This window comes from Girardinichthys multiradiatus, chromosome 14 (assembly GCF_021462225.1).
Source record: "Girardinichthys multiradiatus isolate DD_20200921_A chromosome 14, DD_fGirMul_XY1, whole genome shotgun sequence".
Classification (NCBI taxonomy): Eukaryota; Metazoa; Chordata; class Actinopteri; order Cyprinodontiformes; family Goodeidae; genus Girardinichthys; species Girardinichthys multiradiatus.
The window spans coordinates 34,408,889-34,553,067 of NC_061807.1; the positions used below are offsets into that span (position 1 = coordinate 34,408,889).

The 144,179-nt window shown below is 38.7% G+C and overlaps 3 protein-coding genes, 1 long non-coding RNA gene and 2 pseudogenes across 5 annotated transcripts; 1 reads left to right on the forward strand and 5 right to left on the reverse strand.

Annotated features, from left to right (window-relative positions):
- Positions 1-28,875: 28,875 nt before the first annotated feature.
- Positions 28,876-33,688, reverse strand: LOC124880332 (annotated as a pseudogene).
- Positions 33,689-57,869: 24,181 nt separating this feature from the next.
- LOC124880724 (serine protease 27-like) lies at positions 57,870-69,858 on the reverse strand. The gene is made up of 6 exons (XM_047386040.1): positions 69,792-69,858; positions 64,754-64,771; positions 59,831-59,993; positions 59,242-59,501; positions 58,983-59,149; positions 57,870-58,723 (listed from the first exon to the last, which is right to left on the reverse strand). Exons 1-6 carry the CDS (start codon positions 69,847-69,849, stop codon positions 58,286-58,288), a joined length of 1,104 nt encoding a protein of 367 aa, XP_047241996.1. The 5' UTR covers positions 69,850-69,858; the 3' UTR covers positions 57,870-58,285.
- A 7,977-nt stretch (positions 69,859-77,835) lies between these two features.
- Positions 77,836-85,916, reverse strand: LOC124880333 (annotated as a pseudogene).
- A 20,045-nt stretch (positions 85,917-105,961) lies between these two features.
- On the reverse strand, positions 105,962-111,170 carry LOC124880334 (serine protease 27-like). Its single transcript, XM_047385377.1, has 5 exons — positions 111,116-111,170; positions 108,906-109,068; positions 106,813-107,072; positions 106,592-106,737; positions 105,962-106,312 (listed from the first exon to the last, which is right to left on the reverse strand). The coding sequence occupies exons 1-5, from the start codon at positions 111,168-111,170 to the stop codon at positions 105,962-105,964; spliced, it is 975 nt and encodes a 324-aa protein (XP_047241333.1).
- A 5,510-nt stretch (positions 111,171-116,680) lies between these two features.
- LOC124880910 (serine protease 27-like) lies at positions 116,681-125,125 on the reverse strand. Its single transcript, XM_047386325.1, has 6 exons — positions 125,019-125,125; positions 123,341-123,382; positions 121,456-121,618; positions 120,472-120,728; positions 120,240-120,388; positions 116,681-117,371 (listed from the first exon to the last, which is right to left on the reverse strand). The coding sequence occupies exons 1-6, from the start codon at positions 125,071-125,073 to the stop codon at positions 117,018-117,020; spliced, it is 1,020 nt and encodes a 339-aa protein (XP_047242281.1). The 5' UTR covers positions 125,074-125,125; the 3' UTR covers positions 116,681-117,017.
- An 11,691-nt stretch (positions 125,126-136,816) lies between these two features.
- LOC124881395 lies at positions 136,817-139,417 on the forward strand. Of its 2 annotated transcripts, XR_007041649.1 has the most exons (4): positions 136,817-136,940; positions 137,998-138,261; positions 139,185-139,214; positions 139,399-139,417. It is a non-coding gene; the product is annotated as an uncharacterized LOC124881395 (long non-coding RNA). The 2 variants fall into 2 exon arrangements; XR_007041648.1 differs by lacking the exon at positions 136,817-136,940 and having other exon boundaries at positions 137,733-138,261.
- Positions 139,418-144,179: the final 4,762 nt, after the last annotated feature.

Sequence of the window (144,179 nt, forward strand, 5' to 3'; positions counted from 1 at the left end):
AACAAAGCTATTTCTTAGGTTTTGGGAGCCACGGTAAAAGCCAATAGATCTCACTGGCATAAAAAACTGGCATAAAACCAACACAGCATTTTAGAAAAAAAAAACAACTTCACACCTACAGTCAAACATATAGCTGGTAGTGTAATAATCTGTTGCAGCTTTGCTGCTGCAGGACCTTGAAGTTCCACACACCTGATGGAATCATGAAATCTACAATATACCAGAAGATCCTTAAGAAGAAGCATACCAGCTAGTTCACAATGAATGGCTTTAACGTAATAGAAAGTTTTTGAGTGGCCCAGTCAAAGTCTGGACTTAAATTCCATTGAGATGGAGTGATTTATGCTTTAAAAACCCTCCAGTTTCGCTGAATTAAAACAATTGTACAAAGAAGAGCAGGCCAAAATTCACTGACTCATTGCCAGTAATCACAAATGCTTAATGGCAGGTGTTGCATCCAAGGGTGGCACAACCAGTTCTTTGGCAATTACTTTTGCACTTTGGACCAGGCTGATTTGGATAGTGGTTTATAATCAAAATTATCACTTGAAAACTGCTTTTTGTATTTCCTGAGGAAATGATCTCTCTCTGATATTAAAGTTAGTTTGATGATCTGAAACACTTGCGTGTCACGAGAAAACAAAAACTGAATAAGTCTGTCAGCAAAGTGAAAATGTCGTGTATTAGTCTTACAGAAGCTAAATCAGTATGATTAAATTCAGAAAACTGAGTACCTGGTGAGATTTAGAAACTTTAATATCTAGTTAAAGTTTAGAGATACAATACCTGGTTAGAGTTAGGAAAGACAACGTGATTGGGTTTAATTGCATAACATAAATACCCATCACCATAAATTCACACCATTTTGCATTATGCATCTGATAAATACTGAATAAATGTACATGAGCAACATTGGTGTAATCCATGCAGGCAGCATTTCCTCCAGTGATCCTGGGCCTTTGCTTTCACAGGGAAGACTTAGTTTACACTTTGTGATGCTCTTTAGGGAAACACACCTAACCTTTAAGGTCAAAAAAGCTCGTCTGGGGAGTGCATGATTGGTTTTGTGTGTTCATAAATTGCCTTTCTGAGAAAGCAGAGGTCATTTAGTAAAACCTGTTTCATTTTCTGAGTTGTCCAATGTGCAGAATACATTTGACTTTCTTAAAGAGAAAGCTAAGCCACAGAGGAAATCTCTCAGTTTACCAGTCAGTCTTCAAGTAAATTCTTGCTGATGGTCAGCGACAGACAGAATGGGTTTGCAGATGCAAGAAAGTGCCAAACTGAGGTTTTTCTCTGGTGAACTTTCTCTGTGTGCCGGGTCATGGAGCTCATTGATTTAGGAGGACCTCTAACTCCTTCTTCATACTAAGAAGGGATGCTAAAGATGGTTCAGGCTTTCAGGAGTTTGTGGCTAGATTTAAACATAAACATTAAAGCACAGATCTGAAAGAACGGATTTAAGAGACTCCATTCTCAGCTGTAATTGAGGCCTAGATAACTTTCATTTCAGTGGAAAATAAAAGAGGAAAAGATGTCTGACTCTCACCAAGGAAGTCCAGGATTGAATTCTTTTTCTATCTTTATCTCTTTTACCTATCTAACAACCTATTGAAAAATGTTTCTCTCTTGATGCTGGTGTTGATATAGTGTAGAAAATAAAAAAATGAAGTGAAAATGGAATTTAAAGAAGAACAAACACTGGGGACCTGATCCACTCTGTTTCACTATGCATGAATTAATCTCTGTTTTTTGCACATCTTTTGTGCTATCTGTGCCATCTCAGTGTCTCATCCATCAAGCAAATATTACTAGTTAATTGCTAGAGCAAACATACCAATCAAGATCAAAGGGTGTCTATAATGTTTTGTGGCAGATTGACGTTCTCACCTTCAAATCCATTTACTTTTTTTTCACAAAGACAGCGATCACAAGAGTTACAAAGAGAAGGAGATGCTACCCTAACTACGTATCACAAAAGGTGCTAATTTTTGAGAAGCGGATGGTTTTTGTCCTAATTTACATAAACATAGCAGATCATCTAAATGAATGCACAATGCCTTGGTTAAATGAGAAAACTTGATCAGTTTAGAGATGTTTGCTTACGTTGCTCCCAATTTTGAAGGTCCAACCATCTTTGTAAAAAGGACAGATGCTAAATTATTGGTTTGCAACTGTTTTACAGGCTTAAAAGCCACAGAGATCTTTTACTGGATCAATTTCAGTGCAACAAAGTCATCAATCCACATGAATCAAAAGGCATGTTGTAAGCTTTTAAAGCCTTCTGGGAACCAAACCTTTTATCTTGAGTTGGTTAGATTATTTTATGTTAAATGATATAGTTCCATCTTCACACTGGCACTATGCACAACATTAGACAAAGATTTAAGTTTGTTCTGGAAGAACTTGACTGACTGTAGAGCCTCCTGAAAGTACTGAACTTGATCAATAACATCAGATTATAATGGTTAGTTTATGAATTACACTTACATACTTAAAAATGCAAAGGACAACTTCCCTATACTGCAGCCTCCAATACTTCACTTTAAAAAATTGCCTTTCTCCTGTTATGTCTGTTCAAAACATCTTTCATTGTAGCTCTTGACCCCTTGATGAATTAATCTAACTGTGTATATAAAGGCCAAAAACATTAAAGAGTCTGATATCCTGAATGATAAGGCTGGATGTTTTTCAGACCTTTACAGGTCAATCCTGGAAGAAACCCTGTTAGTGGCTGTCAAGTGTCAAGACTGGGAGCTACATTGGAATGGGTTAGCCCAATGCAATGTACTCAAATTCCAGACCGAAACCCAGTTAAGAATCTCAGGTAAATTTTACATACAAAATAAATACCTCATAATAAACAGGTGACACAAACGTTTGTACTTAAAACATTTTCTTCTGCTGTTTGTGTCATGAAAATCTGTCTCCAACCTGATGCAGTTGCTTCTAAATGTGTTTGTACTCTTTCCAGTGACAGAGAGGGTGACAGCCTACCATACAAATGATGCAAGAAAACTTGGTTTTCTTATGACTATTATTATATTCGTTGTATTTTAGTTCCCTTGTCTTTCTTGTAGTTTCTAGTTTAGTTTCCCTTTTAGTATATCTGTGTTTATGTTTAAATAGTTGTTCACCTGCGCTCTTTGTTTACTAGTTTATTTTCTCTGTTCCTCCTCGTCCTGGTTCCTTTTCTGTGGTTTAGGTTTTATTTACAGTCAGGGTTTCTTTTTGGGTTCTTTGTTAATTATGAGGTTTTGGTGTTTTTTCTATTCTCTCTAGTTTCTCGGTTTACTTTAGTCAACGATTTTAGGTTCTTATGTCTCTTTTGGTTTATTATCTTCGCCCATAGTTTTGCTTAGTTCTGTTTCCTTGAGCTATGTAATTTATAGTTTTGTTTTTGTAGTCAGGTTCTTTTGGTTATGTTCTTATCTAGCTTCCCTCGTTTTTCGTTTTGTTTCTAGCCATGTCACCTTAGCAACTATTCACATTCCCTCAGTTCTCTACTACCTGGTCCACACCTGAATTCCATCTCATCTGATTACCTGCCTCAGATTCTCATTGGTCCATACTCCACTTCCCTCTGTTCATAAGCTCTCTGTTTTTGTTTGTTTTTTGCTGGATCCTTCCGTTCTCCACCCATGTCTATGTGCTTTTTGTACCGTGTTCCTGCTAAGCTAATTTTGTAAGTTGTGGACTTTTCGTCTTTGTTAAATACCTGCAATGTTTTGCTACGTTTTGGAAGAACCTTGGAAATAAAGCTGAAGACTCCTTTAAACATGCTGCTGCCTAGCTCTTGTCTGCATGTTGGTCACTCTAAACCACAGAACGCGACAGAAGCAGTGTGTATTCATTATCAAAAACTCACCCACGCTCAAAACGGTCAAGAAATGACCAACCAAGGATCCCTGTCTGTGTTTAACGAGCCCAAAAGCACTAAAATTCAGTTTTCAAATACAGACGAAGACACCTGTGTTCTGCTAACTTGAAACAGTGTGAGACTGTTATTGCATACCTTACTGCTGAGAAAGACACACATTTTATCAAAAAGTAACCTTCATGAAATGGACAGTTAAACCCAGGTCACCACACTTCATATAACCTTAGAGTGGAAAACAGAGATTCAGCACTCTTTTGAGCTCTTAGGCCTTAATGAGCTTGTTAGGGAGTTGGTCTGCTCACAGTTATCATAACGGACAAGCTGAGTGCTCATTTTAAGGCTTTCTAAACTCTTTCACTCCTTAAAGTCTAATAAGCAGAAACAGACTTCTCTAAACTCCTGCCTTAAGCCCAGATAAAAAAATACAATAAATGATACCCACAAAGCACTAGAGAGCAATAAGGAGATAGAAGCTGTTTCTTTGGTTGTTAGCGTAATTAAGAAATGGTAGATAACAAAAAGACTGGAGGTCAATCTCAGGTTTAAAAGACCAAGAGAACCTTATGGGAGAACTGCTTTTAGAATTGTTAGAGGCAAATAATAACCTCATTTGGCTCCAGAAAGATTTTGTGTGCTCTGGGAAATATTAAAGTGGTTCTGGTACCGGTTCAAAGTCTGTGCAACAATAAGAATACTTTAACAATGGGATCAGTGAAAGTACTGACACCAGGGTTAAAAATGCATCAAATGAATAAACAAAATTATTTTGACGTTGTTGTTTAATAAAAAAATTGTTTATTGATATTGTGCTTATTCACAAAAAATAACAACCAGATTCCGTTTATATACAGAAATATATAGTCAGTTCAATCCAGTCACACAGATTCAATGTCAGTTACATGTATTGTGAGTCAAACACTGCATAAAACACTGCAGTCACATTCTACTTATTATGCCAATTGGTAAAAGGTTTTCTCTCTAAGGAAACCCAGCTGATTGCATCAAGTAAAGCACTTTGCAGCAATCCCTCCCCTTGAGCAAGTATGTAGCAACAGCGGACAACTAATGTCATCATGTTGGTAACTTTGCAACATTCGCTAATACTCAGCATACACGTGGTGAGAGTGGAAAGGAAAAATCCCTTGTTCTAGATCTAACCTAATATCAGGTTTTGATATTGAGACCAATTGTACCAACTAAAATATTGTGAGCTCTGTGTTTAAGGATTCAATTATTAAAACCTTAAATTTACTGTTGTGGAGATAGAGGTGTGAGCACATGATTTTGTTGTTCCTCATTTTATCTGTACATTACATAACATCTTACTGTTTAATACTATTTATTAAACTGAATTTTATATGGTGAAAGGTATTATTTTGTGACCAAAAAAATATGTACAAAAAAGGTTAAGTTTAGGTTTAATAATAATAATGTTAGTCTACAAAAAGATTATGTTCTTTGGAGCCAGACCAGGATGTGATCTGAGGAAAAGAAGACTGATAGTTACTGGTGCAAAAGTAGGACTCTGGATCCCAGGCCCACTGACAAAGGCAGTGTACATGTAGGTTGTAATGAGTTTTTGCTCCAGGTTTGCTGATCTCTGGTGGTTGTTTGCTGAAAAGGGTGGGCAGGCAGGTAAATTATCTTAAGTTGAATAAAGGAGTTGGACTGGCAGCTTTTGTGGATTCTGATTCACAGGTTTGCAGTCATGGTCTGAACTAGAAAGTGACTTGGGGATCTGATGGAGGCTCCAGTGGTGTTTTGTGGTAAATTCCAGGTCAGCAATTATAGGTCAAAAAGAGACAGGTGAACCTAAAAAAATGACCAATGACTGCATATATTTGTTCCTCAGCGGGTACTAAACAAGCCTTTCATGATTTCCAGTTTCTGTTATTCTGCTACGTGTTCAACACAGCCACATCCCATTAAAACCCTTGATCCTCTAATTGCCTCACATTTGTCTTCGTATGTATTCACACATGAATTTATTTCAAATGATCTTGTGGAATTTCTTGTGAAATCAATATTTAACAACTCAATATTCAATTAAATTCAGTTTTATTTATATAGCACACAACACGTCGTCTCAAGGCACTTTACAAAGTCAATTCAATTGAATCATCAAAATTTCAAGTCAGGTACATACATTCCAATTGATCCTAACTATCAAACAGTGCAGTCAGAGTCAGTTTATTATTCAAATTGGTTAAAAGGTTTTCTATCTAAGGAAACCCAGCAGATTGCATCGAGTCAGTGACATACAGAATTCGCACCTTCTGGATGAGCATGTAGCAACAGTGGCTTCATCTAGGAGAGAAACACAGCTAAGCAGATGAACTCTGACCCAATTTTGAAGTTTAGACTATGAGAGAGAGTACATACAGTTAGTCACGGTAAAAGCTCAGTCAGTAGCTTTGTCTAGGAGAAAAATAGGGTTAAACACTGAAAGACAGGGCCAAGTGTATCATTGGTAGAAGGTGAGCATTAAGTTGTTGGTAGCAGCAGCTTGGCTGATGTCCCACTCCAGGAAGGTGCCACAGCTAAACGCAGAGCCAAGCCAGGTGTAGCTTCTAGAAAGAAAAAAAAAAAAAAAAACAGGGAGAGAACATAGAGGTAAAAGCTGAAATAACAGCAAATAACGCAAAATTGGAGGGTAGTATGGGAATGTAGCGAAGAGAGTGAAAGTGGTCATTATGTCATCCAGCAGCCTAAGCCTATAGCAGCATAACTACAGAGATAGCTTAAGATAACCTAAGCCACTCTAACTATAAGCTTTATCAAAAAGGAAAGTTTTAAGCCTAGCCTTAAAAGTAGACAGGGTGTCTGCCTCACGGACTAAAACTGGGAGCTGGTTCCACAGGAGAGGAGCCTGATAACTATAAGATCTGCCTCCCATTCTACTTCTAGAGACTCTAGGAACCAACATTAAACCTGCAGTCTGAGAACAAAGTGCTCTGTTAGGAACATATGGAACAATCAGATCTCTGATGTATGATGGAGCTAGATCATTAAGGGCTTTATATGTGAGGAGGAGAATTTTAAATTCTATTCTGGATTTAACAGGGAACCAATGAAGCCAAGAACCAAAACACAAAAACCTAACAGAGGCGGATCGTGACACCCAAGCACTGAACCCTGTGCTACTCCTCAATTAACCCTGGAGGTTAAAGATGATTTATCATTTACATGAACAAACTTGAATCTGTCAGACAAATGGGATTTAAACCAGCCTAGTGCTGTTCCTGCTGATCCCTACAGCATATTCCAACCTTTCTAAGAGGATATTGTGATCGACTGTATCAAATGCAGCACTGAGGTCTAATAGAACAAGTACAGATACAAGTCCATTATCTGAGGCCATAAAAACATCATTAGTGACTTTCACTAGTGCTGTTTCCATGCTCTAATGAGCCCTGAAACCTGACTGAAACTCTTCAAACAGATCATTACTGTCTAAATGCTCACACACTTGATTAGCAACTATTTCTCAAGAATTTTAGATAAAAATGGAAAATTGGATATAGGTCTGTAATTTAGCAAATTATCTTGATCAAGCGAAGGTTTCTTAAGTAAAGATTTAAAAAGCCTGTCATACATACCCGCATATTTTTTTTCCCAATTATATGTATATAACTTACATACATGTGTGACAAACCAAAAGGTCTCATCTCTGAATTAACTGCATTAAGTTAATGTATTTATGTTTTTCCTTTTTGCATCCAGGAATGACTGGTTAAGCTAAATGGAAACGTCAAGCTTTTCTCTTCCTCAAGACATCATTTGAGCACCAAAAGAGGGTAAAATGTACACCCCTTTGGTGAAACTTAAAATCCCTCATCAAGCTGTGTCTGATTGCTCAGTCCATTTTTTTTGCAGATGAATTGTCATGCTTTTGCCTTAAATGTGTCACTGACATTGGGAAAATATGCCTGTAGTTCTCTCTAGGCAGCTTATCGGACATTTCATCCATTGTTTTGAAATGACTTGAACAAGTGATTTATAGCAGAGTTTAAGTGCAGGTTATTACATTGAAGTGGATGTTTCAGGAGGCAACTGAAGTCTAGTACTGCCATTTGCAAGTCGGCTGTCACAACTAGAAAAGAAAATGATGAGCAGAGAACTCAAAGAAGGATAATCTTTGGCAGTTCAGATGAATGGCTTCATTTAGTCGGAAGTACAACCTTCCTGCTGGAAAGAGAATGTATTATTATAGTCGTCTGTTCTTTAAAAGCTGTAGCGGGAGATTAGAGAATGAAGGCGAGGGAAGAAATGAAGGACAAGACAGAACTACATCCTTAAACCAGAGTTTAGTGTCCAACTTAAACAGATTTATATTAGGGTTTGCTGTCAAACTAAACCTACTGTCCCACTGTTTCAATTATTCTGCTGTTATTTTGAAAAGCCTGTTATGCAAGTCTAAAAATGAAATAACTGAAGGAGATTTTGTCATCATCAAATCCTGTCAATTACTTGAAGTATGTGTTGATGTGCTCCCGTTCTGAGTAGTGCATGTGTACTGGGATCAGTCATGTGTTCATCAGAACCAGGTAAATTGTTTTTGCTGTAATTACTTTATCATTAGATTTTTTTCCCCACTTTTAAGGATCGACTGGTGAACTGGAAATAACATTTCAATGCTTTACATGAGCCTTCAACTGTTTAGATAGTGTTTATCTAAATTAATGAAAAAATAGGTCATGTCATCAGTTTCAGTTTGCAACTTGTGGTTAGGGAACCCTTACCATGGCAGACAGTGCCTGCAGAAATGTTTTCATTTGGTTCTTGTTACAAGATCTGAGTGGCAGTTATGTATGTAACAGTTATGCTGTGACAGTGGAGCCCATATATGATGTACATAATGTGTGACAGCTGTAATGTTCACATTGTAAAGTCTTTTCAGATGTCCAATTAATCTGTGGCAGACTGACTTAGTGGGTGATCAAATTATGTATGCTAATATATCAGATCCATAGGGAGGTGATTTCATTGCTTAATTTACCTGAGGCAGAGTATCATCAAGAAGCTACACAATACAGTGGCAGGGCTTTGAGCAAAACATTTAAGTGACATGACAGTCAACTTAAATAGTTCTGCAGGAACCAAAAAGTTGAGTAGCAAGATAGCGTAGGTGGTTTAAATGAAGGGTGTCCAGAGTGCTGCCCTGCGTGCGTTTGCGGCCCGATAAATAATTTTTGTGGCCCCTGAATGCAGTTCAAGAATGATTCAAATATGACCTTTTGTGAGGTAATGCACATACACACTTTTTGCGATTTTTCAATGAAGATTTGTGTCTTGTTAAATGGAAAATTTTAGGTGCAAAAGAAAGTATTTTAGTGTTTATAAGTTATATTTTATTGTTATATTCATTTTCATGTGATAGGCCCACAAACATCCAGCAACCTTGACTCAAAAACAGACTTGGGCACTGTTGGAGTTATTCCTAAACTCCTGCATGCTCATTTGTTTGGTAAAGCTAAGACCTCCTATACTGTTATTAATAAAAAACAAAGTAATAAAAGAAACACGGAGACTGCAGTCTTTAGATGCCTGTACAGGGAGAAGATCGTCCGAATCCTTCTGAAACTTCCGAAACTTCTGATTACTTCCCCAAGAACAGCAGTCTTTATTCAAAAGCCAGGCGTATACTTGTACATGAAAAAACATACATTTTAATCGACTGTCTGATTTCATATCTGGAGCTGTCTGACACCTATTCAGCTGACTTTTCGACACTTCCTGTTTTTCTACTTTTGACCTTTATTTACATATGTAGAAATATAAAAATATCTGTTGTCACTGGGCAAAAGTAAGTCTTACATACAGAAATATCTTGTTATCACTGGGCAGAAGTTATCTAAGTCAAACACACACAGGAGCCTGTTAGCAGACCTCCTCTAAATTACACAATACATTTTATTTCACACATTATTAAACATACTTAAGCATAGCCATACCAATCCTATAAGCATAGCATGAATATTTTCCAACAGCAACCATTCATTAAACTTGGCCAACTACAAGGCAAAGCAGGGCAAGGATTTTTGAAGAGAGCTCTCATTTTTGTTACTGGGAGTATTCTGTAAACACTTTGTAGAACAAAACAATTAGGAAACTATGTATCTTTCTTTTATTAAAGACAATGTCTGATGCCCTTTTTTACCTACAGGAATGTTAATAATGTTTTTTGTACATACAGGGGTTGGACAATGAAACTGAAACACCTGGTTTTAGACCACAATAATTTATTAGTATGTTGTAGGGCCTCCTTTTGCAGCCAATACAGCATCAATTCGTCTTGGGAATGACATATACAAGTCCTGCACAGTGGTCAGAGGGATTTTAAGCCATTCTTCTTGCAGGATAGTGGCCAGGTCACTACGTGATGCTGGTGGAGGAAAACGTTTCCTGACTCGCTCCTCCAAAACACCCCAATGTGGCTCAATGACATTTAGATCTGGTGACTGTGCAGGCCATGGGAGATGTTCAACTTCACTTTCATGTTCATCAAACCAATCTTTCACCAGTCTTGCTGTGTGTATTGGTGCATTGTCATCCTGATACACGGCACCGCCTTCAGGATACAATGTTTGAACCATTGGATACACATGGTCCTCAAGAATGGTTCGGTAGTCCTTGGCAGTGACACGCCCATCAAGCACAAGTATTGGGCCAAAGGAATGCCATGATATGGCAGCCCAAACCATCACTGATCCACCCCCATGCTTCACTCTGGGCATGCAACAGTCTGGGTGGTACGCTTCTTTGGGGCTTCTCCACACTGTAACTCTCCTGGATGTGGGGAAAACATTGAAGGTGGACTCATCAGAGAACAATACATGTTTCACATTGTCCACAACCCAAGATTTGCGCTCCTTGCACCATTGAAACCGACGTTTGGCATTGGCATGAGTGACCAAAGGTTTGGCTATAGCAGCTCGGCCGTGTATATTGACCCCGTGGAGCTCCCGACGGACAGTTCTGGTGAAAACAGAAGAGTTGAGGTGCACATTTAATTCTGCCGTGATTTGGGCTGCCGTGGTTTTATGTTTTTTGGATACAATCCGGGTTAGCAACCAAACATCCCTTTCAGACAGCTTCCTCTTGCGTCCACAGTTAATCCTGTTGGATGTGGTTCGTCCTTCTTGGTGGTATGCTGACATTACCCTGGATACTGTGGCTCTTGATACATCACAAAGACTTGCTGTCTTGGTCACAGATGCGCCAGCAAGACGTGCACCAACAATTTGTCCTCTTTTGAACTCTGGTATGTCACCCATAATGTTGTGTGCATTTTAATATTTTGAGCAAAACTGTGCTCTTACCCTGCTAACTGAACCTTCACACTCTGCTCTTACTGGTGCAATGTGCAATCAATGAAGACTGGCTACCAGGCTGGTCCAATTTAGCCACGAAACCTCCCACACTAAAATGACAGGTGTTTCAGTTTCATTGTCCAACCCCTGTAGTTTCACTAGATAATTAATATTAATCTTAGAATGGAATTGAAATATCCTTTATTGTCCCTCAGTGGGAAAATGTAGGTGTACCAGCAGCAAACTGACAGGCAAAACAGAATCATGTGGATTCATACAAAGGTTAAAACGTCAAAAAAAAAAAAAAAAAAACGAACAAGAGACTGTACAGTAAGGGCAAATTTACAACATGAGAAAAAAAATGCTGTACATTTATTAAAAATAGCATACTCAGCTGACAAAATGTAACTGAGTAGGATAATTAAACAAATGTACTAATTGTGCTTGTATAGATGTACATAAATTGAATAAACAAATAAACATATTGCATGCTATTTTATTGCTGAAAAGGTAAAAAAAAAAATTAATAACAATAACAATTATTTTGTATTTTAAGTTGAGAAAAAAAGGCCTCTGAGTACTTTCAGGTTGGTGTTTTTGGCAAAAGGTTTAGACAGCACTGGTTTAAAAAGTTTAAATATCTCTACTATCAACTTTCTGTTTTTTGTCCAAATCTTCATGGCTCACTTACTGGAATCTAAATCCTATCTCTACATAGAACGGTAATGTTGATCTTGGACTTCACTGTTTTCCTGTTTATATGGAAGGTTATCTTGAAGGTGCCCCAGTTTAAAGTGGCGGGCTTTTAATGGTGTATGTTTGGGTTTATTAAATTAGTTGGTTTCATGAACCTGGCTTTAAAAATAAGCCCAGCCAAATCACAAACTTTCAATAGGGGTGAGGTCAGACCAGAATGCCTTTCCAGAAGCTTAATGCCAGCCTGTTTATCTATTTAGAAACTGATGGAACACCCAAGTGTTAACTGTGTAACTGTTGATGTAAGGAAAAGAGACATTATTCAAAGGTAATCTCCCTTTTTTATTATTCCATCCACCTTGAACAATGCACCAGTACCACTAGCAGCGAAACAGCCCATAGCCTGATGCTACCAACTCCATATTTGGCAATTGGTGCAATACTTATATATTAAGGTTTTAACTTGTGTTCTCTAAACATACTACTTATCATTATATCCCAATAAGTCAATGTTAGTTTTGTTGGTCCATAACATTCTTCTTTAAGATAGATTTGGCTTGTTCAGCAGAGCTTGGAGGTAAAAGATAAAACAAGAATAAGAAGGAAAACAAAACGATTAACATTAATACAAGACAAATTAATACATGATTGAAAAATAACAGACAAGAAAAGAAGCTGAAACAGAGGAATAGTGAATGAATCATATGGATTAATGCTGAATTGATGCTGATATCTAAACCTAAAGTATTTCTAACTTGACCATAAGAGCAATAAGAAGATCATAAAGAGGATTCACTCTTGTATTATTTTCAATCTAACACTCCTCAAAACGTTCTTCAAGGATATCTCCCTCTTTTCCATGCTCACCCTTGTCATCTCCCCTATAACAAGAATGTTGTTGATATTCCTCCCCACTGAGGAGAAAGCCTTCAGTTATTGCCTTAGCCTAATACCACCCCCTGTGCTATAAATCAATTCAGTTTTTTTCTGGCTGCTTCTTTAGTTTAATTTAGATGTAAGTTTAATCTATATCAAAGGGATCTAAGGCAATAAAAAACATTTTCCTTTTATTCATTGTAGTCTAGAATTCAAACCTTAGGGCAAGTCATGTGCTTCTTAGTATGTGTACTTCCAGCGACTGGAATCCTCACCTTTTGAATTGCTAATTAGCAATAAATAATACATTCAATTCTGTGGGGAAATATCAATAGCTTGACAAAATAAAGACTTGAGACCAGGGCACACATTTAATTTGGAAAAAACAAAGCCTTTTCACAAATTAATAATTGTTGCCCTGCTCTCCTCCAATATTTGTCATGAACCTTGCAAGTCTAGGCAATGTCAGGAATGTGTTGATTATTGCTCTTGCTTGTTATTTTTCCAAGGTTGCTGGAGGCTGATGCGAGCAGGGTTTAAAAAGTGTATCTCCTTATTCAAAGCACAGAACCTTTTACCCTGGTGCATACCACCAATAGAGCGCAGAGGATGTACTGATTAGAGCACATAGTAGCGGGCAGATGCTGGTAGGTAAAGTGTACAAAGGATGGCATAACCAAGTTAATAGTGTAAAGTCTGTGCCAAGTTTGGGCTGAAGGTCTTACAGGAAAAGTGGCAGACATGGCCAATGTTTGTAGACAATAGTTGGGTTAAGATCTTGTGGGAGCTCTAGATCCAGGCTGCCAAACAGGTAAACTAATGGCTTACCAATTTGACACTGTGGTTGTGAATAGGTAGAAAAGAGGGCAGTAGTGATAAATATAGTGATTCCAAGCAGGAGCATGAAAAAGGAAGACAGAAATTTTGATGATTATTAAGGACTCAGGGAAGAAAGGTAGAAGCTGTTAAAAGATAAGGCCTCACCAGTGTCAGAGGTCACTGGAGCACTCATGGCTGTGACCTCCAGACAGTGTTGTCTACTCAACTGTAATGAAGGCTGTGGAAAAGACTAAAATGTCACATTTTCAACCATCCTTTATCTAGGCTTTGGACCATCAAAAGTGACTATTTTATTCATTTATTATTATTGTTTCGCTTGTTTTCTAGTTTAGCTTTATTAAGTTAGACTAGATTTTTAATCTTATCTGTTTTTTCTGCTCATTGAGAAGAGTAAGAATGATATATGGTTACACACCAGATTCCAAAAAAAAGTCTCCAAAAATGTTGCCCGATTTACAGTGAAAATCTTGCTAGGTTGGCAACACTGCCCTCAGACTGGGAGAGTGCCTCCAGCAGATACCTGGAACAACCCCTGAGAATTCCAGAAAGAGCCTGTCCCTGGCACAGCTGAGGTACTGCCTAGAACTGGAAAGGTCATACCTCCCTGTTTGTACTGTCATTTGCAGTGTTTGTATAGAAGGCAGTACAGTGATTGGAACGCAAAGAAAGCAACAGAGGAAAAGTGACAGTAGGTGGCTTCTAAAAATACAAATAAATGTTTTTGCTTCAGGTTTGGTTAGATTTCTTGCATTCCTGAAAACTTTAGTCCATTTTTCTGCTTTCATTGACAGTTTGCATCATGCAAGCCAACATTCATGCACCAAAGTGCAGACAAGAGCTTGGAAGCAGCATCTTAAATAAATCTTTACTTTATTTGAAGGATCAAAAACGTAACAAAAATCACTGCAGGTACAACATAGAACCGGAATCCAAAAATGTACGAAGCTGAACACTGCAGGAACATGGCATGAACGAGGGTAGGGAGTGTGAGCGAAGGAACCAGCAAAATACAATGACACAAAACCAACTAATATACTGAGGGATAACAAAAGCGCAGGTAATCAAAGAAACAGGGAACAGGTGTGACAAGGAGGCAGAGGGAGCAGGTGAACCTAATAAAACTAAAGCATGAGGAAAAGAACTAAATGACAAGACAGTGAGCAGACCTAAAAGAAACTATAAACCAAGATAAAATAAAACATAAAATCAAGAATAAACATGAACTAAAGGAAACTGAGAAACTGGAGGTAACACAACAACCTAAGATCTAAGGACTTAGCAAAAAGAAACCTTAAAGAAACCCTGACTACAAAAGTAAACAAACCTAAACCACCACTGATAGAACAAACTGAGAATGAAGCAAAGGAAATGACGACAAGAATAAAAGTAAACAATAACTAAAGCCAACCTATAAAGGAGGGACTGGACAATAAAGATAAACTAGAGAAAACAAAGCTAAGAGGGACAATGAATGTAAAGGGGACTAAAACTGAGTAATTAATAACTAAAAGAGGAAAACTAATGACGAGAGGAGTAACAGAAAAGCAACTAATAAATAGGAGAGTGCAAAGGAACCAGATGACTATAATAATAATGAAACCATTCTAAGTACATAAATAGGAAAGCAACACCAAGGGAACTAAGGGCGATAGGAGAACACACTGGGAGGCAAAAGGAAACCAGAACTGTCAGAAAACAGAAAGCAATAAACATGAATACAAAACCACAAACAAGAACATCCAGCAAAACTAAACACAAAACCACAAACAAAGTACAAAATGTCATATCCTGACAGTATGAAAACCAGGACCTAATTTGTCCACCAAGCCAAACAGTCAAATCTAGCTACAACTGCAAAGAGGAAGATTAATAAAAATCTTTGTTTGGTATCTCTAACACATACTCTTCGTGTGATGTATTATAAACTGTAGTGATTGTTTTTAATAGCTGTAAGAGCAGAAGCAAGCATGGCATAGAAAATGAAAGTAGGGGCATAACACGGGGAAAAAAAGCTTCAGGGGGAAGGAGAAGAAGACATCCAGCTACAGTTTCACACAAATGCATGTCCACATTTACATAGTCCAATGGTAAACATCTGCATAATGCTTGTCAGACATGATCCTAAAGATTTATTTTTACTTGGCCTGAATAAATGTTTAATTAGAGCTTCTTGGACATTTTTTCTGTATAAAAGGTACTGGATGTGAACCATTTATGCTGTACTTTTATGTTTGTTATTTACACTGAGCCAAACAGATTCATGTGTGTTTATGTGTGTGTGAGGCAGAGTCAGCTCAGTGCAGACACGGAAACATATTCTTTGCAACATTAAGGTGCATTAGCTGTGTTAAATGGGTGTAAAACTCCAGATCTTTTGTAGCTCCAGGGGAGAATTGCAATACATTTTTGAAAAGAACATTTTGATCAAGCATGTTGATTTGGTCTTATTATTATTGTTCTGGTTACCTGAATTGCTGCTACTCAGGTTTAGCTTTTTATTTATGTTGCCCTTTTGCACATGGAACTCTAAAAAGCTTCATGTATTCATATTTTCATTCACAAAAACAAACTGAAGTAGAAATGAGACAGAGACAGAAAGACAGAGATGTAAATTTAATAACTGATGTATTTTTCAAGAGAAATCCAAAATAAACAAAACTGTATTACAGTTTATTTTTAATAAAACACATCTCATGACATTGAACACAAAACACAAGCTGAATTATAATTATTCAAATGTAAAACAGGGACAGCAAATAAACCCTTTTTGTAATTACGCATATGCTAGTTATCATTGGTAATGTTTTGGTCTTGTATTTTAGGTTTATTTTATTTCTTTTTAGGTGTTTCTTACAGTACTATTTTCCGTTTTGTGTTCATTTTGGGATGTAGTTTTGTCCATTCTAATTCGGTATTTACAGCAGTTGAACCTGTAGAACAAAAGGTTTCTGAACTTTTTACTATTCATCGTTCTACTTTTGTGTGCATATCACAGATATTCAACCCTTTAGACAGAATTCCTTGCTTGTTAGGAATGTCATTTAGTAAAGTTTCAAATACCAACTTACCAACTGGATTTGACACAGTGCTTTTAAAGGTAGCAGCAGAGCAAATCTGACCATTCAATATTTAATTGCATGGTCTTTTTTTATGTTATCAACTTTGAAAACAACGTGACAAATATACAGTGTTTCACCTTTTAGCAGCTCCTTCTGGTTAGTTCAGGAGAACAATGTCTGTTACCTCTTGTCTGCACAGTGGTCACAAGAGTTTTTCTTGTCTTCTCTCCTTTTTCTTCATGTTTGACTTTTGTTTTTGGCTGAGATGCAACCAGAGCACTTTTTACAGGGGGCTGTTTTTTCTACAGACAGGGAAGAAATTCATTTTCAATTCAGTTCCAACATCTCTTCACATTCTCTATTAGCAATAGCTATGCGACATATCTCAAAGGGGACATATCATGCAGAATCCACTTTTAAATACATTTTGTTGTGTACTTTGAGTATGTAGGAGTGCAGCAAAGTTGAATGTAGTCTCTCCAGGTGCTGCGTATATATTTTTATATTCTGTTTGGGTCATTTTCAGTCAGTTCAGTTTTCTCTACTCTCTATTACGTTTTTTGAACTGTTACAGCACAGTATTTGCTGTGGAAATACTAAACAAGTCATGAAATTCCTGCCAACACTGCTTTTTGTAGTCCAAGCTCAAGTATGCTGAGGCTGCAAGTGAATAAGTGTAAATGTTCGGTTGTTGGGTGTATTAACCCACACAATTCATGACACTGTCCTCCAGCAACAGAACTGCTTCAAAGTGTCTAGTAAAATTTGATTTTTCATGGAAATGTACCCACTTGAGTGGAGAAATTCCTATTTCTCCCACTTCAAGGACCTCAGCCTTCAGTAGCCTCTACCAGTATCAAGAAGGATTTACTGAAAGACGCCATCTGATCAGTTCCTTCTGTCTATGGAAACGACGGTCACAGCAAGGTGGTAAGGTGCAAATAATGTTAAAATGACAAGAAACTTTATTTTAGACATGAATTTATTGTTTGTTGATATGACGCCCTGGCCATTGTTTTCATAGCATTGGTAGTTAGTGCTGTGTGCTGCTTTTAGCTCCTTGAGGACATAACCATACTGCGTGGTTTCAATAGTATTATTACATTAGTTATGCATTGTTTTTGTCATTTTTGCCTCGTTTCGTTTGCACTTGTTTCTCTGTTATCAAACTATAAAAATGGCCAACGAATTAAGGTGGAATGCTCTTTGACCTGGAGGGGGGTGGGGTGTGAAGTCCCTCAGTAGCATTTAAAGAGACCGCCCCAAAATGAGTTGCTCTCAGAGGCACCTCAGAACAGGGGTAAAGAGGAGCCTGTGGAGCTACAATAACAAAGAGTTCAGACCAAAGCATTTCAGTTCCACTTTATATTTGGGCTGAAACAATTAATCCGATTAATTGTGATTAATCCATTATTGAAATAACTGTCAACTAATTTAGTTTTCAAATCGAATCATTGACTGGAGTATAAGGACTCTGAAACATGCCTTTTGTTGAAAGAACAAACCACTAAGTGCAGTAATTAAACCAAAACTGTACACAAAAATATGTTTTGCATTTTAGATGAAGAACCTTCTTTGTCTATAAAAATGCTCTATCCAGAACTTTTCAAATGGCATAGTTTTAGCTTCACCTAGGCATTGTTCATGTTTTTACAAATGTTTTGTACAATTGAAACCTTTCAACATGCAACAAAATGCATCGTCGCTTTTTTCTCTTAAGACTTTACTATTAAAATGCCATGTTCTGAGCATTGAACTGAGTTTTTTTTTTTTTTTACATTTTTGCAATTTACATTGCATTTAAAGTGTGCAATAAGTGTTTGTTTTTTTAAGTTCAAAACACTTGTTTATTGAAGTATGATAACTGACTAAGACTATCTCTTGTTAAATGAATCGATTAATCGAAAAAATAATCGCAAGATTCATCAATTACCAAAATAATCAATAGCTGCAACTCTACTTTATATAGACCACAACTGAATGATTTAAGTGTGAACAGGAAGGATTTAAAAGCATGATATGTCCCCTTAAAAACTCTCCTCTAATCTTCTCTTAGCTGTGGAGAAATCATCTTCCTTCAGTTATCCCCTCTTTACCAGAAAATGCATTTGATTCAACAATGATCAATGTTTTCTATTTAAATACATCTGTAGCTTTCACCTTTATTTTGTCCTGTTGAATGAGCTTTGACCTGGTTCATAAAATGTCTTGAATTTGAATGAAATGGACCATCAATGATGGAAAAAAACAAGAGTGTCATGTACGATTAGTGTCTGTGAAGAGAAACACAACCTAATATGAAAAATGGACACAGAACCAACATTGTAACTCTATATTACTGTAAATGCTTTTTATACATGCATTAACTGGGCTGGATAACTTCAATGTCTGCATTGCACATTGTATGTGCCAAAGAATTATCTTATATATTTTGCGACAAATACAAATATCCCAAAAAATCCAAACCTATATTTAAAGACAGTTCTAATGGTAGCTGGGCGAAATAAACATGTCCATTTATCCTACCTTTGCCTGTTTCAATCTGTGCTCAGGCATGAAAAGTTGCTGCAAATCATAAACCAATCACAACCATTGTGGTGTGGGGCTAGATGTCTAACCCAACCCAATGTTCAGCCCCTCTCCATTGGGCAGTCAAAAGCCCTCTTGAAATGCTGAGCAACTCTGGTCTATCTTGTCCTGACATATCTTGAATATGTCCCCCCTTCCAGGCAAAAAATAAAAGACAAAAAAATATTGTTTAAAGCAATTTAAAACTAATGACCCTAACTGGCAAAATGTAATGGTAAAATTGCAATCAATCACCTGTCCATTAAACTGGGCATCGCGCATCCCTGGCTATGTTTTACCTGAAGTTGAAGTGTTTTATTCCAGAAAATACTTCAGCAGCAGCAAATTGTGAGGTTTCTGCAGTAGAATAAGTATTTTATTCTATTTCTTTTTACATTAAAGTGTAGGCCTAACTTGGAACCAAACCAGTGTTAGTGTCTTTTTCAATCTACAGCTGGAGTTAATATCTAAATGAGTATGATGCCACTGCTATAATTTTTCAGACATGGATCTCATCACCAAAGAAAAACAACCAAAAGTGGAAACATGCAAATAGATGGTCAGTAATTACAAGAAGGGTTGGTGATTTTGGAGCTGAGGATCCTAAAGTAATGTTTTCAGTATTCAAGTATTACATTTCTACAGATGTTTTTGCCATAAGTGGTGTCTTTTGTTTTAATTTTTTTCTAAGGGACTGAATCTCAGCTCCTATTTAGGTAAATATTGTTTTTTTAAGCCAGTTCTTAAAATACATAGGTAGATATTAACTAAGCAGTGATAAGGAACACAAACCCAGCCTTATTTAGAACATTTTTATGAAAGTTTGAAAGTGTAAAAAACGTAGGGATAGAAAAAAAAAAAAAAGAAAACGTGTCTACATCATGCAACAGTAATTTTCTATTGGGGTATTGTTTTTTATTTTTCTTCATCTGCTCTGTGTGAGACAGTGCAATAAGTCCTTTTATCCTAATTTTCCACCACTGAAAGAAAGAATCAAAGCTGTAGAATAACAATGAGGCTATTTCTATTGTTTTCTGAGCAGCCACCCAGACCATTTTAGAGAAGGGACTGGACAGAAATAATCTGCAGCTTGCCTGTAGGGGACAGCAGTTCCATTCATGTGAGAATCCTTCAAAATTAAAATTTAGAGAGTGGATGCAATTGAAGCATAAGGTGCGATTGGCCCATTTAGCATTCATTTTAGGGACAGTTTATGAACCTTGAAGGGCCTATTTTGGTACACAGTGTCTTGTGTTTATGAGCTACAAACATCCCTTCTTATGGGTGCTCACATATGCGTCTCTGTGATGCATAAAATATTTCACCTGATTAGTCGTGGAAGCTTTGTGGAGATAAATCACGCTTTCCTGGCAGGATAACAAGATTGTGTGTGAGACGATTTCCTTTCTGAGAAGCTTTATGTGAAATGACGGTAAGGAGATTGAACTTAATGTTGTTTTCCATACTTACACTATAAAGCCCCTGCAAAATGTATCCCAGACTGTTTTGTTGATGTATTGACTAAAAGTGGGAAGTTTGAATAGTTAATAGAAAAGTCTTTATTGGCATTAGAGCGGTCCAGCCCTCATTGTAAGTGTTGACAAAACCTTTGCATGTTTCTATTGTTATTTTTGATGATTCATCTTTTGCTGTGAGCTGCAAGACTTTGAGGTTGGCTTCATTGCCATCACCCTTATCTTCAGCTCTCCCCAACTTGATTTTCTGTCAAATATTCTTTAAATACAAAATATTGCAATAGAACAATGGAGCGCTTTGTGTTTTTGTAGACAGTCTGATTTATGACAGAGATAAAGAATGGAGTCTAAATGCAATAAAGTAATGAACACCATGATGCTTGGTGACACAGTTGCTAGCACAGTTGCCTTGCAGCAAGAAGGTCCCAAGTTCAAATGCTGTCCTGGGCTTTTTTTGCCCAGAAGTTTCCTGTTCTTCATGTGTCTACATGGGTTCTCTCCAGAGACTCTGGCTTCCTCTCACAAAAACATGAGAGTTACATAAATTGGTCAGCCTAAATTGCCTTAAGTAGGAGTGTGTGGTTGCATGGTTGTTTGTCTATTGAGTGTCTCTGTTTTTACACCGTGACTGCTGAAGACAGACACCATGGAAACCCTTAAGCAAAAAATGTTTTATGAATAAAAGTTGACAACCCACTCTTGGAGGTGCATTCTTTGCTGTTTTTCATTTATTAATAAGGATATCGGTAAAGATTGGTAAAAACCTTCAAAAATGTATGCTTTATTGAACATAAACACACATAGAACAAATTTGAAAAATCCAAGTTTTACTTTAAGTACATGTATTTATAGTGAGAAAAAAAAATCACACTTTAAAAAACTGTAACAAAATAGGAACAGTTTTACAGCGTCACAGATACTCAACCATACTTAAACATAGAGCTTAAACAGGATTAAACAGGATTATTTCCAGCGCTCAATATCATCCATTACCCAGCTTCTTCGGGAGTTTGTTTCCAACTGTGCCACGTCAGCACTTCCTCGTCTCCGCTCTGCCGACGCTCAACCCGCTTCTTGGTCCCTCCCACTGTCATTCACGATCGCAACGCTCATCCTGGCTCGTCTCTATGGGTAAGATGTATCATTTCATTCTGTTTTCTCAATTGTTTCCTCATTCATATGCCCTTCAAGCACGCTGTTTCCCACTCCTCTTTTACATTCAGGTAGATCATATACTCCCCACATTCTAACATCTCACTCAGGCTCTGCTCCAAAATCCTTCAGGGGCAGCTCATTAATCTGGTTTCTCTCATTGTTACTATCTCCTGAGGTTGACCACTGTGTCACCTTCCCTGATGGCTGTACTGCTATGTTTGAATCATCTCATCTCCGCCTTACTAACAATCTCCTTTTTGGCGAGCTTGTTTTTCGCCTTTAAGCATTTCAGAGACGTCTTCTGCTCTTAACCCCATAGAATAAGCTTGATCCCATCCGTCCCTCATCGTCAACCTACATTTCAAACATGGCTTCCCGATTTTTCTATCATATCACAAATCCTTCTATGCCAAGCTGCATCCACCCTCACTCAACCAGGAGTCTGCCTAGACTGGTTTATTCTCGCCACTGAAATTTTATCATGACGCAAGCCACCTCTGATTCCTGCGGCTCAGTTAGCCATCAGAACGCTCTTTGTTTTTCTCTTCCTTTCTTCCAGCACTCCTGCCCAGCAAACTCAAGCTGCTGGCATCCCGCTTCAGTCTCCTTACGAACTGGAACGGTATATCCTTCTTTTACCCAACGTCATTCTCTCAGCTGACTCGTTTCAGTTTTTACGGTCTCTAGTCCCGGTCCAAAAGTTGGCCTCTCGAATGGATGCTTCACAAACCTTTGTTGACAAAGCCTTGCATGTGAACACATCATTAGAACTAAGAATATACAGAGCGTAATACCTTAGTAACTCTAACAAAAAGAAAAAATATGCTGCATTTAACCTATTTGCCTTATCATTTACCATAAATGAATTATTTACCATAAATTATTACAACCCCCTTTTATTATTGACAATTTTTCCCTTGAATGCTTTTTACCACGTATATTTATTAAACTTGTAAATATCGCTTTCTTTATTTTCCCAGTACCACTAAACAAAATAATGCAACACTTAATATTTCAATGGTCTGTGACTTTACTTAGCTTATAATATTGAAACTAGTTAAAATATAACAGCAACCTGTTTGCTCCGTAGAATATCAAAATATTCATTTACGCATTTGAACATTTATACCGACCTTGTTCCCTTATCATCCAGGCGCTGAGGATCATTTACCGTTTCGATAGATCTTAACTATATCCTTTCCCGTTATAATTGTGGTGCACACTTTCTCTCGGCAGACCAGGTCGGCGCTGCTATGTTCAGCATGCGACAATCGATTTACAGCACCTTCCCGGACTAAGTGTTTTCACAATATAACCATTGACTGCAATACTGGCGTAGCAGAATAACAAACTCTTATGAAACAATTTATGAACAGACAATATTTCACGGACGTAGCTCTTACCTCCATCGAATCCTGGCAGGCCTGTCATGATCCAGGTTATTCTAATTCAGTCACTAATGCCCTGTCTCATTTTCAGGTATTCTGCCGTCTCTGTCCATCAGTGTACTTTCACCCTTCTCCGATTATTCCTCTCCCTCCTTCCTCCGTCGCAATCAATCTAACATTGCTGTATGTAAAGACACATATTTTATTGACTGGATTTTTATACAAACATGTTTGTTTTAGCAGGCTTAGTCATTGTTGTTTTAGTTTACATTTAATTGTTTGATTGCGTTGTTTTCTCTTGTATTTGTCCTTTCATTTGTCTTCTTTGAGCAGCAGGAAATAATAGAATGGAGTTGATGTGCTTCATAAAATAAACTTGACGTGACCCACAGCATGAGTCATTTACGTAATTAGACTGACCTGTGTCTTACCCAGTAATCGATTCATCCAGTGTTGGGGCTCCTTGTCAACCCATTCTTGGACATTTTGATCAGCCTAAAAAGGTAAAGAAAAATTTGAAAATGATTCAGTTTAATTTATTTGTCATAGGTTCACAAAAATCATTGCACCAGTGATGTAGTATGAAAGTTAGGAAATAAATGATTACATACTAAATATATTTTTTCTGTTTATCAAATAAAATATGTCCTCCTGTGTCTCACTCTTGTTGCCATTACTCTTAAGTTCAACATTCACCAACATATTATCTTGAACATTTTGATTTAATTCCATTTTAATTATCTTCTAATTCATTCCTTGACTAATTCAATGATTCTTTTTGCTTTTGCTATTTTCTTTTTCGCTTGTTGATAATGTTGTTAAGAGGCTCGTTCCTCCTGACAGGCATGGTGTAGCTGAGTCAGAAAGTTATTCCCCAGCTGCTCTGCCTTCCACTTATAAATAACACCACGTTCTCATGCCCCTAATCAGCCTTGATTTCTTGTCTTTGTAAGTCTTTTCTTTAAAAAATGAATCACCAAAATGAGTCTGCCTATATCCTGTCCCATCTTGGGTCCAGCTTCACCACCAATCATGCAAAGCTTGGCTGGATCCAGTTTGACTTTATCCAGTGTTGTGATAATTATTATGAATATATTATTCAAAATTTAATATTTATATTATATTAAATAATAATTCGGTCTGTTAAGTGTTGTCCGGTGAATACCAGCCCATTAAGACAGTGGTATTGGGACAATCGAGAAATGGGTCAATCAAGCTCTACCAAGGAAAATGAAAGAATAGGGAAGACCAACTACAGGTCCTTCTCAAAAAATTAGCATATTGTGATAAAGTTCATTATTTTCTATAATGTAATGATGAAAATGTAATATTCAAATATTTTAGATTCATTGCACACTAACTGAAATATTTCAGGTCTTTTATTGTCTTAATACGGATGATTTTGGCATACAGCTCATGAAAACCCAAAATTCCTATCTCACAAAATTAGCATATCATTAAAAGGGTCTCTAAACGAGCTATGAACCTAATCATCTGAATCAACGAGTTATCTCTAAACACCTGCAAAAGATTCCTGGGGCCTTTAAAACTCCCAGCCTGGTTCATCACTCAAAACCCCAATCATGGGTAAGACTGCCAACCTGACTGCTGTCCAGAAGGCCACTACTGACACCCTCAAGCAAGAGGGTAAGACACAGAAAGACATTTCTGAATGAATAGGCTGTTCCCAGAGTGCTGTATCAAGGCACCTCAGTGGGAAGTCTGTGGGAAGGAAAAAGTGTGTCAGAAAACGCTGCACAACGAGAAGAGGTGACCGGACCCTGAGGAAGATTGTGGAGAAGGGCCGATTCCAGACCTTGGGGGACCTGCGGAAGCAGTGGACTGAGTCTGGAGTAGAAACATCCAGAGCCACCGTGCACAGGCGTGTGCAGGAAATGGGCTACAGGTGCCGCATTCCCCAGACCTGGGCTACAGAGAAGCAGCACTGGACTGTTGCTCAGTGGTCCAAAGCTCTTTTTTCGGATGAAAGCAAATTCTGCATGTCATTCGGAAATCAAGGTGCCAGAGTCTGGAGGAAGACTGGGGAGAAGGAAATGCCAAAATGCCAGAAGTCCAGTGTCAAGTACCCACAGTCAGTGATGGTCTGGGGTGCCGTGTCAGCTGCTGGTGTTGGTCCACTGTGTTTTATCAAGGGCAGGGTCAATGCAGCTAGCTATCAGGAGATTTTGGAGCACTTCATGCTTCCATCTGCTGAAAAGCTTTATAGAGATGAAGATTTCATTTTTCAGCACGACCTGGCACCTGCTCACAGTGCCAAAACCACTGGTAAATGGTTTACTGACCATGGTATCACTGTGCTCAATTGGCCTGCCAACTCTCCTGACCTGAACCCCATAGAGAATCTGTGGGATATTGTGAAGAGAACGTTGAGAGATTCAAGACCCAACACTCTGGATGAGCTAAAGGCCGCTATCGAAGCATCCTGGGCCTCCATAAGACCTCAGCAGTGCCACAGGCTGATTACCTCCATGCCACGCCGCATTGAAGCAGTCATTTCTGCCAAAGGATTCCCGACCAAGTATTGAGTGCATAATTGTACATGATTATTTGAAGGTTGACGTTTTTTTTTATTAAAAACACTTTTCTTTTATTGGTTGGATGAAATATGCTAATTTTGTGAGATAGGAATTTTGGGTTTTCATGAGCTGTATGCCAAAATCATCCGTATTAAGACAATAAAAGACCTGAAATATTTCAGTTAGTGTGCAATGAATCTAAAATATATGAATATTAAATTTTCATCATTACATTATAGAAAATAATGAACTTTATCACAATATGCTAATTTTTTGAGAAGGACCTGTATATACAATATGAGTAAGTGAATCAACGACGGTTGAAAACCATGACCAATAAAGTGATGCAACATTACGTTTCAATGCTATTTATGTTTGAGAACCAAGGATTATCTCGAGGAATCTGAAAGGAGGTTAAATTAGTCTTGGAACTGACTTAGACAATAATTGGAATACCTTCAAGCAATCATTCACAATGCAAAATCAAATTAAACATGATTTAAATAAAATAACATTTCAAAGAATGATTTGGTGAATAAAACCAACCCTCTGGATGACTAATTCTCAATGGTGTTTCATTAACTGCCTTTATTTAGTAAAATAATATTTAAGGAAATATTAAGGAAATATTAGAATAATATTTAAGGATATATTAACTTGAATAAAACCAACAGCCTTCCCGGAGAAATGATTCTTAGCTGGTTTTGTAATTAGCTATCACATTTAATAAAATTATATTTAGGGAAATATTATTGTCCTAGATTGGAAACTAACAGCCTTTCTGGATAAATTATTCTTAATGGATACATAAGATGGTGGTCATAAGTCACGTCTTGGTTTTAGCCGATAATGGTTAAAGCTAAGAAAAGAAGCTTATAGCTTGTTACCACTCCCTTAAAATCAAACATGCACATTTAAAATACCATCAATAAAAGCATGACGCCGCTGGTGATGTTACGGCCGATCTGTGCTCAAAAACCACCCTACAAATAAAGTTTTTCTTTACTTTAAAAACAAAACACAGAACACATCATTAGCTGAGCAGCTAGTCTACTGGCACTTAGCTGAGTTTTCTCAACACACAAAAAACCCAAACGTCATTAAACAAACAATATTTGGATTATTTCGTTCTAAACTAATCTTCTCTGCCAAAACTTACACGAACTGTGCTGAGGTAAAGGTTTCTGGGTGTATGGACTGAACTATATAACAAAGGCACATTTTGGCCACTGACAGTGTAGCTCTCGTTACCTGGACATGCATGCATTTAATCGCATTGTTGACCTGCATATGACAAATAAACCATATCAAAGCCATATCAGTGCTGTTTGTTTTGTGAGCAGTTTGTCAAATGTGCTGCTGTTCCAAAATGCACAGCTTTCTCAAGGTGATTAACAACTTTTGCGATTGAACACAAAAGTATTGCGAGCGAACACAAAAGTATTGCGTGGGGACGCAAAAGGTAAAATATACCCCACGTCCCCTCGCGGGTCCGTAGGCCTGTAAGGCAAGTGAAAAAAAATATTTTTGAGAGGCTTATTTTTCTAAGCGTTTGACCTTGTAATACTTTGCTCTGCCATTAGAGGCACTGGAATAAAACCACCAACCATTTTTACTAACAGCTGTATTGTTCAAATGGATGGTTTTCAAGGATCAATGTCCCAGTTTGTAAATGAGATCGTTGTAAAGTAAAATAAAATACAGTAAAAGCACACAAATTGTGTATTTGTTGACCATGCTATGTTGTTATTATACCAAGCTTGTATATTCATGTAGAACTGTGGACTGTGAGATGTAGAAATGGAATGAATTGCAGTATTGTCCCATGCCCTGAAAGGTAAGTGAAAAAAAAATTCTGCAGTCTTATTTTTGTAGGGGTGTATTTTTGTAATAACTCTTCTGGCCAAAAAAAAGGGTTGCAACCAGCTAGGTGAAGGTGAGTGCAGAAAGCTATATTTTGTAAAAAAAATCTGTAAGTTCAGTTTTAAAATATGTTTTGGGATGTTTTTTATGTGAGAAACTTGACCTTACAACGCGATATATGGAACCAGTCCTTTAAAAATGGGCCTGCTTTTCGATTGACTATGGTGGTTTCGGAGACGCAAAAGCCCGCATCAGACGCAGGCTGCAGCGGGAGTTGAAGCTCACTCACCCCGCGGAGTACAGCCTGATCTCGGCAGGGCGCATTGTCATCTTATCGCTACCTATTTCATGTTTATAGTTGGTATATGTGAGATATAAGGCTTTACGATTGATAATTATGGTTAGCTGAATATAAAAACAACATTTTCAGAATATATTGTTATGGAAATAGTTAGCTATATTGTGTGATTATCCTGGATGCTGTTGTAAGGAATGATTATTGATTAATTAATATTTATAAAAAAATATAATTAAAAATCATAACTTTTACCTTATTTTCACAGATAAATCACTTTTGCTCAAAGTAAACACAAAGTCTTTCTCTTTATCTACGTGAACATTTATTAAATTAACAGCCCTGATACACTTTGCTATTCTGATTCAATAATCTTCACCTAATCAAGCATGCACAAGTCTACACAAAAAGATAAAACAACATTGGAGTTGGAGCTGAGTGAAACACAAAGGGTCATAACAGCAACCAGTGGAAAAACACTAAGAGTGAAGACAATGGAATAGTGAATGTTCCACCATGAAGTTCTAGCTGCAGCTTCGGGGCATCTGAGAACCTCTAACAGTCCAACTTTTAAGTTCACCTGAGTCTGTGCTCAGGTGTTCAAAACACAGTGAGACACACACAGCTTCAAAGCACGGCGGCTTTCAGAGTATAACTGCAGTCAAAGCTTTAATAAGACATTTTAATTCACATACCTGTTAGAACACATTGGACTACAATAAGTAGCAATTCTAAATCACCCTAAAATCCTACTCTATCCTGCCCATGCTATTTCTATCGTACTAACAGAAAGGAAACAAGAAAGAACAAGAACATAACTAAAGCAGATGTACAGTAATACGCAGTACACACAACCTGACATGTTAAATGTGACTAAAGCAAAGTTTCTAAGCCCAAGAACCCGAGTGCGGTATGAGTAAACATAGTAAGTTAGATTCCAGCACTGCCAACGAAGAGATGGAGAAACAGAGCAAGAACAGAGAGAGAGAGAAGTGCGTGATGGGAATCAGAGTTTCACCACTGCCAAATATGCTGTTGTCAGTAGTGTGAGGGACGGTGGTACGTGTAGGTTTGGTGGTATGGGTAGTTGTTGGAGAAGAGAAGGTGTAAGTGTAAGGGGTAGTAATTGTAGGTGGTTGTGGGCAGGTGCAGTTCAGGTCGCTGTCAATGCCCAGGGATGTGAAAGTAACAAAGCCTGGTTCCTTACCAGTGACTCTGTCGCTGATCCATTTCTGGTACTGGGACACATGAGTGTAGATAGTAGGTTGAGCCAGGTAATAACCAGTAATATAACTCACAATCCCACTCTGAACACAGATGGAGTCCTGTTTGGCCACTAGAGGAGCCCCCTGGTCTCCCTGTGAAATAATTTTAGGACGACATAGATGTTAACAGCGTTTTTCAAACTTGTCCACTTGTGGCCAAGCTTCTATAAAATGACCACTGTTATTATATTAAAGTCAGCAAAGTAAGGCAGAACACATATTTTAGTACACTGAGTTGGGAACTGTCAAAATAGAGTTATGTGCATTCCAGGAATTTCAATTAGGGGCGAAACATAAAAAATGTACAAAAGTAAAACAATAACAACAACAAAAATTAGGATACAAAATGGTAGTTACATAAGATGCAGTCTTTGATCTGTTTTCACTTCTAGCACACAGCATGTTATTTGTTATTGCACGGTTGTAGTAGGAGTAGTAGGAGCTGTTGTAGGAGCAGATGCATTTATTGGTGCCAATTACTGATATATCAACATCCTGGAGGTTGGAAGAATAGTAATAGTAGTCTAAAGAAAAAAGGTTTAAAAGATTAGATCATCTTGAAAAATCCAACAATGACATTGCAAAGAAAGCTGATACAAAGAAAAAAAAAACAATCGGACTTACAGTATGACTCGACACCAGTGACCCAGCTGGCAGTTCCCTCATGGAAAGTGCTGTTTTCTGAGGCCAAGCAGACTGGTCGGATGTAGTCTGTGAAGTCAACAGGAGCTGACAGCTTCAGAAGACAGATGTCATTCTCATTGTCATAATAGTTATTCTTGAAGTCTTGATGGCAGTGAATGGAGTCAATTCTCCGTGTCACATTACCAAATCCTGACTTGTCGTTAGCACCCAAGTGCACTACTGCGCCACTGAGGTAAGCTCTTAGAGAAGAGAGACAAATATTTCAGTTTAAATTTAAATGCAGCTGAGTATCACAATAGGTAGATCCTTCTTGTATGCCTTTAATAATAAATAAGTGCAGACCTAGCATCATTGATCCTGTTGCTGAACTGATATTGCTGCTGCTGTCACTGATCAGAATAAGAATCAGAATCAGCTTTATTGCCAAGTCCGTACATACAAACAAGAAATTTGACTCCGGTACACTTTGCTCTCTGGGTTTTTTTATTATTATTTTTTTTTTATGCGTTATAAGATATATTTATGCATATATCTTTATGTCCTTAAATATACATACATACAAATATACACATATACAAAGGTGCATTTGCAACTTCAGTATGCAGTTGTTTGGTACTCTATTGAATGTTCATCAGAGAAACAGCCTGGGGGAAGAAACTGTCTCTGTGGCGGCTGGTTTTAGTAAACAGTGCTCTGTTGCGATGGCCTGAAGGTAAAACTCTAAATAGTTTATGTGCAGGGTGTGTGGGGTCTGCAGAGATTTTAGCAGCTCTCTTCCTGACCCTATACCTGTATAAGTCCTGGATGGAGGGAAGGTCAGCTCTGATTATTCTCTCTGCATTCCTGATTATTCGTTGCAGTCTGGACCTGTAATGTTTTGTGGATGAGCCAAACCACACTGAGACGGATAAAGACAGAACAGACTGAATGATGGCAGTGTAGAAGATGACCAACAGCTCCTGTGGAAGGTTGAACTTCTTGAGTTGCCTCAGGAAGTACAGTCTCTGCTGGCCTTCTTCCGAACAGTGTCTATGTGTGAAGACCATCTCAGGTCCTCAGAGATGGTGGTTTCTAGGAACTTGAAGTGGTCCACGGACGATACAGTGTTGTTGAGGATGGTGAGGGGAGTGTATGGGGGTGGTGTTCTCCGAAAGTCCACTACCATTTCCACAGTCTTGAGTGGGTTGAGTTCAAGGTAGTTCTGACAACACCAGTGTACCAGCCGATCCACTAAGGAGCAGTTTTGACTAGATTAATTTTTCTTTTAAAGAAAAACTTCTAAAATTTCTTTAAGAAGCAAAAATGTTAAGTGCAGCTGATTAAGGTAAGTTAATGAAACACAATGCAATACAATACATTCATAAAACTGCACAGTATTTCGTTCATCATCACAAGCAAAAATAACAAACTATAGCTTCTTACTGTGTTGAGCATTGAGCACCAGTCAGCACCCACTCATCTGTGATCAGAGATCCATGACAAAATAGTCCACCATTAGAGAAAAAAGTGACATGCCAGGGCCAACTTCCTGGAGATACACCTTGCCCTCCTAAAATCCTGCTGTTGATTGGAGTTCTGACACAGGCTGACAACATTCACAAAATCAACAACAAAGGGTTATGCCAGTTTTCACGCCTGGGTCTGTCAGTTTGAAATGATTTAGATTTTACTCCACAGAACACCCAGGCAAATGTTTTTTTAAAGAAGGCCATTCTTGAAATATTAAATACAACAATGAAAAATGTAGACCAAATGTTTTTCTTATATAACAATGATTTTTAACAAAATAATGTGTAATGCCCCACACAGGCATATTTTGTCATTTTACAAGCAGCAGCTTCAGTGCATTTCGTTGAGATTTTATGTGGTAGACCAACACAAAGTATACCGTAATTGTGAAGGGGACAGATTATGATACACGTATGTATGTGACATTCTGAAGTAGTTGTTGTTCAATTATTAAATTTGGTCTAAAAATCAAGTTAAAATATTTATAGGTCACGATGTCATTAGCCATATAGTATATCGGTTATTTCATTGCCCACAATCTGTAACCTACCTTACATCTGCTTTATTTCTTCCTTTGGCTTTGTTACATAAACTGCATGTTATTATGGCTAAATTGCCAGAACATCTTCTCTGATCCCAGGGAGCAATAGACACAACCTTGTGTTGGTCTATCACATAAAATCCCAAGAATATACATTGACGTTTGAGGTTGTAACTTCACATTGAAATGGTCTGACTACTTTTGTATCGCATTCTATGTGATAGACAGACAATTTTACCACCCCAAAAAATACAAACTAAGAGTAGCATGATCATTTTAATCATTTCACAAGTAAAGAAACAAAAGTATAAAAGTACATGAGGGCAATTTTATAAAAGTCTTTTTTTTCTTTTGTTTTCCTGCTGTTAACAAAACTAGAAAAGAGGTGTTGGATACTTACCGGGTTGTGAGTAACATCCTGAAATTTACACACACATACAAATATGTCAGACAAACAGGTCAGTTATTTTACAGTATCGGACAGAGGCACGTCTATCAAAACTGACAAATGGGTCATCCGATCTTATTTTCCCCCTAAAGCTACAGTAGGAAAGAAATTCTTGCCATGTAATGTACGTCTCTGATACTAAAAGAGCCCAATTTGAAATAGTACAAGATGACTGTTCATATCACTTACATAAAACAAGCTAACTATCAAACAATATTTATAAAAGCAAAAATAAGCAATTATCACATAATATTAAACAAGGCAAAGGTCTGCACTTGATTAGCAGTTAGGACATTTTATCATAATTAGTTGCCAAATGGACTGTAGCTTGTTTTTGTTTGTTTTTTAAAAGGGCATTTTCTACTTTTATTCACAAGTTAGCCTGACAGCAAGTTTAGGTAGGGCCACATTTGACTTTACCTGTTACTGCTGCAGTTCATCTGTCTTTTTAGATCAGCTGTCTAGACACAGATCACACCCAAACAGGTTTGGCAGAAAATGGTTGCCCGAACAAAAAGTGCAGTATCTCAACAAATGGATCACACTAGGAGGAACAATCAACCAAGCTCAGGCTAGACACCAGAAAACTTAATGCTAAATGCCTCACTGGTGACGTTTTTTCAAACACAGTTTTCTTGTTTTGCATTTCAGCCGTCAGGAATTGTTTCTCCATTTTGTAAGACAGTTTTGTCACCAATCCCGCACTGAACATTTCCTCCTTCCTTCCTTTGTTAAACAATAATCCTATTTTGTATCCATATCATTCCATCTTTTTCTATTTCCATGTCGTACCTATAAACAAACCATGTCGTACCAATGTACTGTATCACTGCATATCAGTTTAGTTCACCTGGTAGGTAAGTGTTTTGATTTGTTGTGTAAATAAGGAATCATAAAACAGTTCAAGTCTCACATATAATTTAATTGTAAGTTTAGGATATTTCAAATTACACCCTTATTTAGCTGACTGAGGCTCTGATCCCTGTTAACTAAAAAAATATAACAGATTTGACCCCTGACTTAACTAAATTAACTCTGGGCAAACTCCTGCTGGAGTCACAAAACCACATTTCACAGCTGACTACGAGTCAATTAATCACTTTAAACCACTGGTTGTCAAAGAGGGTACAACATCTCCAAGGTTGTTTCAAATTAGTGCATGGACAGGGGCTGACTGATTCTTTGTGTACTTATAAAAGTGGATGACAAAAACCAAACCAAATGACTGGATTGGTGATTACAGGCAGTTTGCATAGGGTCTATATAACTGTATTTAAAGTAAAAGGGTAATCTAAATGAATATTTTTTCTCACCTTTGCAGACAAGAATGACCATCACAGCAATCCCACAGGAAGAGGCATTTTTAACAATACCTCTTTCCTCCTGTCTTCAGCATTAAATATCTGACTTCTTTTGTGTTCAGCTCCACCCAGAGTGACACGATGTCCAATAAACTGTCCCTGTCACTGTTAAAACTAATGAATTCAAACTTGTCTTCTGGATCAGTTAGTTAGCAATGTAGAGTCATACTGAAAAAAATAGAATATGTGTTCCAATGAGGATTGTTTGTCAGATTGAGGGTATTTTTTGAAAACAACAATGTTTAAGCAATTATAAAACATACCTTTCAAAAAGCCCACTTAAGATTCTGATCTTGAATGTCATATTTTCATTAGCTGTAAGCAGAAAATCCTCATCATTAACAGAAATAAAGGCTTGAAAACAGTTTGTGGAGTTAATCTAAATAGTGTTTCACTTAATGAGCTTAGTTAGTCAAAATGATGAACTTTTCAACAATATTCTAATTTATTGAATGGGTGTGTATTCACATAGCAAAGCTTTTTAAAGAAGTAAGGTTATGTTGTTAGGTAAGGTTAAAATAAAGCTGGCATCCTGTGAAAAGTTTCTGACTGGCTTAAAAAAAAAGCTGCTTTATTTCCAAACATATTTAAAACAAAAATAAACAAAAAACTAAGCGTTATTCCTGTTATATCTACTTAGTTAGACTAATCAAAGAAAATATCTACTTATTCTCTTTGATTAGTCTAACTACAATTTGATTGTGGCAGACTAATTCTCTTATATTTTCAACAACATTGCTTAATTTGCCAGCTGTTTGCCAGTGTTGGGACCACAGCCATGGGTACAAAATGAATGGGCAGTAAGAACCTTCTGGAACTTTCAAACTAAATTGCATTAACCTACTTCCAGCACAGACAGGACCAGGGAATAACGGCAGACTTCCCGTGATGTCACTGTCCGAACAAAAACCGCGCTTTTGGTCAGGTCCCCAGCGGAACTGGACGGAGGGACACAGCGCTCATGTCTCTTTGCTGGCAAACAGACATAACTCTTCAAACTGGATCCAAGAGTGTCATATGATCACGCGATCATATGCACTAATGAATTGCTGTTTGTGTGTAGGAACCGCACGGATTGCAGGTTTGAAACAGTCAGAAAGCCCGTTGCCTCATGTTCAGTAGTTTGAGTTAGCATTACTGCCAGGCACAAGTCATACAAAGATGGCACAGACCAAGAACACAGGTAAAAAAAAAATAAAAGAGTAAAACACATAATTGTTTTCTGTTGTAATATAATTTAGTATATGACATTTTCATAACTACATTAACAATGTAGTTTGAGTGACCACCTATGCTTCTTTTGATTGTGCTACAGAGCCATTTAGACTTCTATCCCACCTGTATATTTTTTGTGCCCTGTGAAATTAGTTGTAATCTCAGTATTGCTTGTGTCAAGTATACATTTTCTCTCCTGACTTGTTTAGACTAATTTGTTTTTTAAAGTAAAAAAAAGGCAGGCTCAACCTCTATCAATTAGCAGTATTAGCAACTTAAGTAAAAATCTTAACACTCACAAAAATTTCCCTGTGTGTTCTACGAAATTGCTCACCTGTCCCTTTATTCATTTTTTTTGTTTATTCGACATATTTTTCTGTTTATGTCTCGCGAGGGGATCCATTCTGAACCTGCCAGCAAGGTGTTGGTGCGAAAGCCCAAAACGGTGGGAAAAAGATGTCTGCAGTCCACACTCTACAGAGCTTACACAGGTATAACTTTTGGGTTGTTAATGTTTTTATGATTGTTATGTTTCCTTTGTCATAATTTATTGTGATTATGTTACATGTGTTTTTATAGGACCACTTCCTGATCCCAACATCATGGCATAGGAAGAAAAACTACGCCAGCTGGAGTCACAACTCCTCAAAGCTCTCGTTTTAGGCTGTCTCTCAACTTTGAAGTTGGTACCATCCAAATTTGGGCCTGTGCCACACGGCTCACCGATGTCATACCAGTGCCCAGTCCTGTGGTAGCATAATGCTGCACCCCATGGCTCCAGACTTCTCTGCTCTTTCTTTGATCCTGCACAGTCTTACCAACATGTGTTTTGTACGCACACTCAGTCAACTTATGCATTTTCAGTCTCTGCAAGTGTCGCTTCAAATGTCTTATGAAATAGAGGCTGGAACCAGGGAGCTGTCCTGCATGGGTACAGCTACGACAACCAAAGCATATAGCTAGCCGTTTCTGTGGTGCTTGCGTGAATCACTGTAAAGTCTGCTCACGTCTGTTTTATATTAAGAATATGTTTAAAAGAATTGTAAAAATTTTAATAACTAATTACGCTACAAAAATGTATAAACATGAATGATTTAGTCTTCAAAACAAAATGGGCCTTTATAATTTGCCAAAACACAACAGTTGTCCCACATCTGATTGACAGTTCCTATTAAAGTGAGTGGCACAGGAGAATCCCAGATGTGGTAGCACTTGACTCTGGCAATAATCCACAGCCGAGCAATGGCTTGGGTCTCCTCTGTCTGTATCTTGCTGAACTGGCCAGGATGCCTAAATGGTGGAATCGTGATTTTGGCTCCAACTTCATCAAGGAGGTCTTGAATGAGGAATCGTGGTCCGCAGTAGCAGTTTCCACCTGGCTAGCGTGCAGTGAGAGGACAAGCTTGCATTTCTGAACCCTCTCAAAGGCAGACACCCTCTTAGGTGGTGCAGTGAAATTATTCCAGGGGAAGAGAGATGGAACAGCTCCACATTTTAGGCAGCTGGTGGTGGATCCCCTAACAAAATCCTCCTGAGTGAAGTGCCGACTGCATACAATAGTGCTCCCTGGCTTTATGCAGAATTTCGGACCCTTATTCCTTCTAACCGCTTGGATCCACTGCCTCCTTTGGTCTGGGTCTGTTGAAAAGGCGTGGTAACAGAGGCATGGTTGTTTTCTTGCCCCACAAGAGCAACCAGGAACATAAACAACCACGCTACGACTGAGCCATTTTCAGTCACTGTCCAATGCTAAAGCTATCGCCACAGGAAGTTGTTGCGCAACACATCCTGCTTAATATACGGAAGAGTGAAAAGGGCTATTGTCTTGTGAATAACAACCAATTACAATAAAAAATTATACCCTAAACCAAATACTTTTTAACATATTCTTGATTTAACATAAACAAGTGTCAGAGTTAGACATAATGATAAACTCAGAGAAGGTATGCAATGAAGACACAAACGAGTCAAAGTTATCTTTGGCTGGCCAGGGAGAGACAGTTCATTCTCTCAGAGGAGCTGCCCTGTGTCACAGCCTTTTATTATTCCCACATGCAAACTAAACTAATAGCATGAAAGTACATGATTTTAATTCTCAACACCGCCTCCATGGCACTGACGAGTCTGCCGCTCGATTTTGCATGTCTCCACTAGGCAGTACTGTGAGCAAGCTTTCATATGACCGTCGGTAAAACATTTGGCCAAAATCTGACTGTCCCAACGGAAGCTGGGCTCATTTCCTGTTTGGTTGTGAAGAAATAATTAAGACTTTGAAAATGTTATCTAAAATTATTGTCTTATTAGACAACAATTTTAAATAACATTGAAACTTCTTCTGGAAACCGAAGAGGAAGGTCAAACAGCTAAGAAACATCTCGTTGTCAGTGGGCAATGCTAAATATATGTCATGAATTGAACAGGCCAATGTGTTCAGCATTCGTCTACGTTGATGCATGCAAAATTTGGTGTGGATCTGAGGATTTATGAGGGAGATAAAACATTTGAAATTTCCTAGGGGTTGCCATTGATCCAAATTCAAATTTAATCCATTAGACCTGTTTACGGGTTGACAAGTATTAACCACTGTCAGTTCAGAGCAAATCGAACCATGTGTGTACCATTTATAGGCAAACAAATGCAAATGGTGACATATAATATTTCGCCACGCTACCAGTCTAGCCAACAAATACTGTTCTCAGTAGGATTCAGCATCACCTTGTTTTGTGATGACACTCAGCTTGACACTTTAGAGAGTAAGAGTTGTAAGAGTGTAAAAGAAGGACATCCACCAGAGAAGTAGATGACTTCCTTATCTAAGTGGGAGGGCCTAACGTGATGTCATCAATTGACCGTACCAATGTATTGAACAGTCGCTTACGATGAAGCACACAAAATTTGGTGCTGATCCGATAATGTAGGGAGACATAGCTGTCTCAAATATTATAAGGGGAACAGTTGAGTCAAATCGGTTTAATCCAGTTAAAGTGTTTTTAAGGTGGTTTTAAAGATCATTCCTATCCGTTTGGAGCTAATCAACGTAGTTTTAACCCACAAACAGGAAAGCTTTTTAGAAAACACTTTTTCTTACCTTGTTTTAACAGTGTATATCTTTCTGATCTTTGTGTTGGGACCCCAGCCATTAGTTACAGCATTAAAGGCCAGCAGGAACTTTTCTGGAACTTTCAAAATAAATTGCATTAACCTACTTCCAGCACAGCCAGGAACAGGAACAAGAGGGGCAACACTGGACTTCCCGTGACATCACTGTTTGAATTAAAACCCCGCGTTCCAACAAACAGATCTCTTCCATAGAGGTCCCCAGCAGAATTGGAAGGAGAGACACAGCGCGCTAATGTCTCCTTGCTGGCAAACAGACTGTCAGGTTTAAACAACCTACAATATGTATAATAACACAAAAAGAAGAGAGAGACAAAGTATTAGTTATTTTACTCGCACGAGGAGAACGGTCAGAGATGTGTTCAGTTACAAGTCTCCCAACCGCTCTGAACCAATCCAACCGCAATCCTCTTTTATTGTCTTTGGGTCCCTAGTTACAATAACATTAATCTCTAAAGGATGGGAAACAACAGCTGCATCGTAAACAGGTCATAAACAGCTTTATCCTTTAACAACACATTTCCACAATCTCCTCCATCTTCTCAGGATCAGTTGTGCCTTTTGTTCAGTGCAATCAGCCTTCATCTTTATGACCTCCTCAACTGGACTGCTTCCTTTCTCTGCTAGTTCAGCTCCATTTATGATCTTTGCCTGCAGACAACTCATCACATTCTTTACTCACACAAACATCATGAATGATTATAAGATCAAATGGTTAAAATAAAGAATAGGAACAAAATAAGACAAATCTTTATTCAATTATTCCAACATTCCCCCCTGTTTGTCGTATTTGCTCATATTCTCATATCACTTAAACAGCCACTTCTCTCAAATTTTTAACTGTAAGATTATCTTCATGACTACAAAGACTATTATACTCAGAGGTACTTACTGACATTTAAATCACAGAATCATATAGAGATGGATCTGGATACAGGCCAGAAAATTGGTCAGTCACATCCTCATCTTCGTCATCCTGATGTTTAAATAACGGATAGAGTTGTGTAACTCTGTCTTCCATAGGAGAAATAGCTGTGGTGATAAGACGGTTAAACAGAGAAAAAAAGCAGGGAATTCAACAACATCCACACAATGTCAAAATTGCAGCAAACACTGCAAAGGAAATTATTACTGATGATACTAAAATTTTATACTTCCCAAACATATCCAGCCAGGAGTCCCACATCGAGGTGTCTACTCCAGAATGCTCTTTCATTTTGCCATTTAGAGATCTCAAACCCTCTATGGCTTTCGTTAGGCTGCCATCAGCCGCAGTGTTGTTAGGTATAAATGTGCAACATTTTTCTCCAAACATAGCACAAACTTCTCCTTTTTCAGCTAACAACATGTCCAAAGCAATTCTTTTCTGGAATGCCATCAGGGAAGTTGAAGCCAATTGGTCATGGACAGTTCAAACCCGCTTTTATGTCCAATTTCCTAGTTTTTTTTAACATTGTAATGGATATAATTGATCCTGTCTACATTTCTGTTCCTCATACACCACTTACAGATACTTGATTCAAATCTTGCAGCTACTTGATCAGTTAATTTATCTTCATCTACAGGTCCTTCTCAAAATATTAGCATATTGTGATAAAGTTCATTATTTTCCATAATGTCATGATGAAAATTTAACATTCATATATTTTAGATTCATTGCACACTAACTGAAATATTTCAGGACTTTATTGTCTTAATACGGATGATTGCGGCATACAGCTCATGAAAACCCAAAATTCCTATCTCACAAAATTAGCATATTTTATCCGACCAATAAAAGAAAAGTGTTTTTAATACAAAAAACATCAACCTTCAAATAATCATGTACAGTTATGCACTCAATACTTGGTCGGGAATCCTTTTGCAGAAATAACTGCTTCAATGCGGCATGGCATGGAGGCAATCAGCCTGTGGCACTGTTGAGGTCTTATGGAGGCCCAGGATGCTTGGATAGCGGCCTTTAGCTCATCCAGAGTGTTGGGTCTTGAGTCTCTCAACGTTCTCTTCACAATATCCCACAGATTCTCTATGGGGTTCAGGTCAGAAGAGTTGGCAGGCCAATTGAGCACAGTGATACCATGGTCAGTAAACCATTTACCAGTGGTTTTGGCACTGTGAGCAGGTGCCAGGTCGTGCTGAAAAATGAAATCTTCATCTCCATAAAGCTTTTCAGCAGATGGAAGCATGAAGTGCTCCAAAATCTCCTGATAGCTAGCTGCATTGACCCTGCCCTTGATAAAACACAGTGGACCAACACCAGCAGCTGACACGGCACCCCAGACCATCACTGACTGTGGGTACTTGACACTGGACTTCTGGCATTTTGGCATTTCCTTTTCCCCAGTCTTCCTCCAGACTCTGGCACCTTGATTTCCGAATGACATGCAGAATTCGCTTTCATCCGAAAAAAAGTACTTTGGACCACTGAGCAACAGTCCAGTGCTGCTTCTCTGTAGCCCAGGTCAGGCGCTTCTGCCGCTGTTTCTGGTTCAAAAGTGGCTTGACCTGGGGAATGCGGCACCTGTAGCCCATTTCCTGCACACGCCTGTGCACGGTGGCTCTGGATGTTTCTACTCCAGACTCAGTCCACTGCTTCCGCAGGTCCCCCAAGGTCTGGAATCGGCCCTTCTCCACAATCTTCCTCAGGGTCCGGTCACCTCTTCTCGTTGTGCAGCGTTTTCTGCCACACTTTTTCCTTCCCACAGACTTCCAACTGAGGTGCCTTGATACAGCACTCTGGGAACAGCCTATTCATTCAGAAATTTCTTTCTGTGTCTTTCTTTTGAGTGATGAACCAGGCTGGGAGTTTTAAAGGCCTCAGGAATCTTTTGCAGGTGTTTAGAGTTAACTCGTTGATTCAGATGATTAGGTTCATAGCTCGTTTAGAGACCCTTTTAATGATATGCTAATTTTGTGAGATAGGAATTTCGGGTTTTCATGAGCTGTATGCCAAAATCATCCGTATTAAGACAATAAAAGACCTGAAATATTTCAGTTAGTGTGCAATAAATCTAAAATATATGAATGTTAAATTTTCATCATGACATTATGGAAAATAATGAACTTTATCACAATATGCTAATATTTTGAGAAGGACCTGTATGTATGTAGTCTTCCTCAGTCTGCCAAGCTACTTCTCTGCACTTCCTATCACGCCAATCATGTGGATTTACACTAGATAGTCCATAAGTTACTTCATCTACTAACATAAAACTAGTAACCATAAAGTAATTAGAGCACAGAGTCCTGTTACATTTGAAGGTGATCAATCAAACAACCTGTCGTCACCACACCACCACCAAATGTCTCCTCTAGAGACTGGTTTAAAACACTTATTTACTTTTACAATTGTAGTACATCATACTGCAATGAAATTTCCTAATTTATTACCTCTCAGTCATATTTATACATGTGTAGTTTCCAGTGGTGGCTCGTTTATGGAATACCGGCTTATCCTTATCTGCTGTGGTTACAGGAAAAACAGAATCCTTGTGCTGACACATTTCATTAGGATTAGTTTGATTCATTGCTTCCATCACACAGAGTTGTGGTATCACAGCTGGAATTATTTGTAACAAAAACCTAGGACCCATACACACAACATAATCTCTTTTAGTCATGTTAGCCGCTTGCTCTACCATCAATAACCAGTTATTATTTGTTCCTGATACTCCTGTAATAACCTGGAACTTAATCATCTGTGGTTAAGTTTCCTGACATAATTTTTACTCTCTTCGCTGTAGTCTTAGGGGAGAGAGTTGTTTCAGTTTTTACTTCACAAACAAAAAGGTCAAAATTTGGGTCTGATCCTGAAACCCAGACCCACAGGAGAAATCCCCAACATTTTCCTCCTGATGTAACGTAGTCGGAAGGAAATAGAGAGTTATGCGTGAGGTTTATTGTTACCTGGATTGCATTATCAACTTTATGGAGCTTAAACAACTTCTTCTGATGCCTAGCATAAGCAGTGGTGCTCACTCTGGTGTCCAATTGTTTCCTTCATCAGCTACCATCATAGACCATGAGGTGTCTCTTCTGTCATTAGTTAAATACCATTTATAACTTCTATAATCCTGCCCTTTCCTTCCTCGTTTAGTCAAACTAACGAGTGGGATCAGCACCACAGCTGTGGTATTAGATTTCACGCACACTTGAATGCCATAAGTATAAGAAGTTTGTTTAGTACACATAGTTATGTTATCTTGTCTTCCTTGATTTAGCGCTACTTGTTTCATATAACTCATAGCAGATGTTGTTACATTCGGATTCATCTTGACTGGTTCCCAGAAATACCAGAAAAATAAAAATCAATATGAGAAAAAATATAAATACACAGCATCGGAAAGCATTGCTCATCCATCTAAAAATCATTTTGGCTGAAATTGTTACTCCTCTAAATGGTTCCAGTGTCTTAATTGTCTTCACTGACTTTCGGGTCTCTCCAGCCTCTAAATGTCTAGGTCCACCCTATTATCAGTCTATAAATCACTTCCCCTGACAGAACTTTCAACCGAAATGACCCTTTTAATATGTGTAAGGTGAATCCAGGTTGATCACTCAGTTATTTTACTTCCCTGGCAGTGGTTAGTAATACCTAATATGGATCCTCCCACTTAGGTGAAATACCAATACTTTTATACTCCTTATTAACACCCAGTCTCCTGGTTTCACTAGTTAGTTTTCCTGCTGGGAAATAAAACATTCCTCATTAGTTTAAATTTGTTTCTGTTGTTTTTCTAACATACTCCTCATATAATCAGCTAGGTTAGCTTCTTCATCTAACTCCCACTGATTTTTGAGCTGTGGTACTGTGTATGGTCTTCCAAATAACGTTTCATAGGGTGTTAGCCCTGAGGTGCTTGTAATGTTTATATATAGTTTTACTAGATCTAGACACTGTGTCCATGGTCTTCCTGTCTCTTCAATACTCTTTTTCAGGCGGTTCTTTATAGTCCCATTAATTCTGTCTACTAATCCAGCACTTTGCGGGTGGTAAGCGCAATGGTTTGTCAGATTTATGTGAAACATAATTCTTATTTTCTTTATTATTTGATTTACAAAATGAGCTCCATTATCACTATATATTTTCTCTGGAATCCCATATCTGGGAATGATATCTTTACACAGTGCTTTTGCTACAGTCAAGGCATCTGGATGTTTAGTTGGAAATAGTTCTATCCATTTAGAAAAGGCATCTATAACGACTAAACAGAACTTTTTCCCGTCACTGTGGTTTAACTCAATAAAATACATATGAATTGTTTGAAAAGGGTATCTTAGTTTTGAAAATTGGTCCCTTCGTGGTCTTAAATTCCCTTGTGGATAATGTTTTACACATGCTAACATGTTTTACAAAAAATGTTTTAATAAGAATTAAGAATTAAATCAATATGTTATATAATATTAATATATCTGTCCTACCATTCCCCCCTGTCGAGACATTGTGAAACACGATGGCTCAATATTGCGGCCCATTTATAGGTTCTTTGGTAGGACAAGTTTATTATCTGGTCATATATAGTTTTCATCTTTTAATTCAGCTCCATGTTTTTTCCACATTTCTATCTCCTGTAGTGAGCTTTGTTGTTGCATCTCTCCCAACACTATATCCATTGTCACCAATGCATATCCTGTTTGTATCTTCCCTCTCTCATCTTTTTAGAGAAATCATTCACATAAACTATTTCGTGATCCTACAAATCACTTCTAATTTTTTCTTTCTTCTTTTTTTTTTCTAATTCTGCAGTAATAATGCTGAAACTGCATGGGAAACTCTTAAGGTTAAAAGGTGAAACAACACTATTGTAGCACTGCAACTGTCATTTTAGGCTGCAATTACAGCTCTCACATAATATGGTTGCACACACGCAACACTATCTAGTTTTGAAAATAAATAGGCTATTTGTTTCATTTTATCTCCATGTTGTTCAACCAGAACTGAAGTCATAAAATGTCCCTTGAGCAATATGTATGGTCGACCTAGCTTAGTTTATGAGCTCTCTTATTATTCAACATTTAATTTAATTTCCTTCCGGTGAAATGCTACCAACCAAATTATCCAATTCCCTTACAGCGGAATTACCTAGTCGTTTCTGATTTCCTTGCGGCGAGATCCTACCTAAATTTATCGCTATTTCTTTGCGGCGAAATAAAACCTTCCCAATGCAGTGTCCTTAACCGGCGACACACTACCAAACGACTTTCAAGTACTTTTCTTCTTTTACTAAACTCACATCAGTAGGATCTTTTGACCATAACTTATCAGGGACTTCATTCAAAAACAGTTCCTCCTGTTCAGTAAGGAATAGTTCTCATTATTGCTTTGTATGTAAATGTATCCCTTCTTACACTATCACTATCCAAAATAATAATTTTCTAATTAATCCTGTGGATGCACTAGTTTCTGTATTCATTATTGTTGCAAACCAGTCTGTGGCCTCTTTTCCCCTCTGTACTATTCTTCTTCTTGCTAAAAAAATGGTGTTGCCTACTTTATTTATTTATTTATTTTATCCTTCATAACGTTTCTCTGCATGGAGGGCATGATTTACATAGTCTTCTAGATTTGCTGTGGGGAACCCTATAAAATGTCTCCTACCCAGGTATTAATTGCGTCCCTGGAACCAGCATGTAGTGCATTTTTTAACTGCTGTCGATAAGCTCCTTGCTCGTCTTCATCTTCTTGTAGACCACTATGTATTTTAAACACTTTTGTCAGTCTAATCCTATATTCTTCAAAAGGTTCTTCCCCTTTTTGTTTCACTCTGGCTATTTCTGCGTAGTCAGCCCTGCGTCTGTACATGACTGTAAGCCTATCAATTAATCCCCTCACTCTGTTTGTTCTGCTGTTAAAAAGAGTAAAATATTTTCTAAGGTTACTCAAAAACCATGTCATGCCATGAACTTCCGTGACACGCTGTATCAACAGCCTCCAGCGTCTCAAAACAATAATTAAAAAAAACAAACAAATAAAACATACATGAGGTACAGCCATGGTGGGGATGGATTTATTCACCAAAGGGACTCATTTTAGCCCATCTTATCCTGTCAAACCTCATCAGATCTTTGGTACAAAACAAAAACTTTCCACCTGCTCTTTTTACTCCCTTTCTTCTGTCCTGCTGTTCTACTTTGTAAATCCATCAAAAATTACTTCTTAGCCCTCTGACCTTTTCTGCTTTCCACAAAAACGTCCATTCTTATCTCCTGCATCACATCTCTCTCTTTTTAGTTACTTTTAAGCAATAATCTACATCATCATAACCTTCTTTTTCCATTTTTCTTAAATCACGTTTACTTTTAATGTACTTTTAATTATTGCATCCTGTAGATTAACAACTTTTTTAGAGTTTAAACAACCATCATAATTATATGTGGTTATCCATTTATCTAAATATTTTAATTTTAATATTTTTATTTGATCCTGTGCTTCCATAAATTTCCAATCTTTGCATTATTATTCATTTTAGTGTATTTTACTCACCCCTTTTCCCATTTGTTTTTATTTAAATTTGGTCCAGTATATAAATACCTAGGGTATTCTAAATGCTGGATTATTCTGCTCAGTAGGGTGACAGAAAAATCTCCGTTTGTGGTAATTCTCACTTCAACTCTTCCGAGTGGAGAATTCTTGCCTTTGCTTCCACAAACGTTAGTCACTTTCAATCCCACTGCTTTGGTATGAGGTAAAATCTAGTGGTTTAAATCCTCCATTCATTTCTCACATGCACACATTTAAACGCGGATTTTTCTTAGTATTTTCTGTTGTTGTTTAAAATACTTCTTAATACTCAAAGGACTCCGCCGTCCTGGATCACAGAATTTTCAATATTTTTACTAATACTTTAAGCAGGACTCCGGCGCACTGCTGTTACCTGTTAGTGCCTAGGATTCACAGGGCTTTTATTATTTCACGCAATGACCCCCAGTCATTCATCACACTTTTTTAAAATCCAGATTCACTCACCACTTTGTCCTCTCCTCTCTCTCAGAGTTCCGTCAGCCATCAGACTCCAGCGGGCGGGCCGAAATCCAGTCCCAGAAAGGGTCTGTGTGTCTTCCTGATGAAGACAGCCGTGCGCACGATCTTTTCCTGGAGTCTACCGACCCGCTGGAATCATCAGGCGTAGTTGGAATCCGGCTCTCGAAGGACCAAATTAATGTCAGGTTTAAACAACCTACAATATGTATAATAACACAAAAAGAAGAGAGAGACAAAGTATTAGTTATTTTACTCGCACGAGGAGAACGGTCAGAGATGTGTTCAGCTACAAGTCTCCCAACCGCTCTGAACACATCCAACCGCAATCCTCTTTTATTGTCTTTGGGGTCCCTAGTTACAATAACATTAATCTCTAAAGGATGGGAAAACAACAGCTGCATTGTAAACAGGTCATAAACAGCTTTATCCTTTAACAACACATTTCCACAATCTCCTCCATCTTCCCAGGATCAGTTGTGCCTTTTGTTCAGTGCAATCAGCCTTCATCTTTATGACCTCCTCAACTGGACTGCTTCCTTTCTCTGCAAGCTCAGCTCCATTTACAATCTTTGCCTGCAGACAACTCATCACATTCTTTACTCACACAAACATCATGAATGATTATAAGATCAAATGGTTAAAATAAAGAATAGGAACAAAATAAGACATATCTTTATTCAATTATTCCAACACAGACATAACTCTTCAACTTGGATCCAGAGTGACTATGTTCACATGGAACAAAGTTAAGTAATGATTTGCTGTTCGAGTATAAGGCATTCATTCATATAAAGGGTGTAATGAAACAAGCTTGGCTTGGCTTTTCTTCTGAGGCCTCCAGAAGAAGCCCAAATGAAAGTGGATTTCCCCCACGGCCCGGAAAAGAAGGCCGGGACTGGATCGCACGCCTTCTTGCGTGCATGTCCAGGTAGCGAGAGCTACCCCGGCGCATCGCGGCCACTCAAGGAGCTGAAAGTGCCTTTGTCGTACGGTTCGGCCGGGCCAGCTAAAGCCCTTTCCCACAGCTACGGAGGTTAGCGGCAAGTTAACCCTTTGTTCACCGTGGATGCTTTCCTCAGTTTCGTCGCCCCGGACAACGTCTCCTCAGCACGGTTCATGTAAGAGGTAGTGTTTGGGCAGAGAAGATTAGTTAAGAGTTAAATAATCAAATTAATGTTCGTTTAATGAGGTTTGTTTTTGTTTGTGTTGAGAAACTCAGCTACAGTAAGTGTTAGCAGACTAGCATGTGTTCTGTGTTGTGTTTTTAAGACAATTTTATTTAAAGGGTGGTTTTTACACACAGATCGGCCATAACGCGCCATCCATGCTTATGCATTTCTACCCTGTTATTAGTGGTATTTTAAAGGCATGTGTTTGATTCTGGTAACCAGCTATAAGCTTCCTTTGTGAGTCAGCTGAAGATCATTTACCCAGAAAGGATGGAAGTTTCCAATATAGGAAGTAATGTTTGCTTAAATATTATTTTTCTAAACGTGATAACTAATTAAACACCCTTAAGACCCATTTATCCAAAAGGTTTGGTTCTTATTTAAAATAATATTTCCTTAAATATTTTAAGAAATAAATGCAGCTAATTAAACACAGTTGAGAATTGATCATCCAGAAGGTTATTTTTATTTAGCAAATCATTCTTTAAAATTTTATTTTATTAAAATAATGTTTTATCTGATCTTGTATTGTGAATGGTTGTTTGAAGGTATACCAATTATTGCCTAAGTTGGTTCCAAGACTACTGTAACTTCATTTCCAGATTCTTCAAGATAATCCTTGGTTGTCACACATAAATATTGCGTGGTAATGTGGCATCACTCTTTTGGTCATGGTTTTCAACAATTTTTGATTCACTTGTTTATATTACACATAGCCCATTAGTCTTTCTTATTGTTTCATTTTGCTTGGTAGTTTAGTTTTAGCATAGTAAAGACTTTGTTGATTGAAATATGTTTGGTTTTGAGTTGACTTATTTTTGTTAATAAATTCTAGTATTTTAAGAAATCGTGTGAATTTATTCTGTGTGTACAAAGTTTTGTTGTTCAATAATGTCAGAGCTTGGCTCATCCCTTTCAATTTTGTCCTAATACCACTGCCTCATTGGGATGGTATTCACAGGACAACCCTTAACAGACAAAAATATTATTTAATAAAATATTAAAGTCAGTCAGTCAGTCATTTTCTACCGCTTATTCCATAGTGGGTCGCGGGGGAGCTGGTGCCTATCTCCAGCAGTCTATGGGCGAGAGGCGGGGTACTACTACTTTTTGGGAGATTTTGAGCTCTATAAAACGTTTTCCACATATGATTAATATTTCTCCATAAAGAATGATGACTTCAAAATCAATCTTTCCCAGACTGATAGGCAGCATCAATTGCTTCTCAAAGTCCATTACTGTTCTTTTCCTTTCATGCCATTGTGTTTATACACACATCTATAGACTCCAGGGCCCATATTTACAAAGAATCCTAAGGCTAAGAGTAGCTCCTAGCGAGGTCATTTTAAGAAAATTATTTTTCAGAGAATTCTGCCTTGGTAAGATAAAAGTTATACACAAAGCACCTTAGGCTTTAAGAGAGCTCCTATTTTGGCTTCATATTTGTAAAAGAAATGACAGTTTGGATTCTGTTGTGTTTTTGTATCCCAGAAATTATTTTCGAACCTGGTCCTAATATGTCTTCAAAATGCATGACCATGTGTAGCTTACTGATTTCATGCTTTATTTTTATTTGAAAGGATCATTAGACTGTTACATATGTTACAAATAGAAAAAGAAGAATAGTGGAAGTTAATGAATTTATGGTGACAGCAGACTCAAAAACCCTTGACTAGTAGGAATAAAGCAAAGTGTATTTCTTTAGTCCGGAGCTTTTACTGTTTTACTGAAACGCAGTGTTAGCTGTAATGACTTGAAATTCCTTCATCCTTTTCAACATAGCAGAGACAAAAGGAAAATGATAATTTCAGACCAGCATCTGATAGTTTAATCTCTGTCTTTGAGAGCTTGATTTAATAAAAGTGTTTTATGAACTTTATTCGCATATGTCCTGTAGTAACCTTTGATCTGGATGACAAAAGATGGATATGTTTCCCATGTTGAAAACTGTTGATTCACTCTGAGTATGGTTCGATCTTTCTGGTTACTGTCATTCAAATGCAACATATGTCCGCTCCAAGTTCCTTGGCCGGAGCAAGACGGACCGGAATGGAACAGAAAATTTAAGTTGTTCCGTAATTTGACGGAGAAAGACGAAGAGCGGCTCAGTCGACGTGACTCTATGAGTAGTCACGGAGAATGTGGAACCGTTCTCATTAATTAGCATAACAGCGGAGTTGCTCCATTGATGTATGTCTATATATATATATATATATATATATATATATTATATGCGGTGCGTCACAATCAATTATAAACCCTGCATCTCATTAAAAGGTAGTCTTAGTGTTCCCTGGAAGCATTTCAAAATATTTCTGCCAGTAATTTAATAGTTGTCAAGCAGATTTTCTTCTTACATTCTTGTAAAATTTGAGGACAACACATTAAATAGCTAGTTGGTTAGTAAGAAATGCTGACTTATTGATGTCTATTTTTTTAGTTAATGCTGGAAAAGAAGTTCAGTTAATTACAGGTAAACAGCACAAATTAACTTTGTTTCACTTATTTACACCTACTCTAGTAGAAGAAAACCCCATCTCCATATTGTTGGTCTTGCCCCATTTGGCTGAAAAAACTTCAATGGGTTGTTTAATATCGTGTAGCTATCCTCCCGTCTCCCCATATAAGTTTTCCCCACTCCACACTCTCAGCTGTGGGATGTTTTAGGGGTACAGTCTGTTTCAAGTCACCCCACAGCATCTCAATTAGATCATGATCTGAGCTTTGACTCAGCCCAGGACTTTCCCCATTTCATACTTCTGTCTGTTGGATTTACTGCTATATAATGGGTAGTTGTCAAGTTTTTGCTTTAGCTTTTTTACAGATAGTCCCAAATTTTCTAAAGGACTCTTTGATACACACCAGAATTCATAGTGAGCTAGTCTGGTCCTGCTGCTACAAAGAATCTTCAAACCATGTGTTAAAGAAACTTAGTGCCTTGCCTTGTTTTCTACTTGATACTCTGCAGTGTGAGATCTCTGCTGGCTGGTTCTGGCACTTCATTGTTCTCAGCTGCAACTCATCCAGCTAATGAGCTCATGGCTTTTTAAGACAGCTGCTGACACAGTCTGTTGCTGGCTGGAAAAATGTTTAACTGGATTAAAGATTTTTTATCAAATAGAACAATACAAGTAAGAATTGGTCAAGAATTGTCAGATAAATATATAATAGATAATGGTACTCCTCAAGGAAGTATTATAAGTCCGTTATTGTTTTCTATAATGATAAATGATGTATTTAAAAATATTGGTAAGGACGTCGGTTGCTCACTATTTGCAGATGATGGAGCTATATGGAAAAGGGGTCGTAATATCAAATTTATTGAAAAGAAAATACAGGATGAGATTATTAGAATAGAACAATGGGCAAATCAATGGGGATTTAAATTCTCAGTGGAAAAAACAAAACTAATGGTGTTCACACAGAAAAGGAAAAGAGAAAATATAAAACTAAAATTATACAATCAAGTTTTAGAACAAGTAAAAAATATAAAATTTTTAGGTATATGGTTTGATGAAAAAATTATATGGAAAGTACATATAGAAAAAATCATAGATAAATGCAAAAGAATATTAAACATTATGAGATGTATGGCTGGTATTGATTGGGGAGCAGATCGAACATCATTAAAAAGAATTTATACAGGATTAATTAGATCAAATATTGATTATGGAAGTATAATTTATGGATCAGCAGCAAACACTCATCTTATAAAATTAGACAATATACAACATCAAGCTTTAAGAATTTGTACAGGAGCAATCAGAACCAGTCCAATAGCAGCACTTCAGGTAGAGATGGGAGAGATGCCATTAGATCTATGAAGGAAACAGTTAGCAATAAATTACTGGATAAACTTACAAAGCAATAATCCGGATCATCCCACACGTGATATTTTAAAACCATGCTGGGAAAAAGAAAAAAAACAAGTTAAGAGTTTTGGTTGGATTATCAATAATATAGCAGAAAAATTTCAAATATATGAAAAAGAAATAAGTTTAATGTTGCCTTTGCCAGTAGTGCCACCGTGGCTGTTACCAGAAGCAGTGGTGGATATGGCATTGATGAAAAAGAAAAAGGATCCAAAATGTAGATTAGATTCAAGTATAATACAAGAATATGTAAACAATTACTATCATTATGTCCAGATTTACACAGATGCATCAAAAACAGATGAAAAAATAGGAGTAGCATTTGTAATACCAGAATTTAAAATAAAAGTAGGAAAAAGAATTACAGATGGATTATCAGTATATTCAGGAGAATTATTAGCCATATTGTTAGCAGTGCAGTGGGTGGAGGATATAAAACCATTAAAAACAATCATTTGTTCAGACTCAAGTTCAGCATTATTAAGTTTAAAACATAATCATTCAGAGGGTAGACCAGACATTTTGTTGGAAATAAAACTTACTTTATTTAGAATACAAAGAATGGGATTAATATTAGTGTTTTTATGGGTACCAGCACATGTAGGAGTTGGAGGGAATGAGAAGGCGGACAGGATGGCAAAGAAGGCAACACAAAACAACATTAGCTTTATAATAAATATTAGTAGGTCAGAGGCAAGAAATATAATTAAACAGAGAATCAGGAAAGAGTGGCAAAAAAGGTGGGATGAAGAAAAGAAAGGAAGATGGTTTTACAGAATCAACAAGATAGTAGGAGAAGTAAGAACAGGAAGAAGGAGTAGAAAAGAGGAAAGATTAATTACAAGATTAAGACTAGGACATACAGGACTTAATTCTACATTGTTCAAGATAAATAAACATAATACAGGAAAATGTGATTATTGTGGAGAGGAGGAAACAATAGAACATGTAATATTGAAGTGTCAGAAATATGAACAAGAAAGAACAATTTTAAGGAGAGAATTTGTAGGTATTAAAGAAAATTTTATATTGAGAGATACTTTGCAAAGAAGTTTAGGTAGCAAACATATTCAAATTATAATTAGATTTTTCAAAAGCACTAAATTAATAAATAGAATTTGATTGTTGTAATAGTAAATAAGATTTAAAACCATGAAGAACCACACTCCATACCAGTTGGTGGCGGTAATGCACATCTTCAAGTTATTTGCCAACTGCCAAAAAACAACACAGAAGAAGAAGAAGAAGTCTGTTGCTGGAACATAGTCTCTGTTATGTGGACTTCTGTCAGCCTGCCTGATCGCTTGTTGTCCTGCCTTCCTGTCGATCTGCCCATCTGTCTGCCTGCCTGTCGCCATATGGAACTCTTCTTCAGGAAATCTGCACTGTAAATATTTCCACCGCCAGAACACTCTCTCTCTGCTCGGATCCTTGGGGCTTCCTCATCCTCTGGCTTCTAACAACTCTAATCAAGGTCTACCTAAGTTGGAACAATAAAACCTCATTTCAATCTAATTCTGTGCATCGAATCTGTGTCATCTTCTGATTTGGTTATATTTCGACAACCTGAGTAAATTAATGATAGTATGTTCTCAGCCACCCACAACCCACTCATCCGGAATCTGAGAACCTGATTTCCGTCCGTCCCTAATAATTTTGGTGGGTTTTCTCTCCAATGTGAGTTGGCTTTTAGTCGTTCCCCCTCTCTGTTTCCGACTGCTGCTTCCAAGATCACTTTTATTGTTACCTCCCTAAAAGGATCTGCTTTACGCTGGGCGCACGCTTTTCTCACAACTAACCCTATTGAGTCTCTGAGTTATGCTGTTTTTTTCAGTCACTTCAAGGAAGTCTTTGATCAACCACTCCAACAGGAGACAGCTGCTAAGAAGTTACTTACCCTCAAACAGGGAAAGAGGGCATTGGCGGAGTTCGCCATCGACTTCCGGGTGGCAGCACAGGAGGTGGGTTGGGATGAAGCGGCACTCAAGGGTATTTTTGTGAATTCCCTTACAGATCAGATAAAGGACCAGTTGGTTTTAAGAGATCAACCTGTGAGACTGGATGATTTAATCAAACTGTCAATCCGTATTGACAACCGCCTAAGAGAGAGACAAGCAGAGAGGAATCATAAGTCAGAGTGGCAGCACTTTATGGCACCTCGGACCGCTTACCTTGATACACCCACTTCCTCTTCGGAGGGATCTGTGGAACCTGAGCCTATGCAGGTTGGTCACACTCGTCTCTCTCCTGAAGAGCGACAACGTCGTTTTGGGGCTGGTCTTTGTTTGTATTGTGGACAAGGTGGACATTATGTTGCAAGATGCCCTAAGAAGGGAAAAGAGGGGGCTCGTCAATAGGTCAGGGGACTTTGATGAGCATGTCCCATTTTTCCCCTATATCTCGTCTGTGTTTTCCAGTCACTATTATTATTGGCCAAGAAAAGTGTCCAGTGGATGCTTTTATTGATTCTGGTGCGGAACAGAATCTTATTTCCTTGGATCTAGTTGACAAACTTAAGATACCTTCTCAGTCTCTCAACCACCCCCTTTCTGTTTCGGGCATCACTGGTCAAACCATATCTCAGGTGAAGTTTAAAGTGCCCCACCTTCACATCATTACCTCAGGTAACCACCATGAATGGGGTGAGTTCTTTGTTGTCTCCTCTATCTCCCCACAATTGGTTCTAGGATTTCCGTGGTTGCAGAGACATAATCCCGCAATTAATTGGGTGGAGGGCAGAGTAGAGAAGTGGAGTGATTACTGTCTCCAGAATTGTCTAAAGACTGCTGTCTCTCACTCTAGCAAACAAATTGAACCACCTGAGCCTGTTGATCTGTCTAAGATTCCTCCTGAATACCACAATCTTGCATCTGTTTTTAGTAAACAGGGGGCTCTTTCTTTACCCATGCATCGCCCCTATGACTGTGCTATTGATCTCCTTCCAGGTGCTCCGTTACCATCCAGCAGACTATACAATCTCTCTGGACCGGAGAGAAGAGTCATGAAGGAGTACATTGAGGATTCCTTAGCATCCGGGATCATTCGGCCATCTACCTCCCCCGTTGGCGCCGGCTTCTTCTTTGTGGGGAAGAAAGATGGCACGTTAAGACCCTGCATTGATTATAGGGGGTTGAATCAAATCACAATCAAAAATAAGTACCCCTTACCACTCATTGATTCTATACATGACCAATTACACACTGCCAAGATTTTTACCAAGCTCGACCTGCGCAATGCGTATCATCTGGTTCGGATCCGAGAGGGTGACGAGTGGAAGACAGCTTTCAAGACTCCCCTGGGACATTTTGAATATTTGGTGATGCCTTTTGGATTGACTAACGCACCCGCTGTTTTTCAGGCTCTTATAAATGATGTTCTCCGTGATTTCCTCAACCTCTTTGTGTTTGTTTATCTGGATGATATTTTGATTTTCTCTCAGAACATTGATCAGCATCACCAGCATGTCAGGACCATACTCCAGAGGCTTTATGAAAACCAACTCTTTGTAAAAGCCGAAAAATGTGAATTCGGTGTTTCTTCTGTGACCTTCTTGGGTTTTATTTTTGAAGCAGGCAGGTACAGAACGGATCCTGAGAAGACCAAGGCAGTGGCAGAGTGGCCTACTCCAACGGATCGCAGGCAACTCCAAAGGTTCTTAGGTTTTGCAAATTTTTATAGAAGGTTCATAAAGAACTACAGTCAGGTCACTGTGCCTCTCACTCAACTTACCTCCTCTCTGAAGACATTCCATTGGTCACCTGAGGCAGAGAAAGCTTTTTGCAAATTGAAAACTTTATTTTCTTCTGCACCCATTCTGACTCATCCTGATCCTAGTGCGCAATTCGTTGTGGAGGTTGATGCTTCTGACATTGGAGTAGGGGCCATCTTGTCTCAACGTTCTCCTATAGACAACAAGGTGCATCCTTGTGCTTATTTTTCTCGTCGTTTGTCGTCAGCAGAACAGAATTACGATGTGGGAAATCGAGAGCTTCTGGCTATCAAGTTGGCGCTTGAGGAGTGGCGGCATTGGTTAGAGGGGGCGGAAGTCCCTTTTCTCATTTGGACTGACCATAAAAACCTCTCTTACATCCAAAATGCCAAGAGACTTAACTCCAGACAAGCCCGTTGGTCCCTGTTTTTTGCTCGTTTTAATTTTTCTATCTCTTACAGACCCGGCTCCAAGAACATCAAGCCCGACGCTCTCTCTCGCCAATTTTCTCATTCTGAGCAATCCAAGACTGAAGCTTCCATCTTACCGGAATCCTGCATTGTGGGCGCCCTCACCTGGGCCATTGAAAAGGACATCAGGGAGGCACAACAATCTGAACCAGACTCAGGTACTGGTCCTGTAGGCAAACTGTTCGTTCCGAACTCCGTCATCAATAAAGTTCTGGATTGGGTTCATAATAATAAACTTACCTGTCATCCGGGGATTAATCGTATGATCACTTTTACCAAGAGGTATTTCTGGTGGCCCACTATGAATCCCGACATTAGAGAGTTTGTCGCAGCTTGTTCCACATGTGCTACCGTAAGCCTTTCATCTGGTTACCACCCTCAGTCTAATGGGCAGACTGAGAGATGCAATCAGGAACTGGAAGTAGCATTGAGATGTGTGATTAATGACAACCCTTCTTCCTGGTGTAGACATCTCACTTGGATAGAATATGCCCATAATATTCATACTTCCTCTGCTACTGGTTTATCTCCCTTTGAGATTTCTCTGGGCTATCTACCTCCATTATTCCCCAGTATTGAATCTGACACTGTTGTCCCCTCTGTTCAGCATTATATCTCCAGGTGTCGTAAGATCTGGCGTCAGACCAGGAGGACACTTCTACGCACTTTGGAACAGAATAAAAGGTTTGCTGACCGTCACCGTTCCACTGCACCGGTCTACTGCATTGATCAGAAGGTCTGGCTCTCCACCAAGAATATTAAATTAAAGGATACTACTCGAAAGTTGGCCCCCCGTTTCATCGGTCCTTTTGTCATAGAAAGGATCATCAACCCTTCTGCGGTGAGACTCAAGTTGCCAGCTTCTATGCACATTCATCCTACCTTTCATGTTTCACAGATCAAGCCAGTCTCGGAAAGTCCCCTGAATCCACCCACCAAGCTCCCTCCCCCTGTTCGTCTCATTGATGACCATCCAGCTTACACAGTCAATCGTATCCTGGATGTTCGACGTAGGGGGCGTGGTTTTCAGTACCTTGTGGATTGGGCTGGATATGGACCTGAAGAAAGAACCTGGGTACCTCGTTCTCTTATCCTGGACCCTGCTCTCATTACATCTTTTTACAGACGTCATCCGGAGAAACGTTCGGGATTGCCTGGAGGCAATCGTTGAGGGGAGGGTACTGTGAGATCTCTGCTGGCTGGTTCTGGCACTTCATTGTTCTCAGCTGCAACTCATCCAGCTAATGAGCTCATGGCTTTTTAAGACAGCTGCTGACACAGTCTGTTGCTGGAACATAGTCTCTGTTATGTGGACTTCTGTCAGCCTGCCTGATCGCTTGTTGTCCTGCCTTCCTGTCGATCTGCCCATCTGTCTGCCTGCCTGTCGCCATATGGAACTCTTCTTCAGGAAATCTGCACTGTAAATATTTCCACCGCCAGAACACTCTCTCTCTGCTCGGATCCTTGGGGCTTCCTCATCCTCTGGCTTCTAACAACTCTAATCAAGGTCTACCTAAGTTGGAACAATAAAACCTCATTTCAATCTAATTCTGTGCATCGAATCTGTGTCATCTTCTGATTTGGTTATATTTCGACAACCTGAGTAAATTAATGATATGCAGCACCTGATAAAAGTATTCAAACCTCTTCTGTGTTGTTATGTTACATACTTGAGCTATAGGAAGGGTTAGGACAGATGGTTCTGTTAGAGAGATGGCTCCTCAGCCTCCTCCAGAGCACTTATAGGAGATAACATGTATGCCATACTGTGTAATGTTCAATTTCCGTTGTATACATGTCTAGGAGAGAATTACAACGGCCTTCAAGGCTGTTGAAGCTGTTATAAGGATAACTTTTGCTTTGTCTATGCACAATGATTTGGCAGGACTCATGAGCACATGTCCAATGCTGTAAAAAATTCTTCTCATTTGCAAGACATTAATAAAGATGAATCTGAGTGACAATCATCGGTCTCTGACTCGGTAAAAAATAATGTTTCTACAGCAAATTACATATCTACCTCCATTCTTCATGGTTGGCTTAAGGTTCTTTTACTAGAATGTTTTATGTTTTTGCCAAACATCCTCTGTTCTGGTTTCCAAATAATGGTTTAGACTCATCTGTCTAACAAATGTTTTTTGACAAATCCTGTTCGTTGTCAACATTTTCTCTGAGAACTTTAGTCTTGTCTTCTTGTTTTTCTTAGAGACCAAAGGTTTCCCCTGGTACACCTCACATCAATGTTAAACTTGTGCTGTATCTTCACATCAGCAGCACATCAGCAGCACAGAGATCCCATGGTAGGTCCTATAATGACATTTTAGAGTTTTTGGAGACTTGTTTTAGTATCCTGTAGTGTGCTTTCAGGGTGAGCTCACTTGGACAGTGAGACCTGGGCATATTGGCAGTTGTTTTGAATGTCCTCCATATATTGATTAAACAGGGGAATGGCTGACTTGAAATTCTCCAGTTCTCATAAACTGCTATGGTCTTCTTTCCTGTTGATGACTCTCGCCACAATCTAACCGCTGGACATAGGTTACCCACTCCCGACCCCCACCCTAATACCCTGAAGGATCAGGTTGGTATGAAAATGAAAAAATGGAAAACAGACTGATAAAATAGTTTTGAAAGATTTTAATTAAGCAAAGTTAAAATGTATTACTAGTCAGCATTTTTTGTTGGATATTTTAGAACCAAACCATATGATTTATTGGTAAAAATCACAACCCTATTATCTGTTAATTACTCAAGATTAAAGTTGCATTAGCCATATAGGTAAATATCCCAACCCATATATGAAATAAAAGAATACAAAGAAAAAAAAGGAAAACAACACATTACTTTTTCAATTTTGAGATCTTTTAATCTAGTTCCTAACTAAACTTATTTCATCCTTCATTTACTTTGTAGGGATTTTAATTTGTGAAACAAAACTAAAGCAGATGTACAGTGATGCGCAGTATAGACAGCCTGATATGTTGAGGCAAAGTTTCCAAGCCCAAGAACCCGAGTGCAGTACGAGTAAACATAGTAAGTTAGATTCCAGCACTGCCAACGAAGAGATGGAGAAACAGAGCAAGAACAGAGAGAGAGAAGTGCGTGATGGGAATCAGAGTTTCACCACTGCCAAATATGCTGTCGTCAGTAGTGTGAGGGACGGTGGTACGTGTAGGTTTTGGTCGTTTGGTGGTATAGGTAGTTGTTGGAGAAGAGAAGGTGTAAGTGTAAGGGGTGGTAGTTGTAGATGGTATTGGTGGGCAGGTGAAGTTCAGGTCGCTGTCAATGCCCGGGGATGTGAAGGTCACAAAGCCTGGTTCCATACCAGTGATTCTGTCGCTGATCCATTTCTGGTACTGGGACACACGAGTGTAGATAGTAGGTTGACCCAGGTAATAACCAGTAATATAACTCACAATCCCACTCTGAACCCAGATGGAGTCCTGTTTGGCCACTAGAGGAGCCCCCTGGTCTCCCTGTGAAAGAATTTTAGGACAATATAGATGTTAACAGCGTTTTTCAAATTGTTCCACTTGGGGCCAAATTTGTATGAAATAACCACTGTTATTATATTACAGTCAGGAAAGTAAGGCAGAACACATATTTTATTACACTGCTTCTGTTAGGAGCTGACAAATTAAAATTAAGTGCATTCCACGAATTTCAAGATGGGACAAAACATTTAAAATGCACAATAGTAAATAAAAAAAATAAAGATACAAAAATGGTAGTTACATAAGATGCAGTCTTTGATCCGTTTTCACTTCTAGCACACAGCATGTTATTTGTTATTGCACGGTTGTAGTAGGAGTAGTAGGAGCTGTTGTAGGAGCAGATGCATTTATTGGTGCCAATTACTGATATATCAACATCCTGGAGGTTGGAAGAATAGTAATAGTAGTCTAAAGAAAAAAGGTTTAAAAGATTAGATCGTCTTGAAAAACCCAACAATGAAATTGCAAAGAAAGCTGATACAAAAAAAAAAAAACCTTACTGTATGAGTCGACACCAGTGACCCAGCTGGCAGTTCCCTCATGGAAAGTGCTGTTTTCTGAGGCCAAGCAGACTGGTCGGATGTAGTCTGTGAAGTCGACAGGAGCTGACAGCTTCAGAAGACAGATGTCATTCTCATTGTCATAATAGTTATTCTTGAAGTCTTGATGGCAGTGAATGGAGTCAATTCTCCGTGTCACATTACCAAATCCTGACTTGTCGTTAGCACCCAAGTGCACTACTGCGCCACTGAGGTAAGCTCTTAGAGAAGAGAGACAAATATTTCAGTTTAAATTTAAATTTAAATGTGTATCACAATACATAGGTCCTTCTTGTCTGCCTTTCTTGCTTTCAAGTCAATAATAAACAGTTGACAGTGACAGTTTGCTGCAGGTGAAGAGCAGTTTTGATGAAATTAGGTTTATAAGTTCTTTTAAAGATAGCTTTTCTTTAAGAAATAAAAATGTGAAGTGCAGCTGATTAAGGTAAATTATTGAAACACAACACAATACATTTAGAATCATCCGGTGGATACTGCACAGTGTTTCGTTCATCATCACAAGCAAAAATAACAAACTATAGCTTCTTACTGTGTTGAGCATTGAGCACCAGTCAGCACCCACTCATCTGTGATCAGAGATCCATGACAAAATAGTCCACCATTAGAGAAAAAAGTGACATGCCAGGGCCAACTTCCTGGAGATACACCTTGCCCTCCTAAAATCCTGCTGTTGATTGGAGGTCTGGCACAGGCTGACAACATTCACAAAATCAAGAATAAAGGGTTATGACGCAGCCAGTTTTCAGGTCTTATTTAAACAGTGGGTCTGTCAGTTTAAAATGATTTAGTTTTTAATCCACAGAACACCCAGGCAAATGTTTTTTAAAGAATGTCATTCTCAAAATATTAAATAAAGCAATAATTATTTTAAAATTAGATTTAGGCCAGATGTTTTCGTCATTTTACAATGACTCAAACTAATGTATAATGCTCCACAAGGGCCTATTTATGTCATTTTACAAGCACCAGCTTCAATGCCTTTTATTGAGATTTTTTGTGATAGACCAACACAAAGTACACCATAATTGTGAAGGGGCAGAACTGTGATACACGTATGTATGTAACATTCTGAACTAGTTTAAGTTAAAAAATATTTATAGGTCACGATGTCATTCACCAAATAGATTAGTGGTTGTTTCACTGCCCACAATTCATAACCTCCCTTACAGCTTTTTTATTCTCTTCTTTTGGCCTTGCTTACATAAATAGCATTTCATTGTGGCTGAATTCCAAAAAAACCTTTTCAAATATAGCTCTATCCATAGCTGTGAAGTTTGACGTATTTAGTTCATCTAGGTTTAGACCAAACAGAATTACCTGGGCTAGAAGTGGTCTAAGCTTAGACTTAGGGTAAAAATTCAAAAGGTTTGTAAACAATGAAAAAATGATATATACATTTTTACACTGTACTGATGAATGAAAACAGGTATTTTAAGCAGAACTTTCAAACAGGAATATGGTCACAGAGCATGTAGCGCTGACAGAATGTTGCCAAAGCAGATGAACACAGTGTTTAATTTGGATTAACCTCTTAAGCCCAAAGGGGCTTTGAAGTTTGAGCTCAAAATAACATGCGCAAATCTAACTGAATTCTTTTCTGAGAATTGACATATTCTATCTAAACAATCACTATGTTTATAGTTTTGTTTTTCAAATGGGAGTGATAATTCTGGCCTTTCTTTGCTGCTGGTTAAGTAAAACCTGGGTGGATTGCGACAAAATGTTTTTTTTTTTATTCTGTGAGCTCTCTGCTGAGACAGCTGAGATTGAGTTTTGCAGTTACGTAATTTTGTGGAGTTTGTTTATTTTCTGATTAAACTGCCTTTGTTTTTAACTGTTTTTGGTGCTTGTAGAAATGGTTTGTATTAGCTTTTAGCCAAGATTCTACTATCTCTGTGTATACCACATATGTTTATGTTTAACTAATGGAACTTTCACAAAACAAAAATAGAAGAAAACAAGAGTTAAATTCTTCCCCCAGTACTGGGGGTTGGGCTTATTCAAGATGGAGTTTCATCTTCCAGTGGGAAATCAACTACAGTCAGAGCTACAATGGAATGGTTTAGATCAGAGGTCACAGATTGGCAGACCAGAGTACGGATCCGGACCCATGTGTCTCCAATCCGGACCCAATCTGATTTTAAACATTTATATATTATTGCATGTTGTCCAGCAGTGTCTATCTTCACCTGCACCGCTTCTCATGTTAATATGGTATAGCCCTGCGGAGCGTCTGGCCCCGGGCGGCACGTGATGCAAATCAGGCCATGAGCTGCTTCAGTCGTGGATGCTGCTGCTACCCTAACTGCAAAGCATTTTCTCATTTACAATGTAGATATAAACATTTTATTACTTCCGACTGCTGTGTCTGACTTTTGAACAGGCGCGATGGGCAGCTATGTAGGTCAGCAACATTTTGGTCAAGCCAGCTGGTGGCAGTGATGCACCACATCGTTGTTCACCAACCGCCAGAAAATGACAAGGAAGAAGCTATGCGGGTCTTTTAACGCGGGTTGCTAAGTTACTAGCTTGGGAGGGCACGCTTGCTAACAGTACAATGACTTGGTGGTGCACAGATGGGTGAGTAAAAGAAGATGGCCTCATCAAAAATACGTAAATTGGACTATGAAAATCACATATTTAAAGATGAATGGACAGAAGCATACGGTCTCTTACAGCACAACAGTGAGCATACGGGTGTTCACTGTGAGTACAGTGGATTTTAGGAAAACACAAAAAGCCTTTCACTGACTGGGAAATGATCAAAGAGTGCATGGAAGCTGTGGCAGAAACACTTTAAGATGGAAAAGAAGGACAACTTAAGGAAAAGGTTAAGCAAATTGCTCTGCCTGCCACAAGGTCAAGGAGAGTGGAATTATACCAAGTTGCACAGACCCAGCTCAACTGAGCCATTCAAAGTGTGTTCAATATTGGTCCTTAAATTGGATTGCTCTTTTCTGTTCAGCATATGATTTCGTGGGCATATGAATAATTGATCAGTATAAAACAACTCTAGTGTTGATTAAATGTTGAATAAAGCTGAAAGAAAATATATTTGTCTCTTGATTTAAAATGTTCCAACCCCAAAGTGCTATTTTAGTTGGAGACCACTGGTTTAGATCAAAGCATATTTGTGTCTTAGTATGGCTCAGTGAAAGCGCAGGCATGACTCTAGGGCCCTGATCTTCAAAGATCCCAAATAGGCGGCACCAAATTGCTTGTGCAAAAAAATAAATATATATATATATATACGTGCAATAAGTGGGTGAATTGCGTGCAATCTTCAAAGATTGGATGTGCAATGGATAACGGGTGCAAAAGAAGAGCAGACCTGCTTATTTAAATGAGGAAATTGCTACTGGCTGGCTTCTACTGCCCTTAGAGGAAAAGGGAACAGATTCTGTCTGCTGTGTTGCTTGAAACATGCAGGGGATGTTGTGCTGCATCATTATACATCATCAAGTTGCGGATTTTTTCCTTCTGTTCTGTTATGCTCCTGCTTTTCTGGACTGTTAACATTTGTTGTCGCCATTCACAGCAGCAGGTTTGTCATTGGAGCCTCTGCCCTGACAGGATTATGTCCCCTGATTTGCAGAGGGCGCCTCTGTGAGCATAATTCCACATGCAGAAGGCATGAATTGAATTGAAGATGTTCTGTGAGCAGATGCTTTTTGTTTGTGGTCCTGACAGATCCAGTGAGGTAAAGACTACATCTTGCTTCGCCTTTAATAAAAATATTGGATTACAGTCTATTGCGCAGGAGGACAGAGCTATGTTAACACAATGTTACTGTCTATAATGCAATTTGCTCTGTTTAGTGACTACGTTAAAGCATACACTTGTCTTTCTCACCACATGGAATAGACCGCCTTACCATGGTGATTTTTCACCTGCTAAAAAGTGGTTTTAGCATCTAGTTTGCAAAGGAAGGATTTAATCTGCCTTATAATGTCTTTATTTCTTTCCTATTAATTATATTATCAGCATCAAAGCACAGTGGGTCCTTTACATGATGTGCAATCACAATTACACAGACTGTGCGCACTTCTCTGGCAGATGATCAGGTTTGTGCTTCAGCAGCAGATGATCTCACTAGCAGTGATGGTGCACTGGAATGATCCAGATGCAAAACAAAAAGTGTTGCAAGGAGTTTTATCATATGAGATATGTCATGGCTTTTGTTTGTGATTGTCTCCAAATCAGACCTTATAATTTTACATAAAATCCTCTGTTCTCAACTATTTTTATTTTTGACAACCCAAATCTGTTGACACATGTACAGAAGAATCTCTGCGTTGTCTGTGATTCTATCTTTGCTTACTTCTGACCACAGTAACAGCAGAGATTTTTGCATCCCAGTTAGTACCTGCATTTCAAACATGCTAAATCTAGAAACAAAAAAAAGCTCCAGCAATCCATTTCAGGTATAATTAATTGCATTGCAGGTGGTAAGAGATTAAATATGCATAGCCCTCTTCCCTAAGTTTGCACGTTTGGGTCATTATAATATGTATTGCATATTCATAAAGCCAAACACGCTAAAAAGTTTGTATCTGCTTTTTCATTTTCAAAATGAAGCTGCATTTCTTGACTCATAAATAAAATAAAAAATAAATCATCCAAACTACATTTGTAGATTAATGAAAATGACAAATAAAATAACATTTAACATTTCATTATCAAATGATGTCTCAGAAAAAAGTGACCAAAATTAATTCTGAAATGTCAAATTTAAAAATTAAAATGTATCAACAGAAATGCTTTTTCATTTTGAAGTCATAGCTATCTTTTGACTAATTTTTGACTCATGAATAAAATGTGTAATAGATCGTCCAAACTACTTTTTCACTTTCTTCTTCAAGACTGCTTATTCTGTTACTTTATTAAAATGATAAATAAAGTAACATTTAACATTTCATTTAACAGTTCTGCTGACTTTAAACACGCAATTCGATTAGCACCTGGGTTCTAGATCAGCTTTGCAGATGCAAACAGGTTTGCATGTGGTTTTGTACATGGAAAGCTTTTGAAGATCAGGCCCTAGATGTTCAAAGCAGGAAAAAAAAAATGACTTGCAGCTGTAATTGGAGCAAAGATTGTTCTGCAAAGTATTGACTTAAGAGAGACAAAATAAAAATGCATGGCATCTTTTTCAGGATAAATACTTTAAAAAACATGTATAAATGTTCTTTCTCTTCACAAAAATGCATAATTTTGTGTTGGTCTATCATAGAAAACCCCAACAATATACACTGAAGTTAATACTTTTATAAGGCATTGTATGTGATAGACACAATTTTACAACTGAAAAAATCTAAAAGTAACATGATTATTTTCACCTTTTCACAGGTGAAGAAACAAAAGTATAAAAGTACATGAAGACAGTTTCATAAATTTTTGTTTTTGTTTTCCTGCTGTTAATAAAACTAGAAAATAAGTTTTGGATACTTACCGGGTTGAGGATTACTTCCTGAAATTTACATATGCACAAACACACGCACCCGCACACACACACACATACATATATCAGAAAAAAAGGTCAGTTTCAAATAGTACAAGATGACCATTCATGTCACTTTCATATAACATATGGAAGCAAATGTGTCCCAATATTCAAATTAAAATGGAATAACAGAAATGTTTTTTAATTTTTTTCAATGAAGCTGCATTTTTGACTCAAATAAAATCTTAAATAAATCATTCAAACTGCATTTTCACTTTCTTCTCTAAGACTGCTCAATTTGTAATTTGATTAAAATGATAAATAAAATAACATTAAACATTCCATTTTCAAAAGATGTTTCAGCAAAAAGTGAGCAAAATGTATTTTTAAATGTCAAATTTAAAACTTTAAATGTATTAACAGAAATGGTTTTTCATTTTGAAGTCATAGTTGCATTTTTTGACTCTTGAATAAAATGACTAATAGATAATCCAAACCGCTGTTTCATTTTCTTTTTCAAGACTGCTTATTCTGTTACTTTATTAAAATGATAAATAAGATGTCCCAGCAAAAAGTGACAAAAAATCCTTCTGAAATGTCAAATTTGAAAATTAAACTGTATTAACATTACTATGGAGTTAAATTGGGGCCATAAATATTGTTCAAAAGAAAAAAAATATGAACCTGAAAAATAAGTTTGTTCAAAAGAAAGAAATTTGAACCTGAAAAATTATTTTCAATCTCCCCCCAAAAAATGTGAAAACTGGAAAAAAGTTTTGCAACCGAAAAAAAAAAAGATGTGAAACTGGAAAAAAAAAAAGTTCAAAACTACTTTTCAGATTCAAGTTTTTTTCCGCACTTTTTCAAACATCTGGCCCTGTTTTGGTGTGGGAGCGGGGCCTCAGATCACGGGGGTGTGGAATCATGACTGACAGCTCAACACAGCGGCTGAAAAACATATTCCCAGCTGTTGCATTCAGGGACCGTGGGAACTGGAATTATCTGTAACACATCATCCATGTGCATGTGATTGGTTTTGAAAGATAACGTGCTTCACCGATAGAAGCAGCTTACCTGAATATACGACCTGAATCTCAGAGGAGAAAATATGATCTTGTCAGATTTGCACAGCATTTTAAGTCCGTGTTGGAAATTCCCCATGCTCTCAACTTTAAGCAGAAGAATCGTCAGACTAAGCGGCAGTAGTATTCAACCGAAGCTCTAGTCGCCATGGCCTCGTCTTCATCTGGGGCGCAGTGATTAGGTAATAATAAAAAGGCTGGTTGTCATTTTATTGCACAGGGAAACATATACACATATACATACAGTACCTTGCGAAAGTACTCGGCCCCCGAGTACTTTTGTGTGTATATACAGGGGTTGGACAATGAAACTGAAACACCTGGTTTTAGACCACAATAATTTATTAGTATGGTGTAGGGCCTCCTTTTGCAGACAATACAGCATCAATTCGTCTTGGGAATGACATATACAAGTCCTGCACAGTGGTCAGAGGGATTTTAAGCCATTCTTCTTGCAGGATAGTGGCCAGGTCACTACGTGATGCTGGTGGAGGAAAACGTTTCCTGACTCGCTCCTCCAAAATACCCCAATGTGGCTCAATAATATTTAGATCTGGTGACTGTGCAGGCCATGGGAGATGTTCAACTTCACTTTCATGTTCATCAAACCAATCTTTCACCAGTCTTGCTGTGTGTATTGGTGCATTGTCATCCTGATACACGGCACCGCCTTCAGGATACAATGTTTGAACCATTGGATGCACATGGTCCTCAAGAATGGTTCGGTAGTCCTTGGTAGTGATGCGCCCATCCAGCACAAGTATTGGACCAAGGGAATGCCATGATATGGCAGCCAAACCATCACTGATCCACCCCCATGCTTCACTCTGGGCATGCAACAGCCTGGGTGGTATGCTTCTTTGGGGCTTCTCCACACCGTAACTCTCCTGGATGTGGGGAAAACATTGAAGGTGGACTCATCAGAGAACAATACATGTTTCACATTGTCCACAGCCCAAGATTTGCGCTCCTTGCACCATTGAAACCGACGTTTGGCATTGGCATGAGTGACCAAATGTTTGGCTATAGCATCCCGGCCGTGTATATTGACCCTGTGGAGCTCCCGACGGGCAGTTCTGGTGGAAACAGGAGAGTTGAGGTGCACATTTAATTCTGCCGTGGTTTTATGTTTTTTGGATACAATCCGGGTTAGCACCCGAACATCCCTTTCAGACAGCTTCCTCTTGCGTCCACAGTTAATCCTGTTGGATGTGGTTTGTCCTTCTTGGTGGTATGCTGACATTACCCTGGATACCGTGGCTCTTGATACATCACAAAGACTTGCTGTCTTGGTCACAGATGCGCCAGCAAGACGTGCACCAACAATTTGTCCTCTGTTGAACTCTGGTATGTCACCCATAATGTTGTGTGCATTTCAATATTTTGAGCAAAACTGTGCTCTTACCCTGCTAATTGAACCTTCACACTCTGCTCTTACTGGTGCAATGTGCAATCAATGAAGACTGGCTACCAGGCTGGTCCAATTAAGCCATGAAACCTCCCACACTAAAATGACAGGTGTTTCAGTTTCATTGTCCAACCCCTGTATCGGTTTCCCTTTGCAATAAAATGTCACCCAGCCTTTTATTATTAAAGTTTGCTTAAAGTTGAGAGCATGGGAAATCTCCAACACGGACTTAAAATGCTGTGGAAATTTGTCAAGATCATATTTTCTTCTCTGAGATTCGCGTCGTGTATTTACGTAAGCTGCTTCTATCAGTGGAGCACGATATCTTTCAAAACCAATCACATGCACATCAATGATGTGTTACAGATAATTCCAGTTCCCACGGTCCCTGAATGCAACAGCTGGGAATATGTTGTTCAGCCGCTATGTTGAGCTGTTAGTCATGATTCCGCACCCCCGTGATCTGAGGCCCCGCCCCCACACCAAAACAGGGCCAGAAGTTTGAAGCCGAAAAAATAAAATCTGCAAGTGCGAAAAAAAAAACTTGAATCTGAAAATTAGCTTTTTTCAGTTGCAAAACTTTTTTTTTCCTCCCCAAATTGTTTTTGGGGAGGTTCAAAATAATCTTTCAGGTTCAAATTTTTTTCTTTTGAACAAACTATTATTTTTCAGGTTCAATGTTTTGTCTTTTGAAAAAGATTTATGGCCCCAATTTAGCTCCATAAAATGGTTTTTCATTTTAAAGTCATAGCTGGATCTTTTGACTCATAAATGAAATTGCTGATAGATCTTTCAAACTGCGTTTTCATTTTCTTCTTCAAGACTGCACATTATGTGACACAACTAAAGAGAAAACTATTGATACCCAAAGGGAAATTCTTTCTTTCTATTTGTGTGGAATAAAATGTAAAATTTTTATTTAGTCGCAAAAACAAGCGGTCTAGAACTGCGGTTCTGAACATGCAGGACTGAAACTGTTCTTAACACTCACTTTTTGCTGAGACATCTGTTGAAAATGAAATGTTAAATGTTATTTTACTCATCATTTTAATTAATTTACAAATTGGTCAGTCTTCGAGAAGAAAATGAAAATGCAGTTTGGATGATTCATTTTTAATTTTATTCATGAGTCAAAAAATGCAACTTCATTTTGAAAATGAAAAAAAAAATTCTTTTAATCCATTTTAATTTGATTATTGGCACATATTTGTTTCCATATTAACAGATTAACCATGTAACCATATTTAAAAGAAATCAGAAATTAGCAATTAACAAATAATATTAAACAAGGCAAATGTCTGCAATTGATTAGCAGTTCAGAATTTTTATCATAATTAGTTGCCAAATATACTGTAGCTTGTCAGGTCTGTTTTTTAAAAGGCAGTTTCTACTTTTATTCACAAGTTAGCCTGACAGCAAATTTAAGTAGGGCCACATTTTACTTCACCTGTTACTGCTACAGGGTATATCTGTCTTTTTAGATCAGATGCATAGACACAGATTAAACCCAAACAGGTTTGACAGACATTTAGTACCTTAATAGATGGATCACACAGGCTAGAGGCCAGAAAACTCAATGTTAAATGCCTCACTGGCGATGTTTTTTCAAACAACTTTCTTTTGTTTTGCATTAGAGCAGTCAGGAATTGTTTTTGTTGATCTTTGTAAGACACAGTTTTGTCACCAATCCTGCATTAAACATTCCCTCCATCCTTCCTTTGCTAAACCCTAATCCTATTTTGTATCCATATCATTCTATCTTTTTCTATTTCCATGTTGTACCTGTGAACAAACCATGTTGTACCAATGTAGTGAATCACTGCATATCAGTTTAGTTCTCCTGGCAGGTATTTGTAAATAAAGAATCATAAAACAATTTAAGTCTCATATATTGCAATTGTATGCTATTTATTATATTTTAAATTACACCCTTATTCAGCTGACTGGGGTTCTGATCCCTGTTAACTAAAAAAATATATAACAGATTTGACCCCTGACTAAATTAAATTAACTCTGAGCAAACTACCACTGGAGTCACCAAACCACATTTTACAGCTGGCTATGAGTAAGTTATTCAATGTAAACCACTAGTTGTCAAAGAGGGTACGACATTTCCAAGTTGTACTCATAAAAGTGGATGACAAAACAACAAAACAAAAGGTAAGATGAGAGTCTATCTTGGTTCAGATAAAGAAGAGGAGCTTAGAAAATTCTGTCCTGAGTTGGAAAATTACTTTCATGTTTAAATTCTAAATTTAAAACATTTTGAAAAGATCCTCAAAAATGTCAAGAAGCCATTTGATTTTAACTCCATAAATTATTTACCTAACCTTAAATTCTGCGAAAAACAATTAGATGTTTTTCTTGAATTTTGCTGTAGCTGACAGCATCGATTCCAATATGCTGGAACCTGGAAAATCAAAAAGCATGTGCACTTCCAATACAATTAATGAGCTACAAACCAAATGACTGGTTCAGTGGTTACTAGGCAGTGTGCATAGTGTCTACTTAACAGTATTTGAAGTAAAACAGTAAATGATCAAATATTTTTTCTCACCTTTGCAGACAAGAATGATCATCACACTGATCCCGCATACAAACTGTTGAAGAGCCATTTTTAGCAGTATCTCGTTCCTCTTCTCTTCAGCGTTAAATACTTAATTTTTTTGTGTTTAGCTCCGCCTACAGTAAACCCTGTGCCTGTCACCGATTCAACCGGCTTGGTTAAAATAGTAGCAATGAATCCAAACCTGTCTGTCCGGATCCATTAGCTTACAATGTCAAAGTATGTATACACATAGTATACCATTTTAAGGAGGTATGGTTATGTTATTAGGAAAGACAACTCAAACAAAATTAGAGGCTGCACCAGACCATTTTCTGTCTCAACAATAGCTCATGTAATTAGCCTTTTTATTTCAGCACCCAGCCCAGTATGCAATCCATATAACTAGAGACAGGTTTATTTTATAGTCCACATGTGTGAACCAAGAGGGTGAAAAAGGAAATGCTATTTTTCTGTTTATACTGGAGCAATTATGAATTGTAGCAGCTTCTAAATATAATACAGTGAAAACGAAGCACGGACACTTATGACTGTTAAACATTGCAAAGGACAAAAGCAAAATAAAACTTTAAATAAAAAAAAACTCAATTTAAAAGCAAATGTAAGAGTTTCCAAACATTTTGAAATTTCATGTTAAAGTAGTTCATTAAAATGTTTACAGTTATAAAACTGTTCACTGTTCAATATAACGTACATTTAATAGCAAAACAGATTGTCTTATTTAATGTAAAGGGTACTTATTATCATTTTACCAATGAACATCAATGCATAATAGAATTTCCACCGAAGACAAAGAGTAGTGATAAAAAAAGTACAAGTTTGTAGTTTGAATTTGAGTTAATAAGATGAAGATTTGCATGGTGATTTATCCAGTGAGGAGAACGAAGTTAGAAAAAAAATGTTGCCTGAGAGCAGTAGCTTGGAGACTAATGCTAGGTTCAAAATCTATGGATGCAAAACAATTTTTCCTCATGTATGTTTGCGGCAGTGTGCTTCCCTTAATTTTAGACAATAATAAAAGCTTGAAAATAATTTAGCATAAAATATAATGAAAGACATACAAATGAAAATAACTATTGTTAAGCTTTCATGACAAATATTTTATTATAATTACATATAATTATTATAATTGTGGGGCTGCACTGTGGTGCAGTTGGTAGCACTGTTGCCTTGCAGCAAGAAGGTCCTGGGTTCGATTCCTGGCCAGGGGTCTTTCTGCATGGAGTTTGCATGTTCTCCATGTGCATGCGTGGGTTCTCACCGGGTACTCCGGCTTCCTCCCACAGTCCAAAGACATGCCTGTTAGGTTAATTGGTCTCTTTAAATTGCCCTTAGGTGTATGAACGAGTGTGTGTGTGGTTGTTTGTGTGTTGCCCTGTGATGGACTGGCGACCTGTCTAGGGTGTACCCCGCCTCTCGCTCATAGACTGCTGGAGATAGGCACCAGCTTCCCTGCGACCCACTATGGAATAAGCGGTAGAAAATGACTGACTGACTGACTATTATAATTGTTATTATAATTATAATAAACTGATTATTTTGTAGTCGGTATGCTTGGTTTTTTTCTTTTACTGATACAAATGCATCTCAGGCCATTATCACAATGTACTGCGGCATTAAATATCATGTGGTAAATACTTTGATAATTTGATAATTTCGTGGTTCTAGGAAAAGGTTAAAATAGCAATTTATACATAGAGATGAGAATTTTTTTTTTTTTTTCTTCCTGAGCTAAAAAAAAATCCCCAGCTCTATCAGCAATAACTCTTGGTGGCCTTTGGACCCTGGAATGCAGATAGGTAGGCAGTGATGCGGTGAGTTAAAGGTTTTAATCAACTCTCACTACATGCAGGTGGCAATGGAGGCAGGCTTGGCATACCAACAGTTGAGGAAAGGAATAGCATTTTTCCGCAAGGAGTAAACAGAACAGCAGTGTATGTGAAAGGCAAAACACAGGTTAAAAAACAGATAAACTGATTAGCATGAAACAGGGGGATCAGATAAAGCTGATTGCTTTGGCAGAGGCAGAGAGTGAAAAACAAAATATGGGTGGAGCAAAACAGAAGTCCTAAAACACATTCTCACCAACGGAAAAAATCTTACAGGAGAAACTAAGATGAATCATAAACAGAATACAATAATTATTAAGGAACTAAACCTGAGGGAGGAACTAAAGCACAACCTGGAAAACAATCATGATCAGAGGAAAATAAACAAAAATAAAACAAACACCTTCAAATCATTACAGAGGTCTATTTAATTTATGGGTTTTCCATGATTTTGAGAGTAGGTCCAAGGGGAGATGCAAGGGGATGCAAGAGAGACAAGTGAAGAATCCATCCATCCGTTGTCTTTCACTTATCCGAGATCAGTTTCCAGGGGCAACATGTCCCGGAGGGAATCCCAGACAACCCACTCCCTAGCAACATCCTCTAGCTCATTCTGGCGGATCTCAAGGCGTTCTCAGGCCTGATGAGATATATATATATATATATAGTCCCTCCATCAGGTTCTGGGTTTTCACTGGGCTCACCTCCCTAGCTGACTCCTTACGATTCGGAGCAGCAGATGTACTTTGAAATCCCCTGAGATGACAGAGCTCCTCACCAGATCTCTGAGTCCATCCACCCTCTGGAGAAAGCTTATTTCAATCTAGTTCTTTCTGTCATGATCCATATCTCATGACCACAGCTAAAGGGTCGGAATGTAGATGGGCCGGTGAATCAAGAGCTGTGCTTTTTGACTCAGTTCTTTCTTCACTTGTTAACAAGACACCAAGATACTTAAGCTCATTTGTTTGAGGCAAAGGCTGACCACCTTTTTCAGGTCAAGAAACATGGCCTCTGACTTAGAGGAACTGACTCTCAACCCGGCCGCTCAGCAGCGAACCATTCCAGTGCAAGCTGGAGGTCATGACCTGTAGAAGATAACAGAACCACATCATCCGCAAAAAGCAAAGATGAGATTCTGCGGTTCCTGAACCAGACACCCATCTTTCCATGACTATGCTATGAGATCCTTTCCATGGATATCACATATGGGTCGGTAATAACTGGCATCCTTGGTGGTGTCCAAAAGCGCAGTTAACAGGCTTGACTTTGTGCAGAGAATGCAGACACAGGCCAGATCTCATCCACACCGAGTGTCCTGTAGCTGGGGAGCTTTTTAGATACTGTGGTTACCTCCTCCACATTGAATCGCATTCTCTCAAGTCTTCAGACTCTGCCTCTTCCATGGAGGACATTGTGACCAGATTGAGGAGATCCTCAAAGTGCCCCTTCCACCACCTGATGATGTCCTCAGTTCAGTTCTATAGTCCCAAACCACACACAGCTTGGGATGGTCCTTGTTTCCCTTTTCTGAGTTGCTGAAGGCTCCAGAACTTAATTAAAGCCATCAAGTCTATGTAGAGAGACTTTTGCTCTCTACTTAGCCTCTCAGAATTTTTCCCATGCCTAAATCTTTGCTTCTGCAAACACAGCAGTAGACCTTCTGGCCACTTGGTACCTGTCAGCTGGTTTAGGAGTCCCCAAGGGCAACCTAGCCCTAAAGGCATCCTTCTTCAGCCTGACAGCTTCCATCACCACTTGTGTTGTAAAGGGGGTCCTCTGGCTGCAACTGCAACAGGCACCAATAACCTTCAGGCCACAGCTTATGTACACCACATCCATAATGAAGGTCCTAAACGTGGTTCATTCCAATTTCACTTCCCAAACCTTCGTTGGGACATAAGAGAAAGTCTCCTGTAAGTGTGAAATGAAAATCACTCGGACAGGTTCCTTTGGCAGATGTTACAGCTCAGCCTTATCACCTTACCAGATCTGTCCAGCAGCCTCCCTTGCCACTGGATCCAACTTACTACCAGGTGGTGATCAGCTGAAAGCTCGGCCCCTCGCTTAACCTAGGTGTCCAATTCATATTGCTGCAGGTCTGATGAAACGGTTACATAATCGATAATAAATAAACCTTTGGCCCAAGGTAGCCTGGTACCAAGTAACCTTATGAATCACCTTGTGCTTGTACATTAATATTTGTTATGGACATTCAGTGCCTTGCACAGAAGTGCAACAACACAACACCACTTGGGTTTACATCAGAAAGGCCCTTCTTCCTAATCACACCCTCCAGGTAATGCCGTTGTTGCCCACTTTGCCAAGCCTCACTGAATCTTCAGATAGCCCCTCTTCCAGGACACCATCTAGTGTCTCCAAGAAAGCCAGGTAATCTGAACTGCTGTTTGGTGCATATGCACAGACAACATTTAGAACCTTCACTCTTGTAACCTGAGGTCACAAATAAGCGACACTTTCACTCACTGGAGAAAACTCCAAAATCAAGGTGTATTGGTGTAAGTAGTAGGGTAAGCACCATAAACAAAATAAACAATCCTCTCTGGACCCAGATGAATTTGCAAGTGGAGCCCTATCATTCCTTTTAGGATAAGAAGACATATTTTGCTTTACCCATAGTTGTTCACCAAAGGGCTATGATATTTGCTATTAATATTATTATTTTATTGATAGTTTCAAGGTTATGTGGACATGAAAATTAAAAAGTTCTGTGAGACGGACGTTAAATTGCGAGCCAGTTTTGGTAAATATTTTTTGTTTTTTTACTGAAAATAATTAAATCTTACCTTGTGAGACTGCAAAAACTTTAACAGGATTACACCAGCAAACTGTTTTTCATCACTGTTTAACATTAAATCAGACCACATTCTTCCTGTTTTAGGTCAGCTATGATCACCAAAATTAATTACATTTCCTAAATTCAGTTGAAAATAAAATACGTTTGGCCAAGTTACATTTGGATAAAAAACGTTTGAAACTTGCAAGCTTGAGAACACAGTCCCAGATATGAGGTATGGGTGTGTAAGCATATAGTTGTGGGGATGTGTTACTGCCGAAGGGACTGAGTGTATTTCATAGAATAAATGGCAACATGACAAAATACACATTTTGTGGAGTGTAGAGGGAATGGGCCAAAATTGCAGTAAACTCTTGTGAAAAGCCTGTGTAAATCATAGAATTTAAATGAAATTCTAAATCTGCCAAGGGTATCAATAATTTTGGACTTAACTATACATGAAGGGTGGGTGGGGCATTTTCACCAAACCATTGCAGTTTTTTATAAACATGAAATGTTATAACTGAGCCAACACATCTGAAGACAGACCCTTTTCTATGCCATTGCAACATCTCTTTTTGCAGTGAGATTTGGGCAGATATCGTATGTGAATGGTGACACCAAATCATGTACTTAAGCAGACATTAAAACAGTTGTATGTTGCTATGGAAGTAATGCCATCAACCAAACAGGAATGGTGCAGTGTTTCTGTCTACGCAAAAAAAGCTTTGGGGTTAAAGAGGGTTCAAATAACCATTGCTTTTATCAAATGAATAATACATTTATTTTACCTCAAAAACAGGTATGACATAGAATTTCACACCATTACTCGAAGAGAGGTTGCTTCTTATCAGGCTTCTGTGAAGGACAGCCTGAAATTAAAAGAAGTCACACACAAATAAACCAAGAAAACCAGATCATCCAGAGATCATCTGATGTTTTACTTTTGGAGAAAATCCTTTCCATGACTTATTGCAACACAAACCACCTGTTTGGCAACAAATCTACCAAAGACTGATGCTGCCATATAACCTTCAATATAAAATTATAAAAGCTCAGCTTTACTTTTGTTTAGATCTACCTTGTTTTCGTGTGTGAAAGATTCAACAAAGTCTCTTGAACATTATTTAGAGACTCTGGTTCATATTGACATAATAGCAGCAAAACGTTGCTGATGATCTGTTGAATACACATCTACGAAGAAAATCTTCTGTTTCACTATGTCCGTAAGATGCTCTGTTTATGATTAGATGGACAGTGTAGTCTTCTGAGCACAGCGAACATATTTGTTATGATCAAGGAATCAGCATAATATAATTTGAGCTTTATGACATGGTGTGTTATCCTGCTGGAAGTAGCCATCAGAGAATTAATACCCTGTGGTCATAAAGGGGTGGATGTGGTGAACATAAATACTCAGGTAGGCTGTGGTCTTAATGGTATTAAAGGCCCCAAAGGTGACTGTTGACTCGACCAAGAAACAATAAATATATGATGATGAGAATGAAGCCAATGACTGCACAATGGGGTCCCCCATGGTTTTCAGTATGTGTTTTGAATCTTGAGATGTACTCTCTCTACGACGCTGATGAGAGATATTCTCTCGGTTAGAGCCTGAGTTGTTCTTGAATATTTTAACCATTGCTAATGCAGACCATGAATAAATCGTAAATGTAAGATGGAAAAAGAAAAGGGGGAACTGATGATATTTGACTGCAGTTGAATGTTGTCAGGTTTCAGGCTGTAGTCTTGTTTTTGTTTTTTTTCCAACCAGGTTCAATTGGAGGGTGGACTGTGCAGCTTCTTTCTATCACACCCGTGAGTGATCAGGCTCATCAGAGAGCTTAAAAGGAGGAGGCTGCACATCAGTGGATGCCTGAGTGTCAACCTTAGTGTTTCCTGATTCTTGGAAACCGCTCTAACCTGAGTTCTGCTCCCCTTTAAGGTGCCTCTTGAAAACCTGACTGCTGTTCCCTCGGCTGTCTTCCTACATGACCAAGCTCAGGTTAACCTTCCTGGATTCCATGCCTCTGGATCTCAGTCACACTCCAAGCTTCCAAGCCCATGCCAAAACTCTGTCCGCCCTCCAACAAACCAAACCTCCGCCAACAAGCAAAACAAACTGCCTCCTGGACTTGACACCTTCCCGGACCAAAACTCTGCATTCAACCATAAGCCACCATTCACTTCATCAGTTCCTCTCTGTGCATCTGGCCAACTATCTCATCCTCTGCTTCTCTCCCCTGGAAGATGAGGCTGATTCCTGAATGTTCCTGCCATAACCTATTGTTTCTGCACAAATAAGATCGTTAAACTATCAACTGTCTTAAGTTCCTGCATGTGGGTCAAACAAGTCGCAAAAACTATGACAAATGTGGCCTTTTCCTAGTAAGTAGGACAAGACTGGACCCGTTCAGTATGGATGAAAAACACAGGGATATTTAGAGGTGAAATGTTAAAAGGACTACTTGAGAAGAAATAATTGAATTTACAAAACCTACTGTAAAGAACATAAAGAACAGAAAGATGTGTTGAACCAGTAATGCCAGTAAATTTCTGCTGACTTGACTTCCTCAGAATTTGTTAGGAATGTGTGACAGGGAAACTACAATAAAAGTTTCCACATGTACACTCCCAGAAAGAGCAGGGAAGAAAACAGCTGTCTGAAAAGTTTTTTTATATGTAAATACTATTTCTGAACTCATTTTAAAAAGCCTTATAACCATTATTAGCTTGATGTCTAGAAACACTTGCTTCTTCAAAGTCAGTGCTCATGTCTTTCTATTTTGGTATTGTTCTAAACTTTCAGTAGCCTTTGTCTCTTTCAGTAATACAATACAAAGATTAGGGGGATGGCAAGGAGGCCTTCCAACTGCAATGACTTGGTGCCCAGGACCAAAAATTAATCATTAAAAATACCAGGGAAACATGCAAAAAGCCAGTCAGCAATTCTAGAAAGGGGTTGAATGCTGTAATGCCATTTTTTTCACTACAGTGTGTAACACATTTTTGACATTCCCATTTTTAATAAAATCTAAACTAAAACATCATTTTAAAAAAAAATTATATGAAACATTTCTTATAAGAAATAAACGTCTATGTTAAATAAAAATAATTTGAAATCAACATCTAACAGGGGTTTGAATTATTTTGGCTGAACTGTACCTTAAATGATTTGTACCAGTTTTTATTTATTTATTTATTTTTATTTTTTAGCGTCATAATAGTCTTTCTAGTATATGGAAAACCATTTACAATAAATTCTAAATGCATAGCACCAAAATTATTTAAAGCTTGGAAAAAATATTATACAAACGTATTCATCCAAAACGAATATTCAAATGTTTGGTAGAACATTTCATGTTCATAAACACACATGTTTAAAACAAAATCCCATTTCAGTTGCAAATGATTGTTGTATAATAGCTTTAATGGACCTCAGCATCAAACCTGCAAAACTGAATATTCAACATTAAAAAAGTCTCAGTCCTTTCCTGCTGTGTTGATGTTTGGAGGGCAGAGCTGAAACAGGAAAATTAATTACGTTTTATGAATGACTGATAAGCATTCTGAATATGTTGGTAGAAACATTTTGCCATGGTACGTTTCACGGACATAATTTGATTTTCTTTCCACCAGAGGTCCTTCTACACATCATACCTGTTCTCTCTTTATGGTGTTCGCTGGGCGCATTTCTGTGTGTAACTTGAGGTTTAAGATTTTTGTCAGAATGTGTTGTACTTTACTGTAGGAGTAGTCACACAGGAAAATAAATGCAATAAAATTAGAGTTTGAATACAAATGTCTGAAAACCAAAAGTTTTCAGACATTGGTTACAGATAATTCAAACATATTAAAGTAGATCTGATTTGATAAATCTAGTCAATTCAGCAATATCACAGTGTTTTATCATTTGTATTACTTGATACATATAAACTCTCCGCTGTTAGTTCTCAAGATTATATTCCAGTTAACCCCCACAATACTTGGTTATTTCACTTCATATTCAAAATTACATTATTTAAAATAAGTTTAAAAGAAAAATGACAGATTAAAAGAAAAATTACACATTTTTATTTCAAAACTTAGAATGCTTGTTGTCCAACAAGATATTTTGTATCCAAAAATGTTTGTGACAAGTTTTCATCAATAAGGTAATAAGTTATGGTAGTCTGTATTTGGACTGCAGTGAAGGACCAGAAAAGCAAACCACCCTAGTCAAAGAATAGTATCGTTTTTCATATGTGTGCATTACATATGTCTCAGTGAAACATTTACATTCCACCACTGCCATCAATGGCATGAAGAAACAGAGAAAGGATGGAGAGCCATGAAGTGAGGGAACTGGCTCAGGGTTTCACCACTGCCAAAAATACTATTGTCAGTGGTCATACTGGTAGTAGTGGCAGGGGTAGTGGTAGCACAGGAGAAGTTTAAGTCGCTGTCGATACCAGGGGAGGTGAAGGTAACAAAGCCTGGTTGCATGCCAGTGACCATGTCGCTGATCCATTTCTGGTACTGGGACACTCGAATGTAGACTCCAGGTTTCATTGGGAGAGCACAGCCATCACCAAAATTGACAACTCCAGCTTGGACCTACATAGAAATTTTCATGTTTTGTACCACCAGTGTTCCCCCTGAATCTTCCTGTGGAAAAAAGGAGAATTTCTTTAAAAAGCTTGTTTAATTAATTTCAGTTTTACATAAATTTTGTCATTCTCACTTTTTTGGGCAGGAACTGTTAAGGTTTTCTAAAGTGAGTCAGCTTTCTTTTGTTCTGTTATTTTACAAATTGTGCAATGTTTCCTGTGTGTATATCCTCTACAGCCTAATCTACCATCAGGTCAAAGGGGGCACAGGCCCCCGGGCATTTTCTCAAAAAGTGCCCTTTGTGTTGGATAAAAGAAAATAAACTGAATGTAACCAATTGAAATGTAAAAAAAAATTAGCTTCAAACCTGGATTTATTAATGAATATGCCCTGACTTGGGATTTTTATAGGCTATTGAAGTGTTGACTAGTGATCAATCAAAATACTTTGTCTTGATTGGCCACTGTACAACAGGCATGGTCACAGTGGGCCAGCTACTTGCTCAAAGTCAGGATCAGTTTTTCTTTGAGCAAATTTACTGGGGAAATTACTGCAGCTGTCACAATCTACAGATGTTTGGGTTTTGGTTTGTGTTTGGATTATTTCCCTGTGGTTTACTGTGTCCTTTAGATCTTGTCCTAGTCAGTTGTTATTTTTGCCATTAAGGTGTTGCCATACTAGCTCATGTCTTTGTGTTTAGTTTCTTAGGTCATTCTTGATTTCTGTTCTTTGTAGATTTAAATTTTATTTCTCTATTATCACTGTTTTTTTTTTTCAAAACAGTAACAGTAAAGGAGTTTAAAAAGCAACAATCATCTGCTAAAAGCTGGTTACACAGAGAAAATCCAGTCCATGGGTTGTGAATGAGTCCCACAAAATAAAAGATAGCCTTGGCACCCATCCCCTCCTCCCTAATATATGAAACACCATCGGTAGGGTGTTAACGTGTGGGACAATAGATCTTGCAGGCATTAGGAGGGCAACATGCACTGCCCCTTTGGGCATGGGGGTGGCTGCTCCTGTGCTTCACAAATGACCTACCTCTATGCAGGCTGTTCTAGGGTGATCCCCTTGCTGCCTGGAGCAGCTGTGGCCTTCTAGAGCTGAGTCCACCTATCTCTTGGGTGCTGTGTGTTATACAGGTCCTTCTCAAAATATTAGCATATTGTGATAAAGTTCATTATTTTCCATAATGTAATGATAAAAATTTAACATTCATATATTTTAGATTCATTGCACACTAACTGAAATATTTCAGGTCTTTTATTGTCTTAATACGGATGATTTTGGCATACAGCTCATGAAAACCCAAAATTCCTATCTCACAAAATTAGCATATCATTAAAAGGGTCTCTAAACGAGCTATGAACCTAATCATCTGAATCAACGAGTTAACTCTAAACACCTGCAAAAGATTCCTGAGGCCTTTAAAACTCCCAGCCTGGTTCATCACTCAAAACCCCAATCATGGGTAAGACTGCCGACCTGACTGCTGTCCAGAAGGCCACTATTGACACCCTCAAGCAAGAGGGTAAGACACAGAAAGACATTTCTGAACGAATAGGCTGTTCCCAGAGTGCTGTATCAAGGCACCTCAGTGGGAAGTCTGTGGGAAGGAAAAAGTGTGGCAGAAAACGCTGCACAACAAGAAGAGGTGACCGGACCCTGAGGAAGATTGTGGAAAAGGGCCGATTCCAGACCTTGGGGGACCTGCGGAAGCAGTGGACTGAGTCTGGAGTAGAAACATCCAGAGCCACCGTGCACAGGTGTGTGCAGGAAATGGGCTACAGGTGCCGCATTCCCCAGGTCAAGCCACTTTTGAACCAGAAACAGCGGCAGAAGCGCCTGACCTGGGCTACAGAGAAGCAGCACTGGACTGTTGCTCAGTGGTCCAAAGTACTTTTTTCGGATGAAAGCAAATTCTGCATGTCATTCTGAAATCAAGGTGCCAGAGTCTGGAGGAAGACTGGGGAGAAGGAAATGCCAAAATGCCAGAAGTCCAGTGTCAAGTACCCACAGTCAGTGATGGTCTGGGGTGCCGTGTCAGCTGCTGGTGTTGGTCCACTGTGTTTTATCAAGGGCAGGGTCAATGCAGCTAGCTATCAGGAGATTTTGGAGCACTTCATGCTTCCATCTGCTGAAAAGCTTTATGGAGATGAAGATTTCATTTTTCAGCACGACCTGGCACCTGCTCACAGTGCCAAAACCACTGGTAAATGGTTTACTGACCATGGTATCACTGTGCTCAATTGGCCTGCCAACTCTCCTGACCTGAACCCCATAGAGAATCTGTGGGATATTGTGAAGAGAACGTTGAGAGACTCAAGACCCAACACTCTGGATGAGCTAAAGGCCGCTATCGAAGCATCCTGGGCCTCCATAAGACCTCAGCAGAGCCACAGGCTGATTGCCTCCATGCCACGCCGCATTGAAGCAGTCATTTCTGCAAAAGGATTCCCGACCAAGTATTGAGTGCATAACTGTACATGATTATTTGAAGGTTGACGTTTTTTGTATTAAAAAAAACACTTTTCTTTTATTGGTCGGATGAAATATGCCAATTTTGTGAGATAGGAATTTTGGGTTTTCATGAGCTGTATGCCAAAATCATCCGTATTAAGACAATAAAAGACCTGAAATATTTCACTTAGTGTGCAATGAATCTAAAATATATGAATGTTACATTTTCATCATGACATTATGGAAAATAATGAACTTTATCACAATATGCTAATATTTTGAGAAGGACCTGTAGGCCTTATACCATTCCTATCACACTAACAACTGTGGAACTTGCTCACATACACTCGCTCAACCCAGACACACTTATTTCTACACATACAATCAACACACACACACACACAAACACATACACACACACACACACACCCCAACGCATTGACACAAAGATAATCTCATACAAACACAGGTTGCTATTACATTAATGTGGCCTCCCTGCTTTGATGCTAGATCTAGTCTTGATTCTTAAAGTCTTCATCTTGAGATATCTTTTTTTGTAGAGCAAATCTATCCTGGCACATGAAGGCAACCATCTTTTCTGTGTGGTAGATCTGTAAGTTTTCTGTCTGCATATGGTCCTACATACAACCTACAAAACCTTATAGCGGCTCATGTTTTTCTGATCTATATCAATATCTATAAGCTGAAATATTTTATTATGTCCTCTTGGTTTTTCACCTGAATTGCAGAGTTTATTTATGCACAAAGCCTAGATGTTTTTCTCTAAAAAGAAAATGTAATTAAATAAAACATATGTGAAAATGTAATCTAAGCTAGCAGACTATAGTATTGTTTAGGCTATCCCTGTGGGATAAGTGGAAGTTAGTTAGTTAAGTATATTTGTCCTATTATTAAGTAGCCAGAAGTATACTAGAGTCATTTGTGTGGGTAACGTCTAGCAGTTGGACACAGGCTGAACATTTTAGGTCGGCATTACTCTGGTAAATATATGAATGTAAAGTAATTTTGATAGGTAAGTAGGTTAGGGCTGAAACAAATAATTGGATTAAATGTGATAAATCGATTATTTAAATATTTGTCAACTAATTTAGTAATCAAATAATCGTTAACTGGAGTATACAGACTCTACAACATGCCATTTTCTGAAAGAACAACCCACTTAGAGCAGTAATTAAGCAACTGTACAAGAAAAATATCTTTGTCTGTAAATATGCTCTATCCTCAAGTGGGATAGATTTATCTTCACCTGGTTCAAATCCTCTAAAAGATGTCCTTACAGTAAGCACCTTTTGCTAACTTATTATTACCTGACTAATCAAAAAACTTTTCAATAGATCAATCAATTAGCAAAATAACCATTAGTTGCAGCCCTAAATCAGATATACATATAGATGTATAGTTTTATTATCTCATATACTGTATGTTAAAGAAAATTATGCTTTTTTCTTTAAAAATCTAATTTCTATTAGATTGTAAAACCACATAATAAAAGTAGAGATACATACAAAATAAAGTATTTCATCTTTTATTACTTGTAAGTGCAGCTACAAATGAGAGGCATCCCTTTTTTCCTTGTGTGTTAATGCTGAGAATTAATCCACTGAGCAGTAAACAGACACATACACTCACCGGCCGCACCTGTCCAACTGCTCGTTAACGCAAATTTCTAATCAGCCAATCACATGGCAGCAACTCAATGCATTTAGGCATGCAGACATGGTCAAGATGATCTGCTGCAGTTCAAACCAAGCATCAGAATGGGGAAGAAAGGTGATTTAAGTGACTTTGAACATGGCATGGTTGTTGGTGCCAGATGGGCTGGTTTGAGTATTTCAGAAACTGCTGATCTACTGGAATTTTCACACACTGCCATCTCTAGGGTTTACAGAGAATGGTCCGAAAAAGAGAAAATATCCATTGAGCGCAGTTCTGTGGGCGCAAATGCCTTGTTGATGCCAGAGGTCAGAAGAGAATAGCCAGACTAACCACTCGTTACAACCAAGGCATGCATAAGAGTATCTCTGAACGCACAACACGTCGAACCTTGAGGCAGATGGGCTACAGCAGCAGAAGACCACATCATCGTGTCAACGCCACAGTCTACCTGAGTATTGTTGCTGACCATGTCCATCCCTTTATGACCATAGTGTACCCGTCTTCTGATGGTTACTTCCAGCAGGATAATGCGCCATGTCATAAAGCACGAATCTCAGACTGGTTTCTTGAACATGACAATGAGTTCACTGAACTCAAATGGCCTCCAGTCACCAGATCTCAATCCAATAGAGCACCTTTGGGATGTGGTGGAACGGGAGATTCGCATCATGGATGTTCAGCTGACAAATCTGCAGCGTCTGTTTGATGCCATCATGTCAATATGGACAAACTCTGAGGAATGTTTCCAGTACCTTGTTGAATCTATGCCACAAAGGATTACTGCTGGGGAAGCAGCATCAGAGCCAGGGACTTAAAAAAGCTCAACAAGCTGATAAAAAAGGCTGGCTCTGTTCTGGGGACTCCTCTGGAACCTCTGGAGATCATTGTGGAAAGACGGATTCTTCATAAAATGAAGAACATTATGGAGAACCCTGAGCATCCTCTTCATGAGACTGTCCTACAACAACAGAGTGTCTTCAGTCAGAGGCTTCTTCAGATCTGCTGTAAGACGGAGCGCTACAGGAGATCCTTCCTGCCCACATCCATCAGCATCTACAACGGCTCTTTGAGGAAACCTTCATAATATGAGCTATAACAACATTTAATTTCCCTTTGGGATTAATAAAGTATTTTTGAATTTAAATTTGAATTGACTTGAATTAAAGCAGTTCTAAAGGCAAAAGGGGGTCCGACCCGGTACTATCAAAGTAGGTTTAACTAATAAAGTGCCTGGTGAGTGTATACTTGCACATAGTGGTAGTCACCTGACAAGAGTCCTTTCCTCCTTCTTTAGGTCCAGCACACAAGTAGTTCTTTGGGTTTAGGTCTCCATGGAAAAGAATAAACTTATTAAATAAGTCTTGGTAGTAGCATATGCATCTGTCGTTTCCCACTATTGGTACCTCTACTTCCTGCAGAGTGTTGGTAGTTGATCCAGAACCTAATTGAAGAGAAAGCTAGATGTTTTAAATTAGAACCATAAGCAGTATAGTCAGAGAAAGTAAATATCTTGTAACTTACCAGTAACACCAAAACCAGTGACATAGCTCTTTGCCCCATCATGGAAAGTGCTATTTTCTGAAGCTAAGCAGACAGGCTGTATATAGTCAGTAAAGTTAACAGGAGCCAAAAGCTTCAAAAGACAGATGTCATTTTCAGATGAGTGACTTTTGTATTCTGGATGGCAGATGATTTCAGAAAGTTCCCGCGTCACTTTACTGGAGTTGAATACATCTAGTTGCACAACACCAAGTTGGATTTCTGTGTGGTTGAGTTCATCTCTTAAAATAAAAAAACAACAACAAATGAATACTGTAGGTATGAAAACAGAACATGTAGATTCACTTGTTTACTTACAAATTAAGTAAAGGACACTTTACTAAGTTTTTTGCCAAGCCAGAAATGGACATGCAACCTTAACAGATGACTACTTTTAGAATCATCAGCAAAGTCCTGGCTTAATTACAGACATTAGTACCTACTCCACTTGACTAGGGTTAGTTTACTCTACATGGTTTAATTCATTTTTAATTACAACTGAGTACCATTTTAGTGTGGGTCTGATCATCAATAGCAAGGCAGCCCCGCAGTCCAAAAAAGTTACATGACGTGATTTGTAGAGACAAACACAACAACAATGGAGGATCTGCTGCTCAGTGTCCTGCTGTTGTCAGAGTGAAAGAAACGAGCCAGAGAAGGCTGCGAAACACTCTGGATGAGTACAGTGGTGAGAAGGAAGGAACTGTTAAACTGTATGGTGTGAGCTAGAGGACGTGTGAAGGTAAGCTAACATTATCAATTGCGATTAGTTATAAAAATATGCTGTGACTAGTGACACCGTCTCCTACCCAATAACTGATCGACAGTCTCTTTACGCCTCATTTTCAGCACGACTCAGCATGGTTGGAACCGCGTCTAAACAGATACTAAAAATAGTACCTGCTCTGTACTAATAGCTCTACGTAACCCATACTAATGGGAAAGCCTAAAAAGCGAACCACATTGAATAGGGACCAGAGGAAAATGGGCAGAACATTTCTATTGTCTTTGTGACCAAAAAGCTCAGTCTTCATTTAATGTGACCATTAAACCAACCAATAAAAAAAACAGCCCAACCAATAAAAGTAAAAAAAAAACCTCTCACATTCTGCATTATGCAGTGAGCAGCTGTCAGCACCCACTGATTGTTTATCAGCGACCCTCCACAGGAGGAATCGCTTATAGTAAAATATACCTGCCAGGGCCAAGCTCCTGGCTGGGCATCTTGACCTTCAATGATTTGAGACATGCTTTATACTGTTAGTTTCATGAATAACATTGGTCAGTGGTGGTCATATTACCAGTGCTATTGTTTTATCGTTATTTTTTTATTTTAATGCCGTTTCGCATTTCCGCTATTTTTACAATGGTGAAAGAAACCAAAATACACATTACTTTAGCAGAGGCTTACAACATAACTTACAAAATAAACAAACAGTTCTTTTATTGTCCAAAAATGTCTGACATCTGTGTACTGCAGGTCAGAAGACAGAACCTAATTTGTTAAACTAGTTGCTTACCAGGTTCCTGTGACTGACAACCTGAAATGCGGAAAAGATGGACATGTTGAACCAGTCATCAGCACACATGATTAGTGAGAGCCAATAAGGTTTAAAAAGTTTGTTGGACCACTTGCTTGCTGAGTATTGGACTATCTGCACGTTGTTGGACGTCACTGTGCCCCTCCAATGGCATCGGCCATTTTGTACCCAGGACAGCCCGCTCCTACATATCCCATTGAGCATTGCGACTGATATGACTGGGCGTCCCAAGTCTGACGTCACAGGACGCTATATAGGAAGGCGCCCATTTTGAAAACTCGCCTTCTGCTAGGACCGGACTAGTGATCGAAGTGCGCCACTTCAAGAGGGGAGATCTTTGCAGAGTTCATTCATTCTCTCTTGTTGGACAACGAACAATTCCTAACTGAGGTTTCTGGAATAAGAAGGCCAGAAATTTCACTTTGCCGATCGAAGACGTGAGTTGAACACGTAACTGAGAACACGGAGTTTCGGAGAGACGAACCGCTTTCGTGTTTCATTTCCAAGTCGACTTTGATGGTCAGATCTTATTTTTCCTTTTTGTCAAGAAGACCAAAGGACGAAGACTGACCGCTTTCCCTGAAGTTAATTGTGGACGCACAATTAACTTACCCCCACTTTTCCTCGCTCGAATTCCCTCGCTCAGGAAGAAGACGACACAAGTAAAACCCATTTCTTTTTTTATTTATTTCTTTATTAGAAGGCCTGGGCAGGGTCAGAGGTTGTAGAAGCGATCAGAATCGCTGGTTAGGATCTCATGTGTTCTGAATGATATGTGCATGTAACCTTGCTTATTGAAACTTTGATGTGTTATGTTGATATCGGGATCCGCCGCGGTCCTAGAGCTGCTTGTGTTTACTATCTGAGAGTCAACGCGGGTGCGTTGTAAGACTGGACTGTTAAAACGACCTCATGGTAAAATTCTCCATTCCCCCTTTGTCTTCAATCTCACTGTGCTAGCTTGCCGCCAAAAGTTAGAATCCTTTGTGCTCAGGAGTTAGGGGGACGTTTTATGATCAGAAGATCATAAAGGACAGTCGGAGCTGCGCTCCAACCCCCCACCACTCGCCACCACACCACCACTCATATTCTCATTTCCTTCGTCTGTAGTGCCATAAACTGCTGGTTGATTCAATACATACCCACTACCGTTTGTTGATTTTTGCTTATTTAGATGTGTTACCCCTGTGTTTGTAGAATTTTGCATGTTGAGTAGGTGAAAATTAATAAATATTCACATAGATAAAGAGAGAGCGGTTTGTGTTCATTGTGTGCGAAAGTGATTTGTCAGTCAAAATAAGGTTAACGTTCCACACGTTTCGGCAGAAACGGTCGATTAAACAGTGACATCCCCGGCAATAGTTATTAATTATTACGGAGTATTTAACGGTTGTAATTGTCAGGGGCGTTGAGCCACAATTACAACACCAGAAACATCTCTGGTCTCGATTCATAAATGAGGATTTTGGTTAGGAAGTTGATTTTGTCAGGTTATGATCTGTAATTATAATTATTGATCAAGATTAATCAATCAATAATCATAAACCCAACAAGTTCTTTGCCAATTATGAACATCTACAGGGGTTGGACAATGAAAGTGAAACACCTGTCATTTTAGTGTGGAAGGTTTCATGGCTAAATTGGACCAGCCTGGTAGCCAGTCTTCATTGATTGCACATTGCACCAGTAAGAGCAGAGTGTGAAAGTTCAATTAGCAGGGTAAGAGCACAGTTTTGCTCAAAATATTGAAATGCACACAACATTATGGGTGACATACCAGAGTTCAAAAGAGGACAAATTATTGGTGCCCCTCTTGCTGGCGCATCTGTGACCAAGACAGCAAGTCTTTGTGATGTATCAAGAGCCACGGTATCCAGGGTAATGTCAGCATACCACCAAGAAGGACGAACCACATCCAACAGGATTAACTGTGGACGCAAGAGGAAGCTGTCTGAAAGGGATGTTCAGGTGCTAACCTGGATTGTATCCAAAAAACATAAAACCACGGCTGCCCAAATCATGGCAGAATTAAATGTGCACCTCAACTCTCCTGTTTCCACCAGAACTGTCCATCGGGAGCTCCACAGGGTCAATATACACGGCCGGGCTGCTATAGCCAAACCTTTCGTTCACTCATGCCAATGCCAAACGTCGGTTTCAATGGTGCAAGGAGCGCAAATCTTGGGCTGTGGACAATGTGGATCAGTGATGGTTTGGGCTGCCATATCATGGCATTCCCTTGGCCCAATACTTGTGCTAGATGAGCGCGTCACTGCCAAGGACTACCGAACCATTCTTGAGGACCATGTGCATCCAATGGTTCAAACATTGTATCCTGAAGGCGGTGCACCAATACACACAGCAAGACTGGTGAAAGATTGGTTTGATGAACATGAAAGTGAAGTTGAACATCTCCCATGGCCTGCACAGTCACCACATCTAAATATAATTGAGCCACTTTGGGGTGTTTTGGAGGAGCGAGTCAGGAAACGTTTTCCTCCACCAGTATCACGTAGTGACCTGGCCACTATCCTGCAAGAAGAATGGCTTAAAATCCCTCTGACCACTGTGCAGGACTTGTATGTCATTCCCAAGACGAATTGACACCGTATTGGCCGCAAAAGGAGGCCCTACACCATACTAATAAATTATTGTGGTCTAAAACCAGGTGTTTCAGTTTCATTGTCCAACCCCTGTATGTCTTGGTAGGACTACAGTTGTGCTGTGTAAAGTTTCTGCATTTCCGTTTATTAAACGAGGGTCCCAGAAAGAAATATTTAAAATTATTATAATTTTCATCTGGACTCGGAACTAAAGAAGAACAATGTTTTTCTTTAGTGCTAAAATTTCTTACATCCATACTGTCTAATCTTTTGTGTTACTGTAGGTGAGAAGACAGAAATAATACTTCTTACCACATTCCTGTGATTGACAGCCTGAAGTGCGGAACAGGCATTTTAAACCAGTCATATGTACACGTGATTAGTAGGATAAGACAGTGAGATGAAATAAAACAAAATTTCCACTCATCCACTTGTGGGAGGACACAGTAAATGGCAGCTGATTTAACAATTTTCCAACAGTGAATGGATTTTCTCATTGTAAAATAATGAACATCTAAGTGTTTGGAAAAATTAACAAACAGTATCATACAGGATAGTTGGCTTCCTCTCTGATTAATGCTCTCTTTGCCCAGCCTGTCGGTTTAGGTATGTTGGGATGTTGTTTTATAGCCAAGCTTTAAACTTCTCAGCAACTTTATCGTTGACCTGCTTGATGTGGTTCTAGGGTTAAGGGTTAGGATTAAGGTTTATAGATATATACTTGTAAAAAGAAAAAAAAAAACATGTCTCATTTTTCTTCCAATTCACAATTATGCAATACTTTGTGGTGACCTATAACATTACGTCAAAATAAAATACAATGATATTATGACAAAAAAAAAAAAGTGAAAAAGTTCCAGTGTTTCAGATGACCAAGTTTCTTTGTTGTAAACTATGACCCAGCTTTACTAAGAACTGGTTTAGCAGCTGTTTAATAGCTGTTGGTTTCAGCAAGAAAAGGGATTTGCACACTCACACTTCTTTATCTGCAACTTAGAAAGGTCTTAAGTGGCTGCTATTGTTTGAAAGAGAAAATATCATTCCTACAAAAGTGTTGGTTTTTACTCTCTCTTTTCTGATCTGGATAGTTTATTTACACCTCTCATTTTACAGACACTCAACTTGCACTACTGATTTTCCCCATTAATTTGATAAAAATATATTAACCAGGTCAGTATTTTTTAATGATGAATCTGACTCATTATCACTCATGTGACTGGAAAGAGTATGTGAGGGCAAAATATCGACATTTAATTTAAAGAAAGAAAAGTGTTATTTTAAAGCAATGCATTGGCAATCACCTGTGAGTCATCCAGTCAATCATTATAACAGCCTGCCATATTCATAGTAAGGGCCATTATACACAACTTTACAGAAAGATCATATCCAGAAGATTATATTGATATTTTCTAGAATTGCGCCGCTCAAGGTGGCAGCAGGTTGGGGTGGCTCTGTTACTTTTTTTATTCCAATTATTTCTTTTTAACAACACAATTTCCTCTTGTGGTGGAAAAAATGTATGTTTTTTGGACGGTTGTCCCCTCTGGTGTTGGGTGCTGTGCAGCTGGAAGGATTTTTGCTAATACTTTTTACTTTGGGACATTTGTTATGATGTGTCACTATGGTAACAGGGTTGTTTTTTACAGCCGGGAACAGCTGATTTATATCTCAAAAGCTCAAATATGTCAACTACAACCCCAAATCCCTGATGAGTTGAAAAGGAGACGCCGTGGATACAGAGCAGGAGGAAAGAGGATAGAGAGAAAGAGAAAGTTCAAACCATCTCTTCCGTCGATCATGATGGGCAATGTGAGATCATTGGGAAACAAGTTGGATGAACTCTAAGCCTTACAAAGGACCCAGCCTGAGTATCGGAAATGCAGTATTATGTGTTTCACTGAGACATGGCTGCAGGATCATATCCCTGACTCCAGTGTCTCTCTGCAAGGCTTTCTGACTATATGACAATCAGACATCCCACCCTCCTTTGACCCACAGCTTTCCTGTCACACCTCAAATATTTTATCTTCTACCTCAGCCATGGACCCTTCTGCTTCTACATGTTTGCCTTCAACCAAATCAGAAGATACTGATGCTCCCTTTGCCTCCCCCTTCCACCTGTGTGTCTCAAGAAGTCAGGTGAAGATGCAAGAAGCTGAGTTCAGTTTTTGTCAAACACTATTTCCATCATGTGAGAAAAAGTGGAGGTGGTGGAGGAGTGTAAATACCTCGATGTTCACCTGGACAACAGACTGGAGTGGAGATGCAACTGTAAAGCCGTCAACAAGAAGGGACAGAGCAGATTGTACTTCTTGAGGAAGCTCAGGTCCTTCATTGTTTGCAGCAAGATGGTACATATCTTCTAGTCTGTTGTGGAGAGTGTGATCTCTTCTGCCACAATCTGCTGGGGAAGCAGCATCAGAGCCAGGAACTTAAAAAAGCTCAACAAGCTGATAAAAAAGGCTGGCTCTGTCCTGGGGACTCCTCTGGAACCTCTGGAGATCATTGTGCAAAGAAGGATTTTTCATAAAATGAAGAACATTATGGAGAACCTTGAGCATCCTCTTCATGAGACTGTCCTACAACAACAGAGTGTTTTCAATCAGAGGCTTCTTCAGATCTGCTGTAAGACAGACCGCTACAGGAGATCCTTCCTGCCCACAGCCATCAGCATCTACATTAGCTCTTTCAAGAAACCTGTACAAAATGAGCTACAACATTTAATTTCCCTTTTGGATTAATAAAGTATTTTTGAATTGAATTGAACTGAACATCTCAATAATGATTGTTATGGCTGGTGGCCGTATGTGTGTTTTGTTTTGTACCTTCATCAACAGACTGGCCAGCCGATGTCGCTGAAAAGCACCGTTTTCCTCCGTGCTATCGGTACCGCTGTTTCTGATAGGATCGGATTTCTTCTTTGCTGGATACCCTCTTCTTCGCTGTTCCTGACGGACTCTGATCTCCCTGCGTGCTCTGCACTCCTCCTGCTGGACGTCTCCGGGAGTTCATGTTGGACTATTCATTTCCTGGTTCTTCTGAATTCGCCGCCAATCAAGAAGGGACTACATTATATAAACTCTCTGCACCTGCCACTAAAGGCAGCTGGTATTTGGACAGAACAGCTCGCCACTTCTGACTTTGGTGTTGTAAAATTTTGAAGCTGGGTTATTTTTGTATGCTTACCTGCTTGTTGGGAAGCTTGGGTATTTTGTATGCTTACCTGCTCGTTGGGAAGCTTGGTTATTTTTGTGTGCTCACCTGCTTGATGACTCCATCTTGGCTCAGAGGAGTCTCTTTAAAGTTGATTGGGCTTTGTCTTGATTTGTTTGTTTGCTTGTTGTTAGCAGGGACGTTTTTGATTTAGGAAACTGTTGAATTAGTTTGTCCCTCCTTTTGGGGGATTATTTTTAGTTAAATTACTGATGGTTGTGTATTTTGTTAAATTTATGGTTATTGTGTATTTTGGGTTTTACCCCTTTTTATTTTCAAACGGTTTGTACTTTAAGTATCCTCCTTTTGTTTGTTTTGTTAAAAATAACGGAAACTGAACTAAAAAGAAATAAATTACTCTTTCTTTCATAAAACCAACAACACCTGGTTTGAATGTTTACTTCCCCCTACCCCTAGACCGAGTGGGGTCGTAACAATGATTAAAACAACAACCCTTCACAAACAGTTCCACCATTTCTTATACACCTTTATAAAACCTGACTTGCTGTAAACTTTGTTTTGTAATGAAACATTCAATGCTGCTGCGGACTAGAACCAGTACAGGTCCTTCTCAAAATATTAGCATATTGTGATAAAGTTCATTATTTTCCATAATGTCATGATGAAAATTTAACATTCATATATTTTAGATTCATTGCACACTAACTGAAATATTTCAGGTCTTTTATTGTCTTAATACGGATGATTTTGGCATACAGCTCATGAAAACCCAAAATTCCTATCTCACAAAATTTGCATATTTCATCCAACCAATAAAAGAAAAGTTTTTAATACAAAAAACGTCAACCTTCAAATAATCATGTACAGTTATGCACTCAATACTTGGTGGGGAATCATTTGGCAGAAATGACTGCTTCAATGCGGCGTGGCATGGAGGCAATCAGCCTGTGGCACTGCTGAGGTCTTATGGAGGCCCAGGATGCTTCGATAGCGGCCTTTAGCTCATCCAGAGTGTTGGGTCTTGAGTCTCTCAACGTTCTCTTCACAATATCCCACAGATTCTCTATGGGGTTCAGGTCAGGAGAGTTGGCAGGCCAATTGAGCACAGTGATACCATGGTCAGTAAACCATTTACCAGTGATTTTGGCACTGTGAGCAGGTGCCAGGTGGTGCTGAAAAATGAAATCTTTATCTCCATAAAGCTTTTCAGCAGATGGAAGCATGAAGTGCTCCAAAATCTCCTGATAGCTAGCTGCATTGACCCTGCCCTTGATAAAACACAGTGGACCAACACCAGCAGCTGACACGGCACCCCAGACCATCACTGACTGTGGGTACTTGACACTGGACTTCTGGCATTTTGGCATTTCCTTCTCCCCAGTCTTCCTCCAGACTCTGGCACCTTGATTTCCGAATAACATGCAGAATTTGTTTCATCCGAAAAAAGTACTTTGGACCACTGAGCAACAGTCCAGTGCTGCTTCTCCGTAGCCCAGGTCAGGCGATTCTGCCGCTGTTTCTGGTTCAAAAGTGGCTTGACCTGGGGAATGCGGCACCTGTAGCCCATTTCCTGCACACGCCTGTGCACGGTGGCTCTGGATGTTTCTACTCCAGACTCAGTCCACTGCTTCCGCAGGTTCCCCAAGGTCTGGAATCGGCCCTTCTCCACAATCTTCCTCAGGGTCCGGTCACCTCTTCTCATTGTGCAGCGTTTTCTGCCACACGTTTTCCTTCCCACAGACTTCCCACTGAGGTGCCTTGATACAGCACTCTGGGAACAGCCTATTCGTTCAGAAATGTCTTTCTGTGTCTTACCCTCTTGCTTGAGGGTGTCAATAGTGGCTTTCTGGACAGCAGTCAGGTTGGCAGTCTTACCCATGATTGGGGTTTTGAGTGATGAACCAGGCTGGGAGTTTTAAAGGCCTCAGGAATCTTTTGCAGGTGTTTAGAGTTAACTCGTTGATTCAGATGATTAGGTTCATAGCTCGTTTAGAGACCCTTTTAATGATATGCTAATTTTGTGAGATAGGAATTTTGGGTTTTCATGAGCTGTATGCCAAAATCATCTGTATTAAGACAATAAAAGACCTGAAATATTTCAGTTAGTGTGCAATGAATCTAAAATATATGAATGTTAAATTTTCATCATGACATTATGGAAAATAATGAACTTTATCACAATATGCTAATATTTTGAGAAGGACCTGTATTACTTATTAAAGTTTAGTATATTGATGGTAAGGTAGCTTGGGTGTGCTGAGAATTTTGTTGCTAGACTCTTAGTGTCATACCTCGCCAGTGTCTGAGCCTGTGTTTGTGTTTTGCTCTGTCTCCTTGCAGTCTGTGTCACACCTGTTCCTTGTTCTCCCTGATTGCCTGGTCTCGTCGTTTCATTGGTCCCCCCCTGCTGTTCTGTCTGTATATAAGTTCCTTAGTTGCCTTTGTTCCCTGCTGGTTCCTTGATGTGTCTTCCATGTCTTGCTGTTGTGTCTGGTCTGGTGTTCTGGTCAACTAACCCTGCTGTCTAGACTCTGTATGGGCAAGAATTAAAACTTGCTTACCTTCACTCTCCGTGTTTCCTGGAGTACTTCTCTGCATTTTGGTCCTACCATTATGGAGAACCGATCCTGACAAAATTAAAAATAAAAGCAGAAATATATAAATATTTTGTTTTTCCTTTTCCTTACACATGCGTTTTTCATCAAGAAATGTAAATGTTTTGTTTTTCCTTTTCCTTACACATGCGTTTTTCATCAAGAAATGTATATATATATTTTCCTTTTCCTTTTACTTAAACATGCATTTTCATCAAGAAATGTAAATATTTTCCTTTTCTTTACATATTCCTTTGTTCTTTTTACATTTCCTCGTCTCTCTTTTTCCTTTACCGTAAGCATTTCTCCTTCATTATGCAAATGAGGAGGGCTGCCTTCTTCTCTCCAGCTCCTCTACTATTGGTCAATAAACAGGAAGGAGGAGGATCCATGTGCAGGCCGAGGGTGTCCCAATTCAGGGGCTGGATCCTTCCAAGTCCGTACTTGCAGGCTGATTACATCACAGCGCGGCGTGGAAGGTCTGTCAAAGGCTGCTGACAAATGTGTCCTTCTTTTGCCCGATTTGAAGGATGCATTGTGAGTATCCGCGGTCCATCTTTTCCCATGATTCATTGCGGGTCGAAGCGGTTTGGTCAAACAGAGGCAGCCATGGCGGACCACAGTGGCAAAAGCTGTGAGTAAACTGAAAAATTACACTTTCTGTGACACAAATGAACTTTTACAATGTTTTTAGTGTGGGAATATAACTGTGTAGACGTGAAAAATCTGCTTGATTTATCAAGACATCGCTTAATTTCAAACGTGCTCCGACATGTTCGGAGTTTTCCGCTCCCACCGTAGTAACTGCCGGCTTGCCTCGCCAATCCTACCGGCGGTGGGGCGAGCTAGACCCGGTAGAGATCTGACCGGACTATCGGCACTGAGCTCCTGCTGCCAGTCATCACAGTGAACGTTAAACACAAGGGACTTCTAACAGTTTATATCAGTATTATTTTAATGTATTGTGTCATTTGTTCATGTAAGTCGATTTGACATTACAGGTGATATTAAAGTCAACCTGAATAAATGGACGATTTTAAGTAATCCTACCGTATTGCTGGAGTGAGTGATTGAGAATAAATAAGCTTTTAAATATTCATTTTTGATGAAGAAATATGCTATGTGTTTTTAAAAGTATATTTATAATTCAGATAGCATTATAATTTGTGATTGCAGGTACAGCTGAAGAGAAATACACTTTCAAATGCAAGCAAATCTCAGTAAAGAAGTGAAAAGTTTGAAAGAGCTTGTTTTAGGCATTTGCATAGAAATATTTTAATATGTTCTGCAAATTAAGACAAATGTAAAATTAAAAAAGGCTTTTTTTACACTGATATTAAGCAAGATGGTTTTTTTTGTTGTTTTTGTTGTTTAGGTACAAAGTAGCTGACGTGCCAGTTTATTAAACTCAGGGGTGAGAATGACCACCTTTTACTGGAGCTAAAAACTCAGCCACCGTGGCTTGGAGGTACAATAACAACATTCTTTGCAGTCAGTTTCTGTCCAGTTTCAAAAACTCCTATCTTTCTAACTTTCATAAATATCCATCCAGTGATTAACATACTTCTTTTGGTTTTCCCTCTTTCCTTTTGTTTGTTTAGGACAGTTCTGGAAAAGACGGTCCAACAGGGGAAGTTCACCCCTTGCAGGCCAAAAAAAAGTGGGACAATATGAAAAAGAAATATAAAGTATGTTCAGAGGGTCTCATGTCACGCAAAAATAAAAAATATTTCTAAAAGTCTTATTGGTTTCTCTGTTTAATCAACTCTTTTTTTCTTCCTTCTAACTTTAGGATTTCAAGTATCCAGGGTCAGGAGAGGGAGTCAGTGAAAAGCCCACTGCTGCTACTTGGACCTGGTTTGTCCTTATGGACAAGGTGTTGGGACAGAGGTCTTCCACAACACCTCCTGTCCTAATTGCCTCCATCCCTGAGGACACTCCAGGGCCAAGCGGAGCGGTGGGCAACCAGATGGAGAAGGAAGACAGTGTTGCGGTAGAATAATGCTATCACTGATATCCTTGCGGCCTCAACTTCACCCAGTCCGGATGTCATGTGAAAGAACAGATGAAGAGCAGGAAATTAAGATTAACACAAGTTTAATTTGGAAGATAATAAGTCCAATGATTTCTATTGCAAAATTAATATACAAAATAACACAGAGAAAGAAAATTACGTAAGGCCTTACGGAGAGATCCCGGGTTTCAGCAAAGCATGGCTGTCTCTACCCAGATGTCTGACTCATCACAGTTGCCAGAACATCTTTATACCATCTACTTCAAAGCTTACTGACTGTGCCTCCCCCTTATGCAGTCTGGTGTTGTAAATCAGCCAAGCTCCCTTGTGGTATCTATACCATGCCCAAAAGTCGACGTTTATTGCTTTATTGTCCCTACAGCCAGCTTTTACTGCTTGCAGTTGTAGAGAACTTCCTAACCTCTGTTTCACCCTTGTTCCATCCTGACCCCTGCTGTGACCCTGTGGTTCCTCCTCAAGGCTCACTCATGTTTAATCTCCGTTTAATGTTCCCACATGCTAACTAAACTAATAGCATGAAAATACATGATTTTAATTCTCAACAATTCCCCCTTTTGACCTCTACAAAAGAGGTCAAAAATGTAGGAATGATTAAGTAACAAATGCACACCAAAAGATTACTACTCTACAAAGTGACAAAGGAAAGCCATGAATTACAATGGGGCCATTAATTCCCAACCTTCAGTTACAATATTTTGCATCATATTATATGGAGTTGCATGAGTGCGTGCCCCTATTTCAATAGTTGACATTATGAGTTGTACTGTAAGGGAGCGAATACATGGCACACAAAAACATCCACATGTTACTTTAATACCAAAAATACAGACAATGAATTCAACATTGAGATACTTACCAAAGGTGTTGGTGAACCACTTCTCCAGTCCCCCGCTAATTCCTGAATATTCATGCATTTTCTTAGTACGCAAGCCTTCTAATGCTCGAGTCACTGAACCATCAGGAGCAGTATTGGAGCACATGTCACCAAATATTGTACACACAACCCTTTTCAGCCAACAACATGTTCAGAGCCAATCTATTCTGTACAGCCATAAGAGAAGTAGGCACCAACTGTTCTGCCAATCCTTCAACCGCATCTCGTGTCAGATTTGCCAACCTTAAGACATTGTAATGTATGTAATTGATCCTGTCTACATTTTTATTTGGGGTTACAGGAAAAATTACTGCTGAAATTACCGGTAAATTTTCAAAACCAGCTGCCACTTGAACAACTACTTTATCCTGTCAGGAACCCACGTGGAATACTTATTGCATCAATATATGTTAATGAGCTGTCCATAAGATCAAAGGATTTGGTCTTCCTCACCATTCCTCCATGTGGTGATTTCTCCCCCCACAGCAGTAAGGGAGCCACTAGCCACACCATTGCACAGCTTCCTACTGCCCTAGGGGAAATTTGGGCTAATAAAACACTTACACCACAATAGTAATATAAACCTTCTCGGGCCCAGTGTCCTACAGTGCCAGCTGGGGGAGTTTTGTAACACCATGATGGAGAGACAGTTCCCAGTTTTAACTTCAGTAACCAATGTAAACTTGAAACAGGGATAATCATATCCCTCGCTCTGAGGAGAAAAAGGGCCTACCAGTGAGCTATTACTAATAACCGGAAACACCTTTGCTAAGGTATGACAGGCAGGGTTTTCTTTACCATGAGTTAACAGAATCATGCATTTAAATCCTAGTGGATCTGCGTTCTCATATATGGGAGCAGGTACAGTGACCAAACTGGGTCTAGCAGCCGCACATGCTATACAATTGCTCATGGCCGACTCACTTGCTGTCTGAGCCATCCATGTTAACCACAAATTGGACTCTGTAAATCCCAGAGCCCCTTGGATAACATCTTCCGGGGTTAAGGTGTTATAGTCTATCTGAACCACAGGGGTTGTCACTTCACCACCTTTGGCCATAGAAGAAACAAGATTAATTCTAACAATTGTACCCTGATCTCGTGCGAGCCATCCTGGCAAATCTACTCCTAAATACATATAAAATCCGGAACTCATATTTCCACATCTAAGAGTAGGTGGCCTTCTTGTAATATTAGGGTTTTGGTAGGGGTTGTTCTGTATTCTTCCAATGCTGAGTAATATTGGATTAATACCTCCAGTTGTCAATTTACCCTTCGCTTGTCCTCTAGCCAAGGTCACCAAATGCTGAAATGTTTCTGCATATGGATTATCTGACAGTATTCTTCCTTGTTTAGTGTCCCCAATGACAAAACCCTGGGCCGGCATGCCGATGTTCTCCATACCATCCACCGCACCTTTCTGATAGATACTCAGATACACATTATATTTAGTCCAGGCTAGCTCACTACCCTCACATGTAAACACAGAACAGAGATCAAACTGAAACGTGGTGTCCGAGCCAAGTACATAATCTAATTCAATACTTCCATGTCTTTTAATGCATGTGTCCGATATTCCAATCATTTTCCGGAGTAGATGACGACGGCTGCGGAAATTGGGACTGAAGGGGTGCTCACCACTCTGGAAAACATCACACGTCAAGAACATAATTATTCCCACAAGTGTCATTATTAAACCTCCTCCCCCATATTTCCATTTACAACTAACATCCCAACCATGCATCACCATTTTCATTCTTTATATCAGATCAATCCCACTTAGCCCAGGAGCTTATAACCTTCACACACTGTGGGATTTACTCAGAAATGTTGATTCAAAGTCATACATCAAGTACATAATACAACAATACCATAACCAATGCCCCAAAAGATTAATTGACAGGAAAAAAGAAAAACACCACATTCAATAATCACATAATCAAAATCAAGAGTCACATATGTTCCAATTCCCAGTCCTGAATTTATCTGTTTATTAGTTGAATATAATGACTCCTTGTAGTGAATAAATCCTCTTGAAAACCAAAAGAAAGTCCTCTTCAGCTCAGTGCAATCACACCGGTGAGCCTCCAGGGGATTTATTATGCCCCTTTAAGACACCTCTGGTGCCTGTGACTTTGTAGGCTCCTCACACACTGGCTCCAATGATACCAGGTTTTTCCTTTTCCTCTCAGACGAACCGCATGAGATGTTCTTTCCAAGACTTGGAACGGGCCTGTGAATCTGGGTTCCTGCCACTTCCGCTTGATGACCGTAAGCAACACCCAGTTGACTCCTGGTACCACAGGGGAGCCTCTTGTTTCCTCAGGTCCTCTGGAGAATTCTGCCGCTAGGGTCTGAAACTCATTAAAGAATGTGTTAGACTGTAATTGTGCAAATTCACCTGTTAGAAGATAATCATGCCGATTCACCTGTTTGTCCTGGTATCCGCTGTGCTGGTCCCAGTTTGTAGTTCATGTGGGGTGTAACCTGTGGACTGATTAACAGACATCCTGACAAACATCAAAACTGGCAAAGCATTCACCCAATTTAATTTAGTCTGTGCACAGATTTTAGCCAATTTTGGTTCATTCTTTCAACCTTGTCTTGTGACTGAGAATGATATACTGCACCGAAATCATGTTGTAGTCCCAACATTTGTTCCACCTGTTGTAGATCCTTGTTCCCGAAATAAGTTCCATTATCAGACCTTATTTTTTCCGGGAGCCATGTCTGGAAATGTTATGATTAATTAAACATATTACCACAGAGTATCTCTTTCCCAGGTTGGGTGTAATTTTAAACTTACCTGGAGATGAATGCATCGTAAGTTTTGGATTAAATTATCTACAGATGGAACAGTTCATCATATCTTTTAAATATGGGTGCCACCATTGTTCTGGATTGATAGGCACCTGCAAAATACCAACATGTGATGTTTCATGTGCCTCTTCCGAAATGTGTTCTCTCATGTTTGGTGGCTTCACAACTTTTATCACAAAGGCCATCTTCTTCTTTTGCTCCTTTTCTCTTCCACACAGTAAGTTCCTCAAGGGGAGAATCCCTTTTGTGATGTTTTTGATTTTTTTCCAAGTTTAGATGTTGAAAGTTCTCAGCTTCAACACTTACTAAATTGAAGCTGCGTGCATAACCTGCTACTTTTTTAGGCAACAACAAGGCTCAAGCCACAAATCTCATGTAATTTTCATGTTTGATTGGCTTCTGTGCTGCAGTCACAAATCCACTTCTCAACCATTGTTTCAAATCAACTTGTCTTTTTCCATATTATCTAGCATACAGCTAACATACTGAATCACCTCTATATGCCCCTTTTTTCTGAAACAACACTGTTGCTACAGAAACATCTGAATCAAAAGGCAGACAGTAATCCTGAAAAGAGCAATTGTGCAGCAAACTACAGCAGCTGTTTAAACTTAATGAACGATTCCTCGCGTCTGTGTTACAATTAAGTGATGCATTAAGATTTTTCCAACTCTGCGTTTTACCAAAAGACTCAGTGGTGCTGTCAAACCAGCGTACTCAGGGACATAGTTTCAGCTTTTGGCAGTCAAACCCAAAAATGACAACAAATCTTTGTTTGGGATGATGTAAAATGGCAGATTTTTGTGCAGAAAAAATATGGGTTCCTGTTGTTGAAATAACTATTCCTAAAAGTAACTTTTATTCTTCAATCTGTTTTTCATTTTACTCACTTCGACACCTTTTTCTGCAAGATGTAAAAGAATAGAGTTGGTAACTTCAATACATGCAGTTGCTGTTCGGGCTGTAATCAGAAAGTCATCAACATACTGAATTAGGTTCACATCCGCTGGCAACACGCAGTCCTGGAGCTGCTGTTTGAGAACCTGATTTGAGAACCTGACCCGGGGATAAGGCAAAATCTTGAGGCAACCTGGTGTCTCTCAGTTGCAGATTCTTATAAGTGAACGAGAAGACATCCCTGTTGTGTTCAGCCAGTCAGCTGTCAGAGCTCCCCTTCACAGGCAGAATGGGGGCTGGGACAGCAGTAGGTTGCTAATTTAGTGGTTGAAAAGGAACGTTTTACAACACCTCCCTGTTCTTTAGTCTGATGACTTGAGTGCAAAGGTAGAGATATGTGAGATACATCTTCATCAGACATTTCATAAATGTTTTAGAGGAAATGGTCCATATTTTCCTTCTACATATTCCTCAAACTGTTCCTGAAACCAATCTGTTTGTTTTCTCAATTCTGTCATAAAACAAAGTCACACGTGGCAGAGCAGGTATTAGGCCGCAAGGAGGCAGGGCCCGAATCCAGGGTTTCCAGATGAGGAAACTGGACCTCACCCCAGCACCAGAAGGGGTTTCAGGCTCAATGAAGCCCTGATAAATGTCCACACAAGGCTCCTCTACAGACTGCAGTAAATACTGATGTGCTTCAGGGCCATCCGCTGCATGCAGTGTGGGTCCATCTGGAAAAGTCACAACCAATGTTGCTCCCAATGCAATCAAAATGTCTCTGCTGAGTAGATTCACAGGTGTGTCAGGCAAAACAACCAATGAATGCAACAGTTTTTGTTTTCCAACCATAGTGTGAAGAGGTATAGGCACAGGCAGAGTCTGTTTCACCCCATCAGAGAAGACATTTTATTGGATGGAGGAATATTCAATGTGGAAGAAGTGGCTTCAGTGTTCACAAGAAATAGCAAGGTGTCCCTTTAATTCCACTGGAACAATGGGTTCTGCCTTTTTCTCATTGTCTGGACCTCTCTGTGGGTGTGTCACTGTGGTATGAGTGCTGCATTGTGCAGTGACAGGAGCTTGTTGTACCAGACGTTGATACAAGTATGGAGGAGCTTCTTCTGGGTGTGCCCATAGCTGCGGGCTCCATGATCCGTCTGCCCACATAGTAGGTAGGTGGAGGAATCAGCTCCCAAAAGTTGTCTGAAATCTCCCAATGCTAAAGTTATACCAGCTAATAATCTAACTCTTCTAACCATGGCCTCAGTAAACACAGTTATATTCCCGCACTAAAAACATTGTAAAAGTTCATTTGTGTCACAGAAAGTGTAATTTTTCACAGTTTACTCTCAGCTTTTACCACTGTGGTCCGCCATGGCTGCCCCTGTTTGACCAAACCGCTTCGACCCGCAATGAATCATGGGAAAAGATGGACCGCGAAGGATACTCACAACGCATCCTTCAAATCGGGGAAAAGAAGGACACATTTGTCGGCAGCCTTTGACAGACCTTCCGCGCCGCGCTGTGATGTAATCAGCCCACAAGTACGCACTTGGAAGGATCCAGCCCCTGAATTGGGACACACCCTCAGCCTGCACATGGATCCTCCTCTTTCCTGTATATTGACCAATAGTAGAGGAGCTGGAGAGAAGAAGGCAGCCCTCCTCATTTGCATAATGAAGCAGAAATGCATACGGTAAAGGAAAAAGAGAGACGAGGAAATGTAAAAAGAACAAAGGCATGTGTAAGGAAAAGGAAAATGAAAATATATACATTTCTTGATGAAAGCACATGTCTAAGGAAAAGCAAAAAGAAAATATATATACATTTCTTGATGAAAACGCATGTGTAAGGAAAAGGAAAAACAAAATATATACATGTCTTGATGAAAACGCACATTTAAGGAAAAGGAAAATATATAAATTTCTTGATGAAAATGCATGTCTAAGGAAAAGGAAAAACAAAATATATATATATTTCTGCTTTTATTTTTAATTTTGTCAGGATCTGTCCTCCATACAAACCTGGCTCCAGAGAAATTTAGCTCTGTGCTGTGGCTAATTTTGGGGGGGCCCAATAAACTGTATTTTTGTTTAATATAAATATGTGAATAAACATTTATGCGGCCTTTTAAATTAAATAACCGTGATGTTTATTAATACAAAATAAAGAATAATGTTTCATATAGTGGCACGTAAGTGTGCAGCAATCACCAGAAAATGCTGAGTAATTATGCTCAGGTTTCCATAAACTTGCAGATATCTTAGAAAATAATCAGCACTGCATTATAATCATTGTGTTTAAAACATAAACTCCAGAAACCTAAGGTCAACTGCACATGAACCTCTCCTGAAGAGACATGGAAATATATATTTTTTAAACATTGGACATTTTAAACATTTCCACTCTTTTTATTTTTTGCACAAACCTTAAATGCCATCCATTGGTAGAGTGTCTGAGTGCTGTGTCCAAATTCAGGGGCTGCATCCTTCGAAAGACTGATCTACGTAGGCCGGGTCCTTCCATGACCGCAAAAACCACGAATGCCATAAGTGATCGGCTGTGAATTTGAACGGTCTGTTCCCGCCCTTACCTCAGTGTAACTTCTGTCACCTAGAAACCTTGACAGCGTGAAGCACAGAGCTGTGAAGCCATAAAGAGGGAGCCCCTGCCGTCTCCACTGTAAATAACTCCACGTTTTTTTTATTATCTTTTTCTCACAAAGTGAAAAAGTTTTTTGCAAAACAGAAACTTTTATTTGAGCATGTCAGAAATCTTTGGTTATGAACTTTAAACTTCTGGTTTTAAAGCTCCCTTTCTTCGGTTGAAGCTCCCTTTTTTTGATTGAACTGAGAACATGAACATCCGGGGCTGGCCTAAGCAGGAACAATGTATGACATCTCTTTATTGGTTTGTGCTGACTAAAGCGACAGCGTCTGATTGCACTGCAGGTAAGGCTTCAGTGAGTGGACATACTAGGAAAGAGTAGGGTACAAAGACAGTGAGTGGTAAGTAATCTTTACAAAATCATGTTGTTCAACAGCCAAAGTGTCTGTCATTTTTAATAGAAGAATATCCTAACACAACTCATGACAAAATACTCTTTAGCATTGCTTTGTCTGCAATGCGTACCAATTAAAGCATTACATAGCAAATCTCTAACATTTGTATTTGGGCATTTATAACTTGAGAGACATTTAACAGTGTAAGTTTTATTCTGAATTTTGGACATTTATTCTAAAACCACTTCCCTCTTATGTAGCCAGACCTCCAAGCCTGAACACAAAACAAGGATTCTGTATTGACACCTTCCTGTGTTATACATTTGCTTTAAATGAGGAAAGACACAACACCTTCTTTCCACAACTGTCTTTAGCCCATTTCATCTCATTTCAGTCTGTGATCTCTCTTCCTATCAGATGAATGGTCAGAATGGGGGGCTAAACTTGACCCATTTCCGTTACACCTCTGATCAAGAAAGTACAGAGCTGTAATGGCCATTAGATGTAAGAATGAAATGGGATTATTCTTCATCTGTGCATATATGGAAGAGGCTGTGAAATGGCAAAGGTCTTTTCTAAAGAACCAAGCTTTTAGCTTATCTGCTAATTTTGCTGGCTGCAACTTCTCTGTTTTAGTTGGTTTCCATCAATCCAGAATAATATTGACTGGATTTTCGGTATAAAGGTGTTTCAACACTTTTTCTTACTAACTGCTCTATAGGTCCTAGCTAACAGTATTAGTACAGGAATATTTAATCTTTTTCATCATCTATCTAAGAGCAGAGTTTTCTTTGTCTTTGAATGAGTGAATAATATAAATCTGAACTTTATAAAATCACAAAAAGTTGATGTCCTTCTGTTCATAGTCTCCTTTCAAAAGCTAACTATTATCTCTCACTAACCTACTTATTGTGTTTTTTTTCCTTGGGCTGTTCTTTGGACTTCTTGCTGCTTACTCTTTGTTTTTAACAATTTCTCATCATACCCGTACCTACAAAAAGAGGAGTTTGCAGTTAATTGTGCCTCATTCTAGTACTACATTGCACCAGAAACATTTATACCATTTAAACATCTTTATTAATTCAGTTCTTATTTAAATGTCCCACATTACATATGATTTAAAAAGATTTGACCAAGACTTCTTAATTATGACAAAAATAAACTAAAGGTAGGCCTACATGTAAATGTTGAACCTGGGCACAGTATATGATCATTTGTGTTGTTTAATTGGTAATGAATATCATAGAGTCTCAGATTTTATGAATAAAATATATATTAATTAGCTAAACCCCCCAGGATATTTGATTAATATGATTCAAATTTGCAAAACTGATCAAAATTAGGTTAGGAAACTGTTCACAGTAAAGAAAAAAGTTTCATTGTTCAGACTATTTATTTCATTGCTTACGGCTAAATATGACATTAAAAAGTAAATTCATGATACAAGATTTTTAACTGTAAGGTAAAAAGTGACACATCTGTGAGCTGCAGCAAAGCCCCATGCTGACAGAGCCCATCACATTTGTGTAAGTGCATTCAGGTAGTCACTGTACATTTACATTTACATCAGTGCCAAAGAAGACATGGAGAAGTGCAGCAAGAAGAGAGAACCCCAAGGAATGAGTGAAAAGACTCAGGTTTTCACCACTGTCAAAATACTATAATCAGTGGTGGGAGGGGTATTGGTAGCACAGGTCATAATTCACAGTGAAACATTTAGATTCGACTACTGCCAACAAGGACATGAAGAAAGGATGGAGAGAGCCATGAAGTGAGTGAATTGGCTCAGGGTTTCACCACTGCAAAAAATACTATCGTCAGTGGTCATAATGGTAGTAGAGGCAGGGGTAGTGGTAGCACAGTTGAAGTATAAGTCACTGTCCGTGTCTGGAGAGGTGAAGGTAACAAAGCCTGCTTCCATCCCAGTGATGATGTCACTGATCCATCTCTGGTACTGTGACACTCGAGTGTAGACTCCAGGTTTCATTGGGAGAGCACAGCCATCACCAAAACTCACAACTCCAGCCTGGACCCACACAGTGCCATTTTGTAGCATTAGTGGTCGCCCTGAGTCTCCCTAATGAGAAAAAAGTAATACATTAATTAAAAGGAATTTAAAGAAATTCTAAGGTGATACATTTCAATTTTTTGGGTGCAGCGGTGGTTTTTCTATTCTAAACCATGGATCAAAAATAAAATTTTTGATCCATGTTTTAAAGAGAATATATTTACATACTATATCAAAAACATAGAAAATGAAATTATTGCTTTTGCTTTGTCAAATTTACTTGATGAAAAGGACCAAACATGTTCACCTTTAACCATAAAAAATGTTCACACACACAATGATAGTCACCTGACATGAGTCCTTCCCTCCATCACTATATCCAGCGCAGATCATGTTCTCATTTATATGTAACGGTTGATTGTAGCATGCACACCTATTGTTTCCAACAATTGGTACATTTACCTCCTGCAGAGTGTTAGATGTTGATAGATTGTCTAATTGAAGAGAAAGGAACAGCTTATATGAAGAATCAAGAAGAATTGTTTAATCAATTAAATATTGTTTCCTACCTGTCATACCAAATCCAATAACCCAGCTATCCAACCCATCATGGAAAGTGCTGTCTTCAGAAGCTAAGCAGATTGGTCGGATGTAGTGGGTAAAACTGACAGGAGCAGAAAGCTTCAGAAGACAAATGTCATTGTTGTTAGTCCTAGGGTCATAGTCAGGATGGCAGATGATTTCAGCGAGTGTTCGATTCACTCGATCAGGGCTGGAGACATCTAGTTGTAAAACACCCAGGTGGATGTCTGTGACGTTAATGTCATCCCTTAAAAACAAGGCAACAAAACAAAGTACAGTCATAACTTGAAATTTTTGACCTGATAGTTCACTTCGTAAACGGTTGTCAAAGATATTCGTCATAGAAACAAATTTAGGTTTATCTATTATTTTATTATGCTGGTATTGCTGAAACAGGGCTTTGAAATTATATTTTAACTTCTCTGCAATCAAAGCATTTCAATCATAGCTCAATAATAATAATAATATTAATAAAAGTGAGGAAAATACTTATATCCTAATATAATTCTTGATTTGTATTGAACATGCATCAACTTGCAACTTGGCTCTAATAGACCCAAAAGCAGGCACATTGGCAACAAAGTTTCCAAGAGTTTAAAGCCTTGTAACCAAAACTTCTTTCTTCAACAGAAACAATGCTTCTCTAGGAGAAGGATTTTGTTATCACTGCTTATTATGAATTCTACCCAGACCATGCTCTGTCAAATTTAGTTAGGGGGTTTTCCATTTGTTGATGTAACGTAAAAAAAGCTAGTCAGTCAGTCATATTTAAATTTGTTGGATAAAATCAGACAGTGGCAACTGGGTTTTACAGCGACTTCTTGGTTGGTGTAGAGTATTGTCCACATCAACATGTTATTCAACATGCTTTAAAGCTACATGATTAAATCATCATTAAAACATTTCACTTCTTGTTCTCATTGGCTGTTTTAATTGATGTAACCATATATATGTGTTGAGAAGTGGATTGTGATTACACTTATTAACATTGGTGTTGCTCAAATCTTGTATCTTAAAATTATGCCAATTTCCTTTTTTTTTAAAAGATCTCAGATTTGGTGGTTTGGAGAAGCCCTAATTCTGTGATTATAAATCAAGCTTTAAATAACTTTTGATCACCAATGCTTTGTCGCAATTTTGCTTCAAACTGCTGCATGTCTTTATGCTAAAATATGGTGGCAAATCCACCATATTTTAGCATAAACACATTCGCCAAGGGGAAGAAGTTGATGCTTGGTTATTAAAAAAGACATACATGGCAAAAGACCAAGCTAAAACTCATGGATGTCAGACAACAGGGACTAAAGATAAATGCAAAGTGAAAACTGTTAGGCTATTAAAAAAGCTTCAACATAATGGAAGAATATAGAAAAGGTTAGCGAAGCTGGTGAGTGATGCCTTAACAAAGATGAATGCACAGAAATTCCTTCTGTCAAAGGCCAACAATCTGAGGAGATTGGTGAATACAGAGTCAGTGAACCAGATTAAGAACCAGCAGCAAAGGCAAGAAAATCCAGGTTAAGACCATATAAAGACCATTTCCTAAACTATAGGTTTGTAAATTATTGCAAGAACCATGATGAAGTGTGCAATATACCACCAAACAATTGCAAATTAGAGTTTAAAACCAGCCAAATTAAAGAGACATTTGGCAACATTTCACAGGGAGTTGGCAAAAAACACTAGATTTTTTTCAAAGAAAGGGGCAGGAGATGAAATCGTCTGCTGGTCTTCTTCACAAAAATGTGACATAAAATGACAAAGCTCAGCTGGCATCATAAAAGGAAGAATTCTGACCAGAACATATGAACTGAGAAATGAAATTAACGTGTTCCCCATTTGCTGATCTGTTTACTGATGAACAGTTTCCTACATTGTTATTTCTGGCAGATATGTTTTTATTGCTCAATGAACTGAGCTTGAAACTGCAGGAAAAGCATGATCAAATTTTCCAAACAACTATGAATGCCACAGTTTAAGGGCTTGAAAATGTAGAAATCAGTCATTTATAATAAAATGATTTTGAATAGACGTGTTTGGAAAACTGTTAACAAATAAATATGCAACGTTAACCTTTCACCTACTTATGCAGTGAGCAGCGGTCAGCACCCATTCATTGGTGATCAGCGATCCTCCACAGAAAGGGAAACCAAATTGCTGCAAACTCGCCTGCCAGGGCCACATTCCAGGATCTGCATCCTGACCCCCAATGATTCGGTTCTTAGTAATCACTCTGCCACATTCTGACAACAGAGAAAAAAACTAAATGTAAGAGGGCATATATGCAACAAGTAGTCCAAATTGTTAATTTCAGCTACAGCTAATCCTGTTTTTGCATTATGCCCATATAAATGTTAGAGAAAGTTTTCATTAATCAATCAAAAAGAGTAAACACTTTTTAGATATCATAGTTTATGTGCAGTTTGCTGATATTTATGTGCTTCGTTTGCGTGGTCTCTTTAAGGACATTTAAAGACAGTTCCTCATGTCCCTGCTTTCTCTCTGCTCATTAGTTTAATTAGACATATTCCACACAGTCTTCCTGCAGCCTGTTCCAGTTTCAAGTTTCTGGTTTTTGTAGTGCAATGCTTCAGGTGTTTATAGGTTCAGAATTTTTTTTAAACATTTTTCATTTGAAAATTGTGTCCATAAATTCTACTTCAGGCATATCGGTACTTACCCTTTTTTGAAAATTGCTCACTACCTAATTTTATTCAATGTAATTGGACAAGTAGGTATCCTTTTATTATTGTTGGCCAATCGAGCAAGATTAAGGCTCAGTAACATATCAGGTTTGACAGGATGGGACATTCATCAGGCTGTTTGGTAAGGGAAGAGAGTTTTCTACAGAGCTTTGTATAATTTGACTGTAATTTGTTTTGTGAGCTAATTTGGGATTTGTACTCGTACTCGTCGTCTTCCGCTTATCCGGGACCGGGTCGCGGGGGCAGCAGACTCAGCAGAGATGCCCAGACGTCCCTCTCTCCAGACACCTCCTCCAGCTCCTCCAGGTGGAGCCCAAGGCGTTCCCAGGCCAGCCAAGAGACATAGTCCCTCCAGTATGTCCTGGGCCGTCCCCTGGGCCTCCTCCCGGTGGGACGTGCCTGGAACACCTCCCGAGGAAGGCGTCCAGGAGGCCCCTCCTTGAACCGCCACCTTAACGTGGTGGAGGGTTTGAGTGCTCAAATGATCCTAGAGGTTATGTTGTCTGGGGCCTAAATGCCCCTAGTAGGGTCTCCCATGGCAAACAGGCTCTAGGTGATGGGTCAGACAAAGAGTGGTTCAAGAATCCCTCATGAGGAGCAAAATATCGAGGCACGTGACGTCGCCCGGTACGGCGGAGCCGGGGTCCCACCCTGGAGCCCAGCCTGGGGTCGGGACTCGTCGGAGAGCACCTGGTGGCCAGGTTGCTCCTCGCGGGACCCGGCCGGGCCAAGCCCGAACGAGAGACGCGAGGCCATCCCCCAGTGGGCCCACCACCTGCAGGGGGAACCATGAGGGACCGGTGCAAAGAGGATTGGGTGGCTGATTTGGGATTTGTCTGAAATCTAAATAGTGTGCTTTGGAGAGATGCCACTCAAGCTGCGGCACCAGAAGTGCTCATGAACTTGTCTCTGCAAACCCTGAGGTCTAACTGCGTTCTATCTGTGGACAGAGAGCCAGATGGTCCTCAAACCTCACCAACCTGGACAAATAGGTTCTGAACTGACCACATATAAAGGCAGTGATTTCCTAAGGCAACTGTGAGTACAACTGAACAAAAAAAATATAATAACCCACCTCAAATGAGCTTCAACAAGCTCACCCAAGAAGTAGTACCAACAACTAAGCATTAAAGAACTGAAATATACAAGATCTTTTGCTTGATTTGTTTATATTTGGGTAATAAATATTGTTACTCTCATGTCTCAACGGTTTGGAAGTGGTTGCCTATCTGGAGTTTCTGTATTTCAGATAGAAAAATGAGCCTTGCATCTGTTGCAATATAAATAAATCAATGTAAATAATTCATTTGTTATTAATACATGCAGATGCCTATATCAGTTGTTGACCGAGGTTTTCAGTGTCAAAAATTCCTTTAAAAGATGTTTTAAAACATGTGTTTCAAATTAAAGTACATAAATAGTCAAATGCCTTTCTCTAAGTGTTTTAAAATTCAAGTTAGGTTTCATACGCATGGTAAATGATAATAAAAAAAATAAATATACATAAAGAAATTTTGAAAATGATAAGAAAATGATAAGAAAAAAAATAAATATACATAAAGACATTTTGAATATTATTTCTTACCACTGTATAACAGAAGGGTCATCAGAACATACACGGACATCTTCTGGAGAGCCATTTTGGAAATGCTCTTGAATCACCAAGTGTCAGACTAAAAAAACCTCAGTTCAGATGTTAAGCTCCACCCCCATTACCACAGTTTCCTTTACTATTGTATCTGCATAACTCATGCAGATACAATATGTGAACTCAAAAAAAGTTTATCATCCTTACAAGGCAGTGGCAATAATTATTTTTACAGCACCTTCCAAAACCATTTATACATGTATTTTTTTTTTTGCAGTTTTTACATTATATCCACAAACTTCAGCATATTGCAATATTTCATGTGATTGACCAACACAATGTTTTTGATGTAAACAATTTCATTTTAGCTCCAGCTATATGTTAAATTGGCCATATGGCAAACTTAGTTACTGTAAAGGGCAGAATGGGTCCAGAGAAATCCCAAATTATAACCACTCCACCACAATTCTTGACTTTTAATCACTGATGTTTGTGGTGATATAGTTCTTTTAGGTTTCGCCAAAGATGGCACTGTGGATTGTGGCCAAACATCTCTCCTTTGCTGTCATCTACCCAAATATTTATTCCAGGTGTAAATAAAAAAGACTAACATTTTGCCACTTTTTGTTTGGTAAATTAGCTCAAGCTTTATTGCATGGAGAGCATCTTTAAACATCCATCATTAAATCTTGCGACAGATACCGGAATAGATTTAGGTCTGGATTTTGACTCTTCCATTCTAACACATTAATATGTTTTCATATAAACCATTCCATTGAAGCTCTTACGGTGTGTTTCGGGTTTATGTCCTGTTGAAAGTTGAACTTTAACCCTGGTCTCTTTTAAACCTTGTAACGTGTTTTCTTCCAGGACTGGCCTGTATTTAGTTCAATTTATGTTCCTATCATCTTTAACAAGTTTGTCTGTTCCTGCTTTAAAATACTGGTCCAGGTGTCTTATGGTTTATTGACATGCAACTTGGCAAACCTGCAGTGGGGGAACTGTGAGAATAAAAAACAACTTTATATTCCCCCAGTGGGGAAATTCTGGTATACCAGTAGCAAGGTGACAATCAATCAATCAATCAATCAATCAATCAATCAACCAATCAATCAATCAATCAATCAATCAATCAATCAATCAATCAATCAATCAATCAATCAATCAATCAATCAATCAACCAATCAATCAATCAATCAATCAATCAACCAATCAATCAATCAATATATCAATCAATCAATATATCAATATATCAATCAATCAATCAAATTTGATCTAAAAAGCACCCTTCATGAAAAAGCAGCTCAACTTGCTGTACAGAATTAAAACACTGAACTCGCTGTGCTCCACGAACACAAATGAACAGAAATGTGAAAATTAACTGGCAAATTAAAGCATGCAGAATCACACAAAGGTAAATATATAAAAACAGAAAGTAATAATAAAGACTGTACAATAAGGCAAATTTACAGAATAGAAAATACTGTGCAGTTATTAAAAATAGCATCCAAGGGTTCAAGGAAATGTGGAATTGAATAGGAAAATAAAAAAAATATATAGATATGCATGTATGTTTGTGCATAAAAAACGACAGTCTAGTTACATAAACACTTATTCGGTTTGTTGAGAGCAGGTAAATAACCAACTGACTATGATGCGGTAGTCACTGTTCCAGCTTAGAGACACATTCTGACAACAGAGAAGAAAAACTAAATGTAAGAGGGCATAGATAGCTTAAATACCTTTGAGTTTAATCAGTTGCTTAACCGATCCATCCATTGGGTTGTAATCCAGCCTGTTATGTTCCTGTATTATATTCCGCCCACTGTTCCTGTTGTTTCTTATGTTATTGAAGTGTTCCTGTTTAGTATTTTCATTAAGTCACATTTAATTTGAATTCTGTCTAAGAGTACTTAAAAAAATAAACAAAGCACTGTTATAATGTTTGATTGAATAGAAATATTTCCACAATGTTTAGGATTATTAATCTTAATAATGTGGGTTGAGGAAAATTAGAGGTGTCATAATGTGGTTGTGATGAGGAGGTGCTAACGTAGGCAAGAGTGAAGCAGTCTCATTTACTTACTTCAGACTTTAGTATCATATCCTTTGCCTCTTTGGGCTTGGCAAAAGAATGAGTCTTCACCCAGTTGCAAAATGTAGAAAATGTTATATTGGTGCACACTAGTCAACTTGTATTGGTGAGCCTTTCCCCTTCAGCAGGTGAGGTATTCTCATTTTGGTTGTGACGTAGTTTTATTATGAAGCAATAAGCAAATGGTTCAGCAGGCAGGGATCCCACAGTCAAAACTAAAATGACCAGCTAGGTCAAAAATATTAAAATATTTTCTTTATTCAAACCTACTGTGTTGACTTCCTCTAATTGGAGTGTTGGAGCAATTAGGAAAAGGGAAGTTATCATTTGCAAGCCACAGAAACGATAAGAACAGTATTTCAAGAATGACTAACATTTTGCCACTTTTTGTTTGGTAAATTAGCTCAAGCTTTATTGCATGGAGAGCATCTTTAAACATCCATCATTAAATCTTGCGACAGATACCGGAATAGATTTAGGTCTGGATTTTGACTCTTCCATTCTAACACATTAATATGTTTTCATATAAACCATTCCATTGAAGCTCTTACGGTGTGTTTCGGGTTTATGTCCTGTTGAAAGTTGAACTTTAACCCTGGTCTCTTTTAAACCTTGTAACGTGTTTTCTTCCAGGACTGGCCTGTATTTAGTTCCATTTATGTTCCTATCATCTTTAACAAGTTTGTCTGTTCCTGCTTTAAAATACTGGTCCCACAGCGTGATGCCATGTTTCACCATAGAGATGGTGTATTCAGGAAATAAGTTTCCTTGCTGCAAAGTGCCAAGGAACAAGTATTTTGATCGCTGTAACCCTTCCAGAGTCAACATGGTCTCCTTGGCTGCTTCTCGGAAACATGTCAGAAAAATCTAGCACTTTCTTCAGGGTTCTATTGTTTCTCCACCTTTTCCAAACACCAGACAGATAAGTTTGTATACTTAGGATTGAAATATACAGGTCCTTCTCAAAATATTAGCATATTGTGATAAAGTTCATTATTTTCCATAATGTCATGATGAAAATTTAACATTCATATATTTTAGATTCATTGCACACTAACTGAAATATTTCAGGTCTTTTATTGTCTTAATACGGATGATTTTGGCATACAGCTCATGAAAACCCAAAAATCCTATCTCACAAAATTAGCATATCATTAAAAGGGTCTCTAAACGAGCTATGAACCTAATCATCTGAATCAACGAGTTAACTCTAAACACCTGCAAAAGATTCCTGAGGCCTTTAAAACTCCCAGCCTGGTTCATCACTCAAAACCCCAATCATGTGTAAGACTGCCGACCTGACTGCTGTCCAGAAGGCAACTATTAACACCCTCAAGCAAGAGGGTAAGACACAGAAAGAAATTTCTGAACGAATAGGCTGTTCCCAGAGTGCTGTATCAAGGCACCTCAGTGGGAAGTCTGTGGGAAGGAAAAAGTGTGGCAGAAAACGCTGCACAACGAGAAGAGGTGACCGGACCCTGAGGAAGATTGTGGAGAAGGGCCGATTCCAGACCTTGGGGGACCTGCGGAAGCAGTGGACTGAGTCTGGAGTAGAAACATCCAGAGCCACCGTGCACAGGCGTGTGCAGGAAATGGGCTACAGGTGCCGCATTCCCCAGGTCAAGCCACTTTTGAACCAGAAACAGCGGCAGAAGCGCCTGACCTGGGCTACAGAGAAGCAGCACTGGACTGTTGTTCAGTGGTCCAAGGTACTTTTTTCGGATGAAAGCAAATTCTGCATGTCATTCGGAAATCAAGGTGCCAGAGTCTGGAGGAAGACTGGGGAGAAGGAAATGCCAAAATGCCAGAAGTCCAGTGTCAAGTACCCACAGTCAGTGATGGTCTGGGGTGCCGTGTCAGCTGCTGGTGTTGGTCCACTGTGTTTTATCAAGGGCAGGGTCAATGCAGCTAGCTATCAGGAGATTTTGGAGCACTTCATGCTTCCATCTGCTGAAAAGCTTTATGGAGATGAAGATTTCATTTTTCAGCACGACCTGGCACCTGCTCACAGTGCCAAAACCACTGGTAAATGGTTTACTGACCATGGTATCACTGTGCTCAATTGGCCTGCCAACTCTCCTGACCTGAACCCCATAGAGAATCTGTGGGATATTGTGAAGAGAACATTGAGAGACTCAAGACCCAACACTCTGGATGAGCTAAAGGCCGCTATCGAAGCATCCTGGGCCTCCATAAGACCTCAGCAGTGCCACAGGCTGATTGCCTCCATGCCACGCCGCATTGAAGCAGTCATTTCTGCCAAAGGATTCCCGACCAAGTATTGAGTGCATAACTGTACATGATTATTTGAAGGTTGACGTTTTTTGTATTAAAAACTTTTCTTTTATTGGTTGGATGAAATATGCAAATTTTGTGAGATAGGAATTTTGGGTTTTCATGAGCTGTATGCCACAATCATCCGTATTAAGACAATAAAAGACCTGAAATATTTCAGTTAGTGTGCAATGAATCTAAAATATATGAATGTTAAATTTTCATCATGACATTATGGAAAATAATGAACTTTATCACAATATGCTAATATTTTGAGAAGGACCTGTAAGCTAAGCTCTATTTGAATTCTTTAAGTTTACAACTGAAACTACATAACAAACTGTCTACTTTAAAGGTGTATTTACAGAGCAGGTCTGAAGTCAGCCTGCAATCTGAAATTTTATCAAATCAACCGTAGACTTCGGGGAATGTCTGATCAGAAACCTTATATTGTTGCATTTATGTTCTTTGCCCCAAAAAGACACTCTTTTAAAATAAAATTCTAGATTTCTCTTTTTCCCTTTTTGTTTTATTTCCTTATTTTCTACCTCTTTGTCTAACAAAATGGGATGACCCCATTTTCATAGTGGGTTTGAGCTGTAACAATTTTTCACCTTTTTATTGCTTTTATTTTTCCTTAACTTGCTTTTTCTTCATTTCAGTCTCCCAGATATGGAGTTTTGAGAAAAATTCAACTTGGAAGACTCGCCTCCACTTTCGGCTTTGTCTAACTACTCCACCACGTTCTCCACTCCAACCAATGAGTTCCTGATCCACATTCCTCTTCAGCCAATCATCCCTCCAGGCTTTGCTTTAAAAGACCTTCATACGCAGAATCTCCTGCTCTTCAGCTGAGCTTCGACCCTCCTCCACCCCATCTCCACTATCAGGCTTCAAACTCCTTCAGACTCCCTTATCTCCTCAGGCCTCCACTCCACCACCAGTATCGGGATCCCGGGGGGAAGACCTCTAATTCTAACCCTAAGATATTCATTCAAGCTCATGTCATTATCAGCATCCATGTCTTCCGCCAGGATCCGAATGCCAAAAGAAAACTAACATCAGCTAATAAACTTCTCTAATTGCCATCTCTGTGTTTCTCTCATTTGTGTGTCTTTCCACGTTGAAATGCTATTTAAATTTGCTCATTTAAAGTAATTCTCATAAGAGGAAAAATGCTAAATAAATCCAAATCAAATTTAAAATGGATGTTTATTTTTTGTCATAAATGCCTGTAAATCAAAAGACAGTAAAAGCAGACATTTAAATAGGTTCATTGCAAGTACATATTATTGACAAATCAGGGTAAATCAGCCTATATTTGATCATAACACCTAGCAATATAATAGTGTTGGATTAGTTATAATGTTCAATTTGGATTGAATGCATTCAGACTAAACATTTTAAAATGAGCAAAATTAATCAAAGCTGGTTTAGGTGCTGAAGAGAAGCACCATAAAAGGAAACCATCATACTGAAAAAAAGCAGCCCTATTCATATGTGTGCATTGGAGGAATCAAAGTGTAACATTTACATTCTACCGCTGCCAACAACGACATGGAGAAGCAGAGCAAAAGCAGAGAGAGCCACAAAGTGAGTGAAGTGACTCAGGTTTTCCCCACTGGCAAAAATGCTATCATCAGTGGTAGTAGGCATGGAGGTAGGACAGAAAAAGTACCAGTCAAAATCAGGCCCTGGGGAGGTAAAGGTAGCAAAGCCTGGTTCCATGCCAGTGATGGTGTCACTGATCCATTTCTCGTACTGAGACACTCGAGCGTAGACTCCAGGTTTCTTTGGGAGAGCACAGCGATAACCAAAGCTCACCACTCCACTCTGGATCCACGCAAAACCATTGTACATCACCAGTGGTCCTCCTGAGTCTCCCTGTGAGGGAAATAGAAGAGTTTTTGCATGTCTAAATTAATTGCAAGGAGGTGTAACTTTTTGTGTCAGATTCAGAAAATAATTTCTTATTCTTTATTTTGCTTCTGCCTAATTCCTATTTTTTGTGTAATAGCTATGATGTTATTTGTGCTTAAGCACGATTTAATTTACATCATGTTTAGGCAAAATCTGATGTACAAAGTCTGGTTGCCCTCGTTTCTTACAGAACAATAAATTTGAGAAGAAAAAACAATAAGACATCATCATGCACTTGGACAAGAGGCGGTGAGAGGCAACTGTCAGAGTGTGACATTTTTTGGACTTTGTTGTGACTTTGTTGTTCACTCTTTGTTTAGTTGTTTCACTTAGACTAGTTTCCTTATGTCTGTCATTATTATAGTTCTGTATCTCCCTTGGATTCTCTGTGTTTATTTATGTTAGACATTTTGTTCCCTCTCCTAGTTTAGTCCCTTAGGTTTAGTTCTAGTTAGGTCAACTTTAGTTATTCTTTACATCTTTGTCCTTGTTTCATCTGCTTTATTCTCAGTTTGCTCTATCAGTGTTGGGTTAGGTTTGTTTACTTTTGTAGTCTGGGTTTCTTTATGGTTTCTTTGTTTAGTCCTTAGGTCTTAGGTGGTGGTTACCTCTAGCTTCTCAGTTTCCTTTTAGTTCATGTTTATTCTTGATTCTATGTTTTATTTATCTTGGTCTATAGTTTTCGTTCAGGTCTGTTTCACTGTTTTGTTAATTAGTCCTTTTCCTCATGTCTCAGTTTTTTTAGGTTCACCTGTTCCCTCTGCCTTCCTCCCTCCTTGTTCTTAGTTCTTTTGATTACTTGCCTTTGTCTCTCTCTGTATATTAGTTGGTTTTGTTTTATTATGCTTTGTTGGTTCCTCGCGTTCACTACCCTGTGCACTACCCGCATCCATGCTTTGAGTACCTGCTGTACTTATGTAAGTTTGGATCTGACTCTGGTTTATACCTGCAGTGTTTTTGTTATGTGTTTTGATATTTTGAATAAACCTGAAGACTGCTTTGAAATGCTGCTTCCAAGCTCTTGTTTTCACTTTGGTCCAACCCCAAACCACACCGTGACAGCAACACAGAGACAGATAGAACAAACAACTGAGCATAAGATACTCATACCCAAGGGCAATTTAAAGTGACCAGTTAATCTAACAGTCATGTTTGTGGGACGATTATAGGTGTGCAGTGGGGACAACATGTATGCGAGCACTTTGTCTCAGTAAACGTAATTGTAATGGTTTCAATAAAATTTACACATATTTCAGTAACAACCCAAGTAATTCACATATACAAAGAAATCAAAACAAGTACTTGTTTATATTAAGTTGTAGGTAAAAAAAAAAAAAAGTAAATTTATTTGCTGAGACTTTCTTAATAATTGTGAATAACGGCTGTATTTTTGCTGTTTTCACGGAAAAACCAGACCTTCTTGTATCCCCAATGGGGCTCGGGTCAATAATAATAAGTTTAGAAAATGTCCATAACTGATGTTTACAACCGTAAGATTGTAAAGGTTTTGAGTGAGCTCTTTGCTTTTATCCACCAAAAAGCCTTTTTATAGACCTTGAATTAGGGCTAATGCACTGATATGGAGCATAATTGCTTTCTAAATACCGACAGATTTCAGCTGGTTGTTTTAGGTTTCTATGCCTTGTTGCTGTTTCTTTTTCAGTGCTTTTCTCCTGTGTCATTTCACTTTATTACACATAATTTGTTTCATGAACCTTTTTGTTCGTGTTAATTTGTATGTGTAGATCGCTAATGTTGTTACAAATATCCAGTGTGGATTCCATGTCCAGGTATGGTAAAAATATATATTGATTAAAGAAATATTGACATATTCAATATTCACTCTCTACGCTCTATTTCTATTCTCAGGTGCCAATTGTTTTGCAGTGTATGGAGAGTCTGGTAGATTAAAATTACGAGGATCATGTCCTTTAGTCTTGTCCTCTGTTACTTGTCTTTTCTTTGAAAAAGACATTATTCAATGGGTATTCCCCATGCATCTGCGAGCTCTTTCCAGCTGCTCTGTCCACCCACAGTCCAAATACAAGCCCATTTTCAATGAAGATGGGGAGTTTTGTGAAACGTAAATGAAAACAGAATACAGCAATTTGCAAATCTTGTTCAATCTATATGTCATTGAATACACAACAAAGACAATACATTTAATGCTCAAACTGATAGACTATATTGTTTGTTTGCAAATATGCACTCATTCCACCTACAAAGCTTTAACTATTAGTGTCTTCAGTTCCCAAATGCTTACTGAGTGTTGTTAAAAGGAAAGGTGATGTAACACAGAGGTAAACATGCTCCAGTCCCACCTTTTTTGGAATGTGCTGCAAGTATCAAATTCAAATTGAGTGAATATTTGCAAAAAAAACAATAAACTTCAGTTTGAACATTAAATACCTTGTCTTGCAGTGTATTCAGTTGCAAATAGGTTGAATAGGATTTGCAAATAATCATATTGTATTTTTGTTTATGTTTTACACAACGTCCCAACTTTATTGGATATGGGGTTGTACACACCCTCACTTAAGGGACATCTAAATGCCCCTTAAGTGAGGGTGTGTGTATACATGCATAGTTGTTTGTTCTGTGTGTCTCTCTGTGGTCCAGTGACAGACCTGCCCAGGGTGGGCCCCACCTTTGCCAACCACCCGAGCACCTACACCCTGCTTCCCTGAAACGTTTGAGTGAGAAAAATGGATTGATGGATGCTCTATTCATTGGGCTTCGGTCTTGACCAGGCAGGACATTATACCAGCATATGGCTTACAAAAGGTAAGAAAATCCAGATACATGAGCAACCACACACAAAGTAACAGTCACCTGACATGAGTCCTTTCCTCCCTCATCAAGGCCAGCACAAATCATGTTCTCTGTGATGGTACTGAATTCTTGATTGTAGCATGAGCACTTTTTGTTTCCTACGATTGGTACTTCTACCTCCTGCAGGATGTCAGGTGTCATCCCATTACCTAATAGAAGGAAGCATTTAGATCTTTTTAGTGGGAATTCAAAAACAGTACCATTAAATTAATATAAATGTTTAGTAACTCACCAAGATCACCAAAACCAGTGACCCAGCTAGTAGTATCCTCATGAAAGGTGCTTTCCCCTGAGGCCAAGCACACCGGCTGTATGTAGGCTGTGAAATTGACAGGAGCCGAAAGCTTCAGCAGACACATGTCATTCTCATAAGTGCTAGGATTGTATTCAGGATAGCAGATGTATTGTTGAATCCCACGAGTCACTGCGTTGGGGTTGGGATCCGATAACTTGTGGACACCCAGATGAACTTCAGAATTTAAGATATCACTTAAATACACAAAAGTAACACAGTAAATGAGTTGTGAGTTGGGTTTTTAGAAGTTTTTGCAATCATACTGTAGAATACATTTCGTACCTCCTAAAGTTTCATGCCAACTTGAGTAAAAGACCATTAATCAAAACTGTTATCAATATAATATTGATCTTTTACAATACACTCAAACTAAAACTGACCATATTAAACTTACTGATAATTTGACTGAATTTTCAGCAAGCTAATATTCAAACATTATTAAATGGAATGGTATTAATGTGTAGCACTTTAGTGTATAGGACTACATGCCTTTTTAAGGAGTAAGATGGAGTGCAGGAAATGGGAGAACTGTAAAGAATCAGTGCTAATAATAAATTAGGTTTCAAGTATCTCTCTACAAGTTTAACACGTGTAAAAGTAGTTTGCAAAAGGATAAAAAATGCTTTTCTAAAGCTATGTATGTTTTTATGATGATTTTCTACTTTCAGCAAATGACAACATGGTAAGAATATTATATTACCTTAAAAAAATCCTTTTAATACAGAAATTTGGGCTTAATGAAAAGCATGTTAAATACCTGTTCAAAGATATTATTTTCAAAAGGTAGGTTTAAATCAGGCTAACAAGACTTATCAGAACTCATTCTAGTTTAACTGCTTTCAGCAAAAAAAAATTGAAAGAAAACCTACATTTGATAAAAAAGATTGTAACAATGCTAAATGAGATGGAATGAAATCTCACCTTGATATGCAGTGAGCAGCAGTCAGCACCCATTCGTTGGTGATCAGCGATCCTCCACAGAAATGGAACCCATTATTCTGCAAACTTGCCTGCCAGGGCCAACGACCTGGGACTGCATCCTGACCCCCAACGATTTTGTTTTTTGTAAATACTTTACCACACCCTGAAAGGAAAAAAGAGACAAAAACAACAACAAGTGGTTATATCTAAGTTTCATAATAATATATTTAAGATCAATGCCATTATTGTTGATTGTAACAAATTATATATGTATATCTATATATGTCTATATATATCTATATATGTCTATATATATATTATATATATTGTAACACAGAATAAGTACAGTGATGTGTATAGTTTCTTTAATAACCATTTGGTTCACACCAGTCATGTTAATTAGTGTAGAAAATACACCCTCCTTTAAATCTGGGGTTTTATTTTAAGGGGACATACCAGGCTCCACCTTTTTAACCCTTAAATAAATTTTGTTGCAGAAAAGATGAATTTAGTCTATCCAGACGCTGCACAGATATCTTTAGATTTTGTTTTGGGTTATATTTTTCAGTCCGTTCAGTTTTTTCTTTTATCTGTTACATTTTATGAACTATTATGTCACAGTATTTGCTGTGGAACAGCTAAACAAGGTCATGGAGTTCTGGCAGATCAATTTTGTGCATCTGCCATTTCTATTTCTCGCTGCAATTTTGTAGTCCAAGCTCAAGTATGTCCACACTGCAAGTAGATTACTCTATATGTTCGGTTGTTGGGTGCAGTAACACACACAATTTATTACACCGTTCCCCAGCATCAGAGCCTCTTTGAAGGGTCTGGTTAATTTTCATTTTTCATGGAGATGTAACAACATAAGTGGCAAAATTCCTCTTTGTTTGCCCAAAGTACGAGTGCTTAAGCAACCTTCGCCAGTATCAAGAAAGATTTGCCGGAACACTTTATCTGATTGAAGGGTCAGTTCCTTCTGTCTGTGGAAACAACAGACACAGTGGAGCGGTAAACCGCAAATATCCCTTAAATGACAACAAATAATTTTTAGACATTAATTTAGTGTGTTGATATGACATCCTGGCCATTATTTTGACAACTGTAGCATTGTGCCCTCTGCTTATGCTAGTGCTGTGTGCTGCTTTTAGAATATTATTATTTCATTAACAGTTTTGCATTGTTTTTGCTGTTTTTGTCTTGTTTCTGCCCCACAAGAAAATTGTGTGTCTCAAGCTACAAAAATGGCCGAAGGGGTTAAAGTGGAGTGTTCTCTGTGTGAAGTGCCTTAGTAGCATTTAAAGAGACCACACCAAAACGAGTTGGTCTCAGACGCACCTCAGAACAGGGGTAAAAGAAGAGCCTGTGAAGTTACAATAACGAGTTCAGACCAAAGCATTGCAGTTCCACTCTATATAGACCACAACTGAACGATTAAAGTGTGAAAAGAAAGTATTTAAAAGCATGATATGTCCTCTTTAAATAAATGATCTAGTCAGGACAGCACATAGCAAATTCCAAAATGTCAGTAAACAAAATTTATAACAAGAGGGTAAACATTGTTTTGTAGAAACTAAGCACAACCCAATAAACCATAGATATATGCAAATGTTTAAAAACAATTAAATTTAATTTGGTAGAAATTACAAAAGAAAAGATGAAATTGTGTTAGACTGTTCTAATTGTTGTGGGGTTAGGTTTTATATGCTGTTTCTACATTGAAATTACTGTTACCGAGGTGGTAGAAAACAAATGATACACAACTTTGGTAGAGTTCCAAGAACATTACACGTGTAGTCCTCAGGTTATCAGAACAACAAACATCATTGTCTTAAAATATGTGATGTTAGTACAGGCTAATCTGATAAGAAATAAACTTGCAAACCTTGTAGGGTTGGCGACTCACTTGGGAGCTGTGAATGACAACCTGAAACACAGAACAAAGATGTGTTTAATCATTTCATGCGAAGTGTCTCCAAATGCAAGTTAAATGAACACACCTTATACACAAAAAACCTTATGTAAGTTTTAAGCTTTGATTTGCTTATTTTCTATCCTTTATGTTTACAGCCCTGGCTGATAAAAACCAGGTTAATGAAGTCCCATTAAAGAGAACTGATATTTTGTATTTAAAAATTTTAAGTTTGATGTTTGTATGCTTGTTTGTGGTGATACCGTATATTTTAGAGATCGTGTACAATTGCAAAAAGTATAAAACAAGCAAAAACAGTTATTTATCAGTATATGAAGGGCAGTTGCAAGTTTTCTGTGTTTTTCTTCTTAAATATACTGTGTGTTCACTGTAAAAATTTACCAATGTGAAATGTTATTGGTGGGCAAATTGGAAATATGTTCCTCCACCTTGCAAATATTGTTTTTTTTCTGCATCAATTAAGGTGCTGCTTATTTTTCCATCATTACACAGGTAAAGGAAATCTCTTTAACACTGGTCAAAAATAACTTAAAAAGAGCCAAAAGTCATACAAATTGAGTTTGATTCCGATATTTAGGCCCAGTAATAAAATAGTTTCTAACAAATTTCCAGGTGGACACTGAAATGCGTTTTGCGCAAGATTTTAGGTCATGCTTTATTTTAAAGCAGACAAAAAAAGTTATTTGTTTTTTTGATATCTGGTCACCCTAACACATAATGTGGGCTTTTATTTGATAATAATAAAAACATCATGGCAGAAAAATAGATAACTGCATAATAGATTATGGTATGTAGTATTGATCAAACATTTGATACTTTTAAACATCACACTTTAGACCTTCATATGCAAAACACAGCACTTTACCAAAAATAGAGAGGGTACTCCGAGAGACAATGCATACATTTCTCAATTTATTTCAAGAGGTCTTTGCATTAAGAAATATGTTATTGTTTTAAATCACTTCACAACCTATGGAAGTATCAGTTTAAGTCTTAAAACCTGCTATTTCGCATGGGGTCAAACAACGGACGAGAAGTGGGGTACACCCTGGACAGCTCACTAGTCCATTGCAGGGCAACACAGAGACACAGAGGACAAACAACCATGCACACATCCACTCATACCTAAAGGCAATTGAGAGAGACCAAAAAGTGTAACAGTCTTGTTTTTGGACGGGGGAAGAAGCTGGATTACCCAAGAGAACATACAAACTTCATGCAGAAAGACCCCAGGCCAGAAGTCGAATCCTGGACCCCCCAGGCCAGAAGTCGAATCCTGGACCTTCTTGCTGCAAGGCAACAGGGCTACCAACTGTTCCACCGTGCAGCCCGAATCTTATATGTGATGTTACCAAATTTGATTTTACCAGTATCACATTGTATGATATGATGAATTCTTGAAAGAGTAAGAATTTTGTTTAATGCATTCATGGTGTCATGTTATTTATAGAAAATGTTTTCTCTACCACAAATGCATAAATGTGGTGAGTTGGATAACAACAATAATCAGAAGAACAGAAAAATAAAAAATAATATATATATACATATATATATATATATATATATATATATATATATACACACACTATACATATACATATATATATTAGCAAAAATATTTCATTCTCACCATTGCTTATGAGGATGATCAACACAAGGTACCCAGAAAGCTTTTGGAGAGCCATTTTCAAAGTCTTCTGAGATCCTCAAGTGTCAATCTTTAAAAACCTTACTTGAGATGTTTAGCTCCACCTACAATGTCATTCACTCTGCTGACCAATGACATTAATACAACATAAGCTGGATTCGAATAGGTATCGACTGAAAACATGTTTGTCCTGATGCATGGGTTAGGTCGTGCCTTGTGCAGATTGAAAAGATGTTAACTAAACAAAAGCTGATTGTTGTTATACTAGTGAGTTTTTCTTTTTCTCTCTTGACCCCTGATGTCTTTTTTTGTGCACTTATTGTTCCCTTTTCTTCTCATTCCCTTTTGTCTTTGCCTCACCTTAAGCATTTATTCATAATTCAAAGTAACTTTGTCTCATTTCCCTTAAATGCAGGGAGACTCTGGGTTCATGTGTTGACCTGACACTGTGTGGACATTACACAGTAGTAATAGTAGTAAAAAAGTAGTAAAAAAAACAACAAACCTGTCTAGAATGGAAAATGGTGGAATGAATGTTGGAGGGTATTTACTGCATGACCATGTTGGGTAAGATTGAGGTCTTTTGACAAATCAAAAAGGTCACTCTTGTTTCAAAACTATCCTGGAGATGTTCTACAAAGACCCTGTTGGATAAATATCCACACCTATCAGAAGATACTACAGATTTAGATATACATTTTCTTTAATTTGTAAAACGTTTGTGTTGCCTCCATGCATAAAGGTTCTGTCTTTAGACACATCAGGGATTTAAGGTGGCATCAGTTGCTTGGGAATGACAGATTCTCATTTGTTACGTTCAATTCAATGACACAACTTGTCATAGCTGGTACTGGTGTGTGAGGGGGGATCTACACTATATTACAGGCCCTTCTCAAAATATTAGCATATTGTGATAAAGTTAATTATTTTCCATAATGTCATGATGAAAATTTAACATTCATATATTTTAGATTCATTGCACACTAACTGAAATATTTCAGGTCTTTTATTGTCTTAATATGGATGATTTTGGCATACAGCTCATGAAAACCCAAAATTCCTATCTCACAAAATTAGCATATTTCATCCGACCAATAAAAGAAAAGTGTTTTTAAGACAAAAAACTTCAACCTTCAAATAATCATGTACAGTTATGCACTCAATACTTGGTCGGGAATCCTTTGGCAGAAATGACTGCTGTGGCGTGGCATGGAGGCAATCAGCCTGTGGCACTGCTGAGGTCTTATGGAGGCCCAGGATGCTTTGATAGCGGCCTTGACTTTGGACCACTGAGCAACAGTCCAGTGCTGCTTCTCTGTAGCCCAGGTCTGGGGAATGCGGCACCTGTAGCCCATTTCCTGCACACGCCTGTGCACGGTGGCTCTGGATGTTTCTACTCCAGACTCAGTCCACTGCTTCCGCAGGTCCCCCAAGGTCTGGAATCAGCCCTTCTCCACAATCTTCCTCAGGGTCCGGTCACCTCTTCTCGTTGTGCAGCGTTTTCTGCCATACTTTTTCCTTCCCACAGACTTCCCACTGAGGTGCCTTGATACAGCACTCTGGGAACAGCCTATTCGTTCAGAAATGTCTTTCTGTGTCTTACCCTCTTGCTTGAGGGTATCAATAGTGGCCTTCTGGACAGCAGTCAGGTCGGCAGTCTTACCCATGATTGGGGTTTTGAGTGATGAACCAGGCTGGGAGTTTTAAAGGCCTCAGGAATCTTTTGCAGGTGTTTAGAGTTAACTCGTTGATTCAGATGATTAGGTTCATAGCTCGTTTAGAGACCATTTTAATGATATGCTAATTTTGTGAGATAGGAATTTTGGGTTTTCATGAGCTGTATGCCAAAATCATCCGTATTAAGACAATAAAAGACCTGAAATATTTCAGATAGTGTGCAATGAATCTAAAATATATGAATGTTAAATTTTCATCATGACATTATGGAAAATAATGAACTTTATCACAATATGCTAATATTTTGAGAAGGACCTGTACACAGAAGGTGCTAATAGTATGACCTATTGGCATAGACAAGATGAGAGGTTTTGTTGTTTTTCCGTTGCTTGGAAATAACAGAGCAAACTAACATATTTATTTTTGTTATTATTTTAATTTTTTGTGAAAAGTGTTTTGAAGACTAAATGCCCCAAAGCTGTTATATGTTGGGTTTGAGTTTCTTAATAACTATAAGCTGCTAGAGTTAGATAAGCAGCATAATTTTAGTTAAGAAGGATTTAAAGAGTTGTATCTCCATGTACCAGTAGGAGCTGGGAAAAACACTAGCATAACTTTTAAATCCACTGTAATTCCACTTGAATACTTTATCTTCTAAGGAAGTCATATGTATTAAGCTAGGAATTTATTGTCATGGCAAGAATGACTGGTATTAATTCAATGCATACTAAAAAAACGCATGCTGTAAAACGTGTTCTGCTAGTTCTTCAATTGTATCTCCACAAACTGTGGAGTGACTTAAAAGACTGAATCAGATGGGTTACACCCTTAAAATGTTGCCTTACAGCTAGATTGTATGCATCTTATTTCTTTTATCTTTTAGCATCTTAACAACCATAACATATTAGAAATATAGAATGTATGACGTCAGGTATAAATCATTAGAACTAGTCCACAGTCACTTTAATTAGTAAAATTTTTGTTTTAAGCATTCAAATAAATTGCACAATCTATGAAAGGTATGTGCCCTCTGCACATACTGTATCAACTCAAACTTTATTTGCAACTTTTATACTCTCGACAAATATTAGTTTAGCCTAATATGCCTTGTGTTTTTGCTGGAAGTGGGATAATCTTACACTAGTCTAAACAAAAAGAAGAATGTAGCTATGATGGTGTGTGTTAACTGAAAACTGGATTTCTTATTTTAATGCATGACAGGTCAATCACAAATCCCACATTTTCCAACAGAGCAGAATGAAATACATTTTTAAATAGGAGAGCAAACACAAACAATCAGTTGGAATGAATAATAAAGGGAATATGACAAGAGGACAGAAAATCAGCTTTTATTAAAAATAAACCACAGTTAATTGCATGGCTGAAGGAGTATGAACCATGTTTACACAAACAACCTGGATGAAATCAATATAGAAAGCAGAATTAAACAACTAAGACAAGCCATGTCAGTGCTAACACCATATTTAGCTTGTTTGGTGCTGGAGAGGTCTGAATTCTGCTTGTCCAAGATGTAATTGTCTCTAAAATTGTACAGGACAGCTATTATTAGATCTGTCATTATTTAATGGTTGAGACATAACAATTGTAATAACTGCAATTACACTAAGGCTTTCTATGCATTTCTTAACATCTACAGTAAAAAGTTAGCTGCAGTTCAAGGATATTGAAAATCGTTGCTGTCACCTGCTTCATACCCCCACTTCACTGTTGTCTGTGAATTGTATTACAATGTGTGATGGAGACCAGGACTCCCATTACTTCATGAAATTTGAGTATTGAGGTTGTGTGATGTATGACTAAGTGACAGACCAAATAGTTGTGTTGTTTGAATTTTTTTTTTGTAGTTCTCTTCAGACATTTTTAGACATTGTGGAGAAGAAGGGGGACTGGCCATTCTTTATGTATAAAGATAGTTTAGGTAAAAATGTCAATTTGTGTTTCCTTAGATTTTTGTTTGTTTAACTTATTAGTTTAGCAATATACCTCTTTAACTGAAAAGCACTCACCTCTTCCTGGTTTGACTCCTTAGCAGGGTGTGGTAGCAAAAGGGAGACATGCTCCATGTGTTGCATAAAAGCTCTTGGAGCTTGTTTTCTGATTATTCCCTTGTATGGTTTCTTTTTGTAAATCACTCAAGATAGCCTGGTTATAAAAGGCAGATAGTTACTTTCAGTGTAAGGTGGTGTTGGTGGACACACGACCTGCAGTTGGACAATAAATCCACCTCTAACCTCATTTTGCTTCATGCCTCTCCATTAAACGTTGGGCCTCCACCAGTCAAAACTGAAACAATTGCATAGGAAGATAAGCTGCTGAAAGACAATTATGCTTTACAATTACCTTTCTATGCATTTAATGGTGTAGCATACCTAATTTTATTTCCAAACAAGTCAGGCTGCTACTGGTTTTTTTATAGCATGTGTGACACAGCTCTCATGCCATGTGTACTAAATATCTGAACCACTGCTACAGAATCTGAATATTTGCTACATAGCACAATGGCCAAATAATAACATTATATGTTGTCTCTAAATGGATAAAGATTCTATTTCCTTGGTACTCCAGATGGGAGTGAAACTGACCACATAATATATTTTCCAATTAACTGTAATTATATTGCCACTTGGGGATACTGAGAGAACATTGAACTTACATTATCAGATGGTCAGTTACCTAAATATGGAAAAAATAGAGTGAGATGGTGTAGTCATGACAAAAATTGTACCCACCCTTTTGGGGTGGAGACAGGCATACCAACAGTAGACCACCACTAGTCCAAACTAGTGCTGGCCCCACCTGAACTTGAACGATCCTGGCTGAGACCCTGACCCTCTGCCCCAACCCCCAACAACCCTGTCCCCATCTGGAGAGGGGGCCACAAGTAAAAGAGGGTTCCACCTGGTCCAAACGAGTCCACCAACCAGAGCAGTCCCAGGAAGAAATAGTCCCAACCCCGAAATTAATTCTGATCTCAACCTCATGAATCCTCCACCCCCCATAAACCCCAACACAAAATTTCCCACAGAGTCACACCCAACTAGGACACAGATATCGAACATATGCCCCTGAAACCAAATTCCATGAATCCTCTCCCCACAGGGGCACACCCCCAAAGGATAGCTCCACCACCATAAATCCGATGAAGACATCCATAAAGCGCAAACTCCCCTTACAGTGACCGCAAGACAAGGGCTCTGTGCAACGTCACCTCAGCCCTGCCCACAAGTGCAACAGAGCAAACACCACTGAGCCCAGGACACACACCAGACTCCCCAACCCCCACCAAGATGGGACCAACTCATCCGGTAAGCAGTCCCCACTCCCACTGGCTGGGAGCACAGGGAGTAATACCAACTCACTCAGCTCTACCGTCACTGCTCAGCCGATCCAAATGGCAGCGACCACATCCAAAGAGAGGATGCAACCCCCACCCACATGTTGCAACCCCTCCACGTCAACCCCAGCACAAAGCCCCCGACACCCCCCTGTGTGTCAGTTTTTGAATACACCAATACACAGACCTAGACAAGTTCAGAATGATAGTCGCCAAACCATCATCATCCTCAGTGAATTATGGCAAGAAAAATTTGCATCCTTGTTTTTTTTTTATATTTGTTTGGGCACTGGCAGACTTTATTTTACTCAGTATTTTTTTAAGTGAGCTGACAGGAATTGGGTTAGAGATAGAGGAAGACATGTGTCAAACTCAACGGGCCAGGACTCCAACTGTGACAGCGGCGTCGAGGGCTATGGCCCTTGCACCACCACAACTCCCCAAATTTGCATCCTTGTTTGTCACAGTTTTTCAACTTTTTAATTATTTCTGTTTCATTAGATATGGGCACATTCAAGCAATTACATGTTAATTTTTGATAATGTCCTGGCTTGTGGAAAGAGCAAATGTTCTCTTTTCTTTACCGTTTAGCTGAAAATTAATGGTTGGTTTTTTCTAAAAAATTCATTGTCAGATAATGCTACTACAACAACATTCATCCATCTATCCATTAGCTATACCTACTTATTCTTGCTCAGTCACAGTAGGCTAGTGTATTTCTCCATTTGTCATTAGGTGAAAGTTGGGTTTCACAGAGGTTATCAGTCCATTACAGGGATTGGCAATAATAGTTAAATTTTTTTTTAAATAAGTGCAGACAGCCCTGGAATGAAACGCTGACATTGACCAGCTACAGGGAACTAATATGGCAAGTGTTGGCTTACGTTCCCTGATACAAGCGAGCTAAATGAGGTAGGGTGGTCGGACAATGTCTTACGTACTAATAGGACGAGGAGCTCAAAGTAGAGCCATTGCTTCCTTGCATCAAGGACAGAAGTCAGTTAAAAGTAGTTCTGGCATCTGATAATGATGCCCCCTGGCCAGCTCCTTTTGGAGGTTTTCTGGCCATGTACAACTGGGAGGACAACCAGGGAAAGACATAAACTTGCTGAAAGGACTAAATATCCTGTCTGACCTGGGAATAACTGGGGTCCTCCAGAGTGAGTTGAAGGATGTTGCCAGGGAGAGAAATGTTTGCGTTTCCCTCAAGTACTTCTTACCCCAGGGATCAAGTCTTGTTATGTCAGATAAGCAGAAGAGAATGGAGGGATGGATGCATAGGTGGCTTAGTTTTAAAAAATATCAGCTATTTTCTAACTTGATAAGGACAGAAAGGCTGGTTTCTTTTCCTCAAGTTAATTTTATTCACTTTTTTAAATGGTTATGAACAATTTAAGGAAAGGATAAGTGTATGGGCACAGCTTAGTTTATTAATGTCAATTAATGTAAAGTTCCCAGATTCAGATGAAATTGACAACACTAACTTGATTGCACACATTCCTCAACAAGAAGTCCCTTAGCTGCAACATTAGCTTTCAACTCTACTTTACAAGAAGAATTTGCTGCAATTATCCATCACTTTTAATGTTGCCAAGCTCATCAGTGCATTATTTTGTTCCCAGATTTGATTAAAGTGTTTAGATTCTAATTCAATCTGAAAAAACTCACAAATGAGAGAAACACTGAGATGGCAATTAGATAAGTTTATTAGGTGGTGTTTGTTTCCTTTTGGCGCTTGGACCCCAGTGGGAGACATGGATGCTGATAATGACATGAGGTTGAATGAACATCTTAGAATTAGAGAAGTTGTCCCCCAGGATCCTGATACTGGTTGTGGAGTGGAGGCCTGAGGAGAAAAGTACGGTGGCCGGGGGATGCAAAACACTTTTACAAGTACCGAAACAAATTTACATTTCAGAAAACAAATTTACATTTCAGAAAACACTTTTACATTTCAGAAAACAAATTTACATTTCAGAAAACACTTTTACATTTCAGAAAACAAATTTACATTTCAGAAAACAATTTAACAAAATGCGAAACAAATTTACATTTCAGAAAACACTTTTACATTTCAGAAAACAAATTTACATTTCAGACAATCAACCAGAAAGGGAATGTACCAACGCCGAGGCTGACCCGGAAGTCAGCCTCAGGGCTGCATCCTTCGAAGGCCGTATTCGTTGGCCGATTACGTTACAGCGCGGCGACGAAGGCTGTCCCAATTCATGAATCATTCCGAGCAAATGCTGCCGACAAATGTGTCCTTATTTTGCCTGATTTGAAGGATGGGTCGTGAGTATCCTTCGCGGCGTGTTCGGAGTTTTCCGTTCCCGGCGTAGTAACCGGCTCGCCTCGCCAGCCCTACCGGCGGTGAGGTGAGCTAGCCCGGTAGAGATCTGACCGAACTATCGGCACTAAGCTCCCGCTGGCAGTCATCACAGTGAACATTTAACACAAGTGATTTCTAACAGTTTATATTATTATTTTAATTGTTACTGAAAATCGATTTAACATTTCAGATGATATTAAGGTTAACCAGAATAAATGGACAGTTTTATGTAATCCAACTGTATCGTTGGAGAGTGTGATTGAGAATAAATAAGCTTTTCAATATTAATTTTTAAAGAAGAAATGTGCTATATGTTTTAAAAGTTTATTTATAATTCAGTTAGTATTATAATTTCTGATTCCAGGTACAATCCAGAGACAATCATGTTCAGGTAAAAAAGATGTTTGATTTAACTAGCCAATAAACAAAGAGATAGCAACTTTATGGCTAATGTATGTCGACATATTTTATATATATATATATATAAACAACAACTTTCAATTTTTAGATAGATGGATTTTATAATGCTAACTGAATTCATAATTCAGTTAGCATTATAATTTCTGATTCCAGGTAAACCCGACGAGGAATACACCTCCAAATGTAAGTGAATCTCAGTAAAGAAGTGAAAAGTTTGAAAGAGCTTGTTTTAGACATTTGCATAGAAATATTTTAATATTTTCTTCAAATTAAGACAAATGTAAAATTAAAAAAGGCTTTATTTTCGCTCTGATATTAAGCAAGATGTTTTTTTGTTTTTGTTTTGGTATTTTCATATTTGTTTTAGGTACAAAGGAGCAGATGGGCCAGTTTATTAAGCTCAGGGGTGAGAACCACCACCTTTTTACTGGAGCTAAAAACTCAGCCACCGTGGCTTGGAGGTACAATAACAACATTCTTTGCAGTCGGTTTCTGTCCAGTTTCAGTAACTCCTATCTTTCTAACTTTCATAAATATCCATCCAGTGATTAACATACTTCTTTCGGTTTAGGACAATTCTGGAGAAGATGGACCAACAGGGGAAGGTCACTCCCTTTGCAGGCCAAAACAATGTGGGACAATTTGAAAAAAAAAAGAATTTAGAGTATGTTAAGAATTTCTCAGGTCACACACAAATAAAAAAATATTTCTAAAAGTCTTGTTGGTTTCTCTGTTTAGTCAATTCTTTTTTTTTTAATTCCTTCTAACTTTAGGATTGTAAGTATCCCGGGTCAGGAGAGGGAGTCAGTGAAAAGCCCACTGCTGCCACTTGGCCCTGGTTTGTCCTTATGGATGAGGTGTTGGGACAGAGGTCTTCCACAACACCTCCTGTCCTAATTGCCTCCATCCCTGAGGACACTCCACGGCCAAGCGGTGTGGTGGGCAACCAGATGGAGAAGGAAGACAGTGAGCCAGCAGGAAGGGGTCAGAAAAGAAAGAGGGACAGAGATGAGGAGGGTACAGAGAGAAGCAGAGGAGAAGAGGGCACAGAGAATGGACAGACTGTTTTCCAAAGAATGGCACCAAAATAAGGTGCTACATAAGAAATATTAAGTTTTGTTCAGATTGTTTCTCAAAGTTTTAAGGTGTTCAAATAAATTTCAAAATTGTTTTTGTCACTAATGTTATTTACATTTGATCTAACAATACATCAACTTCATTTAAAGTTATAAACAGAATTTATTATGAAAAATACAAACAGCATTTTAAACAGAATGGGGGAAGAAAAAATTCAAACAGATCAAGATTACAAGAAACAAAAGGCATAAAATAAAACTATGTACAAGTATTTACCATGGTGACAGCAGGATCAACCTGAATGACCGGTTCCTGGAAAAACCTCTTCAACAGAACAAAGAGGCAGATGTCTTTCTGAACAGAAAGTCTCTGGAGATGTGGCTAAATCTCTCGCAAGGTCAGAGACTTGGATGGGATGCTGCAACTGAGACCTGTGGTTAGTCTTTCTGGATGGTGAGTGAAGCATCACACAGGTGGTCTGCAGATGTTTGTGATGCCTCTCTCCGCTGTCCGTGTCATCGTCCATCAAGTGGGTTTAAAGGGCTGGCTGAATTGACGGCTGCCACATCACTAAGAGGTAATCGTAAAAATGCAGAATTAGAAGATGGTGTTCACAAAATATTACAATTAGTTATACCCCTCAAACATTTATCACATCTATAATATTATACTTGGTTGACACAGTAGTCATGTTCTGGTGGTACCTCCTCCAGGGCAGACACCTCAGCTGAAAGCTGGTCCTGCCAGAGAGCACCGCTGACTGCCTCAGTCCAAACCTCACCCTCATCCTCTTCTACAGCCTCCTCTGGGTCATCCTCTGGGGCCATGACATCCCCAGCACCAAGGCAGATGTTGTGGAGGATGGCGCATGCTGTTATGACCTGAAAACAATTTAAAAGAGGTGCATATATGTGTATATATTATGTATAATGTATGTACAAAATGGATCTAGGTCAAAACTTAGGTGAGGTACAAAGGTGTTGTGCACCTCCAGCGCTTGCAGGAAGATGGCCCTGAATCTGGTCTTCATCATTCCAAAAACACTGTTAAAGCGCTGGGCTCCCACACCTTGTTTGTCCTCTTGTAGGGAGTGATGAGGGGGAGTGGATATTGGAGGCATGGGTACCCTCCATCAGCAAGGATAAAATGCCCTGGAGGAGGATAAACTCTACAGTGGGCTGTGGCAGAGCACCCTAGAGTCATGCACTGACCCAGGCCAGCCCACATACGTGTCAAAAAAATGGCTCTCAGAAACTGCTTGCAGGATTATGGAAGGGAAGAGTTTCCTGTTCCTGTAACGCTGACCATCAGGGCTGCTTTAAGAAAAGCTCTGTGGCGTGCCAGCCCTGCAAACTCACAGGACACTGCCTTAAGTCCTCAGGGGTCTTTAGAAGGTAGATGACCTGGTGACGAATAGCCACGATCTCCTCTGTAACTCTGTGGACGATGCGATGGACAGTAGAGCGAGGCATCCCAAACACTCTGCAGACCACTCTGTAGGATGTGCCACTTGCCAGCCAGAAAAGAAAAACCAAGGTCTCAATAGTAGCACCCATCCATGTTGCCTATCCTGGTGCAAAAGATTAAGTAGCACTGCCAGAGACTCCCTGCTCAGCCGAAAATCAGGCCTGGTGTCCTCCTGGTTGAAGAAGCGTTTCAGGACTGGGACACTCAGGTAGATCCTGCAGTAAAGGGGTCTGGTCCAGAAAAGGGAATAATAGAGATGGAAAAACACGTTATTTTTAAGGCATGCTTCTGGATATTTTAAGTGATCAAAGCAAGTAGATACTAATACACCAAAAACACTGCATTATTATATAATTATCTAAGAACAGCCAGAGGGGATCAAATACTTTATAATTCCCATCTATCTTAAAATTGAAAGTTGTTTATATATATATATAAAATATGTCGACATACATTAGCCATAAAGTTGCTATCTCTTTGTTTATTGGCTAGTTAAATCAAACATCTTTTTTACCTGAACATGATTGTCTCTGGATTGTACCTGGAATCAGAAATTATAATGCTAACTGAATTATAAATAAACTTTTAAAACATATAGCACATTTCTTCATTAAAAATTCATATTGAAAAGCTTATTTATTCTCAATCACACTGTCCAGCGATACAGTTGGATTACATAAAACTGTCCATTTATTTTGGTTAACCTTAATATCACCTGAAATGTTAAATCAATTTTCAGTAACAATTAAAATAATAATATAAACTGTTAGAAATCACTTGTGTTAAATGTTCACTGTGATGACTGCCAGCGGGAGCTGAGTGCCGGGAGTTCGGTCAGATCTCTACCGGGCTAGCTCGCCTCACCGCCGGAAGGGCTGGCGAAGCGCGCCAGTTACTACGCCGGGAACGGAAAACTCTGAACACGTCGGAGCACATTTGAAATAAAGCAATGTCTAGATAAATCAAGCAGATATTTCACGTCTACATAGTTATATTCCCGCACTAAAAACATTGTAGAAGTTCATTTGTGTCACAGAAAGTGTAATTTTCCACAATTTACTCACAGCTTTTGTTGCTATGGTCCGTCATGGCTTCCCCTGCTTGACCAATCCGCTTCGACCCGCAATGAATGATGGGAAATGATGGGCCGCGAAGGATACTCACGACCCATCCTTCAAATCGGGCAAAATAAGGACACATTTGTCAGCTGCATTTGAGGGAGTCTCGGAATGATTCATGAATTGGGACAGCCTTCGTCGCTGCGCTGTAACGTAATCGGCCAACAAATACGGCCTTTGAAGGATGCAGCCCCTGAGGCTGACTTCCGGGTCAGCCTCGGCATTGGTACATTCCCTTTCTGGTTGATTGTCTAAAATGTAAATTTGTTTTCTGAAATGTAAAAGTGTTTTCTGAAATGTAAATTTGTTTTCTGAAATGTAAATTTGTTTCGGTACTTGTAAAAGTGTTTTGCATCCCCCGGCCACCGTAATGATTGGCTGAAGAGGAATGTGGATCAGTAGCTGATTGGTTGGAGCGGAAAATGTAGTGGAGTAGTTAGACGGAGCTGGAAGTAGAGGTGAGTCTTCCAAGTTCAATCTTTGTCTAAACTCCATTTGTGTCTTCAATATCACATTGGTTGTATATGTGAGTGGGAAAAATATCCAGTCTTTTACCACACAACTACAACAATACCTAGAAGCTGTATCATTAAGGTTTAAAACATCAGGTCTCACTCTTAATGTCAGTAAGTCAGTGTCCGTTTGCTTTTCTCCCAGGGTTCACCCTGCCGAAGAATTGCATAAAAAAATTAATGGTCAAGGCATTGTGCAGGTGCAGGAGGTTAGATATCTTGGTCAGATTCTAGACACACACCTCACATTTGAAGGTCACATTAAAAAGGTCATAAAATTGGCAAAACCAAATTTATATAGTTTTAGAATGATTAGAGATGATTTTTTCTGCTCATCTTTTTATGGACGCCATAATTTTCTCTCAGCCACAACAATCAAACCATTAATAATGATCTATAATAAAGCTTTAAAAAAAGTTAAAAATCTATAAAGTGCAATATACAATTTGCATTTTAAAATGAATGTATAAATGTTTGCACAAGCGAGTAACTGAGAACAAGAGGTTCTCAATGAGCTTGTAGTTTAACTCAGAGCAGTGGGCTCCATCACACGAGGAGTCTTCAGTAGAAACAGTAAAGTGCCTCTGAGAAAAATCATCGTTTGGAGAATCAGCCTTTTCTGTCCATGGCTCTATGCTGTGGAACTCCCTGAATCCTGAACTCAAATTGGATTCAGACTGGGGACATTTCAGCAATGAAATTAAATGTGTTTTAAAAATAAGTCAGTCATGTGACTATAGCTAATTTATGATGAAATGTCTGTGTGCCTAGGTGTGTCTTAATTGTGTGTTTATATTGTTGTTTGTAAAGGCCCTTCTAGGGACGAGCACTGCAAATTAGTCACGGCTATAAGTGCTGTAGTATCTCTCATGTAAAATGTACAGTATATACTTGTCCCTATCAAAAAATAAATAAATAAAATTTGCTTTGCAACTGCAGCCCAATAGGGGATTGTAACCACTTCTGCTCGGGTTTACTTTATAACAAACACTTTTTCTTTAAGGAAGTCCATTTGAAGGAATCTCTTTCACTACCTAATTGGTTCCACCTGAACTCATAACAAGCTGATGGGCAAGTATGCTATTTGTCCTTGCAAATGTGTGATTTTTGGTTAGGTATTTTTGGACCAGCACACACACACAACAAAATACTAAAATCCTCTACAAAGTCAGGATGCGTGAATTGACAGCTGGCAAATGACACATGCTGTGAGTGCAATTCACGCTGGCTGAGTGCAGAGACTGGATTTTTTCAGTGCGTGCACACGGTGAGAAACTGACTGTCATATTTCTTTCTGACATTCATAGATGTCACCCATCTGTTACAGTGTTCACGTGGGAAAATGACTGGAATGGTATGTGGGCAAATATTTGATTCTGACTGTGTGGATTTCTGTCCTGCAAAAGTATTCATATTTCTTGATTTATGTTTTTCAAATTACGATCAAAAAGTTCAATATATTGTATTTGGCAGACCAACACAACATAGTGCATAATTGTGAAAAAGAAGAAAAATGATACAAGGTTTTCAAAATTCTTCACAAAAACAGTCTATAAAGTTGACAATATTCATTGCTGTTTGACTTCATCGAAACAGCAATGAAAACAGTTGACATCTTAGAACGAAATTACATTCAGTCAAAAACAATCACAGATTAGTAAGGCACTAAAGATCTTTAATGAGTCAACACATATCCTAAATCAGTGGCTTGTTATGCTTCCATCATTTAGAAATTTTTGGACTTCTAACTGCAGACTGAACAGATTTAAGAATTCATTCAGATTTGATCCAAAATTTTTAATGATGCGAGACACTGGAACAGTGTTCCCGGCGTAGTAACCGGCTCGCCTCGCCAGCCCTACCGGCGGTGAGGTGAGCTAGCCCGGTAGAGATCTGACCGAACTATCGGCACTAAGCTCCCGCTGGCAGTCATCACAGTGAACGTTTAACACAAGTGATTTCTCACAGTTTATGTTATGCTTTTAATTGTTACTGAAAATAGATTTAACATTTCAGGTGATATTAAGGTTAACCAGAATAAATGGACAGTTTTATGTAATCCAACTGTATCGCTGGAGAGTGTGATTGAGAATAAATAAGCTTTTCAATATTAATTTTTAATGAAGAAATGTGCCATATGTTTTAAAAGTTTATTTATAATTCAGGTAGCATTATAATTTCTGATTCCAGGTAAACCCGACGAGGAATACACCTCCAAATGTAAGTGAATCTCAGTAAAGAAGTTCAAAGTTTGAAAGAGCTTGTTTTAGACATTTGCATAGAAATATTTTAATATTTTCTTCAAATTAACACAAATGTGAAATTAAAAAAGGCTTTATTTTTGCTCTGATATTAAGCAAGATGTTTTTTTGTTTTTGTTTTGGTATTTTCATATTTGTTTTAGGTACAAAGGAGCAGACGGGCCAGTTTATTAAGCTCAGGGGTGAGAACCACCACCTTTTTACTGGAGCTAAAAACTCAGCCACCGTGGCTTGGAGGTACAATAACAACATTCTTTGCAGTCGGTTTCTGTCCAGTTTCAATAACTCCTATCTTTCTAACATTCATAAATATCCATCCAGTGATTAACATACTTCTTTCGGTTTAGGACAATTCTGGAGAAGATGGACCAACAGGGGAAGGTCACCCCCTTTGCAGGCCAAAACAATGTGGGACAATTTGAAAAAAAAAAGAATTTAGAGTATGTTCAGAAGTTCTCAAGTCACACACAAATAAAAAAATATTTCTAAAAGTCTTGTTGGTTTCTCTGTTTAGTCAATTATTTTTTTTTATTCCATCTAACTTTAGGATTGTAAGTATCCAGGGTCAGGAGAGGGAGTCAGTGAAAAGCCCACTGCTGCTACTTGGACCTGGTTTGTCCTTATGGATGAGGTGTTGGGACCAAGGTCTTCCACATCACCTCCTGTCCTGATTGCCTCCATCCCTGAGGACACTCCAGGGCCAAACGGTGTGGTGGGCAACCAGATGGAGAAGGAAGACAGTGAGCCAGCAGGAAGGGGTCAGAAAAGAAAGAGGGACAGAGATGAGGAGGGTACAGAGAGAAGCAGAGGAGAAGAGGGCACAGAGAATGGACAGACTGTTTTCCAAAGAATGGCACCAAAATAAGGTTCTACATAAGAAATATTAAGTTTTGTTCAGATTGTTTCTCAAAGTTTTAAGGTGTTCAAATAAATTTCAAAATTGTTTTTGTCACTAATGTTATTTACATTTGATCTAACAATACATCAACTTCATTTAAAGTTATAAACAGAATTTATTATGAAAAATACAAACAGCATTTTAAACAGAATGTGGGAAGAAAAAATTCAAACAGATCAAGATTACAAGACAAAAGGCATAAAATAAAACTATGTACAAGTATTTACCATGGTGACAGCAGGATCAACCTGAGTGACCGGTTCCTGGAAAAACCTCTTCAACAGAACAAAGAGGCAGATGTCTTTCTGAACAGAAAGTCTCTGGAGATGTGGCTAAATCTCTCGCAAGGTCAGAGACTTGGATGGGATGCTGCAACTGAGACCTGTGGTTAGTCTTTCTGGATGGTGAGTGAAGCATCACACAGGTGGTCTGCAGATGTTTGTGATGCCTCTCTGCGCTGTCCGTGTCATCGTCCATCAAGTGGGTTTAAAGGGCTGGCTGAATTGACGGCTGCCAAATCACTAAGAGGTAATCGTAAAAATGCAGAATTAGAAGATGGTGCTCACAAAATATTACAATTAGTTATACCCCTCAAAAATTAATCACATCTATAATATTATACTTGGTTGACACAGTAGTCATGTTCTGGTGGTACCTCCTCCAGGGCAGACACCTCAGCTGAAAGCTGGTCCTGCCAGAGAGCAACGCTGCCTCAGTCCAAACCTCACCCTCATCCTCTTCTACAGCCTCCTCTGGGTCATCCTCTGGGGCCATGACATCCCCAGCACCAAGGCAGATGTTGTGGAGGATGGCGCATGCTGTTATGACCTGAAAACAATTTAAAAGAGGGTGCATGTATGTGTATATACAGGTCCTTCTCAAAATATTAGCATATTGTGATAAAGTTCATTATTTTCCATAATGTCATGATGAAAATTTAACATTCATATATTTTAGATTCATTGCACACTAACTGAAATATTTCAGGTCTTTTATTGTCTTAATACGGATGATTTTGGCATACAGCTCATGAAAACCCAAAATTCCTATCTCACAAAATTAGCATATCATTAAAAGGGTCTCTAAACGAGCTATGAACCTAATCATCTGAATCAACGAGTTAACTCTAAACACCTGCAAAAGATTCCTGAGGCCTTTAAAACTCCCAGCCTGGTTCATCACTCAAAACCCCAATCATGGGTAAGACTGCCGACCTGACTGCTGTCCAGAAGGCCACTATTGACACCCTCAAGCAAGAGGGTAAGACACAGAAAGACATTTCTGAACGAATAGGCTGTTCCCAGAGTGCTGTATCAAGGCACCTCAGTGGGAAGTCTGTGGGAAGGAAAAAGTGTGGCAGAAAACGCTGCACAACGAGAAGAGGTGACCGGACCCTGAGGAAGATTGTGGAGAAGGGGCCGATTCCAGACCTTGGGGGACCTGCGGAAGCAGTGGACTGAGTCTGGAGTAGAAACATCCAGAGCCACCGTGCACAGGCGTGTGCAGGAAATGGGCTACAGGTGCCGCATTCCCCAGGTCAAGCCACTTTTGAACCAGAAACAGCGGCAGAAGCGCCTGACCTGGGCTACATAGAAGCAGCATTGGACTGTTGCTCAGTGGTTCAAAGTACTTTTTTCGGATGAAAACAAATTCTGCATGTCATTCGGAAATCAAGGTGCCAGAGTCTGGAGGAAGACTGGGGAGAAGGAAATGCCAAAATGCCAGAAGTCCAGTGTCAAGTACCCACAGTCAGTGATGGTCTGGGGTGCCGTGTCAGCTGCTGGTGTTGGTCCACTGTGTTTTATCAAGGGCAGGGTCAATGCAGCTAGCTATCAGGAGATTTTGGAGCACTTCATGCTTCCATCTGCAGAAAAGCTTTATGGAGATGAAGATTTCATTTTTCAGCACGACCTGGCACCTGCTCACAGTGGCAAAACCACTGGTAAATGGTTTACTGACCATGGTATCACTGTGCTCAATTGGCCTGCCAACTCTCCTGACCTGAACCCCATAGAGAATCTGTGGGATATTGTGAAGAGAACGTTGAGAGACTCAAGACCCAACACTCTGGATGAGCTAAAGGCCGCTATCGAAGCATCCTGGGCCTCCATAAGACCTCAGCAGTGCCACAGGCTGATTGCCTCCATGCCACGCCGCATGGAAGCAGTAATTTCTGCCAAAGGATTCCCGACCAAGTATTGAGTGCATAACTGTACATGATTATTTGGAGGTTGACGTTTTTTGTATTAAAAACACTTTTCTTTTATTGGTCGGATTAAATATGCTAATTTTGTGAGATAGGAATTTTGGGTTTTCATGAGCTGTATGCCACAATCATCCATATTAAGACAATAAAAGACCTGAAATATTTCAGTTAGTGTGCAATGAATCTAAAATATATGAATGTTAAATTTTCATCATTACATTATGGAAAATAATGAACTTTATCACAATATGCTAATATTTTGAGAAGGACCTGTATTATGTATAATGTATATATAAAATGGATCTAGGTCAAAACTTACGTGAGGTACAAAGGTGTGGTGCACCTCCAGCGCTTGCAGGAAGATGGCCCTGAATCTGGTTTTCATCATTCCAAAAACCCGCTCTATTATAGAGTGTGTTTTTGGAATGATGGCTGTTAAAGCGCTGGGCTCCCACACCTTGTCTTGTCCTCTTGTAGGGAGTGATGAGGGGGAGTGGATATTGGAGGCATGGGTACCCTCCATCAGCAAGGATAAAATGCCCTGGAGGAGGATAAACTCTACAGTGGGCTGTGGCAGAGCACCCTAGAGTCATGCACTGACCCAGGCCAGCTCACATACGTGTCAATAAAATGGCTCTCAGAAACTGCTTGCAGGATTATGGAAGGGAAGAGTTTCCTGTTCCTGTAGCGCTGACCATCAAGGCTGCTTGGACACCTGAAGTGGATATGGCAGCCGTCAATTGCACCCACAGCTTTAAGAAAAGCTCTGTGGCGTGCCAGCCCTGCAAACCCACGGGACACTGCCTTAAGTCCTCAGGGGTCTTTAGAAGGTAGATGACCTGGTGACGAATAGCCACGATCTCCTCTGTAACTCTGTGGACGATGCGATGGACAGTAGAGCGAGGCATCCCAAACACTCTGTAGACCACTCTGTAGGATGTGCCACTTGCCAGCCAGAAAAGAAAAACCAAGGTCTCAATAGTAGCACCCATCCATGTTGCCTATCCTGGTGCAAAAGATTAAGCAGCACTGCCAGAGACTTCCTGCTCAGCCGAAAATCAGGCCTGGTGTCCTCCTGGTTGAAGAAGCGTTTCCGGACCGGGACACTCAGGTTGATCCTGCAGTAAAGGGGTCTGGTCCAGAAAAGGGAATAATAGAGATGGAAAAACACGTTATTTTTAAGGCATGCTTCTGGATATTTTAAGTGATCAAAGCAAGTAGATACTAATACACCAAAAACACTGCATTATTATATAATTATCTAAGAACAGCCAGAGGGGATCAAATACTTTATAATTCCCATCTATCTTAAAATTGAAAGTTATTGTTTATATATATATATATATATATATATATATATATATATATATATCAGTCAGTCAGTCATTTTCTACCGCTTATTCCATAGTGGGTCACGGGGTAGCTGGTGCCTATCTCCAGCAGTCTATGGGCGAGAGGCAGGGTACACCCTGGACAGGTCGCCAGTCCATCGCAGGGCAACACATATACAACCATGCACACACTCATTCATACATGAATGAGTATGAATGAATATATATATATATATATATATATAAAATATGTCAACATACATTAGCCATAAAGTTGCTATCTCTTTGTTTATTGGCTAGTTAGATCAAACATCTTTTTTACCTGAACATGATTGTCTCTGGATTGTACCTGGAATCAGAAATTATAATGCTAACTGAATTATAAATAAACTTTTAAAACATATAGCACATTTCTTCATTAAAAATTCATATTGAAAAGCTTATTTATTCTCAATCACACTGTCCAGCGATACAGTTGGATTACATAAA

Coding starts and splice junctions, on each gene's coding strand:
- LOC124880724 (XM_047386040.1), bottom strand. CDS start 69,849: ATGGCTCTTCAACAGTTTGTATGCGGGATCAGTGTGATGATCATTCTT. Junction 59,502..59,830: donor GGTGCTCAATGCTCAACACA/GTAAGAAGCTAT, acceptor CTCTTCTCTAAG/AGCTTACCTCAGTGGCGCAG. Junction 58,724..58,982: donor GATCAAAGACTGCATCTTAT/GTAACTACCATT, acceptor ATTCTTTCACAG/GGAGACCAGGGGGCTCCTCT.
- LOC124880334 (XM_047385377.1), bottom strand. CDS start 111,170: ATGGCTCTCCAGAAGATGTCCGTGTATGTTCTGATGACCCTTCTGTTA. Junction 106,738..106,812: donor TATTGGATTTGGTATGACAG/GTAGGAAACAAT, acceptor CTCTTCAATTAG/ACAATCTATCAACATCTAAC. Junction 106,313..106,591: donor GAGGGAAGGACTCATGTCAG/GTGACTATCATT, acceptor TTTTCTCATTAG/GGAGACTCAGGGCGACCACT.
- LOC124880910 (XM_047386325.1), bottom strand. CDS start 125,073: ATGGCTCTCCAAAAGCTTTCTGGGTACCTTGTGTTGATCATCCTCATA. Junction 123,383..125,018: donor GATCATCCTCATAAGCAATG/GTGAGAATGAAA, acceptor TCTGTGTTTCAG/GTTGTCATTCACAGCTCCCA. Junction 120,389..120,471: donor CACTGGTTTTGGTGATCTTG/GTGAGTTACTAA, acceptor TCCTTCTATTAG/GTAATGGGATGACACCTGAC.